General features: G+C 41.4%; 3 protein-coding genes across 15 annotated transcripts; 1 reads left to right on the top strand and 2 right to left on the bottom strand.

Moving 5' to 3' along the window:
• Positions 1-5,228: 5,228 nt before the first annotated feature.
• Positions 5,229-19,904, bottom strand: XRCC3 (X-ray repair cross complementing 3). Its single transcript, XM_033139010.1, has 8 exons — positions 19,828-19,904; positions 18,667-18,772; positions 17,642-17,779; positions 17,049-17,261; positions 15,885-16,039; positions 8,145-8,357; positions 6,860-6,909; positions 5,229-6,096 (listed from the first exon to the last, which is right to left on the bottom strand). The coding sequence occupies exons 1-8, from the start codon at positions 19,885-19,887 to the stop codon at positions 5,853-5,855; spliced, it is 1,179 nt and encodes a 392-aa protein (XP_032994901.1). The 5' UTR covers positions 19,888-19,904; the 3' UTR covers positions 5,229-5,852.
• A 373-nt stretch (positions 19,905-20,277) lies between these two features.
• On the top strand, positions 20,278-35,862 carry ZFYVE21 (zinc finger FYVE-type containing 21). 2 transcript variants are annotated; one of them, XM_033138879.1, is made up of 8 exons: positions 20,278-20,479; positions 23,145-23,195; positions 24,644-24,812; positions 25,179-25,254; positions 27,198-27,289; positions 30,705-30,758; positions 34,197-34,339; positions 35,126-35,862. In XM_033138879.1, exons 1-8 carry the CDS (start codon positions 20,348-20,350, stop codon positions 35,159-35,161), a joined length of 753 nt encoding a protein of 250 aa, XP_032994770.1. In that variant the 5' UTR covers positions 20,278-20,347; the 3' UTR covers positions 35,162-35,862. The 2 variants fall into 2 exon arrangements, with proteins under 2 accessions (XP_032994770.1, XP_032994778.1); XM_033138887.1 differs by lacking the exon at positions 30,705-30,758 and having other exon boundaries at positions 20,279-20,479.
• A 1,088-nt stretch (positions 35,863-36,950) lies between these two features.
• Positions 36,951-101,604, bottom strand: PPP1R13B (protein phosphatase 1 regulatory subunit 13B). Of its 12 annotated transcripts, none has more exons than XM_033138812.1 (19): positions 101,317-101,604; positions 77,896-78,043; positions 75,647-75,766; positions 72,533-72,597; positions 55,016-55,117; positions 53,793-53,967; positions 52,496-52,692; positions 51,117-51,281; positions 50,392-50,572; positions 48,612-48,767; positions 46,806-46,907; positions 45,584-45,750; positions 44,854-45,355; positions 42,167-42,921; positions 41,258-41,395; positions 41,029-41,162; positions 40,724-40,890; positions 38,651-38,850; positions 36,951-37,346 (listed from the first exon to the last, which is right to left on the bottom strand). In XM_033138812.1, the coding sequence occupies exons 1-19, from the start codon at positions 101,323-101,325 to the stop codon at positions 37,305-37,307; spliced, it is 3,525 nt and encodes a 1,174-aa protein (XP_032994703.1). In that variant the 5' UTR covers positions 101,326-101,604; the 3' UTR covers positions 36,951-37,304. The 12 variants fall into 12 exon arrangements, with proteins under 12 accessions (XP_032994703.1, XP_032994721.1, XP_032994668.1 ...); XM_033138830.1 differs by lacking the exon at positions 101,317-101,604 and adding an exon at positions 101,063-101,085; XM_033138777.1 differs by lacking the exon at positions 101,317-101,604 and adding an exon at positions 89,198-89,430 and having other exon boundaries at positions 48,612-48,764.
• Between the last annotated feature and the right edge of the window lie 4,668 nt (positions 101,605-106,272).

Here is a 106,272-nt window from a genome sequence, read left to right as displayed (position 1 = left end):
CTCAAGCTAGTGGCCAGTGCTAATCCCACCTGGGTGGCACAGATATACACCCGTCAAGTGAGTCCAGTCATTCTTTCTACAAAGCTGCGTTACAGATCTCCTTTTTGCAGCATCCAAGGGGGAAATGTACCCCAATGAAAATTTACTGAAATCTAAAGGAGTGCAAATGTATCCTTGGGGTGTGCAGTTTTAAAAGCTGTTAAGGGGATAGTGTGTTGGACTATTTATAATGTTGATGGAATGACTGAGAGCTGAATTAAGTTTTATCACTGTATAAAACCAGGATTGTGTACAGTTAACCTTGCACAATCAGCTATCAGAATGTGCAGAATTCGTCTGACTATTGATTGGGCTTCAGGGTTCTTTAATAAGTAGAAGAAAATACTAGTGGAATAGAGAAGCTCTAAGACAGCACTTCAGCATGGTGGTTGCGGCCTTCTTGGGCCTAAAAAAATCAGTGGAAAGAGGTGCAATTATTTTTAAATTGAGAGGGAAGAACACAAGGAATAGGCTGGTTGGGAAGCCAACTACCTTTTGAGTCTTTCCAGTCACTCGGAGCACTCCTGTTTTCTCCAAGATGGAAATACTGTTACTGTTGTCTCTCTTGAGTTTCAAACTTCTGCCACTGCTCAGAATGGGAACAGGAGGAAACGGAAGCATATTGGACTGTTACACTGTGAAGCAGCTGCTGTGGATAGGGGCCTTGTTGGAAATTTGCTACTAATAATGTCTAAGTTGTACTGGATAGCTGCTACTAGCAGGCTGTTTGTTTATTAATAATCCAATTGCCTGATATACTTGTGGGTGATGCACTGTCTACTCTCAGGGGACCAACTTGGGAAGAGTAAACGCTTCAGCATTTTGGTTTTACAGTCAGTCTAATAAAATGTGTATAATTTTCAAGTCTGTCTCCATTTTGCAGAGCTATTAATTGAAGGCAGGAAGGAGAGAGTGGAGAGAAAGTATGTGTGAGTCACGGCTATATGATAGCAAAGGTTGCTCTCTGGCCAGTAGGAATAATCAGGCAAGATTAACAGCATTTAGTCATAGGATAAGAGGAAAGCAGTTTTATTAGATTGAGCTGAAGATATTTAATGTTGCTAAAAGTGCTTGCCTATTTTGCAGAATTCTCTTTTTAAATAAGCAGGCGACTTGTCCACAGAGAGTGCATCTGTCAAGGTTTGTGTGTTGAGGTATATCCATTGAATTTTAAATGACAATAGCTATGTGGTAATGCCATGAGACCCAGCACTGCTAAATGGGTAGAATTTTGGGACAGACTGTTGCAAAGCACTGAACTTTGAGAATTTTATGTACCTATTGGTAATGGGGATTCTTCCTTTCTTCACCACCCTGTTCCTGCATATAATAGAAATTGGCTTTGGCAACTTGGTGTAACGAGAAGCTAATTGTACTTATCGTCTAGTACAAACACTCCATCCCTAACTGTCAAGCAACCTAGGGACTATTATAAACGTAGTATACTTGGGCTATCAATTGTCCCCCATTGTTCCTTGAAGATGTCTCCATTTGGCATTCCTGCCTCTGAAGGTCACATGTGCTTCTAATGTGCCTGTGCTTTCCTATAGCAGTCGAGATGTTTAGGCCATTTGGTACCAAGGCAGAAATTTCACACATGTGGAACATGCCACAGAGTTTTAGACTCTGAAGAAAATATGCTGTTGTAACATTAAACTAAAACTGTAGATCTGTATAATTCTTCAGAATGAAATTGTTGTAGGCTAATGATAGCCAGTCTGTTCTATATTTACAAGCTGGTGTATGCATTACAGAGGAATTGTGGGGGGGGGGGGAGAGACCCTTAATTCCTGCTTATCTCCTCAAACCTCTCCAGTTGCTTGGGGATTTTTTTTTTGCAAAGGGTAAGTTGCAGAAACGTAGGTTTAAATGAAATGCACAGGGAGACTTGTCTGTGCTTGTTAACATAGTTGGGAATGGCATTTATCCCACAACTCCAGAGGTGCTTTTGTTTTCAGATGGAACAATTCACATTTTTAACTTTTCAATCGGTGTCCGATTACAGTTGTTGACACACTTGCCATGCGCTTTAAGAACTAAAGTGAATTAAACATAATGTGTGGCTAGCTAGAGGTGGAGAGAAACACTCTGTTCTGCAATGATCCTATAGATAGGCCTAAGCACAGCAGGAAAAACAAAGGTGTGCACAAATTTAGTGACAACAGCATTCTGTAGAAGTCCCCATTTAAGACTATGCTAATGGCTCATATTCCAGTGTAGTCAAAAATGCCTTTTAGGATCTGCAGGAGCCGTGCCGTGCAACAGGGCTAGCCTTGTAAATGTACCTGCAGATTGTCAGAGATTGGAGAGGAGGAGCCTAGGGGAGATTTACTCAGTCATTTGCCCTGTAGCTTATGCCATTTCCAAAGCCTGTGGCGGGCTCATGCTGCTGTGTAAAGCAGCCATCCATGGAGTCTTAAGATCACAGTTTTGACCACACCATGGATAGATTGTGCATCCCTTTAATCCATGGTGCATGAAGAAACAGGCTTCAGTTTAGCCTTTTCACTTGCACAACTTGTTAAAGCACACACAAGCCCCCTATTAAATGCTCCATTCCCTGTACTGAGCTCTTGTGTTGGGTGCAGGACTAAGTTCCATTTGAAGTTGTGCAACTTCAGTGCATGCGTGATGGGAACTGTGATCCTTTGCGCATATGCAAATCCCTCCCGTTATAGATCAGAGCTCTCTAGCTGCTGCTGAAGCAGTTGGAGTGAAAACTTCCATTGTACCACAACATGAATGCTTTTCTCTCGCCAGAGGACTGCTTCCTTTGATAGCTGTTACTTATGCCAATTGGGTTAAATCACACCCCCTAGAAATCCTGTTGAATTGTCATTTCCAGTGCGCACAATGCTATGAAGCTTTATGTTTTCCCCAAGCAATTACAACAAGCACTGCTGTCAATATAGCATGAATTGCAAGTCAAATTGCAACACTACTTTGTTTTCCCTCTTCTCAGTAAGCAAACTTTGCTACAATGTTTACTTCACAAGTTTACTTTACAAGTTTACTTCACTTAATAATGCCTCGTGTACACAAAATTGCAATGTCTTGCAAATGAAGGCCATGAAAATTCAGGTTTAGCAATTTAGAATTGGAACCAAACAGGTGGTTATTGTAAGCTGCCTGTTGTAAAAGCACTTAGCATCTAAGCTGGTACACAACTCACAATATTAAGCTTCCCAGGTAAGCTACACCCTCTATTGTGCTGTGTGGTCCCTCCTCCTACCTGGCCAATCCCCCGGCAGCACCTCCCTAGGTGGGACTGGCAGCTGACTGGGGTAGGTGGTGACCACAGGTATCCTGCCCGGGAAGATGGTGCCAGTCCAAACTGCCAGGTGCTGCACTGGGATCCAAGGGGGCTGTGTGCGACCACGCAAAATGCGCACCCCATTTGATGTGGGGAGCGGTCATTCTATATATTATTTGATACCTGCCCTTATACTCCATTAAGATGCCCTATTAATATCACAGGACCTACTCTTGTGCAAAACTCCCTGAAAGGGAATTCTAAGTGAGCTAACTTCTAGGCAGCATGCTTGCCTATGTCTTAGGGAATAACTCCATCTCTCTCTCCCTCTCTCCCTCTCACACACACACAAGCTGTTTGATCACCACTATGTATGGTTGTGCGACTGTTCCTTAAGCAGGAACCAGCAAATATCAACTCTTTCTCCGGAAGATTCATGTGTATTACTAATCAGACAAGGTTTCCCATAAATGTAGCTTTACAAGAGCAATTCTATGGAGGCAAAGGTTAAATCTGAAGACGACTCAAGTGCTATTTCAATGCAAGCCCTAGTCAGGTATACAAACAATATATACAAGCCAATAGGGCTATTTCTGCCAATGTCAGCAAAATGTAGCTTGACAAAGGACAAATGGGACCACGCCAAGGGATAACGGAGGGCAGTGAGTTGGATGCAAATAATCAAGCAGGGGAAATTGAGGGCTATTTGGAGTTAAAACTATCAGGATTCCACTGACTTTGGTATATGGTTATTTTGTACATAAGAGCTGAAAACGGAAAGTGCAGTGCTGTACTGAAATGGTTTACAATGTTTCAGAATTGTTTACTAGGGCACATATATTTCCCGAATGCTGCTATGTTGTTGTGCTCAAGTCATATGCAGTGTGCGCTTCTCATAAAGCAAGCTAGCATAATGGCATTTTGCCCCGTGCATACTTCAGGAAAGCCCATAAATACTGCTCTTGATTTCAAATACTGAGCTTTATTTTGTGATTTCGAGACAGAGAGACCCAGGAAATACTAAACCAAGGACACGTTTGTTCTCAGTCTGTACACTGCAAGGAGCAAAAGGGCTGCTGCCAGAAACAGCAAAGAGCACAGCTCCCCCACCCCCAACAGCTTCTCCAAAATCCATACATATAGATGGTATGCTTGGTTTGCTCTCCCACACTTGATGACAAGAGCAGCAGCTAATGGGAGGATGGTGTACTGTAATGTCATGACATTCCAGGTTAAATGGTGCTGTAGATTAGGATGGAGGACGTGACATTTAAGCTGTTGTTTTTGATGGCAGACCTGTGTTTCTTGTGCTGTAATATGAAATTCTGCCTTTCAGTTTGAATAATGCAGAGCATTTGGATCACTTACCTTTTGGGTTCTTAATCTAAACAAACAGGCATGGCTGAATGTCACTTTAAAGCACTGAGCAATTACGGTCAGTGGAGCAATGTTTGGTTTTGTTTAAAAAAAAGGAAGTCTTTGACTGGATATGTAAACACTTGCACTTCAGCAAGATAAATTTGAATCATTGAAGAATGAGTAAAGGGTTCTGCACGTTGATCTAGCTAAATCTGATTTGGCTGGGTCCTGCTTAAATTTGAAATTCTGAATCCCATTCTTGCACGGTATAAGATGAGGGGTCAGTAGTTAAGCCATTAACTCTTAATGCTAAAACATTCTGGATGTTTAACTAGAATTACTGTGCTTTCAACTTGGCGGTTTAGTTCTCTAAATACACGTCTCCATAGGAAGCAGCCTTAGAACGTAGAACAAAAGATACTGCTTGTTATCTATAGCTTATTTCCATGAAATGATTCCTGATCTTTTTCTTTTAAACCTGTTACAGAGCTGTGGTCCATTGTGAAACTGTTTAACATGTAAAGCGTCCTTGACATTTTCAAAGTGTAAAAATAAAATATTGAAAGAAAAAAACTTGTGCAAATGTGGCTTTTTATGTTAAGAGTGTTACAAAAGCAGTTAATATTCCTGTTTATCTTTTAAAAGCAAATTTTAAATAACCTGTTCTTAAAAAAGGGCATAAAAGACAAAGCTTTGTAGAATAAACTCATTATACTTCTTCTGAATATACAAGGAAACCTACAAAGGGGCTCCAAAGATAAACTGGATTAAAGTGGTGTCTTGGTCCTATGTTCAGCCTTAACAGATGACACCAAGTGTAAATATTCATACACACAGAGAGATTCTAGAGAAAGGATATTCTTACCCTAGGACCAATAAATATAAGATACTTACTCATTCCAGACTGCTGTTTGTTAGTTTTTGGCTTGACAAATTTTAACGAGTTAACCCTCCAGAGGATTCAGATAATACTTAGGCTATTTGTTAGCTGCTTGACTCTGCAGTTGCTTTAAAACTGGGCTGGTCTTGTCCAAAAATTACTCCCTAGTTTTGTTTACATTTCCCAGCTTAACCAAGGTTGCAGTCTGGAGGCAACCATGGTTCGCTGCCGATTTTACTACAGCAGCTAAATTCCATTGTACCGTAGCATGAATAAATCTGCAGCACACAAGAAGCAACATTTAGTGCTTCACAGTCGTCTTCATAAATTTGGTGGTGTCTCCTTTATTCCTTTTACACCTTCCAAGTTGACTGCATAGTAGCAAAAAGACGGGGGCAGGTGAGGAGCAAAAACCACCCTTAACGTCCGCAGCGCACTTCTGCCCTGGTGTGGTGCATCATTGGCAGCCAGTGATTGGTCTGTTCTCCGGCTTGTCATCAGCCGCATCAACAGCTGATTGGACCAAGTTATTCCAAGTGCCGGAACTACTCTCTTGGTTGTGCATCTGAAAACACAACAAAGCCTTGTCTTAACAAAACATCCTGCTAAGTTTAAGACGGGCAGACTTGCCAGTTAAGTCGGGGATCAGGAACCTCCTGAGATTGCTGGGCAACTAATTTCATCACCCCTTAGTAAGACCATGCTGGCTGAGGCTGATGGGAGTTCAACAACATCTGGAGGGTGTAAGGTTCTCCACCGCAAGTTAAGAGTTTGAGTTGATCCAGAGGCATCTCATAGAATAGCAGAGTTGGAAGGGACCCCAAGGGTCATGTAAGTCCAACCCCCTGCAATGCAGGAATTTTGGGGCTATGCTAGGGCCTTGGCCTTTTGGAACAGACGACTTAAAACAGTGACGGGGAACCTATGGCCCTTTTGGTGGTGTTTGAGCTCCCACTGCCCCTAACCATTGCCCACTCCAGCCCTAGCTAGGGCTGCTGGGGGGTCACAGTTTCTCTATTCCTGGCTTAATGTCAGGTTAAGTGTTGCTGAGTGTTTTTTTGGGTGGACCAGAGCACTGAGTACCACCCCCATACAATACATGGGCACAAAATATGTCACAATGGACGACCACCCCCACCCCGCCCCATGCATTCAGTATGTGCCAAAGGGGGCCGTGGAGAATCAGAGCCTCTTGGTGCAATATTGCCACTTGTGTGTCAACTCCATTGCTGCTAGGGGAGAGGTGAACTACCCTTCGTATGTTCTTCAAATGTGTTTGCTGGGTGTGTTGTGTGTGTTTGCATGCATGCATGTTGTGTTGTACTCACCCAGGACTACACTGAGCAGCACCTCCTTTCTCATCCATTGTGTCAGTTACCTAGAATGCGGGAAAGAGAGAGAGACAGCAAGCAAAAGATTTCCACAGCGCACTGCCAAGAGGGGAATAGGGAGGAAAATGCTCCCCTTGCAATAAAGGGTTTGGGACAGACTGTACAATTCTCTCCCTCCCCACCACAAACAAACAAAGGAGGGAAAGAGTGGTGGCTGCAGGCAAGGCAACAGGACTCTAGAAGCCCACATCAACATTTTATTATCTGCATTCAATTACTTGTTGCCCATGGCTACCAGGTAAATAATGTTTAAATACAAGGGCTGCACCTAAGCAGTGATGGACTAGAACTACAAATTACAGAACTGTAGCGTTGAAAGGGACCATGAGGGTCATCTAGTCCAACCCTCGGCAATGCAGGAATCTTTTGCCCAATGTGAGAGTAGAACCCATGACCCCAAGAATAAGAATTTCATGCTTTACCAACTGAGCTACTCAGCCCTTGCATTTATACTGAGAGACTGCAGCTTCAGTTAGTCTGCACAAGAAGGTGGAGAGGGAGAGAGAGAGAGAGAGAGAGAGAGAGAGAGAGACTCCTTTGTGATGGGATGTTTCTGATCCCCAATATCAGTTGAAGTAATCTGGATAAAAAGCTCAAACACAAGGGCAGTTGTTTTTTTAAATTTGGAGGCAACTTCCATTGGAATCAATGTACCGTGATGCATGTTTAGATGGGACTACTTAATATGCTTTTGAGTTGGAATGTGAAGATCAGCAGGACTTGCTTCCAGATAAACAAGATCAGTTCCATTTCAAAACCAGGTATGTGGACGTAAAACTGCAATCGCATCTGGAAGTGAGTTAGGATAACGTGCACAAAATATTCCATGCTGAGCAGCTGATGGAGAAGAAGAAAAATACTGCCACCTCTCACTATTTCCCAAAAGACCAGCAAAAAAAGAAAGACTTTTGAGAATGCAATAAATAAGCCCAGGGGCTTTTTGCATTCACACATACATGCCATCATGTTCCACACTTATCTTGCTTGTGAGAACAGGATGCTAGGCCAAATTATTGGCTTGGTCCAGCATGCTGTTACTATGTTCTTATCTGATGTAATGTTCTAGTTCATTGTCCCTTCAGTGCACCAGCTCTGCTTACATTTCCCAGAACTGCCACGTGGCATTCTGGGTCAGCACATAAGCCAAAATCCTATTGGGCACATTTAGATCCATTGAAATCCATGCCCACAATGGTGAAATCAAATAAATTCGAAGCTTTACCTGATTAATGCATACTACTGGGACTCGGAACTTGCTGCTTAGCTTGTGAAGTTTTGCTCCAAATATCTGCAAATATTTGGCTTTCAGGACGGAATCCTTGGCGGCAAACTCGCATCTGAATAAGGCAGCGATGGAATCGATCACGACCAGGCGAACCATGCCCCTTGAGACCAGCAAGTTAATTCTCTTAGTGATACACTCGTGGAAAGTCTCCTGCAATGATAAGGAATTTCAGAAATCAGACTTAGGAGGTCAAGGCCTGCATTGTTGCAAGGGGTACTTCTGCAACCTCGCTGGGTCTGTTCTGCTATACTTCAGCTAATAGCTGGAAGCATCTTGAGCCTAAGCTAGACTGGTGACTGGGAGTGGCCACCGAGACCACAAAACACCGGTCTTGAAAGACCTACATTGGCTCCCAGTACGTTTCCGAGCACAATTTAAAGTGTTGGTGCTGACCTTGAAAGCCCTAAATGGCCTCGGCCCAGTATACCTGAAGGAGCGCCTCCACCCCCATCATTCAACCCAGACACTAAGGTCCTCCTCCGAGGGCCTTCTGGTGGTTCCCTCACTGTGAGAAGGTAAGTTACAGGGAACCAGGCAGAGGGTCTTCTCAGTAGTGGTGCCTGCCCTGTGGAATGCCCTCCCACCAGATGTCAAGGGAATAAACAATTATCTGACATTTAGAAGACATCTGAAGGCAGCCCTTTTTAGGGAAGTTTTTAATGATAGATGTTTTAATGTATTTTTAAGAGCTGCCCAGAGTCTCTGGGGAAACCCAGCTGGATGGGCAGGGTATAAATAATATATTGTTATTGTTGTTATTTATTATTATTATTATTATTATTATTATTATTATTACTACTAGCATTTGCATTTTGATGGCTGCATTTGCTTGAGATGCTATCATAGCAACCCACTAATACACTATTCAAAGAGCGAGTTATTGGATCAGCAATTTGCAGCTGTAACGCTGCAAACCTGTGCACGTTAACTTTGGAGTGAGCCCCACTGAAACACCATATTTATTTCCTCTTATTTGCATCCTGACCACTCTGCCAGTGGGAGCACAGAACTGCCAGCAAATCTGTACCAAAAATAGCAGCACACAATTGCAAAGGTGTACAGTTAGCATCACATCATAGCCAGATACATGAGCAGAATAGAGCAACAATAGGAAAGAGAACAAAACCCATAGAATCGTTTTTTTAAAAATGCCAATAGAATACAAAATTAAAATACATACACCTTACACCCAATATGTGGCCCGCATAGGAGGCAACATAATGGTACAGTGGTGCCCCGCTAGACGAAAAGAATTCGTTCTACGAGTGTCTTCATAGAGCGAATTTTTCATCTAGCGAAGCGGCAATGCAGCGCGGAGGTTTCGCAACGAATTTTTTTTTCCGTCTTGCAAGGCAGCCCCATTGACATTTTTGTCTTGCGGGGCAGCCTTCCACTAGCGAATGCCGTTCGTCTAGCGAGTTTTTCGTCTAGCGAGGCATTCGTCTAGCGGGGCACCACTGTATCTGGAAGGGAGTCCCGCAACTTGGGGTGTGTGGGCGGACTGTAGCGTATGATACAACACAATCTTGCTCTTTGTTACATCAAGCAACTTTTTACATAGCCCAGGAATGAGACAGTTTATTTTTTTTGTTGCCGTCTGGAAAACTGAACAAATGGAGCTGAAAGTCAGACCACTGACAATCAGTACGGGTGGCACTCATATCTAATATATGAAAAGGTAAAGGTCCACAGGTTTTTTTTGAACCACCTAATAAGAAAATCACTATATAAGATCTTGTTGAAGTATAAAGGAATACTAGAACCAAAGATACCCCTGTAGACCTCGCCAGCGGAAGCAATAGCTGTTAAAAAAATGAACATGGAAGGGGAATGGGCCACATACTGAATTGTTACTAGAAGAAAAACAAGATGAATTACAACTGAAAAAATACGAAGAAATCAAAAAATATCTGACGGATTGGGCTGCAATATTTTCAGATTCATCAATGATTAATTATGGATAAAAAAATCAGGTCTGGCAAAAGAAACATCAAAATTCGAAAAAGAACTAATACAAAGTAAAGGAAGATATATTTCACGGGTGTCCGATCTTTTATTGGAATGGGAGGTGAAGGAGGAACAAGTGAAATCAGTAATGGTGAGATGGGCTCAAGACCAGGGCTATATTTTAATGGAACAATGGGGGAAACTGTGGCAAGTAGATATAAAATTTACAGCCTGTTACAATCTCAGAGAAAATATATTAAAGATGATGTACAGATGGCACCAATGCCGGAAAAACTCGCCAAAATGTATAAGAATAGATCTCCTATATGTTGGAGATGCAATAAAGAAATTAGGTCTTATATGCACATATGTGGTGGAGTTGTACAGATGTATTTTGGAATAATATATATGAAGAGCTTAAGAAATTACTTAAATGCACATTCAAAAAAAGATCAGAAGTATTTTTATTAAGTATAGTAATATTAAGTATATTAAGTGCCGAATGAAATAGGAAAATAAAATAAAAACATTGTTCATATATGGGATATCAGCAGCCAGAATCTTGATAGCAAGAAATTGGAAAAATAAAACACTACCTAGTACATAAGATTGGCAAACTTTAATGGTGGAATACCTGCAGTTAGCAAAGATGACAGGAAGGATAAAAGGGCAAATGAAATAAGCAGTCTACAAGGAATGGAGAATTTATAAAGAGTACTTAAAAAATAATGCTATAAAAGGGTCTCTCATGGCAGAATTAAGACTGAACCTGGTACTATGTAAACATAAAAATGTAAGGAAATATAAGGAAAATACGCAAGAAACATAACTGCGATAAAATTCATTTAATAAACAAAATATAGTGAGAATAACTGGAAGTCATTTTTAATAATTTTATTTCTTACAGGTTTTGAAAGCTATTATTATTTGAAGATGTATAAAAGATAAAGAGTAAGTTAAATTGGTTAGGCAAGATATGTTATTATTGGTCGGTGTTGTATGGTGTTTTATATTGTTTGTTAGTTTGTGTGTTAATTTGCCCTTTATGTGTTTCCTTTATTTGTTTTATAAATGTTACAATTAAAGATTTGTTTTTGGTTTTGGTTTTTTAAAAAAGAAAGTCATACCACTGGTCCATCCCGCCAAGAAATGTCTCCTCTTGAATCTTAAGACTGGCAGTGTTTCTGCAGCATCTCAAGCAAAGGTCCAATTCCAGGGAATGAGCCGAGGACCTTTGGGTGCAAAGTGAAACAGACCCACCCCAAAGTCAATTTAAAACCGTGAGAGCTCCACAGATGGATTGCTTCCTGTTTTGTTGTGATCACACACTATATATTTGAAGTAGGTGCCAGGAAACCTTTGGCCTTCACTAAAATGCACATCAACATTGGCCACTGGGGCTGATGAGAGGCTCCCCACACCAGATTTATAGCATTTTCAATGCTGTTATTAATTTCTTTATTTCATTCTGACCACTTACATTCTGCTTAGTTGCTACTGTCTCTTAAGCAGTGTACCAAAAAAAAGACCCATGCACAATACTGTGAAAATTAAAGCCAGTGAAATTATAAAAAACCAGATTTGATTTAAATGTCTGCTGGATTTTTAAATGTATTTTAATATTTGATGGAAGCCACCCAGAGTGGCTGGGGAAACCCAGCCAGATGGGCAGGGTACAAATATATTATTATTATTATTATTATTATTAAATTAATTTTATTTTTTTAAGTCTATAGATGGCACCAGAAGTTCAACAGGGCAGGGACCTCAACTAGAAGCACTACTGGTTCCCCATTCCTGGCTGTCAAGAAGGATTTCATAGAATTATAGAGCTGAAACTTGAGATGCTAAGATCAGTCATGGCTAAGCCCCACTGAAAGCAAACAGAAGCTGAATTTGTATCCCACTGCAATCAATGCTAAAACAGAAGCTTGGTTTTGTTTTGTTTTCAAACTAATTCAAAAAGCATTAAAGTAATTTTATAGCCCGAACTATTACACAGCCCCAGGGCAGCATTTAAGCAAATATGTTTACCCTTGCTGCTTTTCAAACCTCTTAAGCATGAACATGTTTGAAAAATAAAAATCCACACGTGGCAGGTTTTTATACGAAAAATGTGGCAGATAAGAATACACCGTGGCACTTTGTAAAGAGAAGAAAAGCAAACATGGTTAGGCAAGAAGATAATACCGTGCCCTATTGGAAAACCAAATTGATCCCCTTGTTGTGCTTACAAAAGAGGGAGTGGTGAACATGCCAGAGGGAATGCTGGTTTTCTGCCAAGTAATTGATTATGCAAGGCCGATGTCTCTTCACAAGCACGGTGATGCAACAAAACAGCTACAGCAGGAAAGAAAATCTAGGCATTTATTGTAGTGCAGGGCTTTATGCATGCAGCAGTACAATACTGTACAGTTCAATCTGCGCCTCCCTTGCTCTCGCTGCCACCTTTGATGCAGCTGATTGCTCCCCCTTGCTCAGTTCCCTTTTTGCCCCAAGTCTCTGTGGTTCTGTCTGCAGATGAAAGGTGCTTTTCCTGCACCCCTGACCCTGGCAAGCAGATCTGCAGAGGCCTGCAGAGATGCATAATCACCGCCCATGAGCAGCCAAAATTGACCAGCCCTGAATGGACAATCTACAGTATTTTTCGCTCCATAAGACGCATATGGAGCGAATGGTGGCCCCTGGAGCTGAATTGCCCAGGGGCCAAAAGCAGATAGTGCTTTTTATTTTACAAAGAGAAAAAGGGGTGTTGAAAGGACCCCGCTCAGCAGCTGATCAGCAAGAGGTCGGGAGAGAAGATAAGAGTCCCGTCTCCCTTTCAGCCCCGCCCTCCATTGTTGAATGTGCTGCAAAGGGAGGTTGTTTGTTTCCCCAGCAACACGTGACTGGCTGATTAGATTATCTGTCTGGAAACTGTAGAAATGGCTCCCTTTCCTTCAGAAGCTGCAGAAATGTGAGTTAAACCCCAGAAAAATGGGGCTTTTCCTCTTTGCTTTTTCCCCTTTGCAAAAGGAGCTTTGCTTTTCTCCCTTTGCAGAAAAGCTGCAAAACATTTAGCTGATCCTAAAAAAAAAAACCCAGGGCTTTTCCCTTTGCAAAAAAAGCTGCAAAACTTTTAGCTGATCCTCAAAAAAACAGGGCTTTTAGAGGAGGAAAACCAGAAAAATATTTTTTTTTCTTGTTTCCTCCTCTAAAAACGAGGTGCGCCCTATGGTCCGGTGCGCCCTATGGAGCGAAAAATACGGTAGTCTGATATCACAAGAAGCTTAAGCAGGCTGCCTTTGGCTAAATTGGTCTGGTGTCAGAGGAAGAGAGAGTAATACGTTTCAAGCAAAGTAGGACTGGGGAGACTGTAGAATCCAGAGTGGATTTGATTTAAATCAGGAATGTCCAGAGTCCATTTGGGGGGCCTAATTCGGCCCGCCGGTCGATTTAATCCAGCGCCCGTGGCAGTATATGTCGTTGGCCCTCATGCATCAAATCTGGCCCTCTTTGAAAAATTGATTTAAATCACTAGTCAGTAAGACTTGATTTAAATCACTAGTCAGCAAGACTTGATTTAATTTTTTTTATATACAGAAAGACTCATTCTTGCTGGTATAATCTTAATATTTACAACCAGACAGGGTGGATTTGATTTAAATCAAACTGATTTAAATCACGATTTAAATCACTAGTCAGTAAGGCTCAGGGTGGATTTAAATAAATAAAAAAAATCTGATTTAAATAAAAAAATCGGATTATTTTTTTTTAAATGTTTAAATCCACCCTGAGCCTTACTGACTAGTGATTTACATCAAATCCACCCTGCAACCAGATGAAGGTTTCATTTTTTTGGAATAATAAATTTTCAGAGTAGTTTTTACAGTTATATCAAAAATTACTGATTTGGCTATATACTATTAGAAATACATAGATAATTATGAAATTATTGTGAGGTTTAATAAGTTGGCAGTTTATACTTGGACAACCTTTCTGCTGTACTTTATTGGAAGGAGAAAAATAATCATTCCCTTAATAGCAATTTAAACAAATTATTTAACTAAAATTATAACATTATAGCATACGATTCCATGTTTGTTAACTGGTGTGGTTAAACGGTTTTTTGGGGGGAAGTTTTAGCACACATAAAAAACTTAAATCCTTATTTCCTGATGAATAGCCTTTGGACTAAATAGAAAACTATCTTTAGAAAGATTTTTCCTCCAAAAGCATTTTATTTTAAAAATCCAACTTAAATAAAAAAAAATCTGATTTAAATTTTAATAAATCTGATTTTTTATTTTATTTTTTAAAAATCATTGGTTTTTATCCACCCAGGTAGAATCTAATGTCCATAACTTTAAAAAAATTAAAATTTAAGACAGTGCGGACTCTGCATTTAAAAAAAAACTAATGAAATTCTGCTACTTTGATAAATTATGCATAACTAGCTGACCCGGCCACACGTTGCTGTGGCTGATTTAGTGAAATGGGAAAGGAAGATACAGTATAAAAGAGAAGTTTTATGTCTTTCCACAGGTTTTTGCGTTTAAGTTCAGGTTCGGTCTTTTCTGTTTTCCCGCTCGTTTTTGTCTTTGGGGGGGGGGAGGTGGGGACGTATGTATGGTGGGAAGTTGTGGAAGATGCGTGTGACATCTTCCATCTTACCTTGGAAGTTTTTTGTCCAATAGAAGTTGTGGTAGGGATGTTTGTTTCTTGGCGGCCTAGGTTTGTAGGCGGAGCCCAGGAGTCGGCAAAAGCGGCGTTTGGGGCCGGCCTGGCTCTTTAGCCGGTGGAGGCGGCGCCGCAAACGCGGAAAGGGCGACATTGGCGTTTGCGACCGGCCTGGCTCTGCAGCCGGTCGAGGTGGTGCAGTTTCCAGCCGGCCTGGTTCTCTAGCTGGTGGAGGCGGTGTCACAAACGTGACACCTCTGTACCCGCCAGCGCAGTCAGTAGCCATGTTTGCGGGCGGCCTGCCTCTCCATTGGATGGTGGTAGTGACGTCGGAAGAGGAGGAGTAGGGGGTGGAGACGGGGGTGGTGTGTTGTGTTGTACTATTTAACGTCCACTGGAGGGCGCTATATTTTTTGCACAAAATCACGTTTTTACCTGTGAAAGGTGTGCCCATCTGTACAATGTAAGCACGTACAAGCACTCCCATATGGCCATGGAACGTTGTGTCCAAATTTGAACGGAATCGGTCAAGCGGTTACGGAGCTTATCGATCGGTCCCAAACACCCACCTTTTATATTTTTATATATATATAGATGTTTGCGTGCAATTTTAATTTTTTAAAATAATATTCTGAATGTGCCAACGAGAGACAAGGCAATATGTAAGGCAGCAAAAACTTTAGTCAATCACTTCATAGCTTCCAAGATTTCAGCAGCAATACCTACACACTTTCAAGTACATTTTCAAAGCCCTAATGTCTAGAAACTTTTGTTTTTAAAAGAAAAACAATAAACAATGAAAGCTCAGGTTCCCCAAAAACTAATTTCTGCATCCAGCAAGGACTTTGCATTTTTGTAGCCTTGCCAACTGATGTGCTGAAGTACTGGGTACCAGCTGTGGGATTTCAAATGGTACTGCTCCATGTGTTTTGCTCAAAGCAGAGATGGGTCCTTTAGGTGTCATAACTAACTTTTCCCATTGGTTTCAATGAGATTTCGGTTCAACTATCCTAGATCCATGTAACCCACCCCCCACCCCCCAGCCTGAAACTTGCTCTGCTACTCACTCACCAGGTCTGCGGCATGCTCAACAAAAATACCACTTCCAAATTTTATTTTCTGCACCACATCGGGCGGAATGTCACCCCTCGCTTTGGGCTGCTGCTCAATCAGTTGTTGCAAGCGCTTATTTGGGAAAACGTCCTCTGTACAAATGTAAACAGCACCTGAAAAATACAGAAGGGAACTCCTGGAATGACAGGCTTTCCATCATGGTTTTCATTGGATAAATCACACAGAGGAAACACAATCAGCACTTCTGTTGTAAAAGCAGTGGTATGTCAACCTGTCAGAAGTTTCAATGTTAGGCTGGTTGACTTGCATTTTGTGGGAACAGCAAGTGGTACAAAATACTGTATTTTTCCTTGTATAAGACGCCCCCATGTATAAGACAAGGGAAGCGGGTGGTGCTGTGGTCTAAACCACTAAGCCTAGGGTTTGCAGATCAGAAGGTCGGCGGTTCGAATCCCCGTTGCTCGGTCCCAGCTCCTGCCACCTAGCAGTTTAAAAGCACGTCAAAGTGCAAGTAGATAAATAGGTACCACTCCGGCGGGAAGGTAAACGGCATTTCTGTGCACTGCTCTGGTTTCGCCAGAAGCGGCTTAGTCATGCTGGCCACATGACCAGGAAAAACTGACTGCAGACGAAAGCCGGCTCCCTCAGCCAGTAAAGCGAGATGAGCGCCGCAACCCCAGAGTCGTTTGCGAATGGACTTAACTGTCAGGGGTCCTTTACCTTTTTATGTATAAGATACCCCCTATTTTGGGGGACTCCAAATTAAGAAAACACACCTCAGCACTACCTGTGTATAAGACAAGGCCCAAATTTTTTTGGTTAAAAAAAAAACCCATGGAAAAATACGGTATATCTGAACAAGAATGGAAAAGTTATATTGCAAAGTGGGCTGGCAATGCTCAGTGGAGCCTCAAGCCCCTCTCCATAACAAAGCATGTAGCTGAAGCCCAATGCAGAGTATCTTGCTCTTCCAAAGGATACGCAAAGCCAGAATAAACACTATGCAGAATAAAAGTAGTGCACAATTATCGCAAATCGGAGAACTTGACATGTGCCAGTTGAAGAACTGATTTATTTGGGCACAAGTTTTTCAAGCATGCTGTACCTCTCCTACAGATACTAGACATGCCAAGCACATGTACAGAAATGTATGCTTCTTACCAGATTCCAGTCCACCATATTTGTACGGATACTGCACAGAAAGGCTCAGCTGCAAACCAATCTGGGTCTTCCCAGCAGAACTTTCACCAGCAATTTCAGTGATTCCTGCAAGGGGAATGCCGCCTTGTAGCAAGCTGTCCAGAATCGGGCAGCCCAGGCTTAGCTTCTGGTGTTGGGAAGTGTTGTGGTTTCTGTCCTGGAATAGCTGAAGAGCTAAAAGGATTCAGAAAAGAAAAAAGCTGGAATTTCCATCCCCAATCCCTATGTAGCCATATCAAACATAAAAATAATTTTTTTTATTTATACCCTGCCCATCTGGTTGGGTTTCCCCAGCCACCCTGGGCAGCTTCCAACAAATTAAAACAGAATATGACATCAAACACTAAAAACTTCCCTGAACAGGGCTGAAAATTATCACAATTTAAGTTGATCCCTTAACATCTACTAGATCAGAGAATCTTCCATTTTCAGAACTCCCAATTGGGGAAGGGCATAACTGGATAAAGCCATACATTCATATCCATGCTGCAAACTCATAATGTTTCTTTAAATGTGCATTTAAAGAAACATCATGAAAAAGTAGAACTATTTACCTGTAAGTACAGAGTTTTTTCTTAATGCACCAGAAATGGCCCTTAGCAGATACTGTACATCCGTACGGGACAGATTTGTCAGCCTTTGCAAATCTGCTCCTGAAAGGTTCATAATCTCTTGGATAGATTTGATTTTTGCTGAAATGAGAAAAGTGATTGAACATAACCTGCTTAGATTTTTTTTAAAAATATGAAATGTAGTAGTAGTGGAGTACAGGTCTTCATAGAATCATAGAGTTGGAAAAGACCACAAGGGCCATCCAGTCCAACCCCCTGCCAAGCAGGAAACACCATCAAAGCATTCCTGACATGTGTTGTATTTTAGGCCCTTAGGCTACGGTCCTACACATACTAACCTGGGAGTAAAAACTTGTTGAACTCCACAGCCTTACTTCTGAATAGAAACTTATAGGACTACACTGACAATTACTTTTCTGAGGTGAAATTTCTGTATTTATCACCTCTTGGTACCCTTCTCTAAACATTAGCTAGTGTTACAACTCCATCCTGTGTCTGCTTACCCAGAAGTAAGTCTCAGAGTATTCAATGGGGCTGAACCTCAGAAAACCTGAGTTCCTTTACAGCAGCTTTACTACAACTCCCATCAGCCCCAGCAAACTCAGCTAATGCTGAGGGGTGATTGGGAGTTGTAGTCCACCAACATCTGGAAGGCACTAGGATGGGGAAGTTTGATTTATAGACAACCAAATACAGATCTATATGTGTCTGATCTCATTGAGATCAATAAGGTTTGGGCTGCAAAGTTGTAATTCTACACACATCTACCTAGATGCAAATCCTATTGGAAAATGAGTGGAACATTTCCAACAGGTCTGGGCTGAATGTGCAATTACTGTACTTGGTGGCAGCAACGGCAACCTATCTAGTCTGAGGACATTTCCCCTATGTCAAATGTAGCAAGAGACTTAAAAAAAAAACCAAACACAACTCTCTTCTTTATGCCTGTACTGTATAGTGATTGTGTGGTGTGCAAATATGAGAATAGGAGTAAATAGCCAGATTACCTTTCTTAATTGCTGCAATAACTCTGGGGTTCATGTCAAGCTGTTCCCAGTCCATTTCTTCACAAATGCTGAGCCAATATCCTGCAACACAGGATATGGCAAGCAGCTATGGCAAGCATGGAGAAGAAAATAATATGACTAAGAGAAAACTTAAGAAAGTTACTTCTCAAATGAGTGATGGTAACCTCCAGCATCTTAAAAAGCAAAGACATCACCTTGCCGACAAAGGTCCGTATAGTTAAAGCTATGGTTTTCCCAGTACGGAAGTGAGAGCTGGACCATCAAGAAGGCTGATCGCCGAAGAATTGATGCTTTTGAATTATGGTGCTGGAGGAAACTCTTGAGAGTCCCGTGGACTGCAAGAAGATCAAACCTATCCATTCTTAAAGAAATCAGCCCTGAATGCTCACTAGAAGGACAGATCCTGAAGTTGAGGCTCCAGTACTTTGGCCACCTCATGAGAAGACAAGACTCCCTGGAAAAGACCCTGATGTTGGGAAAGATGGAGGGCACAAGGAGAAGGGGACGGCAGAGGATGAGATGGTTGGACAGTGTTCTCGAAGCTACTAACATGAGTTTGGCCAAACTGTGGGAGGCAGTGAAGGATAGGCGTGCCTGGCGTGCTCTGGTCCATGGGGTCACGAAGAGTCGGACACGACTGAACGACTGAACAACAACAACCTCCTTCGTCAGCATCACTCCCAGATCTGACCATCACTTCCTCTTTCCTTTCAAGGCTGGATTCTATGCACATGTACACAGGGCATGCTCTGAATGCACATAAGGTCAAGAAAGCCAGGGTCTGGCCCAGTACAGAAACATATCTAGGAATAAACTTTGGACTGGGTTGCATACTTATTGTGTCATGCTCTCAGTGTTTCAAATTAGCCACCCGACTCACCTCCAAGTAAATTTGTGGTCCTAAGCACTCTCTAGCCTCTGCGTGTTCTAATGAAGCCAAGGAGGGTTTTCTCCTCCTGAGATTATTCAGCATGTGCAGCGACTGCAGCCGATCAGACATGCAAGAGAGCAAAACTCCAAAGGCCCCCAAGCAGAAGCCAAGGTCCTCCGCAACTAATTCAAATTGTTGTGTGTCGTCGTCGTCGTCCCCCCCTTGTCCCTGAGGAACAACCCACGTTACAACGCGCGGAAACGACCTACCGCAACTGCAACTGCAGGCGCAATCACGCAACGCCGGAGAGCAGAAGAGTTACAATGCATTGCAACATCAAACCTCCCCTTAGCGGGCTATCGGAGCCCGCGCGCTACACGCGAACCAATCGCGGGAACGCTTCGGAGAGCACGCAGCCAATCAAAAACGGCGGAGAGTGTACGGTTTCCTGTAAACGTTCTACCGCAAACTGCGCACGCGCTGGCGCGCTCTCCCCTCCCATTCCGCGCGCGACGGGCCTTCAAGAGCCGACGGGATTGGCTAAAAAGAGTCACGTCGACAGGCAGGCGGGCGGGGACATCCCTCAGCGCCTCACCGCGGCGGGGAAAAACAACAGTCCGAGGTTGGTGGGCGGAGCAGAAAGGGCAAGGGCCGTTTTCCTCTTGTTTCATTGGGCGGCTTGGGCGCCCGTCTTCTGCCCAAGTGGCGCTGATTGGCGAGAGCGGCCTTGCCGCGAGCTGCTGGCTTCGGGCGAGTCGCCGAGCGGCGGCGGCGGTTGTGAGGCGAAAGATGTCGGGCCGGGAGGCCCTCGACGCCAAGAAACTGGTCCGCTCTCCCAGCGGGCTCCGGATGGTGCCCGAGAGCCGCTCCGCGGGGAGCCCCTTCGGGCTGGAGGAGCCGCCGTGGGTGCCCGATAAGGAGGTAACGGAGGCAGCGCAAGGCGGGGAAGGCGAGGCTCCAGCCGCTCCCCATAGCGATTCCCCTCAGAAATCCCGGCTGAGGAACCTCGGGGGAAGGGGAGACACCGTCCCCCCAAAAACCCCTATCCCTAAACTGGGGTTGTCTCTCCCTCGCCTCGCCCGCCTCAGGGTCTCTCTTTCCCCGCCTGGGCTGGAGAAGGAGGACCCTGCCCTGACAGCCCCCCGGATGGGCCCTTCACGGAATGTCCTGCATTTATATATCATTTATTTGTTTGGTTTATATCCAAAGACCCCTTTGTATCCAGAGACCCCAGGGCGGTGCACAACATTAAGAACATAATTTACGGGGCATAATAATAAAGCATAATATAGAACATCGCAATAGCACAGTATCCCTGCGTTCCTGAGGGGTTGGACAAGCTGACCCTTACGGTCCCTTCCAATAATAAAATATGATCATGGTAGCTTCCCTCCAAGTAGAAAGCCAGCGCCTTGCGCCAAGGTGTGTGCTGCAGCTGGGATGGGGAGCCCTTTCCTGTGTGTGTGTGTGTGTGTGTGTGTGTGCGCGCACTCTCTCTCTCTCTCTCTCTCTCTCTCTCACACACACACACACACACACACACACATGCATATATATATACATACACACACACACACACACACACACACACTTTTCAGCATAGAATTTCTCTCTCTCTCTTTCTATATATATATCGAGAAAAATTCCATGCTTAAAAGCATAGGAAAGATTATGACCTCCGCTTTCGAAGCATCTGGGCAGGCTTGTCTGGACAAGAATGTTTTTAGGAGGCGCCGAAAGGAGTGGCAAGGAGGTGCTTGGGAGGTTTGCTGAACTCCAGCTCCCATGAACCCCAGCCAGGGATGGGTGGAGTTGGGCATCCAGCAATGTCTGGAGGGTCATCTGTTCTTCATTCCTCCGCTTGAAATTGATGTGCTAGCTTTTTTTGTTTTGTTTTCAGAGAGGATTTTTGTTGTGTGTGTTAGTGCGGCAGATGGTGGAGAGCATTCAGAAGCTGTATATCCCACCTGTAATCTGAACTCTTTTCTGGTGGTAACCTAACCTGTTCTTTTCGGCCACCTCATTCTGCTAATGTGGCTGCTTCCTCACCAAGCACCACCTCTGAAATTACACGCGCTCGAGTTAAGGATCAGCTGCAGTTTGTGCTAGGTGTGGGAGCTGATGAGAAGCCAGCGCAGGAATCTAAAGGAGAGGTTAAGTAGCGGGTTATTTTGGCTGTGGAGTTGCTGAGACAGGTGAGAAGCTGGAAGAGGTGTGGTAACAGAAGGTCAGAGAGAAAACAGTTGCTATAAGTCAAGATGGGGGATGAGTGGAGCTTCAACCACTTTTCAGCAAAAAGGTAGGAGTGGTCATAATTTATTGACTCATGAGCGAGTCAAGACCTGAGGAAGACTGAAGATAGAAGCTGTGGAGTCTCAGAAGTAGGTAGAAGTGGCAGAATAGCAGACAAGTCTTCTGAGGCAGCTGTTGCATCAGGGAACTGCAAGGCATGGGGGGATCAAGAGACAGAGCAACAGGAAGGTTGGGTATGTGTAAAGCAGTCAAAGAGGGAATACTCAACAGGTAATAAATAATGTAATAAATAATTGAGACTCCAGTACTTTGGCCACCTCATGAGAAGAGAAGACTCCCTGGAAAAGACCCTGATGTTGGGAAAGATGGAGGGCACTAGGAGAAGGGGACGACAGAGGATGAGATGGTTAGACAGTGTTCTCGAAGCGACTGGCATGAGTTTGGCCAAACTGCGGGAGGCAGTGAAAGATAGGTGTGCGTGGCGTGCTCTGGTCCATGGGGTCACAAAGAGTCGGACACGACTGAACGACTGAACAACAACAATAAATAATGTTGCTGAAGGAGTCAGTTCAAATGCAGGGCTCAGAGGAGGGTATTGAGGTGAAGCGATGAGACATGGCTGAATCTTAGAGAATGCTCTTCCACTTTCAGTAGCAATGTCAGGTATGCATGAGCTTAAATGGCTTTTTGAACCTTGAGGCCCTTTGCACCTGCTTAGCAGAAAAGTGACTTTTATCATGCTTACAAAGGAATCAGGTTCCCCAGGACCTTCATGTTTATATGAGACAAAAGGATGTGTGAAATGAATTTCTTGGTAATCACAGTTTCTCAGTGTATTTTATCAATAATAGCAGTATCCATTGAGGGGTCTCTTAGAAAGAAAAGTCACAGGTAAACTTCATGATGGTTTGCATATTCCCTGTTGTGCTTTGTGTAGTTGAATCTACCATATAGACTATACTGCATATACAGCTCTAAAGCAGGGGTGGGGAACATGAGCCTTAAGATGTTGTTGAACTCCCAAGTCCCATCAGCCCTAGCCAGCATGGCCAGTTGTTAGGGATTATGGGAGTTGTGGTTTGACAAAATATGGAGGGTCCCAGGGCCCCCTTCCTAGTTGTACTATGAAATCTGCTTGAAAAGTCATGGGCAGATGAGGTTATTCTTTAAATACCTTTCAGTAATGCCAGTTCTAACTTGTGTGTGTTTTTCTACAGACAAGGGACTAGGACACAATAGAAGTAAATGCATATAAATGGGTTGATGAAGTACTCAATGCATTCGTTAAGTTTTGGGCACATGTCTTCTCATACTTTCCATTACTATCTTCTAGTGTCCCAGATGCATGCAGTGCAATGCAAAGTTTGACTTCATAACCAGAAAGGTAAGAAGATGAGCACAAAATATACACCCAAGTAGGAAATTTGGTTCTGAGGCAAATTTGGCATGGTCACTGGCCATGATCCAGAATTAGCCATATGAACGTGACAGCTGGGCTGATTTTTTTGGGGGGGGAGGAAAAGTTTTCCCCTGAGCACTTTACTTATAATAGCTAGTGACAAAAGCCACTCTTTAATTTTATGTTATGATTTGTCCACCTTGAGCTGCTGCATTGTGAATTGCATTGAAGCTCCTTCCTATGTGTGTATTTCAGTCACAGCAATTGTCAGTTGCCATAGTTTAGCAAAACTTGAGTGAGCTGCAGTGAGCTTTGAACTTGTTCACTTCTCCCACTCCCAGAAAAAAAAATCCTCTTTCGTGACCAGGAGAAGTTTGGAATTATCCCACTTCTCCTTAACCTTCTAGACAAACTGTGGTCAGCACTATAGTTTCAGTTAAACTATAATGACTGTTAGCCACTGTCAGTTGAGACAAAGGGTTGTATTCAACTATCATCTACTCAGAATGCAGCCACTGAAATTAATGGCCATGACTAACTTTGGTCCATTTATTACAATGGGTCTCCTGAGGAAAGTTGTTGACTACAACAAACAAACAAAACAGAAACTTATGAATGCCACCTCTCAGTTGTGTAGGGAAAGGAAAGGGGGAGGGGGGAGCATGAGCCAGAAGTATGTTGCAATGTCTTGATGTCTTATTCAACTATGGCTTAGCATGACACACAAATGTGCCCTTTATCTTACTACACATTAACTAGTAAATATTGCCACAAGGCTGCCATCTCTTGCTATTTTTAAATCTTGGAGTGGGCAACTTTGACACATCTTTAATCTATATTCAGCTTTTCCCCCAGACTTGCAATACATAATTATTCACTTGAAGTCATCCTGGGAACCAGTGACCACACACTTATAGTGTTATATAGGATGTTCAGAGACTAAGATATGGAACGCACTGTAGCATATTACATTTTGACAATAGCTTGCAGGTTTCTGCTCTTCCCCTGCAGTGAAGTTGAGTGCTTAAACAGGAATTTCACAGTGTTGACACTTCAAGCATGTTGAATGTTGCATGCTTTATCAGAAAAGGGAGAACATTTTAATGTTCTTGATAACTACAGTTTCAAAGAGGTAGACTTGAGCATTAGTAGAAGAGGGGAAGCAGTTATTGTGGTGCATTATAAATCTGAAAAGGCAGAGTTTCCTGATTCACCTAGATCAAAATACACTTTTCCATAGTTTTCATTTTGACAATCATTCTGGCACTCTTTAACTAGGCATCTCAAGGTTATCCCCTCCATCCCCCAAACACTGCATACTATATTTATCTCTCATCTGCGTTTCAGTCATATGCTAGAGCCATCAGTTTTAACACAAAGCTCCGACTTTGCTGATACAGTTTTTCCTTTGTTTCTCCTTGCCCTCCCCCCAGCACCACTGCAGGAGATGCGGAAAGTGCTTTTGTGACAAATGCTGCAGCAAGAAAGTGCCTCTTCCTCGTATGTGCTTTGTTGATCCCGTGCGCCAGTGCGCCGAATGTGCTCTCATTTCTCAAAAAGAAGCAGAGTTCTATGACAAGCAGCTCAAAGTGCTTATGAATGGTAAGTACTAAGCATGGGCTGTCCATAGGCCAGATTTTTGCTTTTTTGCTGGGCATGGGAAATTAGAGTTGACTTTGGAGTTCTGTATTTAATCTAGCATTATAAATGACAGTATGATTTGCTGTTTGATTCTATAGAATTTGTACTTAACTATCTAAAAGGCAGTATTTAAAGGTCTATTTTTGAAATAAAAGGCAGTATTTAAAGGTCTATTTTTGAGAGTGTTTAATAAACTATGACTTCATAGCTACCTGTATTGAGGCAGGTTTAGAACAAGATCTTTCAAGGTCATTATCTTAATTATAAATTCTAGGCATATTAAGTGCATATTTTCCTTTTTCCACTCCCTGTTTCCTGGATATCTAGGGGCTACATTCTTTGTAACTCCAGGGACATCAGAAAAGTCAGAGATGATGGTTTGTCGACTTTCCAACAACCAGAGGTGAGAAGTGTGCTTCATTGGCTACCAGGACTTGCTCAACAATTAGTCTTATTCTTCATAGTGCTGTTGCATTAGCTGCAATTCTAGATCCTTATTGCTGCCCAAGAATTGATTTTGCCAGTCTCTGTTCCAGCTGTTATAACAACCTGTAGTTTGGGCTGTTGAAACTTGCAGAACACTTCAGTTTGATTTGATACTGAGTAGCAGTAAATCTGTGATCTCTGAATCCACCCAAATAACAGCTGCCTCTGGGCAACTAATGTAGGCATTTAAATTGTTTTCAAAGTAATGCATCACATAACAGAAGGCATCAGTAAAAACTGATAATGAACCAGTATGGCACTGATACATAAGTTTCGGTGTAAAGTTTTGAATATACAAAAGTAACCTTGGAGTGAGGTGAGAGGGAAATTCCATCTGGTAATTCAACCTGATTAATTGATATCTACAAGCTATTTTCATTACAAAAAATCTAAGCAGTTTCACAATCTCCCACATATCTACAGCATCCATTCTTTCTTTTAGTATATTTGGCTGCATCTTTCTGGTGACTCCCATGCATCATTCTTGCTGTAGATTCTGGGTGCAGTACCATCTCCTAATACTCTAATGCAGTGGTTCCCAGTTACCTAAGTACTATGGCCCCCCTGTTTGCAAAAGCCAAGTCATGGATCTCCTACTTGTGGAAATTTTGATAACTCTGGTAGTTTTTGTTATGCAAATGGTGCTACGAATCCCCTGGGTGGGTTACAGTTGTGAACCACTGCTTTAATGGATTATGGATCATTCACTATTTTTACTCTTATGCAGGAACTAGAGGAGCAAACATTTCAGAAATGACCATTAACCAAACTTTTATAGCTCATGGACATTCCCACTGTTGTTGGCCTTACCTGAAAGTAATTTCTACTGGAGGACAATCTACCGGATGGGTAGATACTGCCATCTATCACCCATAGGATTGTAGAGTTGAGGAAGTAGATTACCTTGCATTGTGCAGACTCCAGGCCAGAAGTTGCTTTGGTAGGTCAAAGACGCACAGAAAAATGCAGGAGGAACACAGAGCAATGCAAATATCCATGTAAAACCAAATCAACAATTTGCCTGTCCTGTGCTTCTTGAATTGCCCATCAGAGACAATGTAGTAGTGCGGTCAGGAAACCAACCTTAGACAGCTACCCTACCCACACAACCAGAGTGGGGTCTGGTGGTAATCCTTGATGGTAAAGAGGGACTCCAGCCTGAATTTTTTATAATGGACCACAATAGGTTTAGGATTTTCAAAATGGCCCTCCAAGACATGTCTTGTTTGGGCACTGTGAATGCAGTAGAATGCTGAGAATTACTCTGCAGAATTCACTGCCTCAATAGTCTTAAATTCATAGAATATGAAGAATCACCACCTGCACTATCTACCATTTCAAGAGGGACCTGGACACGAGATGGAAGGAATCTGGTGGAAGAGACAGTGAAATTCACTGCTCTTTTATATAAACAAATTTCCTGCCCATAGTCTTCTGCTTGCATGCTGATTTACTAAACTAGAACTGTTCTCAGTGACATCTAGTTCATATATTTGGGGGTGTTTGTGTTGTGGCAGTATTTAAATGAAGGAGCATTCAGTCATGAGTCCCCTACTTGCAGACTGAAGTAGTGCAGGATAACCACCGTAGTAACTTCTTCGTATCTGAAGAAGTGTGCATGCACACAAAAGCTTATACCAAGAACAAACTTAGTTGGTCTCTAAGGTGCTACTGGACAACTTTTTTATTATTTCACCTTAGCAACAGTTGTACCTAAATCTAATGATCATTTCCATGCTTTCCCAATTTAAAAAAATCAAGGGATCTATATTAGTAAAATGTGTTTCTTACCAGTGTGACTCTTGGTATTGCGAGCCCTGCAGATTGACATACGGTGGTGTTCTCCTCTTTTGTGTGTAGATACCTATTTCTGGATGGAGACAGTCATTATGAAATTGAAATTGCACAGATTTCCACAGTCCAGATACTTACTGAGGGATTTACTCCTGGAGGTAAATCTTGTATAGAATTAACTGATGTTTAACCAGCAGCTGGTAGTGTTTTGGCCTACCCTGAAGGCAGGGATGTTGCTCTGTAACCTTGATTCAGGAAGCCTACCCCACTGTTTTTTGTACACTCGGAACTCAGTCTTTTTACCATTGTCCAATTCAGTAGAATTCTGTGTTAACTTGTGCAGACAAAAAACAGTTGCGTGTTTATTCCAAATCAGTATGTGAATTTTGGCCCCATCCCTATAGTCCACTGCTTTTTAACTTCCTTTATTGTCTTAGGGTTGCCAGGTCATAATGCTCCATTGACAGTGGAAGCCACAAGTAGCAGAATCCCCCTATCCAGGTCTGTATTCCAGACCTAGTAGCCCTGTTTACTGTTGGCTCCCTCCATTGCTTTGTTCTTGTTAATAGTGCATGTCTCAGTTGTACTTTCTCTTTTCTTAATTTATTTTTATTTATTAAATTTGTATACTGCCCTTATCTCAGGATGTTTCACAACATAAAAATATAAGATAAAAACAAGAACAAGAACAACAAAACCACAAACCATCTCCTCTCACCCCCTCCCACAAACATATTTAAAAGGCCTGGTTGAAGAGGAGTGTTTTCACTGGTACCTAAAGGGTGGCGTGGATTTGCTGATCAGAAGGTTGACGGTTCGAATCCCCGCAACGGGGTGAGCTCCCGTTATTCGGTCCCAGCTCCTGCCCACCTAGCACTTTGAAAGCATGTCAAAGTGCAAGTAGATAAATAGGAAGGTAAACGGCATTTCCATGTGCTGCTCTGGTTCACCAGAAGCGGCTTAGTCATGCTGGCCACATGACCCAGAAGCTGTCTGCGGACAAACGCTGGCTCCCTCGGCCAGTAAAGCGAAATGAGTGCTGCAACCCCAGAGTCGTCCGCGACTGGACTTAACGGTCAGGGGTTCCTTTACCTTTTTAAAGGGGTATTATGAAGGTGCCAGCCAAACCTCCCTGTGGGGAGCGTTCCACAAATGGGGAGCTACTGTGGAAAAGCCCTGTTTTTGTGTTGCCACCCTCCTGACCTCTCATGGGGGAAGGCACACAAAGAAGGGCCTCAGATGATGATTGCAGAGAGCTGGTAGGTTCATATGGAGAGAGGTAGTCCTTTCTCATTAGCTAGATGTCTCCATTCCCCATTTTTTTCTCCCTTTGCTTTTCAAGCTACTGCCTACTTTGTCCCACTTTCTTTTGCCATCCTTCCCTTTACAAACCTTCCTAGAATTCCTCATTTTCTCTACCCTCAATACACTACAGTGAGGTTTCTGCATAGCTCATTCTTGCTTTTAGTTCTCTAGCCTATTTCTCTGTTTAACCTTCTAAATGGGTTAACCCTTGCCTAGTTCTAGATGCTTCATTGCCTGGAAAAGAACTGACTTCTTTTCAGAAGACACTTACTGTAGTGTTGTGAGGAGGTAGTAAATGGAGATCATAATCCTGAAGCAGCTAGTGCAAAAAGTATGAGGTATAACTGACTGGCAATGATTAACACAATGGCAGGCAGTTATAGCATCACAGAGAGCATGTTGACTTTAGGGCATTTGTTTGCAGTCTTTGACAGGCTGCTAGCAACTTAGTTTACATGTAATCTGGAAAAAAGTTTCTAGCCCTCATGACTGCAGATTAATATAATACCAACAGATGCTGAAGGATTAGAGGTGATGATTTTTTCTTCAACCTTTGTGAATTGCCTGCACATCAAGATATGTTCAACGGTTAGCTTTTGGTTTTTCCCGTTTGTGGGTAATGAGCGTACAGTATTCAAATTCATTCATTGTTTGCCAGGTGTAGTATCTGATATCTGTCATGCTAGATAAGTTCACTAAAGTTATTGTCCTATAAATGTTTTAGTACCCTGCCTGTTTATACATACATGAATTTTAGAATCATCCCTTTTCCTTGCAATTGCTTAATGAAAAACAAGAGCAGAGCATATTTAAAAAAACGCAGCCACAGTTGTATCATTTTGTTTCATTGCTGAATCTGATTCTTAGATTCTTACTGTTCAAAGACAAGACATAACCAGTTTTTTGCCAAAACCGACAGCTGCTTTCAAGACTGTGCAGGGTCTTGGAAGTGAACATCGTAACCTCCTCTCTCTCTCTCTCTCTCTCTCTCTCTCTCTCTCTCTCTCTCTCCCCCCCCCCCGTGTGATGGTGTGGATAATTTCTGAGCATTAGTAAAGCCTTCTTGTTTTTATTTGCCAAATATATAAAAGCACCCTTACATAGCTCTCATAGAAACTCCACATAAAAAGAGCTTATTTTAATCAATGGCAGTTTCTTCAGCAAATTCAAATAACCAATTAGGATTCATTTCAAAGCTTCCTGTTATTTGGCCCCAGACGAAGAAAAATGCAAGTCCACATTTTAAAAAGCACAGACAGTCTGATGATTTTAAATCTTACTTTATTATGTCTTCCTCTGTGTTTTTTAAAAAGAGATATAAACAGTGGAGTACTTTGCAAAATGCAAAGCAGGCAATTTGTTGTGAAATTGATGGTTTAAGATTATTCAGTAAACAATGCACTGAGCATGCCCAGTGGGTTTTTAAAAAGAATATGCTGCAAATTTGGAACTCTGAGTCACCATTTGGATGCCTAGAAACAGCTTCCAGTTGCCAATAGCAACTGGGTAACTTGCTAAAAAGCAGTGCTGACAATGTTAATGAAAAATATGTGGGTCATAATGCACCTAAATTTCATGGTGCTGCTGTTCATGAAATATTTCTGTTTTGGTAGGTCTTGAGCTAATGTAGTGACTAAATGTTGGTAACAAAAATGAATGCTTTATGATAAGCTTTAAATTGGAGATGATATAGCCTGCTTAGCATGAAGGAAGAGGCAGGGAGAGAGAGAGGGGGGGGGTTGGACCTGTTCCCTTCTGGCTATTGCCCAATTCCCTGCCAGTATGCCCCCAGCAAATTACTCCTTGGGGAATATTGCTCTAAACAGGTTGTCCACTGCTGCTCTAAACAATGGGCTGCTCACCACTGTCTCCATCTATTAGATGTGTGTGATGAGATGGCTGTGTTAGGGCAAACTCTAAAAAATGTTGCTAGCACAGAGGCATGTCAAATTCATTTGGGACCTGGCTGAACTTTTACATTCTTGTAGTTTTAGTCACAGAAAAAGAAACAGGAGGTGTGGGACAAAGGAGCAAAAGTATATTAAGATTTAGGACTAGAGATTCAAGCAGTATTTTTCTCAGTAACATTGATTGTAGTTATCCACACCTCTGGCCTGTATGTTTCTTCCAAATGCTTTAATCCAACTGCAATCAAATCATTTAATACTTTGGCTGTATATGAAATCTTCCTTTTAAAACTGAACACTTTCTTACTCATTTTTCTTGATTGATCTTTCTCCTCACTGCTTGCCTGCCTCCTTGATGTAGAAAAAGACATTCATACTTACACCAGCCTCTTGGAAAATGAACACATTATGGAAGGTCAGCACTGGAGCTCAGTTTCTTCTAAGCATGCTTTTTGTAGCTCCCGTTCAATGCATGTTTTCTACTGCAGGCTTTAGGGCAAATGTACTTGGGTAGAGTGGGGGATTAGTGCTAGATTTAAAATCCATCTATTGTCTGATGTTCTGGAGAAGGTTAAGCCCCATTTTTATAGCCATCTTGCACCTGTTATTTTTTTTAAAAAAAAAACTGTCTGGCTCGGCTATCAGCCAACCTGTTCATATTCTCTTCCTCCTTTGACAGCCAGGTTTGGACTGAGAGATATTCCATCAAAGAAATGAAAGGTAGAGGAGGAGTGGGAACAGCCATGACTTGAGCATGATGGAATAGGGTACAAACAAAGGGTACTGCCTCTGTAATCTCACTGGAATGGACCACAGAGGCTGTACTGTGTATATCAGTACACACTGGACCTCCCAGATTACTAGGAATAGGTGCCTTTTGCAGGGTTTTCTTCCAGTGCTGTGTACCAGATTATTCATGTCCATTGGAGAGATTTGTTTTTCCTGTTGTTGTTGTTTTAAAAGGGGCCTTGATACCTCTCTGAAAGGAGATTTTAGAGTTGTGTAATTAGAAGTGAGATGGAAAGAAGCAGGAATACTGGGGAAAGCTTTCATGCAACATGCCAGGCCTGGATAAATGTCACCAGTCCTGCAAAGGACACATGCATTGCAACTGTAAGCCTTGTAGATAGTTTCAACAATTGCCTTCTGTTGGATGTGGGGGGAGGAGGAGGAGGAGAGCGATGTGGTGGGCTACTTAGCTAAGCCTCCATTATGGCTGCCCTCTTGCATATGGCTGCCACTGCCCATGTGAGAAGTAGCAAATGGAGTGGATATTCTAGGCCAGCCTTCCCCAACATGGTGCCTTCCAGATGTTGCTGGACTACAGCTTCCATCATCCCTGATCATTCGCCATGCTGGGTGAGACTAATGGGAGTTAGAGTCCAGAAAAATCTGGAGGGCACCAGGTTGAGGAAGGCTGGTTTAAGAGGCATCACTTTTAATGCAGTGAATCAGTATAGTTGTGTGTGTTTTTACGCAGGGGTATGTAGAAGCTGATTGCATGTACCCACCCTAGTAAGTGTCTAATAAGTTTTTAAATGCTGCAGTTTCCTATTATTTGAAAAATAGTGTTGAAACCAGCAGAGCTTCCTGGCTATTCAGAAAGCACAGTAAGCAGTGAACTCTGATCCATGGATGATTGTGTCTTCTCCAAATGTAAACTAAACTCCTGTTCCACAAACCACTGTTTGTGCTCAGCCAAACCTTGTGGATTTGTGGAGATTGTTGCAGGTCCACATGTCTGCCCTCCTAGTTTTTCTCATGAGTCATGCTGCCTTTCTGGAAGAGTTCCTGCATTTCCCCCATGGTGCCTAAATTGATTGGGGATTCCATTTTAACATATTTTACTTGGGTGGTAAAGAAAACTAAAAACTCCACTACAATGATCTTATATGCTGTACAGTATAAATATTTCAAAGCTTTTTTGAACTTTTTTTGGGGGGTGGGGTAATTCAGTAAAGCACACTTAAAATGATTCAAACTTAGTTTTTTTAAGAACTTATTTTTATTGGAATACTTAAAATATTTAAAGACATCTTGATTCAGTAGCATGCACTTGGCATACTATGGGTATACTGTCTGCTCCTGGAAGGAATCTATCAACAGAATGGTAGAGGGAGGCAATTTTTGGCAGTTCTCTCCCATCTCCTAAATAGGCTTTGATGGGTTTGAACAACATTGGATACTAGTTGTTGTTTAAATTTTAAGTGAAAAAAGTTGCAAGGTATATTCATCTTAGCATGATCAATCTGTGCATTGGCTCTGTAGCTATTTCTTGGGTATAGCCATCTGAAAAAAAGTTAATTAGAATTAAAAAACTTGTCCTTGACTGGTATTGTATGATGCTGCTAATTTTGTTATGAAACACAGCATTTTTGGAAACTGGAAAGTTTTCCACGGAAAAATACAGCAACTGATAACTTTCCATAATGGGAAAAGTTTCCATGCCACATCATTGCTCATTGCAGAGTTAATCAGGCAGTGACAAGACCATCTGCTCCCTGCTCCCTGTTCCCATCCCTCTCTTTGGTCTTTTCTTGTTCAATGTGACTTATGTAACCTGCTGCTGAGTTTGCTCGCTTGCTGTTGAATCAGGTCAAACTGTCTCTGCCTTTTGCAACAATATTAAACAAGTCAAGACCTCAGCACTGTGCATGTCCGCCCCCCCCCCGAAACTGAATAAATTAATGCAATCAAAATTCAAAGAAGCATTACATCATCATCATCATCATTCTATTTTATTCTGCCCTATACCCACACTGGGACAGGACCTTTGCTTTGTGAAAATTCTTCTGGTAAAAAGCAAGCCATGGAATGAGACTGTGGATGGAAGAATTCACCAGCTTCAGCTGAATCCTGATTTAAGCCCCAGGCTTGCAAACAAACAAACAAATCAGATCTCAGGATTCCAAATATGTACATTAATACATTTGATCAATTTGTATAATACTTATTGCAGAATTGACAGAGTGGGAGCGAAGAGGGTGGTAATGCCAGTGTTTTATAATCCAGAGCCTTCTCACAGCCACACACCCACATCCACACACCCCGATTCCTTTTTTTCCAAGTAGCACTGCCTTTGGAATACAAAATATAGAGCAGACTAGGCCCAGTCTGTTATGTGCAACGTCAGCTCTGCATTTTAGTGCTATTTGCAGAAGGTATGCAAATTTGCAGGACGAAAGATGGTGTGAATCTGGAATTTCATTTCTGAACTGTCTCGTTTGATTGTTTCAAGTCCAATCCTCTGAAGCCAGAGATTTTGGGGAAAGCATTCAGTGGCCTATGGATGGGACTGTTTCACTCCGTGACCATCTCCATCCACTCTTACAAAGCTCCAGTCCTTCTAATATAGCAGGAGTCAGCCCTTCTTCCTTCTCGTCACCTTTGGCAAATAACATTCCACTGAATACTGACACCTAGTATGCAAATACAGCACTCTGGTTGGTGCTGTGGGGTTAGGATGGCTGTTGTTTGCCTAACACAGTTTAGTGCAAAACTCTTACAGACTCACCAAACATACATTCCCAAAACTAATGTTCTGTATAGTGTGTACACAGGGTATTGGAAATACACAATTCCTCTCTGTTCAGCATTAAGCATGTTAACAAGAGCCCACATAACTGTGTGTGTGACTCAGAGCTAGGAGATCAGCATACCTGCTCTGCCACAGGCTTTTCTGCTTGTGGTCTTGACCATGTCACTACTCAGCCTGGCTACCTTACCAAGGGTTTTAGACAAAAGTTGTATGGGTTGTAGCACCCCTGCGTTACAGCAGAGTGGAGTCACTCCACTCTGTTTGAACTAGAAAAATGATTAAACCCTCTTTTCAGTGGTTACTTTTTTCCCTTAGGAGGCAATACTCGCGCTACAGGTATGCTCCTTGAGTACAAGGTACCAGGGTTGGAGGAACTGAGGCAGTTTAGATTTACTGCTGGTGAAGACTTCAATTCCAACAAAAAGCTCTCGGCTACTTGGCTAGCAGCCATGCATAAGGTAACTAGTTGAACTGCTGGATCATTGTCTTTCTGTGTCATGAACAGGGAACTTTTTTGGCTCCATGTGGTCCAAATATCAGGGAGTGGGGCAATCAACCTGTCACATGGCGGCATTGTTGCATGATGGCTCACCTGTCAAAATCCCTTGCTTGGAGTAATGTTAAAATAATTGTGGGGGGAGACATTTCAGAGAGCAGTTTTCCAAACTTCTCTGAAACTCCTCCCACCCTTTTAACATCACTCCAGCTTCAAAGAGCAAAGGGCTTTTAACCTTGGCCCATCAACTGATGAGCAGAGATTTAGACCCTGCTGCCTTGGCTGCACAATCCTGTTCACTGCATGAAACATGGTGTGTAGCCAATGTAGGATTAAACCTGTCCTCCTGCCCATCAAAGATTCCCCACCCCTTGCTGTATGTGGTTAGCTATAGAGGAATCAACACAGAACAGTAGGAAACTGGTTCATGTGCTTGAAAGCAAAAGGTGAATGGTGGTTCAAGGTGCAGTGTGTATGTGTTTTTGTTAAAAGGAATGTAATAGTGAAATAACTTCCAACCATTTCTTAGGAGAAATATTCTAGAACTGCTCATTGTTCCTTTGCCCAAATGTGAAATCTGTTACAACATACCTTTATTTCTGATTGTCTTGACCTTTGCACTTTCTAATGCATTGATAAATACTCAATTCAGCCTATGTTGATGTTCCAGAAAGACATGAGCATTTAGTTAAAGCTGAGTAGTACTGCTTTGCTATCAGCATTTCTCCTTTTTCCCCTTTCATTGCAGGCAGCAAAACTTCTTTATGAATCTCGGGACCAATAACTGCTTCTCCAACTTGAGGGAAAAGATCAGCTCTAAGAATAAGCTTCTTACTACTTGCTAGTTGAAACACGGTAATAAGTATTTGGTAATAGGGATCCCCCACCTGCCCTTTCCTATCCCAGACGTGGTTCATCATGTGAGCACTGGCCAATTACAATGTGAGTATTTGACCTATAAGTATTCACTTTAGTGTGCAATATGTAAACAGATTATTAATGCTTTAAATATAGCCTTGCATCTATGACTTTATATTTTGTTAAATCTTGTCTGCCCTTAATATGTAAAATGAAGTGTGACCTGCACTACTGCTAAGTATATAGCACAACTTTTTTGTAGTACAAATTATGTATACAGTGTAATTCATTTTTAAACAAGGAAACAAACTTTATTTGATGCTCCAGAGAATAATAGCTTTTCAGGTGTGTAGATCTCAGGTTCTTTTTCTCCTCATATCCAAATGATCTATGGAAATTTGCCTTAGATGTCATTTTATAGAAGCTACTCTTTCTTGTGGGGGATTTGTATCATGAGATAAACTTTTTCTTTTTTGTAAAATACAATTTACCAAATACCACAATTTGTCCTGTGTAATCTTTTGGACTGAAGCTTCTAGCAAGACCGATTTTTGAGGTTTTATATTCATGCTTTTTGTGGTAATTCTAGCATTGGCTAATAAAGCCTGATTAAACACTATAAGCTTGTCTGTGGTAGTATTGCTGCTGACTATTGCACAACAAGGTTTCATGCCAGACTCAAACTGGTTACTGTGTAGATATGAAAGCAGAGGCAGGTACATTCAGATAGGTGCAATAAATGGGTCAGGGGGCTTCGTTACAAATTATGTTCTTTAACAAATGTTTTTGGGAAAGAAACACCTACAAACACAACTATACCTTAGCAGTAGTTTTATTGTGCACACTGGATTAGCAGTGTATCATAGGCTTTTAACTCACATTCATTTAGCAAATATTCTTTTACAATACCCTTCCACTTCTCATCACCACAATATATACAATTAATGCTAAACAGTGGTAAAAGCGAGTTACAGCACTGCATCAATGGATATATAAATTATGCACACCGTGTACATGAATAAAGCCAAATGGCCTACAGTTTACAGGGAGGAAATTATAAAACACGCATGGCTACAACATAATGGGAAGTTCAAAATAGACTTCTGTATATAAAATAATGTACAACTAATATTCCAGTGAAGTGCTTTTTTTTTTTTTTTTTTGCTCGAAACTAGATAGTGGATAAAGTTATTGCATAACTCGCCCTGGCACAAGAAGCCAGGCTGCCAAGAACCACAGATTCTGCCCCAGCCAAAACAGCAAGTCGTCCTCGTCTTTCTCCCTTTATTCTCTACATAGCCAGCTCAGCCTTTATTCAGTCCTTCAGACCCCCTCTCTACTTTCACAGATAAGATTTAAAGGTCCTTAAAGGGAACCTATTAGCTTTTTTATAACCTGACTCTTACCTTCTCAACTATTGCACTTTTCTTTCATATAGACATACAGATCCCTTAAATATGAATGCAGGTTTGTCCAGAAGATGGAATTCAGTGTGGGTGTGTTTGAGAAAGTTTAAAGTGGTGCTGTAAGCAGAATATCATGAAAAAAACATCAAGTGAAGGAACATGGTTTTGAGAAATGTGCAAAAATCCATTCAGCATTGATGCTTCTGTTAGTTAGTAACACCTTTAGTAACACCTTTTATACCAGAGGACTGTTGGTAATTCCCAGATGCCAACTTACCAAGCTCAAGGATTTACACAGTAAACTCAACAATCAGTTGACAATTTTAATAAAGACCTTGACAGTTACTGTGGACTAGAATGGATCAGACAGCATATCTGTGTTTTGCAAAGGTTTTTAACATCTAGCACAAGTTTTGTTCTTTTAATTCAATTGGCAAAATACTGTAGGCTGTGTTGAGTACCTCTCCCAATGACTGGGTGGGTGAACATGGAACGGATCTCACATACAAACTGCAGATCGGAAATCTCAAATGCTGCCCATCAATTTAACAAGAGCACCAATTAAAACAAGTATAGCTTTACTTCTGGTGAAATGTGATTGAAAATGTTTCCAGTGTATACTTCCAGTTGCCAGCAAGATACTGTATTGCCAAATGATGGTTTTCAGGCAAGAGTTCGTTGCCTAGGTTTTATTCTTGGATATAACTGCAATAAAACAAGATTTAAAATTTTTATTTAGCAAATTATAAAGCATATTAGGTTTTTACAACTCTACCAATGCATTAAAAGCAACTTTTATGCAGAACAATTCTACAGCATCATACATATTAGTTCCATTTCCCTTTATTTCTGCTAGAATCTTTTCAACTGAGCTGTTGTGCTTTAGGCTGATGCTTCACAATTTACAACAAGAGCAATAATCAGTTCTAAATGGGAACATTAGTAATTTTAACTGTTCAAACCCTTGTATTAGAAAATGTTTCTTTTGAAGACTGGTTGTTCCACATTGTTTCAAGCTTTGGACTAATAGTAGCATTCTGAACTTAACGCACAAATTTGGAAGCAAATTCCACTGCCATCATTTGAGTTTGCTTTCAGTTATGTTTAGGGCCAAAATGCCCACTGTCTTCCAATTCAGATCCACACTGACCCACTATGGAGGTTTCTTGCTGTTTGTCAGTTGAGTGCTTGGGCCCACCACAAGTAAGTCTTTGGCATGTATAGGGAAGGGCCTGTTCAACAACATCCTGTTCAACATCCTGTCTTCTTTCATAGAGGCTTGCAGCTTAGTATTGTGTTTTAGAAGACAAAGCTGTACTCTTGAGAACTGTACTAGTAACTGGAAATTATGGGTGTCAGAAGCAACACAGAATATTGGGGTGTGGGGGAGTTACCAGAACAGCAAGGGAGGGAGGGGAGATTGTTCCATCAGGCAAGCAGAAATGCTGTGCTGACAGAAAGTTTGTAACAGCACAATGTTGAATTCCTCCCAGATTATTTATAATGTACAAAGAAAACTACAGTATATTTCCATCTATAAGACGCCCCCGTGTATATTTTTGGGGGGGAAATGGGGGAAGATACTATCTCTGTATAAGATGAGCCCAGATTTTGAACATTTTAGAGTAAAAAAAAGTCCTATACACAGAAAAGTATGGTAATTTCTGTTGAGCCCCAGTTTATTAGTCAAATTTCTCTATGAACCCTGTTTGACTATCCCATATTCTATACATTCCACATGATTCACCACCTTAAAAACAGTTGTTCTGAGGTCTGCAACTCTGCCTGGGGAGATTAAAATGACCAGCTTCCTCCCCCCCCTTTTTTTTTACTGTTCTTGGTCTGTACTTGAGCCTGCAGTGGTACAGTTGAGGAAGAACTTTTCTTCCAAATAAACAAGTACCCCTGTCTTAGTCATTCCTAGTTGAGCAATCTGGAGGATTTCTGAAAAGCATTGTATTGTGCTGGGATTAGGTCCAGGTTCAAGGTGAAGAGTTTGCAAAACTTACCCCCAAGAGATTTTTAGGCACATAGCCTTCCTTGTCATTGAGACGAGCCCACCACCAATCTGTTTCATTGTCATCTTTGCGCCTCAAAATGGTAATTGCATCTCCTTCATGGAATGACAACTCATCGTTGTTCTGAGCTTCATAATCCCACAACGCATACACGACGCCTTTGTTCATTACTCCCAGTTTCTCCTGCACACCTATGACCAAGAAACAACTACATTAACCAAACATGAATAAGCAATAACCACTATTTGGAAAATGGATACTGCAATCATGGCACCCCCGGCTCTCATGCAGCATGGAAATACACTACAATGTGTAATACAATTGTAGTGAGGGAGGAGAATTCTGTTTGGTCTGCATTTTTGTGCAAACTGACCTAATTTGCACCTTCCAGATTAATATACTGTATGGATAGATTTCACACTTCTCCAGATTCTGTGGTGCAATCCTCAGCTCAAGAAAAGTACCAACAGTCATTTTTAAGTGCATATTTTTGGATAAAACACTTGAAAATGTGTACACCAGGATAAAATATGAAGAGTTATGAAAACAAGATGGACCAGACATAAATACACAGATGTGAAATTGACATGGACCAGAGGCGGAGTAGGGTTCTTATCAAATCCCACCACAGTCATAAGGCCTGATTCCTAGAGACAGGTGGTTTTGTCATGGGGAAAGGCAAATGAATCACCCTGCAACTAATTCTAGGAGATTACACCAGTAAGTGTTATACCTCATTATAAGGTAATAAAGGTTGGCAAGCCCAAGAGGTTCAATGGTTTAGACTACAGCGCCATCCACGTCCCTATATATCTGTCCCCATATATCTGTCCCGAATACCTCACTCTACAGGGACGCGGATGGCGCTGTGGGTTAAACCACTGAGCCTAGGGCTTGCTGATCAGAAGGTTGGCGGTTCGAATCCCTGCGACGGGGTGAGCTCCCATTGCTTGGTCCCTGCTCCTGCCCACCTAGCAGTTCAAAAGCACGTCAAAGTGCAAGTAGATAAATAGGTACCAGCAGGAAGGTAAACGGTGTTTCCGTGCGCTGCTCTGGTTCGCCAGAAGCGGTTTAGTCATGCTGGCCACATGACCTGGAAGCTGTAAGCCGGCTCCCTCGGCCTATAGAGCGAGATGAGCACCGCAAGCCGAGAGTTGTCCGCGACTGGACCCAATGGTCAAGGGTCCCTTTACCTTTACCTCACTCTACTAGCACTAATATGAGGTGAGCCATTTTGTCCGAGGTATGTAGAAACACATGTCCCATAAGAAATGGAAACTGGCAAAGCCAATAGACACACAGCTCTGAACGGTCGTGAACACGTTCTGGTGGCTGAATTTTATGACTTGGCTTAAGCTACAAAAGCTCAACCAGTAATTTACATCGCACTCGCTCAAGCACAGTCAATAGGAAATAATTATCCCTGTATTATTCAATATGGCAAGTGCATGTTTCTGGAGATTCTGTAGCTGGGAAAGGCCTTTGTAGGTAGGCTGCTACATTCTGGATCCTACCATAACTGCTCCAACTGTCCTTTTGTGGCACAGCTGTTTCTGCTCCAAAGCAGCCTAAATATGAGTCACAGCTCATGGTGAGAAAGGCAGTCATTTCCTAAAGCCAGACATGGGAACATTTGAATATGTGTTTGTGTCTAACGCCTTCTCCACTCTTCTACCCACTCACATAGTGTTCCCACTAGCAGCACACAGAATTCCTCAAACCAATAAAGAATACAAGCTGTATTACCTTAGTTTCCACCCCTTTATCATCTGATTTAGTGAGCAAACTAGCCATACAGTATATGTCACATATTCTTAATTTGATACCTCATTTGCCTCTCCACAACAATAGTCTGTATTCTAACATTATTGTTGTTTTGGTGTACTCGGAATCTGCCTTGAGGATCAGTTGACTGAAAGGTGCTGCATAAATCGTTACACAAAATTGAATACACACTTTTCATTGTAAAGTAAGCAATGCCATACTTATAGATCCTGCAACAAGTGAGGAAGGACAAGTTAAAGCAAAGTTCTGAAATCTCAAGTTACAGAACCTGAAACTTACCATACAGAAACTGGGAACACTGAATATAACCTTCTTCCATTTCCTCACACTTGTCTGCTGCAGTTTCTATGTCACTTATGGTTGAAGCAAAAATTGCTGCTCCAGATTCAACAAGTAGCTTGCAGAGATGAACGCTGTTGCAAGAGGCAGCACAGTGCAAAGGAGTCCTGAAAACAAAGCAAAAGAGTCAACGTCAGGTGAGACAAAACGTGCCCTCATTCCTGTGAAGATGGAGTTGCACTAGTAACCGGTTACTAGCTTTTGTTGGCACCCAACAGAAGTGTGTGCTTGACTTGGTCTCTTACCATCCATCACTGTCTGCTGCATTCACATTGACACCAAAATCCAACAGGAACTTAACTATGTGATGATGGCCAGCACACACTGCATTGTGCAGAGGAGTGATTCCTTCATCATTAGGTTTGCTGGGGTCATCCACCTAAGTTGGGGGAAAACAAGGACTGACTGCATGAACTTAAATATTTTCCACCATCAAAACGTAACATAGGTGAGTAACTATATTTCCAAGTTTACCTCATATATGATCCTTTGCACCAGGTCAAACTCTCCCTCCAAAGAGGCATCCAGCAGCAAAGCCAAGGGATTGAACTTGACCCTCAAGCTGTGGCCAGTTCTCTCCGAATTGGGTTTCTTCAGGTTGGTTCTTTTGGTCTGAGTAAAAAGGCAACCCTGAGTTTCAAACTGCATCAGTATCAGAACATTCTTCTATCAGAGAGAAATTTATCCTGTTTTAAACTTTTGTTTTCTGGAACTAGCAGAAACATGAGAACTGCCCCAACATTCGTCTCTAGCTTTTCTTTAATGCACATAATATCTAGATAATCACCACTACTTGTTTTCCTAATGTAACTGAAAGGGAGCCCACTTGGTGTATTCCCATAGGACAATAGTCTTCAATATTTTCAGATCCAAGATCATAACCCACCAACTGAGGACCAAGGCCTTAAAAGACAGACCTGCACAACTTTAAGCTAAATGGAGCCCACCAGCAGCTCAATGAACCTTTTGTTTTGTCTGCCTGCCTGCCTGGGAATTCAAAACCAAGGCTATCAAGAACTTGGCAGGTCACACTGTGACTGTTACACTGCTTTCAGCTTGGTGGGTCACAAATTGTTCAGACCTGGATCAAAGTGCACTTCACCAAAATACACATTGCAGCACATTCAAATCTTGCTTCTGTACTTGCCTGACTTGCCCTATGTAACACTTTTGTCCTACATCCAAGACATAGGTAAGACTTACTGGCCATTTGTTTGGGGAAAATTCAGAATATACTAAGAAAGTTGTATGGGGGGGTGGACTTGCTGTACACACTCAACCTAAAGTGGATTCAAAGTTTTGCAGATTCCACGATGTGGCATAGCACTGCTTACGCCCCCACCCCACCCCCCAGATCACACTGGTTTTGGCGCAGTATCTTACCGCAGGAAGTGGAGGAGGAGGAAGAGCAGGTGGTGGCTGCATTTCCTCTTCTTCTGGGGAATCTGCCTCTGGGGTTGGACTAGGTGGTCGCTCAATAGAAGGGGCTACAGCAGGGTTGTTGTTGTTATCGTCCCCCGTTGTCTCGGGCATTTGATTTGTGTTTTCTTCACTGATCAACTCCTCAGTTGCAGGAGAAGGTAGTTCATTATCATTGGCATCTGATGAAGGCTCATCGGGAAGAGGAGCTGTTGGGGGCACAGCTACGGGCTCCTCAATATTGCCATTGGTGTTTGTGTTCCCATTGTCAACATCCGCCAAGGTGCCTATGAAGTCCTGTGAGTTGCTTGGCTGATAAAAAGGGGCACCTTCTATTCCTCCGGCCAGGGTATTAAAGCGCTGGTACAATAGCTTCTGAATGTTTGGCCCACTGGGGCCTTCTGGTTCAGTGATGGAACTCCGCTTCTTCAAGGGCCTGGGAGCATTGGCGAGTTTCCTGCGAAGGGCTTCCAAATCGGCATCACTTTGGTAGCGAAGGGGCGAATGCACGATGGGCGTGAGCTTGGTGGGGCTGAGGGGGCGAGGGATATTTTCTACGTTGCTGTTATCACCAGAGGGCGGGATGTTTTCCAGTTCTTGATCTTTTTCACTATACTCGGGAGGTTGAGGCTGTGATGGATTGGGAGGCAAAGAGCTGTGAAGGAATGGCAACGGCGAAGGGGAAGTCGAACCGGACTGTACAACAGGCTTCCCATAAACTGCAAAGAAAAAGTAGCAGTTAGGGATGGGTCTAAAGTAACATGGAGTAACTTGTCAGCAGTGTTGTTGGTTGTTTTAAAATTCATATACAAATTAACGGTGACAGTTGTCAATTTTGTAGCTTCAAATGCATGAAGAAACTACTTAAAAGCAACTCATCTTTCTAACAATTATAGACATTTTCATGCAGTTATAAAGCAGTCATAAAAGTGGGGAAGATTTGGAAGGGAGGTCATGGTTCTTGGGTATAGATATCTAAAAAATGAAGGACATACAGCACTAAAAAGCCTAAACATCTCTAATGTGTAGCATTCCTTGCAAGTTAGCCCCTTTATGAAATATAGATATGATGTGCTTTAAATAGTAAGCAAAAGAGAACAAGGAGTAGCACACCAAAGGTGCCCACAAGCTACAGATACAGTGACAACAAACTGCTGGGAAGTGAATAACAACATTCTGTTATGATATCTCAAATATAGTTGAGGACATCAGTGGCTTCAAGAACGAATACAAGATATTTCACCATTCTGTTGCATTTATCCATTTCCAACATGAAGTTATTAGTGGCGAGTTGACAGATCTTAGTTCTCTTACCAACAGTAATTTTCAACATAAATGCAGAGAATGTAATTCCCTCACTAGCTCCTTCAAATGTTTGCAGACTTCAGTCATATTCCCTCTCACGTTGGGACTAGACAGGTCAAGTGGGTTTTAATCCTATGTCTTTTGTTGTTGTTTAGTCGTTTAGTTGTGTCCGACTCTTCGTTACCCCCATGGACCAGAGCACGCCAGGCACTCCTGTCTTCCACTGCCTCCCGCAGTTTGGTCATAATGCTATGTCTTTTAGCATTATATTAATAACTCCATGTCTCTTCTGGAAATGCACTAATAAACCTAGTGTTAACTTCACTCCCCCAATCACTCATGTAAATATTGGGTTGTAGTCGGTGTTAGTCCTACTCAGAGTAGACCCACTGAAATTAATGAACAGGGCTATCTCAGGTTCATTAATTTCAGTGAGTTGAGATTAGTTGGAAACAACCCATTCAATAAAAGAGGCCCCCAAAGTAATCCTTGAGATGGTTGCAAAAGTGGCTCATCAGGTGAGACAGAATCACATCACTAGTTCCCCAGCAGGTATGTTGCCGCCAATTAGAGGGAAAGAAAAGGGGAGAGGTCTGCACAGGATGGGTGCACTGGCGTGAACACTGAATTAGCTCTCCAGTGTGTATGCACTGCACTGACCTTGACGCCTCACCCCTTTCCCTCTTGGTAAGCAGCAATGACAAACATGCTGAGAATCTAGCTTTGCAGCTCCACCCCAACCAGTTCAAATAAGTCCCCTTAACAACTGTCTTTAAAGTGAAGCAAATATTGTCCTGCCAACCTAGCAGTTTGAAAGCACGTCAAAGTGCAAGTAGATAAATAGGTACCACTCCGGCAGGAAGGTAAACGGTGTTTCCGTGCGCTGCTCTGGTTCGCCAGAAGTGGCTTAGTCATGCTGGCCACATGACCCAGAAGCTGTACGCCGGCTCCCTCGGCCAATAAAGCGAGATGAGCACCGCAACCCCAGAGTCGTATGTGACTGGACCCAATGGTCAGGGGTCCCTTTACCTTTAAATATTGTTCAGCACCTCAGACTAGTCAGATGAAGAGAGAGGGAGAGAACAAGCCCCAATTTTAGATTTGTAGCAAAGCATAACCCACTTCTGAAAGTTACTGCCTCCCAATTAGATGCAGTGCTGCAAACCTGTAATGTACAGTCATTTGTAAATAACTCCTGGGTTAGCAGAATGCCCAAGTTTTTTTATACCATTTGAAATAAACAGCACTTTTTAGCAAAGATCTAATTTACATCAAACCTAATTTAACTCCTGTAAGTATCGAGCAGCTCTTAAACAGAAGAGATATGCAACATCAAATTATTCTACCTGCTTTAACTGACTTGTTCAGGGTATTGTATACAGCCTGTTGATAGTTCTTTGGTGGCGTCACTTGCTGAAGGTACATGGAATAGATGGAACTGGAGTTCACGGTTTGGGGTCCTTTCCTGGGAGACTGAGGCCTTGAGCCTTTGTCAGCTAAGAAAGGCCTGATGGCCACAGTTAAGGGGAGATCAGGCCTGCCATCACCACCTGGAAATAATGGGGCGCCAGAAGGTTGATATGTGGGGCTTGGAGGCACAGATATTCTCTGCTGTATTTGTTGCGAAGAGCTTGGCTGATGAATGCTGCTTGCTGGTGGTAACGGAACAGGTCTTTGCCGGCTTGCTGCTGTAGAGCCAGGTCTTGGGAGGCTGCCATCTTTTCGCCTTTCAAGGGAATTGGTAGAACCTGTTCCCAATGGAATGGAGCTTGGGTAGGTCCCATAGTTCTGGGGCAACTGCTTACTTGCTCCAGGGATGGTAGGTGGTACTTTCCCTATATCAAGACCCTGTGGAGGGGAAAATAGAAGTGTCTTAAAAGCTGAGAAGGCTGTACTTCTATCTTGTATAGAAAATAAATTCCCTTTTAACACAAATCTCATGGATGAAATACACAAAATCTTGCCAGAGGAGCCCATCACACATACAGAAATGTTGTACACAAACATGCAAAACACCATAAATTTTTGATACTGTATGCTGCAAGGGGCTGGGGGGTAGAAGTGATAAAAACTCACCAGCTTATCAGTACTTCCTAATGAAGAAGACAAAGGCTGGCTTGATATCGTTCCTTGTTTTAAACCAGCGTCCATGCTTGATTCCTTCCAGTCTGCATTCGAGATTTGTGGCGGCTTCACCACAGGAACAGGACTCTGCTTAACTGCTGACCAGGTTCCCTCATTAGCTGGCAACAAAGGAAAATGTTTATTAAATGGTTACTGATGCCCACATTTGTATGAAGAGAATATGAAATTTTGAATGGAAGATGGTGCAGAATAATTCAGATTAAGAAAATCAGAGTAGGATTAGAGATGCCAACAATCAGTTAAATGTGTTTAATTTAAAATAATGTTTATTAATGTATTTTATTATTTAATTTCTACCCAGCCTGTCTGTACTAGGTTCTGAAGGTGGCCAAGAACAATAAAGCATATATGCAATAAAGCATATTAAATCACAAGCTTATACATAAGACCAAAGAAGCGACTGGAGACCTGTTTAGTGCTCTGAGTACTGTTTTGGGTTTAGTGAGATTTCATTATTTTAGGGATACATTCATAGATTTCTCCTGGCTCTAGAAAAGGCCCCTTATGTACAAGTAAAACTATCCTGTTATTATTCATAGTTTTTTATTTTAACTGTGAAGTGAAAAAATGCTTCCTTATATCTGATAGGCTAATTTTGCTCAGAAGAAAGTCCCACTGAAAAAAGCAAGACTTGTTTTGGTGTAAACATATTTAGAAGTGGGCTGCTAGAATAAAAAAAAAGGCTTTGCTTTCAGTATTTTGATAATAAAAAGCGACAGATCAATGTAAAAATATATAAAAGCTTAGCTGCAAAGAACAATCCCTCACCTGGAAAAGTGAAACATATATTGAGATTTTTTTTTTATTTCACGTTATTTCACACCTAATACAGCAAAGTTCCCCAACAGGTTTTGGGTGTGCACTGAGGCTTCAGGGACGGAGAGGCAAGTCGCATTTGTGCAAGCAAAAGCCTGCCGCACAATAAAGATTCTCACAACTGGATATTGCCCATGTATTTCTGTAAGTTGGCCTGAGCCCACAGGATGGGAAAATTTTAATAAAATACATTAACACTAAACATTCCATTTTAATTCAAACTGAATTCTACAGGTGTATTGTGCTGAAAGATAATTCGTTATCTTAATCTAAAGATGCCTTTTGATTTCTGATTAGAATTAAGATCATTGTGAATACACTGTGGTTTGCAACATACAGTTCGTAAACTGCTGTTTTTTGTTTCCTGAATGCCACGAAGAACTGCCTTCAGGCCCAACATCAAGATCTGACACAGTCCATGACCTTCTATTATCATCATCTGGGGTAGTACAAAGAATCAGAAAGTCAAGTGAAGATATTATCCCCCCAACACACCCCAACATCATGCCCACCTGGAAAATAAGAAGAAACTTTCTAAATGTGAATTTTTATATAGATTAGCCTATATGAAAAAACCACCCCAATTGAGCAAATGCATGGCATATTCATAAGCACAGCAATCAAGCAAATGCACTGAGAACCAGATGGATCTGCTGCTCATGTGTTATTTCCCCATTTTTGTAGGGGGATAGCAGAAACTAGTAAGGTGGCTATGGAAGTAACTGTGGTTTGTATCCATGCATTTCATGTATCCTCTTCAAGCAAGATACTGACTTTGAATATCAGAATACTGTGACACACACCCAGAAGCTAAAAAAATTTTTTATATTTTTTTTGAAGCAGAACAGCACCTGAAGAGGATGTCAACTTAATGCCTTGCTGCATGGCATGGGAGGGTCTGCTGTTCAAGAAAACAAGACCAAAGCCACCTTGAGCATGCAGAATTATTTGTATGATTCTTGGAAACCTGGGGTCCACAGCAGCACATGCACACTTCATTTTATTTCTGTTTCTATTTCAAAAGTGCTCCGCCAACCTGCTCGTTAGACTATTCAGAAATTAACTGTTGACTGAAAATCAAAGAGAGTCCCTTTGATGGTCCGCTCTCAGTGACAATCAGCAGTTCCTGTAACTACCCATCAGCTGACTGGCAGTTAAAGTGACCTTCTCCCCCCCCCCCCCCATTAAGAAGATGAAAACTAAGTGGTAGTGAAGTTCAATTTCAGTGGAATCCCGTGCATTCCAATTTCAGTGGAATCTGTGCATCTGTGTGTAATTCCACTGTTCCATGGGATTTATTCATTAGTAGGTGTGTTTAGATGGATGATGTGAGTTTGTATAAAAAGGACCGCAGACAGTTAAGTCCAGTTGTGAACGACTCTGGGGTTGTGGCGCTCATCTCGCTTTACTGGCCAAGGGAGCCGACGTTTGTCCGCAGACAGTTTTTCCGGGTCACGTGGCCAGCATGACTAAGTCGCTTCTGGCGAAACCAGAGCACCGCAACGGAAACGCCGTTTACCTTCCCACCGGAACGGTACCTATTTATCTACTTGCACTGGTGTGCTTTCAAACTGTTGGTTGGCAGGAGCTGGGACCGAGCAACAGGAGCTCACCCCGTTGCGGGGATTCAAACCACCGATCTTCCAATCGGCAAGCCCTAGGCTCAGTGGTTTAGACAACAGCACCACCCGTGCCCCGTGAGTCTGTATATGTTTACTCAAAAAAGCCCCACTGAGTTCAATGGGACTTACTGCCAGGTACATGAGTACAGAATCACAGCCTAAGTAACTTGTCCACAGCCACAAAGTAAACCACCTAAGAACAAGACTAGAGAACACACACACAAAAGTACCGCTTATGTCAAAATATATACAATGTGACCCTATGTGAACTTTCTTGACTCAAGGTAACAGCATAGTTAATTATTTGCTAGCTAAGTATTCTGCTTTTTCTAGATACGTGAAGGAGAGCATTTTAGATTTGTTCACTTGCGAAACATCCAGAAAAAAATGAAACACACACACATGCTTCTATAGACACAGTTCTAAAAATTCCTGTTTAATATGCATCTGTGTGCCAAAGCTCAGATGACCATATTAAAAATGGGATTTCTTAGCTTGCCAAAGATCTTCTACGGACTCACAGTGCAGGATCTCAGAAAGAGTAGAAGCTGAATGGATGATATTGTGAACAGCAGACTGAAGAGAGGGAGGTGACAGAATAGGATCCACTATAATGTCTAAATCAGAAATCTTCCAGGGACCTGGAGATTTTTTCACACACCCATAGTCTGTATCTACTGGAGACGACCAGATCCAGTCACACAGTAAAAGAAAAAGGGGGAAAAATAGGATGTGGAAAAGAATTACAACATAAATGACAAGAGAAAGATTAAAATGTAAAAGAGAACAGGAAAATTCAACATATTAAGAAAGAGCCCTCACATTGTGTCTCATACAAAATCTGGAAAATCTAGAAAACGATTTTCAACTTAAGCTACAGGGGAGAAAAAGTCATTTTTTTAAAAAAGAAGTGCATATGTAATTATATGACTAAAGTCCATTCTGCATATATTGTACTTGGCTGCTAGAGACAAGGGCTGATAACCAAACATAACCAATTAGCCAGATATCCAAAATATTGTACAAGGCTAAAGCCAATGATGTATCTGGAGGTATTCTGTGTTCAGAAACTGCAAGCAGGACTTGTTTTGACTAGTTAGGTATCAACTGTTTGTTTTCAAAGATAACCTATCAAAAAGCAATCTGCAAGTTGCAGAAACCATCTACATAAAAGGGTGTGAAGATGCCTGTTATACTGTTTTTACATCTCCTGAAATGCTACTTATGTTAAAAGCCTGGTCTCTTGCCTCTCCAAGAACTGGCCTGCCCTCCATTTTCCACGTGAGAAAAATAATCCCTGCCAAACCTCTGAATCTACAAATTACAGGCTGTCTAGCAATGAGATGGGGGACTCTAGGGACTATTTATACCAGCAAAAAGTAGCTTCCTCTGACCCTTGTGAGGTTTCTAGCATACCCTCACTCTGAAAATTCCCTTTTAAGGCCAGAGCACTGTGTTGCAAGTGAAGTCGTTTAGGATCAATCAGGTTTGATCCACAGAGTTCCTTTTGTCAGTATTTTGTTTTGTCCAACTGCCTTCTTCTTTCCTCCTTCTATTAGAAATAAAACTTCATATAATTTGACTGTGCAGATCTGGAGTGGGTGCATTTGCCAAGCTCAAGGATTCTAATCATCTCCCACAACCTCAGATCATTTGGGCTCATGCTAAATAAGAACTGAATTGGGGTTGTTAAGGACCAGTAAGTTGCTCTGATCTCTGGGAGAGATGGAGAACTTTGCAGCTCACTTTATGCCTTGGGTAAACTGTGTGGGATCTGGATGGGAAACACAAGAGGCTCTGTTCCTAGGATCTCAGGACTCTTGGTACTTCCTTGAGCACCCCAGATTTCTTCCCACCTGGGGGGGATAACTCTGAGTTCAAAGGTGGCAGCTGTTACTGGTTGGTTATTGCCCTACTCCACAAGGCAGTTGTGCAAGGAAGGACATGAGAGGCTCTCCTGAACACTCCCCTTCTGTCACAGTACTCACATCAGAATTGTTCTTCCTGCAATTATATATGAACTTTTAATCACAGCCATACTTAATGTAGGAGTTGCATATGGTACAACATATTAGCAAACCACAGAGGCATTTAATAGTAACTTTGGGACAAAGGAGAAAGCATCTTGACTCATGTTTTTGTCAAATGACTGAACAAATGAGTTTGTTCAATATGAAAGTGAGCTCTGGGGGTCCTAATCCCTTCCACTTTATGGAAGGGACTGATGATCATCCCCAAAGGCAACTCCTTTGTCACCTCCTACTGTACAAAACAATGTACTTGTTTTTGTGAATTGCTTACCAGATTTTGATCTTCCATGAGTTGCACTAGTAGTAATAGTGAGGGACTGTGGTTTCACTGGGTCAACTGGCACAGCATAGCTGCTGGAACTAGGAACTTGAATGTATGGCCCCACGGCTGCAACTCTGCCCGAAGCGTTCAACGACGATTGAGGAGAGGATGTTCCATTTATCCGGTTTAACTAAAAAATGGCAAATCAAAAGGTGTGTTAACATCAATATCAGCATGTGTCTACATATCTGCAGAATCTTTTTAAAAGGAAGAGTTATAGAAGAATTACAGTGTGCTTCTCTGAGTTTCAAACCCCTTAGCCCTTCCTCATCTCCTCCCTCACCCCTGGGGCACTTTCTCTTTTATGTTCATAAACAATGTTAATAACGGTCCCGCTTCCGGTTTATGATCTCTCTTTCCCAACTACTGGGAATGTGAAAAGCATTTCATCTCAGAAGGCACCAAAAAGCATCATATAATATATCCCCTTCTCCCTTTTGATTCCATGCCATAGAGCTGCAAAGTCTGCATAATATGGAACTCATGAGATTACTAGGAAATTAAGACCATGAACCCACATTCAACTTATACTCTCACATTACTGCAGCAGATTTTGGCAAAACACAAGTAATGCATTATTCACTTCTATGGGGCTAGAGGAAATGGAAACTTGATGAAGCTTGATGAGCTTTGTAGAAGTATTGAAATGTGGCCCTTTTAATAGTTTATCTTACAGGGATGTTTTCTTTTTGACGTGCCTCAACTTTTTTCTTGTATAGGCGCTCACGTAGCTCATTGATACGCTTGTCCATCATGGCAACCTCCATGTTACGCTTATTCAGAAGTTCTTTCTGCTGCTGAAGCTTGGTGTTCTGTTCCTGATTAAGCCTGTTACGAATCTATAAATAAACAGAGTGATTATCACTACTTTGGTTTGGGTTGTTTTTAAAGGTAAAAAAACTAAATAATCTGCAGAAAAAGCAGCTATGTCCAAGGGCCTGTGTGTGCCCTCTGAAATTATTTTTTTCATTTAATTAGCGGAATAGTCATGCTAGACAACAAACTGCCTTTTGAAACTTAAGACGTTTAGTGGGGAACTGCTGTATAAGAAAAAACAAGTCCAGAGCTCTATTGGGCATACAAAATTAATTGTATAGTTCTTTGGAGTCAAGCCTAGGTAGTTTAACACATGCCTAAAGACTAAATACATCTACTTGCTTGTAAGTCCAATTTATTTCTTTCAGATATATTTCTAAGGAATGTGCTCAGGGGCAGAAACTAAATCTATATACTTCTTTTTAACCCCTTCTGACATACTTTCGTTTCCCAGAAAGCACCTGTTCAATCATGAATAAATATGGCATGCAATCAATTAACAGCGCCTAAGTAAAACATCAAAACTATATAAAGAACACTGAAAAGAAAAGCAGTAATGTAAAACCTTCCTTAATTTATAAGGAATTTGATTAGGATATGATTTCCAGTATAAAAGTCATGCTGCTGGATTTTGTCCGTTTCCAAATAAAGGATGTCATCTTATAGACATTTAGCTGGGATACAGGTGGGTAGCCGTGTTGGTCTGCCATAGTCAAAACAAAATCGAAAATTCTTTCTAGTAGCACCTTAGAGACCAACTGAGTTTGTTCCTGGTATGAGCTTTCGTGTGCATGCACACTGAAGCATGTATCTGAAGAAGTGTGCATGCACACAAAAGCTCATACCAGGAACAAACTCAGTTGGTCTCTAAGGTGCTACTAGAAAGAATTTTCGATTTTGATTTAGCTGGGAGTAAGCCTCACTGAACTCACAAAGACTAACTTCTAAGAAGATGTAGTGCTTAATATGTGAATGAAACACCAACTAAAATGCCCGATTGTAATACTGCTTTTCTTTCTTAGAAGAGGGATTAAAGGAAAATATGTATTCAATTGCTTTCAATGGTAATGGGGAGGCATGACCAACTGGCAGCCTGGATATGGCCCTGAAACAATTTTACTTGGTCCCTTGAAACTGCTACGTTTTAACTGAGATGCATTCTAACTGACACTAAATAGAAGAAAGCCCCAGTTTTGTTCATTACCACTATGTAAAATGCATGTCAATGATTGTTTACCTGTAGCTCTTGGTATAATTTTTTTAATTCTACAGCGGCAGGCCCTGTCATCTGTCCATTGTAAGACTGGAACCCATTCAGCTTCCCTTTTCTCAGGTCCTCTAGCTGTTGAGTAAGCTGATCCACCTTTAACACTGCTGCTTGTAACTCTTGTTGCTTTTCCTGGAAGATGGCACTGATATGTTCAATTTCAGTGGCTGCAATTAAAATGCAGAATGAATGCAAATACATATAAAGAAAAATGAGCATGAGGCCATAAGCAATGCTGCTCAAATATCGTCTCCCAGCTGCTGCAGAATGAAGCTTATAAGCAAAATAATTTGGGGGTGGGGGCCATAGGAAACAACTCCTAGGAGCCGTGTGGGAATCGGCCCCCACAAAATATTTGAGGGGGCTGTCCCCCCAGGTTGATGGGCATTGCCATTGAAATGTGCACGCACATTTCGATTATGTGGGGTGGGGCTTACCTGCCCCTCCCATATTTTATTCGAGTTGGAACCCCTGGTGGGGGCAAAGAAAAGTGCTGTGGCTGATTCTGTCTGGATAAGGCTATTAAGTGGTCATGCCTAAATTGGACTTTAGACTGTTATGTTCCCCAGTCCACAATCCCCCGAATCAGCTGCTGGAGTTTGAAGTGCAGCAAGCAGAAGGCAATGCTCTGCTGATCAGATCTAGCACAAGCCAATTGCAGGGACACAATTGAATGCCTCATGCCATGGGTTTCCTGGTTAATATTCCAGAGTCCCTGAAACATTAAGATATGAGGGGTCAATTAATTTCTGTTCCTTACAATCAGCACATTATAGAAGCAATTCACATTAATAAGATTTCAGACTGATATTAATCTGTTTTAGTATTTCAACTTTTGTATGTTTTAAAGTAGGGCTGTAATTTTTTCTTGATTACACTGTTTTATCTTTTGCAAACCGCTTGGAGGTTTTTTACAACCAAGCAGTGTATAAATTTTATGAAATAAATAAATAGCAAACGCGAGAGTCTGAGAATGCTGAAAAGACATTCTGAAATGCAACAGAATAGCATGTTTCTGCTCGCGTGCCTAATGCAGGATGCTTACTAGGCTGCAACATGTTCCCTTCATTATGGCAACTGGAAAAGTGCACTAAAAATAGTGAAAATGGCTTCCAGAGGACTCCATGTTCTGAATGACTCATGTTAATGTTTCCCCATACAACTGGCCGACAGCAGTAGCTCAAATATATTGTTAGCCCTGGCCCCCAATCAACCTCTGGGCAAAGAACCTAAGAGCTTAAAAAAAATGAGAAGAAGCCACTCGTACACAAATTGCCGTTCATAATCTTGCTGTAATCCACCTGCCCTCTCATGGCACGGATTTTTTTCAGCTTTGTCTCCTGGGTTTCCACTCGTTCTTTAAGTTTCTGAAGCTTTTCACTCTCAGACACAGACTGCTGTTGACGGCGTTCTTGCTGCTTGAGATAACGTAAACGTTGTTCCTATCAAAACAAGTAGAACATGTAATCATGCTGTCTTATTTTTAGAAAAGCATTACCAGTCACTTGTCTATTACTTCTAAACAAAACAAAACCCCAGCGTGAGTCAGGCAGTGTTTAATTTAGGAAAATCTTACCTGCATACTTTTTCAGTCTGGAAACAAATATATTAAACAACAGCATGAACTTATATTTTAAGAACCTATTAATGTAAAGTTTTTATGTGCCTCCCAGTTGTATCCTCCAAGAGATACCAGGCCCTTCATTTCTGAAGCTACAAAATCAAATCTCTCATCTACACAAAAACAAGCTCCAGCTGAAACATTCATTCCAACACATCTGTGAAGTTTCCTGCAACTCGTACTTCCTGTTCCTCAAACACGCTTCCTCCTGCAGCAAAATGGCTCCCCAACCCCCCATTACATAATTTCCCAGAGGAAACAATGACTAGCAGAAAACTACAAACAGGCAAAGATAAGGAGATCTGGAGCAAGATAAATGCCACTTCTTTAGAATGACAGCCTATGGACTAAACAAATACGGGAAATGCTTCCTTTTTCTCCTGAGGTCTTTTTTACAAAAAAAAAAAAAAAAAACCAGCACTAAACTACTATAACCTAAACTCTTCTCAATTAACTTCTGTCCTCTAACTCAACAGAGACTTCACCTTCTAGATTGTTTCTTCCACTTAAAAGCAAAATGACAGTGATATTATAACATGATTACAGTGGCAAATCACTGCATTGATCAAAACTCTGAACAGGACTTTATTTCAGAAGGGTTAAGAACACTAGCACTGAAATTTTGACTCTGCTCAAGTCAGTAGGTAGACCTCTGTTGATAACCATAAAGCCTCAATCACTGATGGACTATGTGACCCTAGACCTGACATCTACATCTAATTCTAAGGCAACATGGCATCACACACAGGATCAATGCCATATCACTTCTCAATTTGCAAATTTTCTGTACTACTGGGATTTAGAGCCTTCTGTGAAAACAGCACATTTTCTGTTCTTTCCTTCATCTTGTTACTGGAAGTGCAGTTTACCTTGGCAACCAGCATTTGCTGCTGATTTTCAATTTGCTGCTGTTGCCTGGCAGCCATATCCTGAAGTTCTGAAAGTGTGAGTTCAACACGTGGGTTTCCAACCTGCAGAGAATAAAGAGAAGCAACATTATTCTGTCATTACACTATGTGAATGCTCATAATTTTTTTCCACATTTTTGTTGCCATAAGTTAATAGCTATTTTCTGCAATAAACTGTCCTTAACACAATTTGGAAAGCAGCCTGCCCTTTGCCCCTTTTCATATTCTTGAAAATATAAACAAAATAAAAAAATCCTTCCAGTAGCACCTTAGAGACCAACTAAGTTTGTTCTTGGTATGAGCTTTCGTGTGCATGCACACTTCTTCAGATACACTGAAACAGAAGTCACCAGACCACTATATATAAGGGTCTGGTGACTTCTGTTTCAGTGTATCTGAAGAAGTGTGCATGCACACGAAAGCTCATACCAAGGACAAACTTAGTTGGTCTCTAAGGTGCTACTGGAAGGATTATTTATTAATTTGTTTTGTTTTGACTATGGCAGACCAGCACGGCTACCTGCCTGTAACTAAAAATATAAGTTTGTATGACAAGTGTGGTGTGGCACACTACAGGGCTGCAGCAGAGACTGAAGCATGCCTTCATAGATGATGAACCTACCACCCTTGGAGCAGGAAAATCTCATGAACAACTGATCCCACCTTTTCTGCCGATACATGATGATAGGCATCACCTTGAGGGATAAGGGAAGGAAACACTGGAATTCCTTGATGCAGCCCACACTACAGCTGATGGATGGTGAGGGCAGAGGTGGGTGGGAATCATAGAATTTGTTTTATTTGTAGCATTTGTAATTCACCCTATAACAAAAAAGTTCTCTGAGTGGTTTACAATAAATAATAAAGCAATGTAATCCAAATAAGATACAAAACCACCACTGTCCAATGCTTTCCTTTCCCCACCAACATGAATGCCTGCCATGTACTTCAATGTGTGTGTGGAGGGGGGGAGATGAACAGCAGAACTGTGTTTACAAATCTAGAGGGCAGGTAAACACACCTCCAAGGTAGCCCAATGTGATCAGGCTACAACAGCTAAGGAACTGGCTTTATAAAGAGAAAAAAAGATGCCATTAGGAAGTACTGAAAATATTTAAATTTCCCAATTGATAATTTGTTCCAAACTCTATTCTGGGTTCTCACAGTTTTTGTTCCTAAATGTGTGTGCTTTTATCTCCTTTATGTTAAGAGGTTATTTCCTCTTCATATGGACTATTTTGTCCTCCAGAGATTAGTGTTCAATATATACTGTCTTTGCAATCCCAGAATCCCTCTACTCCACTCATAAGAGTCCTAGAAAGGACACAGAAACTCTTACACTTAACAGCAAAAGCTGCTCAGGTAGGAAATTTTAGTCAACAAATTCTGCCAGAAGGCCAGTGGGGCATTCACAAATAGCATCCCAGCTACTAAGAGCTTCCTTGCAAGCTGTTCTTTAAGCAGCATTTTACTACTTAACAGGACTTAAAATGCAGTTTTTAATGAGGACCAAAACAAAGCTCACTCTTCAAGAAAAAACTAGTAAATTATTTACTGTTTCCCCAACGTCCTGCTAGAAATCCCCACTAAAAGGAAATGAAAGTTCAACTATGTAAAAGGAAGAAAACAGTGAGCAAATAAAGTAAAAATGGAAGTACAAACGTGGTGTTAAGTAAAACAAATATAATTACATACATGAACAATACATGACATTATGGAATTCTGTTTGCATTCCTATATGCTTTCTGTAAAATACAAGATGGTTTGACTATTGAACGTGGAGCAGTGCTTTGCATGGAAGAGAATAAGGCAGCACAATAAAGCAAAACAAAGACTGGGGAGCAGAGACAAAAAAATGTGCCATCACAGGCCACCTGTGGACACTGTAGTGTCCAGGCAAGAGTAAAGCAGGTCTTGGTCCCAGAATGTCCAGGAGTTTAAATGCCTCCAAGTCTGAGCACTGACCCAGGAGCAGGATTTTCAAATGGAGATACTGACGCAGAAAAACAAACCGTTCTGAGTAATACCCCTCCTCACCCTCTCACTATATATAAGGGTCTGGTGACTTCTATTTCAGTGTATCTGAAGAAGTGTGCATGCACACGAAAGCTCATACCAAGAACAAACTTAGTTGGTCTCTAAGGTGCTACTGGAAGGATTTTGTTTGTTTGTTTGTTTGTTTTGACTATGGCAGACCAACACGGCTACCTACCTGTAGCAGAAAAACAAAATCTTCCCTGAGAGGGACGAAGACTTACATGAATCAATGGAGTCCCAAACCATCACTTTCAAAACTCCTTAATCTACTAGTATCCCATAATCATGTATACATAAATATATGGCTGCTTCATGTTTTACAACCACAACTTTCACGTCTCATAAAAGCAGCACAAAATGCAGAGAGAAAGTAACTGCAAAGGTAGTTGAGCTGTTTACTTGCTCTTTCCACTGAGCTGGCTAGTTAGAACCAATGGGCTCTTTGCTGGAGGGATCACTGTTGGATATTGTGCTTATTAACAACCATTTTTTCTTGCATTGGGAGTGTTTTTATTTTTACTGTTTTTCCTGTATCAATTCTCAAGCAATTCAAAAGTTTCGAATCTTGTTTTGGTGTGTGTGTGTTGTTGTTCAGTTGTGTCCGACTCTTCGTGACCCCATGGACCAGAGCATGCCAGGCACGCCTATCTTTCACTGCCTCCCGCAGTCGCTTCAAGAACACTGTGTGTGTGTGTGTGTATATATATAATTGTACTTGCATGTTTTTGTATGATATTGCTATCTTCTATGGAAGGAAAGGCAGGATTAAAATACTTCAATGAAATGAAACCAAATCAATCCTGCATAATTCTGTACAGCAGATTGAAGACAATACCAAAAGTTTAAACCCTCAAAAATTCTGACTACCATTCTTAAATCTAAGCAGACCACACTGCCAGCACCTGATGAAAGCCTGAAATTAAATGACCACAATACAAGGTCACAGTTGTGAGGCTTGAAGGGAAGTTTCAGACATATTGTGCGCTCTCTCTCTCTCTCTCTCTGTGTGTGTGTGTGTGTGTGTGTGTGAGAGAGAGAGAGAGAGAGAGAGAGAGAGAGAGAGATGGTGCATGAGCTGCCACTTCCTTCCAAACTGCCAGCACCCACCAGTCAGGGGAGATATGATGGTGATTTCCCACCTTTCCCCTCAAGCTGCTCTATATTTTTTGAATTCCCTGCCTATTGGTTTCTTGGTAGAGGGGGTTAAGTACAGCAGCTCCACGCTGATATAGTGAGCAACAAAGGTCACTGGGTAACCTTGGGCCATTCACTATCTCTAAGACTACCCTACCTCCCATGGTTGTTGTGAATATATAATATGAAAACAGATTAAGCTTGACAACCAAGGTATAACTGTATAATAAATACATATTAAAATGCAACTATACAGTCTGTAACTCAAATAGTTCTCAGGGTAAATTCCAAAGGTGAAGAAATGTATTTTTAGGAGGTGCAAAAACTCCACAAGGTTGGTGCCTGCTTTAATGCCAGGGGAGATGGTTTCATAAACTGGGTACCATGACGGAGGACGCCCTCCCCCTGGTTGCCACAAGGCATATTTCCACAGGCATGGAGTGCATGAAACTGCACACAGGCCAATGAGTGGGCAAGAGTGCTCTTACCCTCCACGGCACCGAACAAAGCAACCAAGTGGACTGCCAGATTAGGGAAGTCCTTTCCTCTTCTCTCAGCACAGAAATGCAGCAGGCTATTGCAAGAGAGACAGACCCCTCCATCCCTCTTCTGCCTGCTCTCAGCAGACTAGAAAACATTTTTGAAGGCTAGTAACAATTAACAAAGCTGGACACACACAGTCCTCGCACAAAAATAAGCAGCAGATGGTATGAAAAACTGGTGGTAGGCTAACTTTAGGCACCCATTCTGCAACAAAATAAAGGTTAAAAACTGAAATAAACATTTCTCCCCCACAAAAAGATGAAGCACAAGAACAGCAAGAATCTAAAATTTTGTGAGGAAAACATCACTTGCTGTCTGATTCAATTTTTAAGTTGTGTATAATGAAGGCTTCCTACCTTTAATTATTCCTACAGTTATCATTTTACACAAAGCTCACACAGTTGATTCTCAAAACTACATGTAACATATAAATTTATGTTATAAGCAAAACTTGAAATGTATATTGCTGGGGTTTCCCCTCCCCCCTAAAAGCAACCCATGCAGCATTTACAAATTCCACCAACAAAAATCAAGATATTCTTATGAAAGATGCCAAAAGAACAAACTGTTCCTAGCAGGTTGTGAAGGCTATCAAAATTTGACATTCACATTCCACTGCAGGGTCTGCTTCGCTGCCCACAGGTCTCTGACGCACTCAGAGCTCCATTGTTTGCCTTGGTGGAGCCCTGATGTCATCTGACTACAAACCATGGTTTTGGTAAGGATCATCAGTTACTGTCACATTAGGAAGCACTGATGGGGCACAGAAGAGCATCAGGTTATGTACACTGAAAGCTAAGAATGTTGGTTTTCAAAATGAACACAATCCTATTTTTTAAAAGAATAATCTACCGTAAGTGCTAGACTCATTTCAAAGTATATTTTTCATAATGAACTCAATCAATCAAGTTATTATCTTAAATTCTTATAGTACTGCACTCCTGTTCTTCATAAGTTATATAATAAAAGTTTTATCATGTTAATCAATGTCATATTAATATTATATAACCTGCATTATATATAAAATGATAGCACGTTAAAACTCATTAGCATTTGACTAAACGTAGCTTCACAGTATATTTCTATGGAATTAACTTTATCCTGTAAAATAGACCGCAATAGAAAGTGGCTGTTGAGTTCGGTCGTGTCCGACTCTTCGTGACCCCATGGACCTGAAAGTGGCTACAGACAACTAAACTATCTCCAAAGAATGCAATTTCACACCCTTGACAAAAGATAACAAAATAATAAACCAGGACAGTGGCTATTAGTTACAAATATACTTTCTGTAACATTACTGTGTTTACTTTGGACACAAATCTTTACCATCTGTGCCTTTCACAATGACTATTTAGCACTGGGGAAGAGAGGGGGAAAGGAAAAACAAACATAGATTTAAACCTGTAGTTTTACTCTCGGCTGCTTCCTTTTCATCCACATGGCAAAAGATGGTTGAGGGAGAACAAGCCAGATTCCTCTTCAGCCACAGAACTGTACTTTTAGAACCAATATCTTAGACCTCCAAAGAAGGGCAGCTAAGCCTCTGAACATCGGAGAACTTTGTTACAGAAGAACCCTCCAGCAAGCAGCTCTTTCTTGAAAGCTCTACTTAATCACTGAAGTTCCTGCTTTTAATCTCACTCATTATAATTCACAGCTAAAGTTCAAAGAAAATTGCAGATGAAGTTCAGGAAAGTTTGCAATCCTGCTAATCCATATGAAGTTCTCTTGTTAGATCACGCTCAGTGAGAAGAGGATCAAATGTTTCTAGATGTTAGCCTTTCAGAGCTCTCTCTGGTAACTAACTTCCTGCTTTACTCACACTAGCTATTAGTAGATCTCAAAATGACATCACTCACCTTTCACAACAAACCTGAACCTATCATATGTAAGACATAAAACCTTTTTGCTCCCACCAATGGAAAAATGCACCTCCTACTTTTAAACATATACTTAAAATAAACACAAGACCTTCTGCAAAAGATATATACTCCCACAGATTCCATAAATTCACTCTGGGCTTAACATTCTGATGACTTATACACATTTCTTTTTCGTTGAAATCTGAGGAATCTTGCTCTGCAACAGAGCACCTAAAATGGCACTAGTTTGGTAGCAATGAACAAAAACCTTTTGTAAAAATGGTACTTAGTGTTTATGCCTGTTCCTCTGTTGCACATAGACAAAATTCCTAAGGCTTCTAAGAATACAGCCACTGAATATATTATTAAAATAATAATGCAGTCACTAAGCCTAGTATCTTAGCCCCATCTTAGCCCAGCTTTCCTCAGAGTTGTTGCACTACAATATCCACCATTTCTGACCACTGGCCATGCTGGCTGGGGAAGAGGGGGGCTGACATATGGGGACCAACATCTGGGGACCCAAGGTTGAGGAAGGGTCTGCTAAGCTTCTGAGTGTTGACTCATTTTATTACCTTCATTTTCTAAAACAACCATTAAAGGCTGATTTACACTTTATTTGTCAAAGATGTTTGCCCAACAGGTGTCATTGTTTGGAGCAGCAAGCAACATAACAATGAAGTGGGTTCAAAAAAGGCATTCCCTGGCACGCACCAATGTGGTTTGTAAATACATAATCCCACTCCACACTTTGTAACATTTGCCTTCCCAGACACTGCTGAATATGCAGCAAACACCTGTGCCACAAAAAGTGTGAATCTGAGATAACTCTTAGTCCCTCATTCAGAGCTTTCAGGTTGCATTTCCCCCTGCAGCTTTGTTGGTGTTGATGTACAGTATGACAAGATTTGACCATTCCGAGAGAAATAATTTCGTATCAGCAAGTTACAGCACCCCTCCTGATAAAGTGCAGCTACAAATACTGAAATAATACCCTTCTACAGTGCATACCATGTGGGGGGAATTCACCTGACCCGCACACTAGATGCATGTCCTTGCACAAACAATGTGTCACAGTTCTCCAGAACTGTAGTAGAACAGACAGTACCTGAGACAACGTGAATCATCCTTCCTTATATATCAATTCAGGAACAGGGAAGAAAATAATGGCTACTCACACAGCCTTTAAGAGGAAGGATTTGTCAAACATTTTCCTTGTGAACTTACGCTAAGGAAAAGGAAGCAGTTTAAGGATACTTTTCAGATGACAGTTTAATGTGGAATCTATGCATGTCCACACAATGCCATAGGCACCAAAATGCCAGCCCATACTTCTGAAAAGATGAATCTACCCTCAAAGACACAGAACACATGACTACCCTCAAAGATTCATGGTGGAGATGCTTCATCCTACACCAATATTTTCAATTCCTTATGTTTCTGCTGTACTAGCAGCAGAAAATAATGTGTGGCTTGGATCCAAAATGCTATCTCTGAAACACCTCAAAAAATGTTCCTGAAAGTTGATGCTGCTCAGAGGAGCTAGAGATGCAGACCTTTGCATGCAAAAGGAACCAGGTTCAATCCTTGGCATCTCAAGGCAGGGATAGAAAAAGCTTCTTCCTGAAACATTGGAGAGCCACTGTCGTCAGCACAGGCAATACCAAGCTAAGTGGACCAAATCGTCTGACTCAGTATAAGGCAGCTCCTACGTTCCAGGGTGTTTAATAGGTGGTAAGATCCTCTTTTTTTAGTTCAATGACTACACTGCCTGGTGTGCATATCTTTCAGAGGTTGCATGACGGTGGTGGGCAGGGCCAGAGCCAAAAGTGGGCGGAGCAATAGGTGTTCCTTTTACGTTTGTACAGTAGGTTACATTCCAGCCACACAAACGTCAGAGGTTTCTACACGCAGACCTCTCCATTATTCATCCAGGCAAGCAAAAGGAATTACCACAGTTCAAAGACACATGCCAGCCAGGCAAAAGCACTTTAGCAGGGCACAGATCAGGGCTATGGAGGGGCTTAGTCTGGGGTGGGTTCCAAGGACTGTATGGAGGCCCCCAACCCCTGTACAGAAATCAGAAACACTTTCCCCTCCTCTAATGCATCTGGGCTTCATGAAATCTAAGCCACTAAAAAGGTAAGAAATTTGCTGGGCCTCAAGCTTGGGGAAATGGAGTGTATTCCTCTCCAAAGTATGGAAGCTATTTGCACAGTCCCTCTGCTTTGTGCAATGTTTACTTTGACTGTGCTCTGCTATGACTTATCAGTCTGCTCCTGGGGCTACATACCAACACTCAAAACAGACTGTACCCTGGCATAAACTAAGCCTTGCTCTTTAGAGTGATAGAAGGTGATCCCTACCAGGGCAAGAATTCCTTTTCAAGGTCAAAACTAGAATCACCTAGCTGCCAGTTCCTATAGCAAGCAGACTGTGCTATCAATGTTTGAATCTGATGGAAGGAATATCTAGTTCTGCTGGAACTAGAACACTATCTGCTCACAATGTACATGGCGTTATTGTTCACTTGATGGTTTCATCCACAGCTCTGTCTTTTTAATTAGGTCAGAAAATGCCAGCAGCACAATCCATTTGGAAAACCGATGATAACACCAGTGCCCCTTGCTGAACTTCATAGAAAGAAACAGGCTGATCAAATTCAGATTAATCAAGCACAGTTTTCGGAATTAAAAATAAAAAGAATATACACAATGAACTATTGACACAGGTTAACACTTTACATCTAGATTGGAAACTTTTTTTAACATTACTATGATATTATAAAAAGTATGCAATCATTTAACTTGTACTAGTAAAGTGGGACTCTTTACTGTTCAGAAAATCATCATCCCATTTCTGTGTCTATCAGATTTTATCTATAAAATATACATTTTCCCATATAAATTAAGTCCCAGAAATTAATAGAGCTGCTACCCTATTACCATCACCCACCACCAAATGCTGACACATTTAGCTCACTCTACATTAATAATAATAATATTTTTTCTTTCTTATACCCCACCCTTCTAGCTGAGTTGCCCCAGCCACCCTGGGCAGCTTCCAACAAGCTTCCTAAAAGCTTCCTGAAACAAGGCTTAGGACTACTGAGAAGACTTCAGATGCCAGCATTCAGATATCCTATCATTTACAACTTCTAATTCAACCACATCTGTAAGAACTTGATTGTTTAATGTGGCAGCACTGACACTTTTGAACTCCCTGCCTGTTGATATCAGGCAGGTGCCTTCACTGTACTCTTTTCAGTGCCTGCTGAAGACGTTCTTATTTAGACAAGCTTACCCAGATGCTTAGAAAGTTTGTATGTGTTTTAATCTCTTCTGTTGTGGTTTTAACTTTCCATATGCTTTCAATTATGGTTGTAATTATTTTAGTGATTCTTTTATTGTGTGTTCTTTTGTAAACTGCTTTGAGTTTTTTTCTACAACCAAGAAGCTTTCATAAAATAAATAAATAAATTTACAAACTGTAAATGCAGTGTCTTTCCTCTTCTGTAGGAGGGAACTATAGCTACTGGGGCACTGGAACATACACAATACAACACACAAATACCCTACAACTCTCTCTGACAACTGTCTACTGCACAAGCAAAGAGGTATCACTAGTAATCAGTTCCAACAGCTAAAACCAATTTATACAAGTTAATTCTAAAGCAGCTATAGAGAGAAAGCGGGGTGGGTTGTTATAGCACTGGTAAAGTGATATTTACAAAGGTACTGAGAAATGAAACTGGTAAATAAAGATGTGGTTTTCATTCTCCATTTATCTAACCTGAAAAACCCAGGCCAAAACGTTCTGACTTGTTTACCATAATTCTTTACTCAAAAGCAGTATATGAGTAATAGAAATGCCTCATCAAGCAATACAAACAGGCACAATTTCTATAAATAGAAACGTTTGAAACTGGATTTTTCTGGATATTAAGTGAGGGGAAATGCCATCTTATTTTGATATGCTCTAGCCCACTAATGTTAAGCCTCATTACATGATTCTTAAATAACATAGTTACTACTTTATAATTTGTTTTTCCTGACACAGTTGTGTTATGGAAATGTTTAAGGGGAGGATGCAAAATATCAAAACCATAAAGGTATTTCGGAAAACAAAGACAGTGAAAACAGCCTTATGACTGAATATGTTACCATGAGGCACCATAACATTGCTATGTCCCTCCTGCATCCTCTCCTCTATCTTCTTTTTCAACAGTTTAGCTGAAATTCAGTAAATAATGACACAAAGCTTTACAATTTGCATCTTGCATGAAACTAGTATGTCCCAGCTCCTATAATTCAACATACATTTTCAGAGTTAACTATGGTTATTAAAACAATTTGTTTCTATACCATTAAAATTCAGTGGGAAACATCAGTGTGTCAAGCATGAAAAAGAAATAGTTTCTTAAAAGGGGGAAAAATAGAAAGAGTAATTACCTGCTGGCAACTTCCCCATGTGATTTCAAAAGAGCAAACTTTTATTTTGCTGCATTGCTCATCAGCTGTGAACTTTTGCATTTTTTCAACATGCTTCAACTCCATCTCCCCACCCATACCCACCCCAGATTTCCCAAATACAATAACCACTATCTACAAGCTAACTTGGCACATAAGCCCTCAAAATCTTTCAGGAGGTAAACCCTCATTCTCAATTTGTGAAAAATTAATCATTATCAGGTAAGTTTTGTAGCTTTTTCTGTCATGCACAGAACCTGCCCTGCCCCTGCCCCTGCCCCCACAATCCTTTATCAATAGGAAAAAGCTGTCTCTCTGCAGTCATCAGCAATCAGCAAACGGAAAAGGCTAGTGGATTTTGCCAGCAGTGAAAGACTTAATCATGACAAGATCAAGCCAGCTGTCAGGTCGAATCAGCTTGATGCATTGCACTTTTCATATTCATTGAAGAATTTTGAATAGGTTCTCCCTTTGCAGCTGACTCTGGATTTAAATTCGAAATACAAACACTTTGCATTTAGTCTGGAAGAGAATGGTTTAAATCTGTCTTTCTTTGGTCATATTAACTAACTGTGTGAATCTACCGGTACTTGTGAAAACAAAGTAGGAGGCCATGACTGCCTCCCCTGCACATGCCACACCAGTTTTTGCTGTTCAGAATAACAGGGTGCCATGTTGACTGGTGTGCACTGAAACCTGCTCTCTTATCGGGCAAAGCAGGACGTACAAGATAAATGTAACATAATAAATTATATTAACTGAAGCACTCTGTGCTACTTTTTTCAGACTGGAAATGGAACAACACATGAACCGCTAACAACATAGCACACAAGCAAAAATATTAAAGTCAAGGGGATGCAATGAGCCAAAAGCACCAGTCAGTTTCAATAAATTAATTTCCCACCCATCCCAACTCTGAATCAAAATAATAAAACTCACTTGCTCATGCTTTTAAAAGACAAGAAACAAATAAATGTAAAGGCTTTGGTAGATTTTAATGCACCCAGAATGACTCATAGTTGAATGCTTTAGTCCTCTTAAAAAAATCAACCAAACAAACAAACCCCAAGCATATATTAATGATTACAAACTAGCAAAATGGAGTTCCACATAGATATTTTGTAGCTGTACAGTACTTATAAACTGGGGTGTATGTGGGGGGGCAGTGTTGTTAGAAAAAAGATGCCACTGGAATAGTACTGAAAGATGGATACATTAGTAGTTAAAGCACATTTACTTATGGACCACAAGAATGTATGTATATTTTATTTTTTTCAAGAGACTGTCTTCCCCTCCAGCAACATAGCAAAGCAATAAAAGGTCTAACTTGTTTTCAAAAGAGAAATGAAACTAAAATTGCCAGGAAGAAGCTCAGTAATTTATCTGCTTAAACAACTACACATACTAACTACCAATTAATCTCAAGAACATAAAAATTATAAGTGATTATCATTTGGATAAGCGTTTTCTATTCTTGCATCATTTATAACCAACAGCTTTGATATTAACTTCCCCGAAAAGAGTTGTGTTTATAAAATGGGGCTTTCCCACCACACCCTCTCTCTCTGTAGCCCTCTGAAATAAGTTGTTGTTGTTGTTGTTGTTGTTACAACTTGTACCTCACCCATCTGACTGGGTTGTATCAGCCACTCTGGGTGGCTTCCAACAGAATATACAAAAACACAATGTAACACCTGACATTATAATCCTTTCTGATACAGGGCTGCCTTCAGATGTCTATGGAAAGTTATATAATGATTTATCTCTTTGACATCTGACGGGAGGGTGTTCCACAGGGTGGGAGCCACTACCAAAAAAGTCTTCTGCCTAGTTCCCTGTAACTTCACATCTTGCAATGAGGACACTGCCAGAAGGCCCTCAGAGCTGGACATCAGTGTCTGGGCTGAATGATGGGCGTGGAGACGCTCCTTCGGGTATACAGGGCCTGAAATCCACTACTGAGGACTGGGAAACCCTTGGGAACAAGGGAGATATAGGGCATCTGTTCAACACCCCAGTCCTATGCATGCTTCAACAGATGCAAAGCTTGTTGAGTTCAGTGGCAGACTTTTCTATCTGCAAAGTTTGCTACCACCAACTTGGATGGCAATTACTGATCTACACAAATCTACACTGGATTTTTTTATTTATTTTTTTTATTTTTTACATTTATGCAAGTGGGATATACAACAAAAAAGGTGCAGTACAGAGTACTCCTGTTCAGGATGCCAGATAGTCCATTCTATTCCATAAAGCCTGAAGATGCCTTCCTTTTGTGCATGGGTTGGTGCTCTTTTGGCTACAGAAGACCAACACTCTTAAACAGTGGAAGCAGAGGGATGATTGTTTTGTTTTATATTATTTGAACACTGTGAATTCCTGCTACTAAGTGAAAAGGAATGCTGCTATCCCCTGTTCCACCATGCAGTAGTGACAGGGTAGCACGATACAGAACCTGGCTTCAATACTAGCAAGAATACAACACGAAAAGGAAAACATCATGTTTTGTAGTCTGCAAAGTCCCCAGAGTGTCAAACGCTGAAGCCAAAGGTATACTTTCATTTCAACATGTTAAAAATAGAAGCTGCTTCCCCCATGCCTCCACACTGCTTTTAAACAAACATTTCATCTGTTTATACCATTTCCATCTGAATGATGGGTTACAGGCATATTGTTTGCAGGCTTATGTCATCCGAACAGGGATGGGCAGTACATAACATGCTTTGTTATGTACAGGGTAAAAGGTTCAATCCTCAGAAACTCTCTTGAGAGCTAGTTTATGCAAACAGCAGAATCAAGTGGAAATGTTTTGCTTGGACCTCATGGCTTTAGGATTAGGGGTGGCATGGTTACATTGTTCATTGAGTTGGGAAGGGGGAATCCTTGCACACAGAAAATAAGAAAGTGAAGGAGAAGGGCTTATCCTTCTCCCCAATGCACTGTTTTCCTACATCAAGGGATTTTCTTTTTCTTTTTGCAGAAAAGCATTTATGCCTCCCTCTGCCTGAAACCCCTCCCCCCACAGCCTTCAGCAACAACAGTCCAGGAAAAGCTTTTTCACTTGATTCTGATGATTGCAGAAAACGGACCAAAAAACCCCCTGAAGAATAACCTTTTTTAAAGGAAGGGTTTTGTTTTGTAAATGGTTGTTTTATTGAATTGGTTGTAGCCACATTGCGTTTTTATATAAACTTTGCATTCTATCACTTTCTTGCTGCTTTTTCAGTGCTGGTTTATGACTTATGCTTTTAAAAGTCAATTTCTGGTTTTATTTCTCTTGTTAGAAACCTTGAGCTCTTCTGAGGACATAAACAGGGATAGAACTTGTGGTCCTCCAGATGTTGTTTGGGCTCCAACTCCCATCGTCTCCAATTGTTGGTTATGCTGCTGCAGCAGCTGGGAACTGAAGTCCAGTATGATATGGAAAAGCCATGGGTTCTCCATCTTTTTTTTTCTTTTCTTTTTTTTTAACTAAGAAATCTGGCCTAAGAGCTGGAGAGAACTTTGACACTACTAGGCAAACTGGAACATTTTTAGCTTGTGTGATCTGCACCGCTTGGACTAACACATTGGAAAACAGCTATCCATTGGATTCCATGCTGCTACAAGTATTATGATGCAACTTTTGGCAAAAACATTATCATAAAAATAATTTAAAATCTGTATTTTGAGGAAAAATGTGTCTTACATGGAGATTTTTAAAATTTGCAGATTAATGAGTAAACAGGATAGAACAGACCTAATGCACAAAAGTGACTTAGACCAGAAATAAGATGATTTATCCATACTTAGGTGAGATGTGGCTTGCACAAATACAGTCCAAGTTCTCTCTCTCTCTCTCTCTCTCTCTCTCTCTCTCTCTCCCTCTCTCTCTCTCACCTCTAGACATTTGCAAGTGTGAGTCAGATTCTGTTTTCATTATATGGTCATACTTTTCCATACCAGTTCCAAAGCTTTGCAGTAGTGCAATAAATTGGAATCTAGGAGCAAAGCAAGGCAATTGCATGAGCATGTGGTAGGGGATAGGGGAAGGGGAAAAATAGGAACCTCAAATCATATTCACTCAACTTGCATCATGCTTCCATAAAAATGGTCTTATAAAATCAGTCCCCAGTAGAAGGCAACAACCTATAATATTTAAAGCATTTTTCACTTTACTGTTAACATTGCATGCATAATTCAATTCTTGGAAGATATTTTTTGCACAAATGTTATACTGCACTGTTCAATGTAGATGTAATACTCAAAAGATTATGCATGTTTTTACTAATGGTTAATTGACCTGAGCATCATTGCTCTGTGAAAGCCCTCCAGCACTGCACATATTCCAAAATTTATGCTAATGGTTCAGTAAACAATGAAACAGAATAAAGATTAATGAGCCTGTGCTGTAGCAATGAAAGAAAATGGATGATCAAGACACAAACTCTCAGAAAATGTAGCCTTTTGATTTTATTAGTACATGAACCTCATTATATTTTTACAGAAGGAATTCGTATCCTAATAATGATGATGCAATTATGAATTAATCTTTTCATTGTTCTCTGTAGATACAAATCAAAACAACATCAGCGTAACTATTTCTTCCAACAGAAAACCTACAAGGCCAGTGATTCGTTAAAAGAATTAAGAGGGCCCTTCTTAGAATGCTTTGCATTTAATGAATCAGTCTTTCAATCACCATCCACCACTCCAATCTCATCCTTCACTTTCTCTCTGTTCACAATTATACTTTCCAATTCACCTTATTTTCTACTGTTTTCTGTTACCTATAGTGAGAAGTGGGTATGGATAGAGGTTTGTTTCTGTGATCGTATCAGTATAGTTATCGGGGTGCAAATTCTTCAGGCAATTTTTATATATTCTCTCCTAAACCTGTATACTGCCAGTATTTGCATTTTATTGCCGCATGTAAAGAATGTTATTCACAAATATTATTCATTGCAAACAGCAATGACAAAAAGCTACTGTGTTTCTTCTCTGTCTCTTTCAGTAGGCCACTGCCTCTGTTTATTAAATAAAGGAAGATTATTAGGAAAGACTGTCAAATTCCTGTTCTTCTGATGCATCACTTTTCTGTATTAGTGTTACCACCTAAAGGAGTACTTATCCATGCAGCTATGAGCTAAACACAATGCAAACTCCTTTCAAGGTGGGAAATCCCATTTAATTCAAAATATTTATGGGCTTATTCTTATTTTTGCAAGCCACCTTGGAATTTATTTTTAAATAAACAGTGGTGTGGAAATTAATAGATAGGCTGCCTTTCTAAAGTGCTGAAAGCAGTTTAGTTAAAATAAGATGGAACAGTAAAGCAAAACCATGATAAAAACCACCAAAAATGTATACAAAGTCACCCCAATCATCACTTACAAACCTGGCATATAAATATTGAAAATATTCCTTGTTATATCATTGAGTATTGACCTTCTGACATTTTAGGATATGATGGCCTCAATCATTCTTGCCATAGTAATATAGCAGATAACTACCATATAATGCATACTATATGAGCTTGCCCAGCTGAAGCTGAAGTCCAGAAACTTCAGCTGTTCAAAGCGTGGTCACCAGAATGCTATTTCAGGCTAGCAATTCAAATAACTACAATCAAGCTGTTTGGTATATAACTCAAAGTCTGAGGGTTTTTTATTTTTTGTTTTAACATTTTAAAACCCTCTGTGGTCTAGGATTAGGCTAAATGAAGAATCATATTCTGCCTGACCCCTGAGATCCATATCTAAGGCCCTGTTCAGCTTTCTTCCAACATCAGCAGTGCTGTGGGTGGACATAAAAAGTAGGGCTCTCTAAGTTGATGCACTGACTATTTGGAACACCCTTCAAAGGCAGGCCTCCATCTTTACTGGCCTGCAGGATGGGAAGACAATTTTATTACCCTGTGGTACCCACGGGCACAATGGTAATCTTGACGTCTTCTCCTGCTGCTCATGAAGTCCCTGAATTCCCCTGCCCACCCTTCACTTGCCCTAAGTCAGGCATGTCCACTCTGGTTGGCCTTCATACATGTTCACTTCCTCAAATCTGGCTGTCTTTGAAAAATGTTTGGGCACCCCTGCCCTAAGTCATGAGGTGGTGAGGGGGGTTACCTTCTTCTTCCTTGAAATGTGCATACAGCTGAAGGAGAAAGTTGAAAGAATGACTTTTTCCACTTTCTATTTCAGCTCAATGTGCTTTTAAAGGCTCAGATTATTTCCTCTGGATCTGGCTTCTACCTAGATACATTAGAGAAGAGAAATTGTGTGCATACACTTACTTTCTTTTGCTCCAGGGTGTGTGTGATCTAGGAGCGGGGGTGGCCACAGAACTCACTCAACTATGCAAATGTGCCTACAGGCCTAAAAAGGTTAGAAACTGAGCCAATCTTTAAGAACTTTACAACCACTGGAATGGAGAGGCTTCATAATCTAGTCTTAAATCCATGTTGAATAAAAGCAGGTATGTATATACTAACACATTCTTACATGGATCAGTAAAATGTTTTATAGATCGATTATATGCATGAATAGGTTTTACAGGGGGAAAACATTTACACAGGCTGGCTTTTTTATATTTATTCTTGTGCTAGCAAAATATTCAGCATTCCAGAAACAATAAATAATCCTAATGAATTACAAAATGGTAAACTGATTAATTACTTAAGCCTATAAATCCATTTTTGCCTTCCTGCCAGAAAATGAGCACAAATGTATTAGACAGGCATTGTTCAAATAATTAAATGTTAGTCTGCCTATTTTTCAGTGCAATTTAGCCCAACCATACAAATGGGCTGCTTTCCATATTGCACTAGAATCCACTAAAGATTAATAACCCAACTCTTACCACTTTGTTCAGTGGTACTTACTTCTAAGCATGTGTGCCTTGAATGTGATGGAGCAGACAAGTCTTGGGGGGAGGGGACACAAGAAAAGGGAGGGGAGAAACTGCCCACATTTTAAAGTAAGACCACCACCTCTAACATTCTTAAATTTCACATGTCTCACAAAGATTAAAAGAATCTCTGGGGGAGGGAGGGAGAGACCCTTTCACACACACACACCCTGCCAAAACTGCTTAAACTAGACTAGACTGGCTTTTGGTCTGATCCTGCAGGCCTTCCTGAGTAAATGTGTGTGACAGCTACCGGTACATGTCTTTTCATTCTGGGTATACAGTAGAAACATGTAGTATTTACAAGGTATTATAAACTGAAGGCTAGAGGGAATTCAATATAAGCAGGTGCCAAACAGTCCTGATAAAAGTTATTTGTACAATTTCCTAATATAAAGTTCTCCCGCTTAGCATTAAGTGTTATAAAAGATTTACAGCCAGAATTACATAGCAGTATTTGAAAATGTATAGATTAATATTTTGGAGATGCAAATAAAATGAAAAAAACCCACACATAAAATATCTTGCTTTTGCAATTGGCCACATACCCCATTTTCAGAACGCTTCTCCCCAGGTATACTGATTCCGTTCCTTTGGTTTTGAGTCTGCCGTCCTGGGAAGAATACAGTTAGAACATTTAAATGCATTGCTTCTACTGAAACAGCTTCCTAAAGCTTAGTCAGCTTTTCTAAAGAAAATTCTCTCAAAACAAGAACTCATATTTTGATTTGATGAAAACAATTTATGAGTAAATGTTTTCCAACTTTCTGGTGGTACAGGTATTTGTTTTTCTAGTCCTATTTGAAGCTCAGTTAAGAGCTACACAATGACCACTGAAACCAATGTAATCAGAGTAGTTTTTCTGTGGTGTAACCATCAAGTAATTATCTTTGTGGAGAAACAGAGAAGTCCTGCCCTTTGAAAATTCACCATCACTTTTGCTGGAGGAAACAACATCCCATTTGGTGTAAAGAGCACTCGCCACTGTCACTGCTACTGTTCCAGGGAGGGTAAAGTCATTCCTCTCTTTTAACTAGTTCCCACCAATAATAGTCTGCCCATCCCTTCACTTGTAAGAACTCAGCCAACCACTCTTGGTATTGCTCCATAAAGGAAGAAAGCAAATCTGGGGTATTTGATGCAAGGTTTGACCATTTTGCCAATGTTTTCCTGGGAAACTAGTCTAGCAGTGGCAAACCTCAGGCCCAATACAGCCCATTTGGCACTCTGAACTTTCCTGCACCACACCCTCTCTCCCTGGGTTATACTTCTCGCAGTCCTTGCTTTTATTTGGGGTGTTTTTTCCTGGTTGGAATGTGTCAATGAACTCTGAAAATGTCCCTTGCCTGTTTGGATGGAGGATAGAGGGGTGTATGAGTGTGTGTAGAAACTAGCCTACAGTACAAAGGTAAGATTTACACCCACTGCTCCATTTGCTTTTGCCTCTGGCCTTGCCCTCCAATTAATCCAAGTCAAGGTTCACATGTCAACTTCAAATCGTACTTTCAAACATAGGATCCAACTCCTAGGGACTGAGGTCCGTGTTGGGTTGCCAACCCCCCCCCCCCAATTGATGGGCATTGTCATTCAAGTGGTGTGCATGTACCACATCTTGTGCTCAATTATGCAGGGTGGGACTTACCTTCTCTCCCCCCATATTTTATTCAAGTTGGCTCCCCTGATTTCAGATCAAGCCATAGTTAGTTGGTTGGGGAAGATGTACAAACATATCATAGTCAAGTGAAACAAACCAGAGTTTAGGATTGCATCTGAACACAGTCATTATCACAAACCTATTATCTGAAATGGATTTCTAAAGGAATCCTCTTCCAGATTAGAATGTTTGGATTGTCTCTTTTAGTAGATATTACAGTATGCACTTAGGAACATAGTTGGTATGTTTTATATAAGCTCAGGAGGCAGGCTTCTTAGACATTTGAGCAAATGTACACTAAGCATTAGGCTCAGTGGTAACTTTATATATTTGATATATTTTCTACTGACCTTAGCTTGTGTAACCTGTTTATAGTGAAGCTTGGCAGAACATAATTTTATCACCACTATGAATGTGAATGAAGCCTGGCTTGATTGGCTACTGCTGCTACATACTGGCAGCTAAGCTGCTTGGGGATGCAGCTACAGACTCACTCTATAATAATACTGGGAGTGACTGACCTAGTAATGACTTTGGAAGAAGAGGTGGGGTGGGTGGAAGGAATGTGGAATTTAGAGAAGAGCAAGTAACAAAAGAACATAGGGATTAAAAGCTCAACTGCAGAAAAGTCCAAGTATAACATGCTTGTAAAGGCAAAAATACATACATGTAGAAGTTGGAAGAAGCAAATATTAGCCTTAGGAAGGAGCCCAAAGGTGGCTCTGAACGTTAGAAGTGCTGGCAAGTATGTACGTAAGAGTAATAGTTTTTTTCACTGGATGTAAGGTCCAAAGGGAGAGTGTTTGCAACTTCTTTGGAGGGTCAGAAATGGCTAACACATTGCCTGTATCCTGTATGCAGCATCCAGCCCCTAGCCCCTGAGGATTTTGTGCCTTCCCCAAATAGCCCATTAAAAAAAAGTTGTTGTTGTTGTTGTTGTTGTTAACCATTCCTGATATGTCCTATAATGTCATTATACTTAAAAGCCTTTTTTCTGAGCCCAAACCCCATTTTTTGCTGAATTTTAAAATTTATGTTTTTTGAAAATGTTTAAGGAAACATACTAAGCTAGCAAAAGAAAGACAGGTTAAGCACATTGGTTTTGGGTGTCTGGAAATCCAAATACAGTGGCACCTCGGGTTACATACGCTTCAGGTTACATACTCCGCTAACCCAGAAATAACGCTTCAGGTTAAGAACTTTGCTTCAGGATGAGAACAGAAATTGTGCTCTGGCAGCGCAGTGGCAGCGGGAGGCCCCATTAGCTAAAGTGGTGCTTCAGGTTAAGAACAGTTTCAGGTTAAGAACGGACCTCCGGAACGAATTAAGTACATAACCAGAGGTACCACTGTACTTTACACATCCTTGTCAGGCTCCAACAAAATCCTGCCATTATTTTTGAAGTCATTCAAGTAGGTTGGGTTTTTAAATTATAGTCTTCCACATACCTGCTCCAACAGTTTCTGAAATTTTCTCTGTAACCATTATAACTAGCAGCTTACTTGTAAGAATTGAAGCTGAGATTATTATTGGGGGCACATCTTGGGAACAGAAAGGGGAGAAGGAAGAAAGGCTGTGGTGTCCGGAGGCAAAAGGTTCTTACAATTCATGAGCTTAATGGGTGGATAGATGGAAGAAAGAGAAAGCAAAACAGAAAAGGATTTGAGCGGTAATGAAGAGGAAAAAGAAGAAACAAGGGGAGAGTGGGGGCTGGCATAACGACCAGACAAAACCAGCACCAGTAAGAATGAGCAAAATAATGCTGGATAGAGTTGGGCAGGCAACGGAGAAGAATAAGCAGCTGTGGTAAAGGCCTATGGGTGGGGAGCAGGGGAAGCATTGCCCTATAGAAATTCTTTTATTTAGTTTCAACACTCTGTACTATAGAGTCAACAGTACAGCACAAGTATTTTGTCGTCGTATTGGCAAGTTTTACTTGTCTTTACAAAACTGAGTCACATAAAGATGAGCTGCTGGGGCACCAACGAACAATTTAAAATATACACACCTTGTTCACTACTTTCTGTTGGGGATTCTTCATGTCGGAGAAAAAACTTGACCTCCTCCCTACGGGGTCCCCACTTCTGTAGATGGTCATACATCATGTGATCAAAGGGGATGTGTCGTTCTAAATATAGAAAAATCTAATGTTTCTTATCAGAGCAACTAATTGGACATTTGTTTGCAATTAAGAAAATAAAATGAAGTGTTAACAGTTTATCTTACTTTCTCTTACCTAATAACTTTCTAAATCACAACATTAGTAAATGTTAAATTAGTAAATTAATAAACTGAAATAAATTATTTCAGTTTATTAATTTACTAATTTAACATTTACTAATGTTGTGATTTAGAAAAAGTTATTATAATAATTTATTTCAGTTTCTCAGACATTTGCTTTTCCAACTTTTTTGAGGGGGGAATCTTCAAGGAATAAGAATATTTTGAATAATTCTTCAGAAGTTGCTGAAGATACTAAACAATGCCAAATAATGACTTTTGCAGAATGATACCAGTCCATTTATTACTGTCCCAATGAGCATGATCTCTGCTTCACTCCATTGCCATCTGAAGAGGTAGCCATTGTAGTGCTCTCCAGATATTGTTGGACTACAATTCCCATCATCCTCAACTATTGGTCATACTGGCTGAGGCTGATCACATCCGGAAGGTGACAATTCTAATTCATTTCTTAAGCTTTCAAAAAGAAAAAGGGTATAATATACCTTCCAGTAGTACCTTAGAGACCAACTAAGTTTGTTCTTGGTATGAGCTTTCTTGTGCATGTATCTGAAGAAGTGTGCATGCACACGAAAGCTCATACCAAGAACAAACTAAGTTGGTCTCTAAGGTGCTACTGGAAGGAATTTTTTATATTTTTTATTTTGTTTTGATTATGGCAGACCAACACAGCTACCTACCTGTAACTGGTATAATATACCATTAGGTCAAAAGTTTGCTAAAGTCAAGGTACATTGGGTTAACAGACCTTTTGCCAATCACTTTTTCCAAAGAAGGCAACTAAGGTGGTTTGACAGAAGTGCTTCTTCACAATTCATGAGGATTGCTAAACATCATTCTGGGCTGCTGATGTAACAAATGGGGAGAGGACTCTTAAGCTCCTCCATGCTCCTGATGTATTCCTTCCTCTCCCCCCACCTTAACAATATTAAATGGACCTTAGTTAAGTAAGGCTCTTTGTAACATTGGCTCTCTGACTGCTTCAGTGTCTGCTCTAATCTCTCTCCAGGTATACTGATTTTTAATTTGCTCTTTACCCATTTTCTAGGATTATGCCATACAGAGCTAATTTATAGTAATTAAGGCAATTATATGAGACTTTCATCTTCTGCCAGAATTAGCTGGGTGGGCAACTTCTCCCATTCTGAGGAACTCATCGCATCTATTTTGTTAGCCATAGGTTTAAGGCTAAATGCGCACATTTAGTTACAGTGGTACCTCTGGTTACAAACGCTTCGGGTTACAAACGCTTCGGGTTACAAACTCCGCTAACCCGGAAGTAGCTGCTCCTGGTTGCGAACTTTGCCCCAGGGTGCGAATGGAAGCGGGAGGCCCCATTAGCAAAAGCGCGCCTCAGGATAACAACGGTTTCAGCTTAAGAACGGACCACCGGAATGAATTAAGTTCATAACCAGAGGTACCACTATACATACAAGTCCGTGTTATATACAAACCATCTTCACAAACAGGTGCTACTAAATTAGTTTTGAATACCATGCCTTTTCTGATGATAATTTGGAGGGCAAGTGATAATGCAATGGCTGGGCAGAGTGGGGTGGAGCACAGCATTATAACACAACATTGACATGTCTGACAATCCTACTTTTATTAATTTACCCATTTTTGTATTATCAGCCATCTCCCTGCATTCTGAATATTGTTGTTGTTGTTCAGTCGTGTCCGACTCTTCGTGAACCCATGGACCAGAGCACGCCAGGCACGCCTATCTTTCACTGCCTCCCACAGTTTGGCCAAACTCATGCTAGTCGCTTCGAGAACACTGTCCAATTCTGAATATACCTTCACATTTTGAGCCTAAGGGGGAACTATGTGTGAAAGTATATGGGTATGTTTCCCTAAGGTTGATAGTGCTAGAATTGGTGAAAATTAGAAAGACTGCAATTGTCTCAAACCAGAATGAAATTATAAAGCCTGGCATAATATTGAGCTACTGCTCTCTCAAAAGTAAAAATTCAGCATAAAATCACTAGTTCAGGATACCAAATGATTGCTTACCATTCCCGCGCCAGACTTCAGAAAGATGGCAACTACCTTCCCCAGGTTCTTTGCAAAATTCCACCACATCTCGGCAGGTTGTTTCAGGTGTAATTGGCACTTCAGTCAGAATCTGTTCATTGTTACTCAGGAACACAGTTAATATCATCTGAAAAAAGGGGAGGAAAGGCACCATGTAGAGCCAATATTTCAAAGTGGCACAGATTTTGATTTGCATAAAATCTTATAAACATAGGCAGATGGGTTGCAACTACTGATAAATCTCTAAGTGATTTGCCATAGATATGCAAGGATTTCCAGCTCCCAATAGCTGAACATGCTAAACTTTAAACTTAGATAAAACATTGCCTCCTCACTTGCAAAAGTGTGGACATAAAAACATTGTCGTTGTGGAAGTACTTAGTGCCTAAATAAACTAAAAAGGGCCTAACCTTGGTTTAGGAGAGGTTAACGTCACAATAACCATATATTACTCAGAATATGGGGATGGCTCCCAGATAGGATTAGAGGCTGAATTAATTAGTCTTAAAGGTGCAACACTTTCACCAATGGCATAACATGATCAATCAATAAATGCTGAACTAACTTAATGAATACGGTAATATTCTACCACAGTGAGCAGTTGAGCAGCTACTAGTACATCTTGTACTGGCTGCAGCTTCTGGGCAACCTCAGGGGCAGTCCCACCAAAGTTCACAGCAGCAATCCAGTTTGGAGGTTACCAGCATGTGGCTAACAGTGGTTAGTCTATCCTGATTTAGAAACAGCTGGAGTTGGTAAAATGTACTTCTAGCCAATGAGATTACTTGGGCCTCTAGACCTAGAGATGGACCCAGGAGTAGCCCCAGACTATGAACCCTGCTCTTGAATCTTGCCAGGATTCAGACTCCATTTGTGGGCCCTCATTCAGCCCACCACCAAGTCCAGGTACTGGTTTAGGACTTGTGTGGCATCTCCTGATACAGCATACTGATGACATCTCAACCCAAATCTCCTAAAGATTGCTCCCAATGGTTCCCAACAGCTTCATGTAGATGTTAAATAGCACTGGAGACAAGATAGTACCCTGCAGCACCCCACAGCACAAATGCCAGGGGAGCAAAAGATACGGTAATCACCCAATGTCATACTCTGAAATAGATCCTGGAGATAGGATCGGAACCAGTGTAAAACAGTGCCACCTCTTGGGACCCACCATGCCAAGTGCTCCCATCACCTGCCTGCCAGGTGACTGATAACTCCCATTTTTGTAGTGTCTGGCAGTGAGCAAAAATAGACATTTATTAATCCCTTGGTGGGTTGCACTAGATTATAACAAGTTGTACCACTTGGTCTAAGCAGCCTTCTCGAACTCTGTGCCCTCCAGGTGTTTTGGAATGAAACTCCAATGACCCCTGAACACATATCATGCTATAATAATAATAATAATAATAATAATAATAATAATAATAATAATTTATTTATATCATGCCCATCTGGCTGGGTTTACCTAGCCACACTGGGCGGCTTCCAACAAAATATTAAAATACAATACAGTAGTCTATTAAACATTAAAAGCTTCCCTAAACAGGGCTGCCTTCAGATGTCTTCTAAAAGTCTGGTACATGTAGTTGTTTTTCTCTTTGACATCTGGTGGGCGGGCGTTCCACAGGGGGGATGCCACTGCCGAGAAGGCCCTCTGCCTGGTTACCTGTAACTTGGCTTCTCGCAATGAGGGAACTGCTAATGAGGGGTGCCACCTCAGTCGCTGTGCTTCACAAATTTATGTGGGCAGGCATCAGCAGACACTTTGTGAGTTTCAATGGGGCTCTTGGGGGCATACTTACTTTGTGGAAGAGATGTGCATTCTCTCCCCCACAAATATCAGAGCTGTGTTGGCATGGTCTACACCAGTCTTCCCCAACCTGGTGGCACCAGATGCTCTGGAATAAAACATCCATGATAGCTCACCACTGTACATGCTGGCTGGGACCGAAGAGAGTTGGGAGTCCAACAACATATGAAGAACACCAGGCTGGGCAAGTCTAAAGTAAACCAATATCTAAGAGCCACTTTTATCATGTAATTCCGGCAGCAGAATTCTTGTTTTAAGATATTGATAAAAATACCACTAAAGCTATTCCAGCATTAAAATGTTAGGCAAACATGTTTTTATGCAGATGACTCACTAGGAAGAAAGCCTGTGCCTTGTCACAACTACTGCTTTCAAAGTGAATAATTAAATTTTTGCTGTTAGAATAGCAGAGCTAAGGCCCACAGCTAATTTTAGATCTTAATGAAAAATCTATTTAGCAGCAAAGTCAGACATTGAGAAGCTATTAATTCAAGTACATATTCTCAAAGTGGCAAATTTATTTGTATGCATAAATAAGGCTATGTCTCCATTAGTGGTTTAAAACACAGTAAGGTCATTTTTCCCTGTTGTGCTTCAAGTTGCATTTGAACATTGCTGTACACCAGATAAGCAATGGGAAAGTCTTCACCCAATGTGCATTCCCTGCTTGGTTTCCCAATGTCTGCAAGCCCTCCACCCCACCCAAACTCGCATTTACAAAGCTGCCATCTGCACATGCATAATGGCTGTCTCAAATGTACAAACCTCAGCTTAACTGCAAAGTGAATGTGTCTTGTGTTATAAAATTGGATGAAAGCTGCTTTGAGGGGGAATGCATCAAACAGCAATATTTCTCAAGAAACTACAGGATAGATATAGATTGTGGCTCACATTATGTGCACATGGCTTCAAACAACAGCAGTGAGAGCACACTGGAGCCAGAATAAACAGTAATGTGTGCACAGCCTAAGATACCTTTATTTTTCCTGAGCACAAGTTGCACCATGCTAGAATGTTAAACAAGACTTTGGTGCAGCAGTTACCATGACACATGGGGTAGGATCACAGGACAACTGGAGAAAAGGACTGTTTTATCCTGTGCCAAACCATTTGCTTAGATTCTTCAGAACTGTCCATTGTTTTTATTTTCTTAAGTAAAATTATGCAATCATGAATGGTATACAATACCTACAGAAAATGTTTTTGGAAGACATGCTTATAAAACAATAACAAAAAGCATGTTAAAGGTGTTGCAAATATATATTCATTGTACCCATAAGCTTCATGGCTGAGTGGGATTTGAATTCTGGTCTCCCAGGTCTACGTCCAGTACTCTTAACTACTACACTATGCTGGCCTTTTCCTTTTCACTGTATCACATCACTACATATCAAATGATGCTTCAAGAGCAGATTTTGATAGAGTACAAAGAATTGAAGTAGGAAAGAACTGGCAGAAGAGCCCTGGTGCACATGAACACCACATATGGCCCTTTTGATTCTGGGCATAACATCGTTATGTAACACTTTTAAAAAATAAAACTGTTTCACATTCACAATCTCAGGGTCAACTGGAAGGCAAAAGCCAACATTCAGCCTTACCATCTCTTTGACATGATGGCTTGCCATATAAATACACTGCTACAAAGGGGAGCATTCAAACATGATCCCCCCATCCTCCGCGCACACACACACACACTCCCGCAATGTGAAGCTGTACAGTGGTACCTCAGGTTACATACGCTTCAGGTTACAAACTCTGCTAACCCAGAAATAACGCTTCAAGTTAAGAACTTTGCTTCAGGTTAAGAACAGAAATCGTGCTCTGGCAGCGCAGTGGCAGCGGGAGGCCCCATTAGCTAAAGTGGTGCTTCAGGTTAAGAACAGTTTCAGGTTAAGAACGGACCTCCGGAATGAATTAAGTACTTAACCAGAGGTACCACTGTACAGTTCTGGAAGGGCTGCAGTATGCAGAGACTAATGTCTGTACATTTGACTCAGTCATCAATAACATTCAGAACAGCCTATAAGGTAAGACAACTTTATCCCCTTATTACAGATGGAGTTCTGAGACTGTGGGGCAGCAAACGTGCCTTAGGCTACCAAGCCACCTCATGGCTGAACTTGAACTTCCAGCTCATATATGCAACACTTTACTGGACCTCAGCTAATTAACACAATAAAACATGTCTTACCTACACAAGGTGTAATCAAGCACAAGTTAAAGTTACATCTTTTAATGTGTGTCACATAATACAATCCAGTAGAACTTTGCGTACTGGAAATGTAGAAGCAGCAGGAAGGAAAGTGCTGTTGAGGGATTGATATGCTTTCCTCAAATAATAAAGAGCGAACACAAACCTTAGCTTCAGAGGGAAATCCTTCTCTCTTGTAACTCTCCCAGTAGTAATGAAATGATAATTAACTTTATTGCCAAGAAGAAAAAAGGAAACAGTGACCAAAATCCAGAGAGTCATAAAACTACTTCTGCATATCCAAGGCAGCTTTGGGATGATGTTTATCAAATAGCAGCCTCCTTGTGTCACATAACAAGGCTCTTTCAAACCCTGAGACCTTTCAGAAGCAGTCTGATCTAGCAAGGGAGGGGGAGGGGGCCTTGCTGTTCTGGGGGTGGAGGGAGTAAAAAATACCCCTGGGTGTGTCTAAGCCCTCAGGCATACCAAATTAACTTCTTTGGATCAAAGACAAGTTCCCAAGCAATACTTCAGACATTTTAGTGGGACTACCATTTTCATTAAGTTTTTCAAAGAAAAACACATCTTTATCTAAAAATGAAAAAGTCAAACCCACAGCACTACATTCCTCTCTAGAACTTGAGGAAAGAAAAACTTTGTTTTATCTTCAACTTTAGTACATTATTTCCCTCCCTATTTCCTATCTGACTTCACATAGGCAAGAATTGGGTTTTCATGTTTCAATGCATTTCAATCCAAATAGCATCTTTATAATAACCTGTTAACAGAAAAAGGAATTCCCTATGAACAAGCTATCAAAATGCAACCTGCATATTCTGAAAGAACTTTTTAAAAATCAATGCTTAATCAACTCGACAGTTAACTTTTAAGAGATTTCCTGGTTATCGGGATTGCTTGCAAATGAGACATTGTGTATAGGCATCATGTTTCCGGGGGGGGGGGGACATGAAAACCACGCTTCCTTTTATAGAACAATAAAGCTACTGTAACTTTATATAAATCTGAATGCAGATTTCCAAAGAATAGCAAGGAGAGACAAGAGGGCCTTTCTAAACGAGCAATGCAAAGAAATAGAGGAAAATAACAGAATGGGAAAAACCAGAGATCTGTTCAAGAAAATTGGAGATATGAAAGGAACATTTCGTACAAAGATTACCACAATTAAGGACAAAAGTGGAAAGGACCTAACAGAAGCAGAAGACATCAAGAAGAGGTGGCAAGAATACACAGAGGAACTATACCAGAAAGATATAGAGGTCTCATACACCCCAGGTAGTGTGGTTGCTGACCTTGAGCCAGACATCCTGGAGAGTGAAGTCAAATGGGCCTTAGAAAGCCTCGCTAACAACAAGGCCAGTGGAAGTGATGATATTCCAGCTGAACTATTTAAAATCCTAAAAGATGATGCTGTTAAGGTGCTACACTCAATATGCCAACAAGTTTGGAAAACTCAGCAGTGGCCAGAGGATTGGAGAAGATCAGTTTACATCCCAATCCCAAAGAAGGGCAGTGCCAAAGAATGCTCTAACTACCGCACAATTGCACTCATTTCACACGCTAGCAAGGTTATGCTTAAAATTCTACAAGGCAGGCTTAAGCAGTACGTGGACCGAGAACTCCCAGAAGTGCAAGCTGGATTTCGAAGGGGCAGAGGAACCAGAGACCAAATTGCAAACATGCGCTGGATTATGGAGAAAGCTAGAGAGTTCCAGAAAAACATCTACTTCTGCTTCATTGACTACGCAAAAGCATTTGACTGTGTCGACCACAGCAAACTATGGAAAGTTCTTAAAGAAATGGGAGTGCCTGATCACCTCATCCGTCTCCTGAGAAATCTGTATGTGGGACAAGAAGCTACAGTTAGAACTGGATATGGAACAACTGATTGGTTCAAAATTGGGAAAGGAGTACGACAAGGCTGTATATTGTCTCCCTGCTTATTTAACTTATATGCAGAATTCATCATGCGAAAGGCTGGGCTGGATGAATCCCAAACCGGAATTAAGATTGCCGGAAAAAATATCAACAACCTCAGATATGCTGATGATACAACCTTGATGGCAGAAAGTGAGGAGGAATTGAAGAACCTTTTAATGAGGGTGAAAGAGGAAAGCGCAAAATATGGTCTGAAGCTCAACATCAAAAAAACTAAGATCATGGCCACTGGTCCCATCACCTCCTGGCAAATAGAAGGGGAAGAAATGGAGGCAGTGAGAGATTTCACTTTCTTGGGTTCCATGATCACTGCAGATGGTGACAGCAGTCACGAAATTAGAAGACGCCTGCTTCTTGGGAGAAAAGCAATGACAAACCTAGACAGCATCTTAAAAAGCAAAGACATCACCTTGCCAACAAAGGTCCGTATAGTTAAAGCTATGGTTTTCCCAGTAGTAATGTACGGAAGTGAGAGCTGGACCATCAAGAAGGCTGATCGCCGAAGAATTGATGCTTTTGAATTATGGTGCTGGAGGAGACTCTTGAGAGTCCCATGGACTGCAAGAAGATCAAACCTATCCATTCTCAAGGAAATCGGCCCTGAGTGCTCACTAGAAGGACAGATCCTGAAGTTGAGGCTCCAGTACTTTGGCCACCTCATGAGAAGAGAAGACTCCCTGGAAAAGACCCTGATGTTGGGAAAGATGGAGGGCACAAGGAGAAGGGGACGACAAAGGATGAGATGGTTGGACAGTATTCTCGAAGCTACTAACATGAGTTTGGCCAAACTGCGGGAGGCAGTGAAGGATAGGCGTGCCTGGCGTGCTCTGGTCCATGGGGTCACGAAGAGTCGGACACGACTGAACGACTGAACAACAACAACTTTATATATTTCTGATCACAGAAACCATCTCTGATTATTAAAGCTAGCTGCATTTTAAATAAAATGATTTTCTGATGTTGCCTACAAAATCACTTACTTCAGTCTCTGGGGTAAAGTCTTGCTAGCTGAGAGTCTAGGACAAGAGAGGGAGCCTGGGCTCTCCTGTGCCAGCTCTCATTGCCATGGTGAATTTTTCTAATTTAGATTGCAAAAAAAGTAATTGTTGCATTTTGTCCATAAAATGAGGGATAGAAGGAGTGTGTGAATTTTACTGTATGAGGCACTGGATACAGCATCCATTAGCCTACTTGTGCTGAGTTGGCATATGTGTGTGGTTAGTTTTTTTTAACAGGCTCCTCCCCACTAGCCTTGCTCCTCACTATAAAACTGAACCATATTCAAGGTGCTTCTTCCCACTCTGTGACTTCTGCAGTCTACAAGGCTGCTTCTGGCAGTGCAGGTTTGCTGGTGGGGAGCCCCTGATTGCAGGGAGATTCCCACTGCTCAACAACAAATGTAAGAATCCAGAGTTTGACCCTATGTTCTGGTTGCATGGATACATTTCAAAACAAATCAAATTTGGTGGGCATTTTCCTAGTTGGAATATAAAGGATTTATTTTATTTTTCTCCTCCATTTTAGAATATTATGTAATAAATTTTATTGACTTTTTAGATGATAATATAAACAAGACATAACCAAATTTTAAAAGTTTTGGAACCCCTTCCTTAATTTATTTTGTTAAATATATAAATAAAATAAAGGTTCATGGTTCAAGTTTTCACCTGTGCAAAAGGAAGGCAAAGATTCCAAGAAACAAATTAGTAACAACCCCGCTCCACTATATAGAAAGACCATGCAAGGGTGAGGTGTGTGATGGAGGCAGAAACATTCAGCTATCTAACAACCTCTGCTCATAACAGCAGTAAGTTGCTTTGCAGAATAGGGACTATGAAGCCCATCTCTACCTCCAACTCTGCTACACTTATTCTACAAAGTCTAATAACTTACAGAAACACTGCCTGGCTGACTTGGCCTATCAAACCAGTCCCTTTCACCATGTCTATAGATAGGAATATTTTATTTTATTTTTTTAAAAATAGACAACTTATCTATTTTATGCAAGTTTAAGTTTTAGATAGCTGTGAACAATGAATTATATTCTCTGGAGTGGCACTTCCCTACCTTCAACAGCAGACAGAAAGGATAAATGATTATAGATCTAGTGTGGTGTGCATTTTAAAATTTATGCACGTCTTCATGAGTATGTTCTGATTCCCAACATGTTAAACATTTTGTCAGCAAGATACAATTACATGTTGCTATGGACACATTAAGATGCCACAGAAGCCAATGCAGTGCTACAAAAATAGAAGATACTTGAAGTAATTATAAAAGATCCACAACAATTTATATATTCTCCACAGTTCTGCAAGTCCGCCTGCCCATCTTCTCCACCTGAACTATGTATTGCAGGAAAACAGAGAAGGGAAGGTAATAGACTAGAGTTTGTGGAACATGCAATATCTAACTTGAGAGAGGTGGGGGCTGTTTATTTATTTAGATAATTACATCCTGCCCTTAAAAAAAATCCATTAAAAATCATTCTATAAAGCATCCAATGAAGAAGAGGACCAGCAACTGAATGATAAAATCCACTGTCCCCCACAGAACAAAAAGTCTATTGGAATAAAAAGGACTTAAACAAACAGCAAGGAATAGGGCCAACCATAGTTCACAGGATGTTCTAGGATCTGGGTGTGGCCACTGGGAAGGCTGTCTGTCTGTCTGTCTGTCGTGCATGCTTCCTGGACGTAAGTACTGCTTTACTCTTCCTCTTTAGGAAAGCTTCAGCACCTTAGTGCCAGCAGAAGTTAATTGCACCAATCGCTACCTTTGGGCAAATATCTATTTACATTCCTAGCACCCATAAAAAGGAATGTGTAAAAATCTATATACTTAACATGGTTACATGTTACAGCTAAAGGGAAGAGGGAAAAGAGACAGCAGAGGAACTTAACAGCTGGATCCTATGCATGTCTCTTCCAAAGTAAATCCCACTGCATTCAATGAAGCTTACTCCCAGGTCAGTATGTGTAGAATTGCAGCATGAGGGGGAAGGCAAAGTGAAGCCACTTGCTCACTTCCCAGTCCATTTTATGTTCATACAGTATTTCTATACACATTTCCACTAGCCATTGTTTCTAAGTATGGAGCAGAATGCCCCCTTTCCCAGGCTAAAATAAAAGCCAACCTCTAAAGCAGGCATGTCCAAAGTCCGTTTCGGGGGCCTAATCCGGCCCTCCAGTCGATTTAATTGGCCCTCTTTGAAGAAAGGTTGGGGCACCCCTGCTCTAAAGTTAAGCTCGGCCTAGTGCCAGCCCTCCGCAACACAGTCACCACTTCCTTTCACTATCCAAACTTATCAGGAAACAACAGGGAGGCTTAATTTTATTTATAACTTATTTATTAAAATTTCTATATCACCTGTCATCCGAGGATTACAAGGCAATTTACAATATAAAAACACAAAAATATCTAACATAGTAACAAACAAAATCAATAACCACCACCCCCAACCCTAGCCCATCAGTACTGCCCCATTAGTTTCCAAGCCACAAGATCTATGGAAGATGTGATCCTGCTGATGCTAAGATCCTTGAAAAGTTGCTGGGTGTCACTGCAGTGCAGAATCTTAGACACAAGATGTAGTTATCATAGATCCTAGGATGTCATGATCCATAAGAACTGTATCTTTTGCAGTACTTGCACCCAGTATGCTGCCATAAGTGATGAAGGACCCATCCTAAACACAATGGGTCCTTAGTTTGGAATGGGGTTAAGTTTAAAATCTTATTTGAGACCCAAGTCAAATGGAGCCCTAATTAGCTAATCTAAGGATAACATATTTCCAGTTAAACCCAAGCAAGTCTCCCCACACAATTTGGGGGCACATTTCTCTACTTGGGATATAAAGATTCAGTTATATAAATCTACGAAAAGAGTAAAATGAATCACACACAGCAAATGAGTAACAACTACACAAAACAATGAAATTATCTTAAGGGTGTTTTCACAAGTGATGTAAAGAGCGTATTTCCCCTTGAAATGTTAACACTTGTGACTGTTAATAAAGCATAAAAAATGAAAGCAGCCATTTTAACATTGAAAGAGTATTCTAGGTAACGTAGGTTTTTTATTCCATTTATAGACACAGGAAATACAAAAACTGTTTTAACTGTCACTTATGAAAACAGCCTAAGGCATGACCTTCCAAATCAGTGCTACAAGGTTAAACTACGCAAACCAACCTTTCCAATCTCACAACTATGCAGTCTCTTGTTCATTGCTACATGGTGCACTGCTTTTCCAACTTACAAATACTCCCCCCCCCCAAAAAGCCAAGCTAATAGGGATCTCTTGAGTCTTTTCTGTCATTCGTACAGCAGCATGAAGCAATTCAGAAGACTGGGAGACAGCTGCCAGGGTCACTTATGAATTCTCCAGATAAGCACCAATTTCAGTACAACAAACAAAGATCCCCTGCACCAGGAAACTGCATTCCCCCCCCCCCAAAAAAATATTATTCACAGATATTAATAATGTGACTAATGGCAGCAGTATCTTTTTATGAACAGTAGCAAAAGGCTGAACTACCTCTACCATTTATACATCACTTGCTTATTAAAAAATCTCAAAGTGGTTTACAAAAAGATAAAACAATAAAATTGAGAAAATTTCACAACCCTTCTTTAAAACATAAATTAAAATACTAAAACAGATTAAAATTACCCCAGCTTTCTAAGCATCTTGGTAGGCTTGTTGTCTATACAAGAATGTTTTTAGCAGGTGTCAAAAAGAGTACAGTGATGGTGCCTGCTTGATCTCAATAGGCAAGGAGTTCCAAAGTGCAGGTGCAACAACTCAACAACTACCGCTTACAAATGCAGAATGGGTATTATGTGGCACCTATAGTAGTGCCAATTATGCTGACTGAAACAGCTGATCATTAGCAGAATGCTTTTGTTTACAGGGAGAAAGAAATAGGAGAATATAAATAGGAGAAAGAAACATATCTGTATATGTTTCTTTCTCAGGACAGCTATTTCTCACAAACATCTGGTTGTTATTATTATTATTATTGGGAATGTAACACAAGCTAGGAGAACAAGAAAATAGGGTTGAAAGCAAATTCTAAAATTCGCTTTTGTTTAAAAGAATTCAAACACACATAATGTAAACATGCAAGCAAAACAACTTTCCAAACAAGCACATGTACCAAGACAGCATCATTGGATGGATGCAAACCTCTACAAATGAAAGCAATGTTTTTCACTTAAAAGCTCAGAATCACAAGATAATGTTCACTCCTATAAAAGAATGCTACAAAAAAGAACACAATAATAAAGCTATAAGTTATGTTAACTAGCTCTCACCTTTTTTTTCATTATTTTGCCTATTTTCCCATTTCTCTGCTTCAGACTGCTCCTCCCCAGTTGCCAATTGTTCTCTTTTGATGTGTTTAAGACGCTTTGAAGAATCATTCTTAGAATGCTCCTCATGTGTAAAGCCACACACAGAGATTTAAAAATGAACTTAAAAAGTGAAAGCTGGAATCTAAAACAGTTTCTGTGCAAAGGCTACAGTGCTACAATCTACTTAAATGGATATTCTGGTCTGGTCTGCGGCTATATGAATACAAGAGGTAGTGACGTGCCTAGATAAGACAGCCTAATGAAACAAGGCAGAGCACAGTTGTGACAGCAAGTAGATATGCTTGATTGAGTTTCACCTAATTAGGTAACCTTACATGAGGAGCTCTCTTCATCAAGTGTGTAGTTGTACTAACTGCTGCCTCTGTTTAAGTAGTGTCACATTTTAAAAGATGGGCTAACTTTGAAGTAGGGAAACTTAAATTTCCCCTCTTTGGAAATGTATCATTTAGTCTGTTTACTACCTGTGATATAGTAGACAGTTCTCGCTACCAATTATATATACATATGTTAAAATATTTTTTAAAGTGATGTATGGAAGTGAGAGCTGGACCATCGCCGAAGAATTGATGCTTTTGAATTATGGTGCTGGAGGAGACTCGAGAGTCCCATGGACTGCAAGAAGATCAAACTTATCCATTCTGAAGGAAATCAGCCCTGAATGCTCACTGGAAGGACAGATCCTGAAGCTGAGGCTCCAGTACTTTGGCCACCTCATGAGAACAACAACAACAACAACAATATGTAATGGTCCTTCTGACCAATGTAGCTACTTAGGAACAATTTGTTTTACAGCTGCTTCATGTATGCTATATATATAAGTGAAAGTAATTACTTTTAGGATAGTCAGCAGTTTACTTCAGCACATATGCCAAAAAAACACAAAAATGTTAAACTATTAGGAAGCTGGAATTCTTGAAAGTGATCAGTTGAAAGGGAAAAATGTTGCTTACAACTACATAAAGCACATAATGCCTTTTGATATTTAATTGGCTAGATTTTCAAGATGTTAGGGTTTTTGTAAACACAAAATATAGTAGTAATTCGTTACTTTTTTGATTACTTTTGCTCAAGAGATTTAGACTGTGCCCACATTTCACATTAAACCATAAATCTTTAACTCTGGTGTACCATGAATAAGCAACACACTGGTGCATGCTGCCCCCAAGTCCTCACTTTGCAACAAACCACAAGCCCTGCCTTGTTGTTTTGTGCATTCATGGTTTCTTTTTCCCTAAACAAACCACAACCAGGAAAGAGAAGAATATATATTGACTACCATTTGTGGTTAGGAGAGAAACAACCCACAAGTCCAGGTTCAGACAACACAACAAACTAAGGCTTATAGTTTGTTTCTCTTGGTGTAGCATGGTCAGGAATGTGGGTAGGAGCAAAGTGGAAACTCTTGAGCATGCTGTGTGTTCACATTAAGCCAAAGTTAGATACCGCATTTCCCGGCGTATAAGACGACTGGGCGTATAAGACAACCCCGAACTTTTCCAGTTAAAATACAGACTTTGAGATATACTCGACCGTAGATTCTCCACCTGGCGTATAAGACGACCCCCGACTTTTGAGAAGATTGTCCTGGATTAAAAGGTAGTCTTATACGCCAGAATATACAGTACTGTATTAGTTTAGAAAAATGTGGACCAAGTAAAATCAAGTTCATTCCTTGATGCAAACATTAGTTAAGAAGCCTGATAGCCACATTTGCCCAGCCTAGGTAAAGGTAAAGGGACCCCTGACCATTAGGTCCAGTCGTGTCCGACTCTGGGGTTGCAGCGCCCATCTCGCGTTACTGGCCGAGGGAGCCGGCGTACAGCTTCCAGGTCATGTGGCCAGCATGACAAAGCTGCTTCTGGCGAACCAGAGCAGCACACAGAAACACCGTTTAGCTTCCCGCCGGAGCGGTCCCTATTTATCTACTTGCACTTTTGACGTGCTTTCGAACTGCTAGATGGGCAGGAGCTGGGACTGAGCAACGGGAGCTCACCCCATCGCAGGGATTCGAACCGCTGACCTTCTGAAAAATGTGGACCAAGTAAAATCAAGTTCATTCCTTGATGCAAACATTAGTTAAGAAGCCTGACAGTCACATTTGCCCAGCCTAGTATATTATTATTCATTTAGTACCATAAATGAAATAGGTGAAACCGCTCACCCCAAGGGCTAATTAGGAAAAAAATCCATTTCTCCTTCTTAAGCAGCTTCAAGCAGGCTTTGAAAAATGTAATGTTTTAGAAGCACTTTAATGTAGGGGGTTTTTTTTGGGGGGGGGAGGCTTGCAATGTCTATAGATCTCACTCAAAAACCAGATGTACACTGAGAGTGGTGCTATAAAAACAGTACAAGACTGTAAATATTAGTACAGTATATCCTTTCATTTTACTTCATGTCATGTTCTACTTATTTTATGCAAGCAATAAAGTTTTATTTTCCCACTCTCTCCTCACTTTTGGACATGAAATGCAAAGGCATTTACTTAGGCTGTAATCCTGTACACATTTTATATGGGAGTAAGTCCCAATGAATAAGGGACCCAGGTGGCGCTGTGGGTTAAACCACAGAATCTAGGGCTTCCCGATCAGAAGGTCGGTGGTTCGAATCCCTGCAATGGGGTGAGCTCCCGTTGCTCGGTCCCATTTCCTGTCCACCTAGCAGTTCAAAAGCATGTCAAAGTGCAAGTAGATAAATAGGGACCGCTGCGGCGGGAAGGTAAACGGCGTTTCCGTGTGCTGCTCTGGTTCGCCAGAAGCGGCTTTGTCATGCTGGCCACATGACCCAGAAGCTGTCTGCGGACAAACACCGGCTCCCTTGGCCTATAGAGCGAGATGAGCGCTGCAACCCCAGAGTAGGTCACGACTGGACCTAATGGTCATGGGTCCCTTTACCTTTACCTTTAAGTCCCAATGAATTGAATAGGACTTCTAGAAAAACATGTATATGACTGATCTGTTAATGTACAGCTAAGATTAAGTTTTGGAAATAAGAACATTTTCATATAAAATTTAGAAAGCAGTTCTAGAAAGATACACTAATTGATCTGAAAGATGGCTGAAAGATACAAAACCACAAAATGCTTCCTCTCACTTCTGAAAGTAGAACCACAAGATGCTAGCCCAAACATATCCCCAAACATAGTCAAGATAACGGCTTTCAGCTCAAAATGATAGCAAACAAGATGTGGTTCAAATACCCAAGTCAGCCACCAAGTATTTTTTTCCCTTTGCCTAGAGCATATTGGCCCTAATCCAACTCTGGTCATACACAATGAAGAAAAACAACAAAAACAAAAACAAAACCAGCACAAGAATGCAATTTTAATTTAAATGCACATCAGACTATGCACTTGAATCAAACCAAAGAAGTATGGAAACACTGCATATTCTCACTTGAATGTGTGTCTAAGACTACAACTTTACTTACCTAAAAGTAAGTTACACTGAAATCAGTGGTGCTTACTTCAGACTAGATAGATAGAAAAGATTACACAGTTAATAATTGCAGGATTTGCACCTATGGTTTCCAATCCAGTAAATTATACATGCACAAATACTTTGTATGCACACAGTTCTCTTTAACAAAGATGTACATGCACTCACCACAGATATTTCATCCACTGCTATAGTCTTTTTCTGCATCAAGGAATCTAAAATTGTACTTACAAAATAGCCATAAAATAAAAAGGCAAAGCAGATATATAAAGGAGCAAATGAAGCTGCAAATCTTCCAAGTCATTCAGAGAAACATGTTGAGATGGATTTCATGGTTTATTTAAGCAATGGCTCAAGACACTTACACTAGTGTCTTCAACACAGCATGGCAGCAAATCATACTAAATGAAAAACGTTATTGGGTTTGAGTCCAAGCGCTAGTTATCACAACAGTCTATGGAATTAGAACTGAGGTCTGGTAACCATGGAGAAGGATATTTTAAACCTAATACTTTCATATATTGGTGCTACACCTCAAACTACGTTTAAGTAATTCACATAAATCTGCAGCATATAAATTCTGAATCTCCTTTTATTATTCTTAGATAGTTAACCATAGGACACAATCACTAAAGGCTTATTTACATGAACAGGAATACTTGAAGTTATTTCAGTGATTGCTACCGTAACTCAAGGTTGTTACTGTGAATCAGCAATTGTTGCATACCAGAATAGGAGATTTTAAACTACCAGTATATATGCTTCCTGAATTTCTTCCACCTTTACATACCTGAGGTAATGTTGCATACCTCATCAGTTATGCAAACTAAGAAAAGACAAAAACTTCTATATATCACTACTTCATCATCAACTGACTTAAGTCCTTGTGTAATCCCTTGATACTATAAGCAAAATATAGAGTGAGCAAGATAAGGGTTTGCTATCTCAGGATAAATACATGTGAATGAGTCTCAAGTGCTCTGCTCAAGTAAAAGGGGAATTATGGTCAAAAAGGGGTCATGGGATCAAACAGGAGCTTGTGATTTTGCATGCTGATGTCCATTATTATTGGCCACTGAAGCCTGCACAGTGGAAAGCTATGGGGCAGTACAGTACTATTCCTTTCAGGCTCCAGTATCGCTCCACCCTTAGATAGTCCATTGATTTGACTTGTGACCACCTAGCTATAAATGCTTCCAGATTATGATAGGACTTTATCTGGACAACAGTTTAAGCTTTCTTATCTAGCTTGCTACTCTTTCTTACATTTGGCTCCAGCCTGCTTGCATCATGCTTCCTTTCCAACTGATAGCTTGTCTAACTACCTAGTTTGGACAACCCCTTTTTGTGCAATGCCCTGAAGCTCAGATCAAAGGCTCTTTTTGCCTAACAATGCCAACTCCAGAGCCTGGACATAATCAAGTTTAGTTCTATCTTGGCTCTCTACACCAGGCTTCCTGAAACTTGACCCTTCAGATATTTTTTGGCCTACAATTCCCATGATCCCTAGCTAGCAGGACCAGTGGTCAGGGATGATGGGAATTGTAGCCCCAAAATATCTGAAGGGTCAAGTTTCAGGAAGCCTGCTCTACACCCATGATAGAAGGGATCCCTAATTTATGTTATGAACAGGTGCCTTAATTAAGTCAAAGATTCATGCATTTGTAATTACACCCATCATTAGCCATTTCCAGTTTGTGCACCTACTTTTGCCTTCTGACAGCTAATTAGTCACTTCCACTCTTACTCCAAAAATGTATTACATAATTTTATTGTTTAAGTTTCTTTTTGACCCATATGTGGTGAAAAGCAGGGTATAATTTTAATAAATAAATAATCTAGCTCCCCTTATGCTCTTATGAGATGGGGACACAATGGAGCTGCATCTTATTGTATTGGTGCATTCATGTTTCTTTCAGAACCTTGAAGTAAATTGTAGAACTGAATAGGTAACTCCCATTACTTTATTCTGAAGTGCCTAACTAACTGGACAGCTAAGAAACTTTGGCTTAGTCTTGCTGCCTTTGAAATAGCTCATGAAATATTATTTTTATAGGCAACTAAGGTATGTCTGGTTGCACAAGCAAAACACTTTACAGTACCTTTATTTCTTACTAGTACATTAACCCCGTTAAATTAACGGGCGCTAGAACATATGTGGTCAAACTGTTGCCCTAGCAACGTAGGGGACATGCACAGAGCTGACTGAGCGGCTCTCGCGTTGTTAGAAAAAAAACGAGATAAGCGAGAGCCGCTCAGTCAGTTCTGCGCATAGCGTCCCTGTTGCCCTAGCAACATCGGGAACACGCACAGAGCTGACCGAGCAGCTCTCGCTTGACATCGCTCGCCCGCTGCCACTTGTAATGGCCGCTGCCGCTTAGAAGTAAGTCCACGCAAGCGGCACCCGCCGCGTACCCGCGCACACCCGCCACTTCAACAGTTTCGCCCAGCCGCCCGAAGTCTCTACGCTCCAAGTCCCAACGGCTGTCCGTGGGGCACATGCGCAGTAGCGCAATCCCACGGACACAGGGACTGGACGCAGAGACACTTGCACTTTATTATAGGTGATAGACAGACAGTCATGCTGCAATGGCTGAAGATATCACAAAAAGATTCCTAAGACTGTAATTCCATGTATGACTCATGAAAGGCACTGCTGCTAACCCATTATTTTTTTCCTGGAAGAAGACTGAAAATGTATTAAAATGTCACTGCATATGTGAAAAAATATGCCTCATATGCACATGCAAGTGTCTATTTTCTCCCCCTCCTCTTGGACCTGCCAATTTCCCCCTGGTAGTGTCCCCACCACTATACTCATGTGACACGCACAGGGTTAGACAAGCACATAGGTTAAAAAATGAAATGTAGTGTCGTCCTTGAAATGTTTAGTTCCACTCTAGTTTGCATTAGTTATCATTAATATCAGTGCTGACCCCCACTTAACTGTTGTTAAAGCTGGTAAGGGACAGGTATTTGGGAAGGAAGCCTGCTTCCAATCTACTAACAAGGCTTAAAACGTTGGTAGTATTACATCTTCACTGGCCCCATCTCACTCTCTGCCTCATGAATATAGGTCTCTGTCTTGCTTCATGTGTTAACTCCCTTCCAATACTTTTTTTTATTATGTAATAAATTAATACCCAAGCTTTTAGAAAACTTCTCAAAGGCAGCAAAAATAGTATAATAAAGTATTAAACAAACTTAACAGTAATACATAAAATATTCTAAACCCACAGAAAAACCAGTACCTTTCTTTAATAAATTTATTTCAAAAATTAAGCTGCCCCCTACAACTCCAAATGGCAAAAAGGGTTAAATTTGAAAGCCCCAAAATAGAAGCATTACATGCTGTCTTGTATCTTGAGAGTCTAATCCAATTATGCCTACAACACTCCTCCTTGGATCCTCCTTAAGATAGTTATAAATTGCAGACTTGAGGAGCAACTATACCACTCCCAACTTACACACACACTCTTTAATATCCTGTCTGACAAAGAGCTCTGCGGAACTTGAAAGCTGTCTCATTATTTTTTGCCATTTTAGTTGGTCCTAATAAAAGTGTCACCCTGCTGTAGATTTAGGCTTACTAGGTGTTTGCATAATTACAACCCCAGAATCTTGGATACCTGAATCCATGTTTTGGTAAGGCAAAATACATAGTGTACTGCCTAATAGGCAATACTGCCCAAAAGCATAAATCAACTACAATCCACAGAATATGGCTGATAAAATTTTATTTTAACAACAAAAAACAATTTCCAAAAGTTTCTCCTCACGAACACCACTATATTATATTGGAAAGGCCAAAAGAATTAAATTTAGTGCTCTGAAATTCAACAGGTACTGTTTTAGCAAGAACATAAAAGAGCCCTGCTAGTTCATCTAGCCCAGCATCCTGTTCCCACAGAAGCTAGCCAGAAGCCTATGGGAAGCTATTCACAAGCAGGGCATGAATGCAACAGTGCTTGCCCACTTACGCTCCCTAGCAACTGGTAGTAAACAAACTTACTGCAGTGATCACATGATCAAGTCCTTGATATGTTTTGCCTACAGTTGCAAAATTCTATTTTTATTCAAGATACTGTAATATCAAATTCAAGACAGTATCTTGGACAACATTGAACCACCTTGATGGTTCCATATTGTTTAGGATCTTATCTTGCCCTAACATACGCTGATGCTACCTTAGAGGGTCTTTCCCGTACATAAGAGGAGAAGCAATGAGACAGCGGAGAGAGGAGTGGTGGATTGTGAAGGGGAAATGAGCAAAAACGGAGATAATAAAAGGAAATGGGGAAAGAAGACACTGTGGATTGGTGTATTCTATACAGAGTTCCAACAGCTCTCCTTTGTCACAATCTAGCATGACAAAAATGTAATGCTGGGGCATGATGAACACAGAGAAGTGTTTTTAAAAATACATGTATATGCATACATTAAAAAAAATTCTCTACTCTATTAAGATGCCTGTCAACATAACCAGTGGGGTGCACGTGCAATGAGGAGTCTTTTGGAGGATAGTGCCAAAGGTGCTGGTTTCCCCAACACCAGTTCTTTGTTTTTCTGTAATAGGAACAAACCCTTTATTTTCTCCATTTAAGCAAATGGAAATCATTCACAGTCCTACTGGATGTAAACTAATATTGCCCCTCTCCTGACAACTCCAGTGTTTGTGCCCAGAGGCAGGCCTTCCCCACTCAGCAGTGTCTCTTCAGTTCCTCCCACAAGTCTACTGATCACAACCCCACCCTATATCAGCATAACTCCACCTTCTAGATACCATTCGTGGCATGCTGCTAGAGTAGCAATTGACAATTATATTTCATCTACCATATATGCTAAAAAAAATTAAAAATCAATAAAGCACAACCACAAGAACCTCACCAATATAGTTCTGATCAATTTTACCAATATCACTTTAAAACAGTATTCTACAAAAGTACATTTATCTCTTTGGGTTTATCCATATATTGTTTTTTAGTACTCCAATGCTTTCCAACATGGCCACAGTCACAGCATAGTTGAGAAAGGACTGGGACAGAATTGGACTTTTGATTTAACTGAGCTCCCTGCTTCTGAAAATCTCATACCCATCACAGCTCCTGTTAAGGTTTTCATTTAATTAAACATTTTTTATTACATTTATATACCACCTTTAACTTCCAGGTGAGCTTTAGCTTCCAAGGTGGTGTACATGGTTCTCCTCCTCTCCATTTCATCCGCACAACAACCCTATGAGGTAAGTTAGGCTAAGAGATGGTGACTGTTCCAAGGTCACCCAGTGAGTTTCATGGCTGAGTGGGAATTCGAACCCTAGTCTCCTACATCATAGTCCATCACTCAAACCATTACACCACATTGGCTCTCAAACATCACAGTTCTGCTCCTGCTAGGCTCTTCCAGTTTCCTGTCCCAGTCAATGTGAATCCTCCAGCCTTAAAGTCTGTAAGGGCAAGGAACTGGGAAAACGCTGCAATTGAGGGTGGTGGGAGAGACTAAGCTAGAGAAAGCTACAGCTGGCCAGACTGCTGGTAGTAAACCAGCTTTGAAAGGAAAAGCTGCTCCACCACACTGAAATGAGTCTGTGGGTCTGTGATGCAATGGTAGGAGAGGGGAGATACTCTATACAGTTCAACCCTTTAATCCTCCCACCCCACCCAGTAATGCAGCAATGCAAATTTCTATGTGGTACAACACAACTTTGAGGGGGCTCTTAAGTGCATATGTGGATTACCCCTAACAATTGCAATACCTCGGGTTAAGAACTTAATTTGTTCTGGAGGTCCGTTCTTAACCTGAAACTGTTCTTAACCTGAAGCACCACTTTAGCTAGTGGGGCCTCCCGCTGCCCCGCCACTGCACGATTTCTGTTCTCATCCTGGGGTAAAGTTCTTAACCCGAGGTACTATTTCTGGGTTAGCAGAGTCTGTAACCTGAAGCGTCTGTAACCTGAGGTACCACTGTACCAAATGATACTGGCCTTTTTATTACAGAACATAAATGTACGCACTTAATAAAGCTTTGCCACCGTGGCTTGAGTAGGATTAAATTATTTTAAGTGGTTTGTGGATTGCTGCCATAGGCTCAAAGCTGCTGTGGTCAATTCAAAGTAACTCCGCTTGTACTGAGCTCCTCATTCACAAAGCGAGGTATCAGACAATTGGACATACAGTACGTACTTCTGTATATGTGCAATTTATGCTGAAGCCAAGAACAGGAGCACCCTGATGCTGAAGGTCAGGACTCAGAGTCACTACAGTATGTATAAGTATTTTACTCTTTATATGCATAATCTTCTGCATTATGACAGATACAAAATCAAACAAAAAATCAAGAAAATCACTTTACTACTTCATGCCACAGAAGGAAAACAAATCCTGTTTCATTTATTTATTTATTTTACTTAATATTCCACTCTTCCTCACAAAGGACTCGAGGGTGGTATCTAGTACTGTACTTAGATGGAACAAAATGTAACGAAATGCAGTAATTGTATGAAGTAACTATCAGATTTACAGAGGGATCATTGCTACTAAAATGTTTCTGAAAGGTACATGAAGTAACATTCAAAAGTCATTGCTGTTACTGCAGCCTCATATGACAAAAAAAGGAATATTTAATATAGGAATAAAATGAATACAAAATATAGGCACTGATGAATCACTAGCTTAAAACAAAAAGCAAAATAATAACTGAAACACTGTTTTACGAGTTATGCATTAAAATACATACAATCCAGAGACAGAAAATGCAAGCCATGTTTCAGGTTGCATGCTATGCCTGTAAAACTGACTGTGCCTGTTTTACAGCTACCTCCTAACAACATATACAATCATCTTAAATTCATAAGCTACAGCCTTGACAAAGGCTATTACATGAGCATACTAGAAGAACTACACACACTATCATGGTTTACATCTCATGGGATGAAATCCCCAGAACACCGATACTGGAATATGGCGAGTAAGTCATGGGAGATACTCTTCCAAAGGAACTGCTTAATGGACTGCAGCTAAAGTCAGTAAGATTACATGCATGTATATGTGTTCCACTTCAGAGGCCTAGACCATAAGCAAATTCTGTAAATCCATTCATTCCAGTGACTATTTTTGCCAATTCTAACAGACTTTTTTTTTAAGATTTCCAACAAAGGGGAGAGAATGTGTATTTGTCTTACAATGTATGACAAAAGGGGCATTTTAAGCCACACTACCACTGCAACACACAAACCCCCTTTATACTACTTCCTGTGTTCTCAGCATGAAGAAATAATAATAATAAATCCTAATTCATTCCTTACTCTTTCTTATTTTCTCATATCCAAGCATGATCTCACATCCATATGGTTAAGGGTGGGAATCCCTGCAGTATTTAGTTTTAGGTGGGTGAATTATTTTGGAATTTCCGATTTAGAAGATTTCTTCCAAGTTTCCTTTTCTTTCAACGCTGGAGAGCAATTGAGGCAAAATAATCTTCCAAACCGAACAAATGAATAATTCACTAATCAACATTAAGAACTAGCTATAAATAAACCACTTATTAATATGAAGCATTTCCCCAAGGAATCGAAATAAATTTACAACAAAGCGGGCCATCAGAGAAATAACCACTTTAAAATAAAATACCCCACCAATGCAATAAAAGTCAAAGCAACAAAGCAAGCCTATATTCACTGATGCCGAGATGAGCAGCGGAAAACGCAAGCAGCAACTATAGATGAATATCCAGGGGAGGCGGGGGCAGATCGCATATTTAAATAAAGAAATAGCAGTGATGCAAAGAAGGGTTAACAGGGAACTCCGCATCCCGGCCTTATGCATCTTTCCTTGAAAATCAAACCCGACTATATTCGGTGGGGCTTTACTCAAAAGCAAGCGGGCACGAAAACTAAAGCACAGGTATTCCGAGTCCCAGTGGATCTTACACACAAGTGCGCATGGGACTGCAGCCTGTTCGTGCGCCCGGCCTTTTTTAATTCCCTTCTATCCTTCATCTACCTCCAGGTGCTTCTGCGGTGCCCATTTGGAGGCAGCAGGGGCTGACACAAAACAATGCCCGACCCATAAGGCCAGGAAGCAAACACACCTCGCAGTTCTTTCGCCTGGGTTACGCTCCCCCCTTCCTCCACCCCCACCAACAACAATGACAGCGTCAATCAACCCACAAAAGGGCGACCAAAAAACAAATCAACCTTTCTATCGTTTAATTAAACAGCGCGGGCCCCATAACCCAGTGCTAGCCATAATAATCACGGATTATGCTTCTTCGTTTCCCCTTTACAGGAGGACCAGCTTAAATCCTCCTCTCAGCCTGGCTCCGTTCGCGAAAAGAGGGTTGACAGGATCCCTCCCTGGCGTGCGTTTTGTACCGTTTCATGGGATAGGCGAGGGAGGAAGGGCGCCGTTTCTGAGATCTCCCCACTCGGGATCGAAGGAAAGGAAGAGGAGGCGGGAGCACATGAGGTGGTTTTTATTTTACTCGAGAGACGCCGCCGCCGCCGCCGCTGCGGAGGCGCCTGCCTTTGGCCGCCCTTTCCGTCGGGACAGACAGACGGGAGAATTATCCCGCCCGAGAGAGGAAGAGAAGCCCGCCCGCCTCCCTCACAACCCCGCCGCCGCTCACCGGCATCATCTCCGGCGCCGCCGCTGAGGCCCGAGCCGGCCGAGCCGAGACTCCGCTCTGAGGGAAAGGGGCGAAGCGGGCGCGCGGCGGTGGGGAGGCGCGGACGAGGCCTGCTGCCAGCTGCGCTGCCCACCTGGGCCGGACGGAGGGCCAGCCTTCTTCGAAGGGCTCCTTTTCTCCTCAGTCGTCGTAGCAGCGGCGGCGGCTTCCCTTCCCGTCGCCGTCGGAATCCAAGCCGCGGCCTCCTCCGCGTCTGCCGCCGCCGCTGCTGCCGCCGCCTCTTTTTCTCCTCAGGTTTTTTTTTTTTTTTACCCCTCCCCCTCCCTCAGTCTCCACACACATACACGCACAGAATTCCGGCCCTGCTCCGCCCCGGGAAGGGTTAATGGCGGCGAATCCCCATTGGACGAGGCGGGAGCGAAAAGGGGGCGGAGCTGGCCGTGGTGCGGCGCGGCGCAGGACTGCGGGCGGAGGAGAGGAGGGAGAAGGGAAAGAATGCGAGCGAGGAGGGCGGGCGCGCGCCTGGATTTGGTGCTCCACGTGACGCGCGGGGGAGCAAAAGCAAGCGATCGGGGTCTCCCCCCCCCCAATTTGTTCCTCACCGTCGCTTTCCTGCCCCACCCCGCCGGGCGCACTCACCTGTTAGGGCCTCTTTCTGGCAACTGGGCAGTAAGAAGAAGAAGCCGTGCTTTGTTAAGATTGTTTTCTAGATTGCAATTATTTTACTGGGCATTTGCTAATTATTCTACGTGATTTGTGTTGTGTTTGTGACACTCTATAGTGTTCGGTTGTGTTACTGTTGTTGATTGCATAGGAGCCAACTCCTAGGGGCCGAGGTCCCTTCGCACCCCGCATCTGATAATAGAGCTCTCCCCCCAAGTCAATGGGCATTGCCATTCAAATTCTCTCTGTGTGTCACGTCATGTGATCAATTTTGCACCCTTGGTAATCCGCTTTGGCATTCGTTTGAATGAAAAGCGGCGCACGAGTATAATGAATCAATCCAATATGGGGCCCATCTAGCCCAGCACACCACAGGGGCCCAACCAGCCGCCTGGAGGAAAGGCAGGATTTGAGCGCAAGGGCAGATCTCCCCAACCCCTCCCGTGTTTTGTGGCAACTGGTATTCGGAAGCATTGCTGTGGAGGGCAGGGCATAGCCATTGGGCCATTGATAGCCTTCTCCATGTTGAATTTTTGGGTAGTTTGTGCATTTGTTTTCCCTGGTGGAATGTGTGGTTTTGTTAAGTGGCTTTGCGTGGGTAGAGAGACATCTTTCTACTCCCCTCTCCCCCAGTTTGTGGATGTTGCAATGAAACTTCTAGCACATTCGCAAACCTAAGCAGGGTCCAGCACAGTTTCACTTCCTTCACATCCTCATTGAATGTTTTTGCCTGCCTGCAATGTGTCCTTGAACTCTGCTCATGCCCCTTGCTTGCCTGGAAGGATAGAAGGGTGTGTTATGTGTGTAGAATTTAGTCCACTGCACAAAGGTAGTGTTTACATATATTGCTGCACCCACTTTTGCCTCTGGCTATGCCTCCCCGCCCCCTGCATGTTACCCAGAAGGGGAAAAGTTTTCCCACCCTTGCCACTCACCTCAATGCCTCCTGTTTTAGATAAATCGTAGCCCCTTGCAACTCAAAAAAGGACAGTCCCCTCTGCCCTTCTGTTCTGCCTTCACCTCTTCTGCCTTTTGAATTGGGCCAGATCTGCCCATGTAGGGATAGTCAAAGCTTGAAATCCGGTAGAGAAATTTTATCCACATACATTTATATTTGGGATTGCTTCTTCCGTGCTTCCTGCAAATCAGTTGCTTCGTGATCAATCTAGAATCCTAAAACACACACACACACACAGAGAGAGAGAGAGAGAGAGAGAGAGAGAGAGAGAGAGAGAGAGAGAGAATACTCGGTTCAATGGGCCTGGCTCTTGTTTTGACTTCATATAGGATTCTTGCATGGAAGTAAACCCCATTGAGATCTGCAGGGCTTTATTCTGAATAAACATAATTAGAACAGATACATACTTCCTCTGCAGTTCTTCCTTATTTCTCCCAACCCTGATATATCAAAGGCTTGTCTGTGTTTCCGCTGTGGTTTCCTCCTTCCGTTGCATAGCATAATTTGCTTATTTTCATAGACCTTGATTTTGGCAGTGGTTGATAGAAAGCCTAAACTTTAGAAGTGGATTATGTGGGGGTACAGGAAACCGCATATGAGCAGCTGAGTGATAGAGCCCAAGCTGGCTGGGAGTTTGGCAGCATATGAAACCTTTGAGGAGCCCTCATAATGCTCAAGGACATTGTTTAAGACGTTGTTTAGGGAGGGGGATTTATTGTGTCCCACATTGCAGGTTACACTTTATTCTTTAGGAGAAAGAAATCTGTTTCTGGTTATTTTATTAAAGATTTTCTTGGTTTACAAAAGTGTGTGCAATGTCTCTCGTATTTTTTCCATGTAACATTTTTACAAATCAGTTTTGGTTTTTGAGACATTAGGGAGGGAAGGGGGAAAGAGGTGGGGGGATGAGTGAGGTGGGGTGACGTTTCTATTTTCCTTAATATATGTAGGGTTTGGTGTCAGCGTTGTTTGTGCAGGTTCTCTGTTGTTCGCTTGTGTTTCTTTGGCGGTGAGAGAGGTCGGGGTTGGCGTAGGGTGTGATTGTTCATTTGTGGTCGGCCGTGGTGATCTTTGGTTTCCTGTGTGAGTGGGGTGGGTGGGTGTTTTGGATCAGGTTAGCCATATTGATTTGTATGCTGTCGGTAGATTTTTGTCCTTGTCTTGTTGGGCTGTGTGTGTGATGAAGGGGAACCATACCGGGGTGAAGGTGTCTTCTTCTGTTCATCCCCGTGTCGGTTTCAGGTTACTGGTTAGTTTTTCTAGTAGGGCTGTTTAGTTTCTGGTTATAAGTATATAGAATGAACCAGAACACATGCCCCGAAGTAGAAAAGGTCCAGGGGCCAAATCTTGCTCCTGAAAATGCCTCATATTTTCTGCAGAAAAGATAATTATCTGAGGACCCCCTCAGACAATATTATGCACATTGTCAGCTTTCTTCAAAGTTGCAACAAACAAAGGCTCTTTAACCTGTCTGCTGTGATGTGAGCAGCGAGAGAGGAGTTGATAGAGCCCTTTGGCCCTTCTTATGGTATGGCATGGTTTATTTTGCATACCACATATCACTCATAAGCCAAGAAGCAGGAAAACTGAAATGTCAGGTCTACCTGCGTCGGGCTCTCCCTCCAGGCCCTCCTGCGGTGGTCTTCTCTCACTGTGTGACATCACACACACACACCGGGCTTCCCCAAAGTTAGGGGGAGCCCAGCGGGTGTGCTCACAGGTGTGGCCCAAAGGAAAGCAGATAAATACTTTTGGTAATAGCTGGGTTGCAGGAGTTACTGAAAGGAGGTGTACAATGCACCATCCAACCGCCTTAGGGACTCCACTCTGGATTTGTGTAGGGTTTACTCCTGAGCCTTTTCTTCTCGCCAAGATATCCTGCAAGGCAGTGGAGGTTTAGGATCAGAGTTTTCCTTCTCCTAGATGGGCTACCTTCCCAGGTTGACAAGCCTCATCTGCCCATCGCTTCCATCTACAGCACATGCAGAAACCACCTTTTTGACCGTTTGACCCACTATTGGTTCCATCCACTTAATCCACCGCAGCCTATCTTCACATGCAGGTGAAGTCCCTCACTCACTGAGGGTTTGAGACCCACTGGCTACCCTCATCTGGTTTAGATGGCAAGTCGAAGCCATTTCCCAGGGCGTGGCATGCTGACAGCTCCTCATTATTACTATTTATAATCGCTAGGCAGTGCTCAAAATATTTTAGCGGGTGGGGAAATATCTTCCTTGTGCTGGCTGTCTCCTGCTGCTTTTCCTAGTGAAATAGAGCGTGGTTAAAAATATATTTTTTTTAAACACACACACACACACACATTTTCCTTGTGCTTTCTCTCTTCTGCTGCTTTTCCTGGCGAGCTAGAGAATGGTGGTTTAAAAATAGGGTTGCCGGAGCAAAGAAATTCTTCCTTTTCCTCCTCACCCCGCCTTATTCCCTATGGGCAGCAGCAGACAAAAGCCATTTTTGCAAAGGGCTCTCCCAGCGCTGTCAGGCTCCTGCGCTGACTCCGAGGCATGCATGGAATGCTGAGAGCGGAGACCACGCCCCCTTCCCCGGGTTTCCTGTCGCCGCGTTTCCCTGCACTACGAAAAGCAGCAGGGAGGGCCCACGGCCAGCCCTTCCGCCCGGCGCTCCCTGAAGGCGAGGTTATTGGGAGGTGGCGAGAATGCCGCGCAGTCTGCCTGGAGGACAATATTTAAAAAAAGCAAAGCAAAAGCTTTTATAGGGATCAAGTAGGCGGCGTTAACCTAAGGTCGGTCTTTAACACGGGGGAGGGTGAGAAGTGGATGTTGGTATCCTTTTTTACAGGGGGGGGCTTTTTGATTCACAAACACTGAATTGCAAAATAAAAAAATAGAAAATTAAAGATTTGAAAATAAAACAAGGCTTGTTTAGGGAAGTTTTTAATGTCTGATGTTTTATTGTATTTTTAATATTTTGTTGGAAGCAGCCCACAGTGGCTGGAGAAACCCAGCCACATGGGCGGGGTATAAATATATTATTAATTATTATTATTATTATTATTATTATTATTATTATTTTATTTTTATTATTTTTTGTATTTTAAATAATAATAACCAATCTGAAATGTTTTTCTGTGACAATAAGCAGAAATCCTGCAGGGTAACTTTAAATGGATTGATAGCTCAGTCTGTAAGAGCATGGTGCTGATAACACCAAGGTTGCCGGTTTGATCCCCGTATGGGACAGCTGCATATTTCAGGGGGTTGGACTAGATGATCCTCAGGGTCCCTTGCAGTTCTACAATACTGTGGTCCTGTGACACACTTAGGCTGCGCACACACCATACATTTAAAGCAGGTGGCTTC

The sequence above is a fragment of the Lacerta agilis genome, chromosome 1, assembly GCF_009819535.1.
Source record: "Lacerta agilis isolate rLacAgi1 chromosome 1, rLacAgi1.pri, whole genome shotgun sequence".
Taxonomy (NCBI): Eukaryota; Metazoa; Chordata; class Lepidosauria; order Squamata; family Lacertidae; genus Lacerta; species Lacerta agilis.
Note: the sequence above shows the minus strand (reverse complement) of the source record. Positions and strands in the feature narration are given on the sequence as shown.

Bases quoted from the DNA above. Each gene is read 5' to 3' on its own strand.
- XRCC3 (XM_033139010.1), bottom strand. From the start codon at position 19,887: ATGCATTGTAACTCTTCTGCTCTCCGGCGTTGCGTGATTGCGCCTGCA. The intron at 18,773-19,827 runs GTAGGTCGTTTC...TGCTTGCCATAG, and splicing joins CGCCTGCAGTTGCAGTTGCG to CTGCTTGCCATATCCTGTGT. The intron at 17,262-17,641 runs GTAAATAGTTCT...GAATCCTTTTAG, and splicing joins AAAAAACTCTGTACTTACAG to CTCTTCAGCTATTCCAGGAC.
- ZFYVE21 (XM_033138879.1), top strand. From the start codon at position 20,348: ATGTCGGGCCGGGAGGCCCTCGACGCCAAGAAACTGGTCCGCTCTCCC. The intron at 27,290-30,704 runs GTAAATCTTGTA...TCCTTGATGTAG, and splicing joins TGAGGGATTTACTCCTGGAG to AAAAAGACATTCATACTTAC. The intron at 30,759-34,196 runs GTCAGCACTGGA...TTTTTCCCTTAG, and splicing joins AAATGAACACATTATGGAAG to GAGGCAATACTCGCGCTACA.
- PPP1R13B (XM_033138769.1), bottom strand. From the start codon at position 89,323: ATGAGGAGCATTCTAAGAATGATTCTTCAAAGCGTCTTAAACACATCA. The intron at 55,118-72,532 runs GTATGTGGCCAA...TATTCTCTGCAG, and splicing joins AGAAGCGTTCTGAAAATGGG to GTTGGAAACCCACGTGTTGA. The intron at 37,347-38,650 runs GTAAGTTTTGCA...GTTTTATTGCAG, and splicing joins TGCCTAAAAATCTCTTGGGG to TTATATCCAAGAATAAAACC.